Genomic DNA, 107,772 nt, shown 5'->3' with positions numbered 1-107,772 from the left:
TTAGTTTTACCTAACTATTATACTGTGTTACAAGAAACCTTGAAAAAAGTGGGCATATCCTGTAAATGCATGTAATGTAAAACCAAAACATATCAATAAAACTGAAAGTGATAAAAGCATAGGGAGAAATTAATTTCAGCACCTGGGCCAATTTAAATTGATGGAAAAGTGGATGGAGACCCTTCCAGGCATGACAGACAACATGCATGAATACACAAAGGCAGGAGAATTAAGACGAAATTAAGGAATACTTAGTAGACCAGTTTTTGCTGTGACACAAATTACACAATGGAGAGCAAAATGAAATAAAAGTGAAAGGAGATTGGATTGAGACAGCTAGGTGGTGTAATGGATAGAGCATCAGCCCTGGATAGGAGGACCAGAGTTCAAATATGGTCTCAGACACTTAACACTTCCTAGCTGTGTGACCCTGGGCAAGTCACTTAACCCCAGTCTTAGAAAAAAAAAAAAGAAAGAAAGGAGATTGGATTGAGATACTGTGGGATCTTAAATACCAGGCTAAGTTGATTTTAAAAAAAATTGTCCTGTAATCAATAGGGAATTATGTAAGAATTTTGAACAGAGCGATTATATGCTGATAACTATGAATTAAGATCTTGGCTTTGGTATAAAGAATCTACATTGAGGAGGAGAACTTAAGCTGTAAGTAGGGAAAAAAGTTAGGTGACTAGTGATGCAGGCCAGAAACAATGAGGGGCTAAGCTAAAGTAGTGATAATATGAGGGGAAAGAAAAAATAGATATAAGTGATGTTATAGCAGTAGAAGCAATGACCCTTTGTACCTAATTAGCAGATAAGGGAAAATAAAAATCAAAGAGGTTCCAAATGTGATTGATTGGGAAGATGATGGTGTTCACAATCACAAAATGAAAAATCCAGAAAGAAGAGCAGATTTTGGGAAGAGAAGCTCAGTTTTGGACATGCTAGAACCATAACTAAGGTGGGGCAAGAAAGGCTTTGTCCCAGTGTACCAATCTCTTAAAGGGGTGTATTTTCTTCCTACACAAAATACCTGCACATTTGATAAATGTTTATTGATTGACTGAACTACTGTCGCTTTATCCAGAGCATTGGCATGGGGTAAATTGTATACTCCTGGAGCAAATTGTCTTTACTTCCACCTTTCTCAACCTACTCCTTAACAATGCCTATAAGGTATGAAAAGTCTTTCCTCTGTATATTTATATCTTATTCTCCCAATGCTGTGTCTAGGGACCAGAATTTCTCATTAAGAGTCTAATGAGAATTCTTTAAATGTGGACATATTCACATATATGGAGAACTCACCCAACCAACTTAGGTTTTTTACTAGATATTGACAGTAGATGAAAGCAAGGGCATACAACAGAGAATGAATACAAGAGACTGTTGCTACCCTTTTAAAAAAGTGTCAAGAGTGCTAAAATTCAGAATGAACTGAGAATTATAAGGAAACAAAAATAATATGAGGTATTTTAAGGCTTTTTTTTTTTTTGAAGGATGAGCTATATGAGAGAAAAAGGAGGATCAAAGAAGGGATGGGATGTTTGTTTTGGTAGATAGCTTGATAATATCTTACCTTATGGTAAGAACATTATAATGCACAGGTTATCCTCCTTGGCAAAATAAAAGTTGTAAAGCTCAGTCTTCTCTGACAGAACTTATTCATGACTAATCCGTGGTGAATCTTTGTAATTGCCCTTTTCTAAATGTCAGAGAAGGATTCCTTTGATGATTTCCATGATCTTTCAAACATCCTTGATGGTGTCTCAGTTGATATTTAAGGTGAGTAAGCAGATAGAGAGACATTAGATTCTGTTGATAAGTTCATGTCACCTGGTTCAGATGGACTACATGCTCAGATATTCATTGCTCATTGAGCCACTATTAATGGTGTTTGAAAGACTATGGAGTATGGAAATGTAAACAATACTGTGGGGCCACAGAAAAGCAAATGTCCTGTTTCTATAAGGAATCAATCAATTGAACAGTGAAAACTGAAGGCCAGCGAGCTGAACTTAGATTCCAGGAGAAATTATAGAATGGGTCATCAAAAATATTTCTTATAAACATCTAGAAAAGAAGGCAATAACTACAAAAAATCAACTTGGCTTAGTCATGGATGAGTCCTGCCAGATTCAATTCAGAATATATTTACTAAGTACCTACAATGCATCAGGAGCTGTGCTAAACACTAATGATACAAATAAGAGGAGAAAACAGTTTCAGAGCTTGAGGAGTTTATAATCAAATGGAAGAAAACACCAGAGAACAGGAAACTGGAAAGGGGAGGGATATAACAGAGGGCATCTTGGTCTATAAAATTGAGTCCACACAGAGTTGTGCATGAAAACTATGGTAAGCAGCAAAGTCCAGATTCTGCTGTTTTAAAAGAAAAGCTTGGAATGGAGTTTGGTGCTTTACCCTCCAAATCTCCCAACAGAGGGGAAAAAAACTAGAAGAGGAAGGTTGAATTAAATAGCACAATGAAGACATTTCTATGGATCAGACTATTCTGGGAGGGGCATTTTGTTCCATAGAGTTGAGACCAAGCAGAGCTTTGGATGCAAAATGGAATGACCTTATTTCCTTGTTTCACAGAGTTACTCAACTGGCATATCAAGGGAATGCTATAGATAAAGTTTACTGAGATTTTAGCCAAGCATTTTATAATGTCATGCTATTCATGGAGAAAAGAAGGAGAGATGTGAATTAAGTAGATTTGGAGCTGGTTGAATGGCCAGATTCAAAGAGCATTCATTAATAGTTTAATGTCAACTTGGTAGGAGAGTTCCATTCTGGCCCCCATGGAACTGTACTTGGCCCTGTACTGTTTAACATTTTTTCCATGCTTAGATAAAAGAATATACGACCTGCTCATCAAGTTTTCAGATAACAGAGTCAAGATGAATAGCAGGCACACCGAATTCCTTTATCCCCAAATCTCCAGTGGCTCCCCATTGCCTCCAATAAAATATAAAGTACCCCAGCATTTTAAACCTTGTCTAACTCTAACCCTTCCTATCTTTTCATCCTTCTTATATCTCACCCCCCTCCACATACTCTAAGATTCATGGAAGAACTAGATTTTTTCAGTTGATCCCAATACCAGGAACAATGTGTTGTGTGGATTTGATGTTAGGAAAAGAGCAAAGACCAAAAAAACAAACAAACAAACCAAACCAAAAACATTCTCCCAAAATAAATAGCAACAACAACAACAACAAAAATCATCTCCCAGCACTACCATCTTCTTAACAATTAGAGCTGTATGAAAATGGTATGGACTATATTGAGAAGTGAGTTCTTACCCCTTAGAAGTCTTAACATGGAAACTGAATGACTACTTGTTGAGGATGTTAGAGTGGAGAATCCTTTCTGATGGGAATTGAATTCAAATATATATAATCTTCCATAATCTAAAATTCTGACTTTGGGACTTGAATAAGTGCCTCCAGTCCTTAGTTTCTTTATCAGCAAAATGCAGGGGTGGCACGAGATAATCTCTAAACTCTCTTTCCCTTAAAAGATCATAGCATTTGAGGAGGGGTAGTCCTCAATTACCTTTCTGCAAGAAGTATTGAGAATCATTGTCATCAGCATATTAGCACTTCTCAGAAACAGGAAATTGCCCAGGAAATGTCACTTAGGCACCATTGGAATGAGAAAATATAACAGTTGTACTACACTTCCTTCTACAAAGAGATTCCTAACTTTTACCCTGGCAATATTCATGAAGATTAAACTGGGAAGGCAACAAGCCAGTCATTTAAAAAAAAAAAAAATCCATAACACCCTTCTATCCTGGAGCTGTTAGGAGAGCAGTGGATCCTCAGGGTTCCATATTTCTCCTCCCTCATTCCTCCTGCCACTTTCTGGTCATCCAGATAGAGGATTCTCTTCCTTGCACCTCAATGAAGAAATCAAAGGCACCTGCTGGAAGAAAAAGGAAAAACAAACAAACAAACAACAACCAAAAAAAACTTACAGGAAAGCTTTAGCTAAGTGAGAGAGATATTAAGAGTGGGGTCAAAAAGGTCAGAGAATCAGAGAAGGCCCTGTATTGTCATGGAGTTTGTTGAATTACACAGAACAAGGTGATATTGGTAAGATGAGGTGACTCTGCTTGCTCACATTACATCTTCTCCCTACCAAAAGGGTTCAGGAAAAACCATTTACATATTCCAACCGGATTAGACAGTCTCCATCTTGTATGCTTTTAATTTTCTCATTCATCTGTAAGTAGTATCTTCATGATCATCACTCTTAAAATATTTACTGTGAAACTCTTCGTTTACATGATCACATTTTCTCACACAGCACACTTCCCCTCCTTTCCTCACTCCTCACCGTGTATTTCTAATATTGTAAATGTACTAAATGCCCACAGTTGATGCTTACTCCTCAGAGCTGCTGGGTAACTCTGGCCATTGTTTACTGTAAATGCTCCCAGAAGAAGAGATTTCTCCATGTGGCACTGCTGAGAACTTTAGCATATTCTGTAAAGAGCCAATCCCTGCCTGTGTATACCCCCTGTAACTTGTTACAAGGGGTTTAATGCCTGTGTTTAAATCCAAACTAAGACTGATAATTGAGCCATGATAATCTTCCCCTGATGTAGGTCTTTGGTTTTCTGGAATCAACAAAGTCATAATATGTAGGACATATATATATATATATATATATATATATTTTTTTTTTTAGGGGTTAAGTGACTTGCCCAGGGTCACACAACTAGGAAGTGTTAAGTGTCTGAGACCAGATTTGAACTCAGGTCCTCCTGAAATCAGGGCTGGTGCTCTATTCACTGCGCCACCTAGCTGCCCTATGTAGGACTTATTACAAGCTTTGTTATTCCTAATACAAAAGTGCAGTAGGCAATGCCCTAACTTGCCCTCTACTTTTGCTCTATTTATGATATATCTCCTTAGTCCCAGAAAATAATAACAAATTCTTGGCTCTATCAAGTCTCTTCTGGAACAAAAGGAAGAGTTATGTCTCCTACACTTATAGAATTCAAAGCATACCACAAGATAATGCTCATGTAGACATCTAGTACCTTGACCAAGCTCATGTAGAGATTAAAGGCCTCCTGGGACAGTTGGATAGTTTTGCCCTAACTGCACGTGGCATTGCCGAGAAAATACTAGACTTAGGGTCAGGAATACCCAACTTAGAATTGTTTCCCATACTAATCCTGCTACTCTGAGGAAGTCACTTAATCGCTCTGTGCCTCAGTTTCCTCATCTATGAAATGAGGGGGTTGGACTCAATGGATGTTAAGGACCTTCCCAGCTCTAAATCTGTGATTCTATGATTATAGGAACCATTGTTAAACATTCATCTACTTCCATCCTTGAGAAGTGGAAAGTAAGGATTTCTAGGTTTATCTTAGGGTGGAGGCAAGGAATAAGAAAGAGGAAAAACCAGATTCTGACCCATAAATATTAGAAAGGCTCTCTTCACACCTGGAGAGTGAGGAAGATGACAAGGCAGAGTCTGGGCTGTGGGCACAGGTATAACTTGGATTAAGCCACTTCAAACAGGGTGCTAAAATATGGGACAGTTAAGTAGCACAGTACATAAAGTGTCAAGCCTGACCTATTTTCGGAAGTCCAAATCTGACCTCAGACACTTACTAGCCACATGACCCTGGGAAGTAACTGAACCTGTGGGATGGACAAGGACATGACAAAACACTCCCATATCTTTACCAAGAAAGCCCCAGATGAGTTCACAAAAAGTCAGAAACAACTGAAATAATTGAACAACAACACATGTGGAATCTATTAACAATATTTTTTTCTCCTTTATAAGCATAAACATCTATGCTTATTTAGCACCTAGTTATGAAAAAGAATTAACTCAAATAGAAAGCTACTATATTTCTTTACCCAAATTGCCACAACTTGAGTAAGCACCTCTTCCCCAGCAGTGAATGTTATGTAACCCCGAGTTTCCGACCTTAAGGACCAATACTTTGGCATCTCTGTTTCCCTGCCCTTCAATTAAATCTGTTTATTCTCCCACACATTTAAAGAACAATTAACTCCAATACTATATAAACTATCTGAAAAAAATAGGGAATGAAGGACTCCTACCAAATTCCATTTATGATACAGATATGGTACTGAAACCTAAACCAGGTAGGATGAAAACAGAGAAAGAAAATTATAGCCCAATTATCCTAATGAATGCTGATGCAAAAAAAAAAAAAAATCTTAAAATAAAATATTAATAAAGAGATTACAGAAAAGCATTCCCAGGATAATATATCACGATGAAGTAGGATTTATACCAGGAATGCAGAGCTGGTTCAATATCAGGAAAACTATTAGCATAATTGATTATATCAATAACCTTTAACAAAAAAAAAATGATAATCTCAATAGACACAGAAAAAGCATTTGATAAAATCCAACACCCATTCCTATTAAAAACACTAGACAGTATAGGAATAAGTGGACTTTTCCTTTAAACAGTCAGTAGCAACTATTTAAAACATCAGATGTTCTGTTCTTTAAATTGTAATCGTTCTCTTGGGGGCACATTTCTTGGGGAATTTCTGGAGGCAGCCTTAGTTTCAGTTCAGTTCAATAATCCCAAAATACAGCCAAGTGTTAAAGTCCAAATCCTTTATTTTCTCTTTTAAAATCGTATCTCTTTCACTTGGGGCTCAGCTAGTTTTCTGGAGGCCTTCCTCTCTCCTTGGTTCCTGAGGGTTCTTGTCTGAATCTCTCCAGCCAGCACAAAGATGGAAATTGGAATGAATCTTCACTCTGAATTTCCAAAAGTGTGGGACTATGGGTTTCTGCCTTGTGAATCTCCCAAAGTCCTCTCCCGAAGTTCCCTCCTTGACTGAATCTTGACTGACTCTCCTCCCAGTGGGCTTGTCCTTTTATATCCTCTCTAAAAGTGTGAAGTCTAATGTGTAAACCAATGATCGAACTCCTTTAAAGGTGTGAACTAAATACATAAGTACCTTGTTTCAAGTTCTGGCCCATAACATCTCCTTGTAGGATCAGATCAATCATATTGAATTAGATAATTATTGTCTCTATTCATTCCAGTGACTTAACACCTTGTAAGAATTCTAACAATATCTATTGGTGATAAACTGGAACCATTCCCAATAAGATCAGGGTGAAACAAGATTGTCCACTATCACCATTACTGTTCCATATTGTATTAGAAATGCTAGCTTTAGCAATAAGAGAAGAAAAAGTAGTCTCTATTCCTACCTATACGGTGCTGAATGTTGACAGAGAAAATCATGAAACTGGGCTATTTGGGTCCACTACAAATTTAGGTGATATAATATCAGGTGGGTTTTTACTGTGGCAAGGCAATCCTTTGACTCCCTATTCCACTCACCACAGAAGCTGTTTCACATCTTTTCATTCCTTCTAGTGTTTAGTTGGTTTGCCTCTACCCACTCATTCAGCTGAGCACTTGGCTTCATATTTTACTAAAAGAAATTAGGCCCTTACCAAGAGTTCTTATTTCTTCCTCATTTCACATCAATCAAATGCCTTTTTTTCCCTCCAGTGCAACTGGTCTTTTAGGAAGAGGTGGCTGTTGTTGAATCATAGGCATATCCTGTTATATGTATAAATGATCCCAGTCTGCCTCCTCTTCTCCACCACATATATTTCTTGTTTTATCATATTCACAGTTTTCTTCAATTTTATTTCTCTCCTTGTCTATTGGCTCCTTCCCTATTGCCAATTATCCCCTTTTCTTTGACCCTCTCTTCTTCCTTTTCTGACAATATTTTCTCCTGGCTTTTCTCTTACAATGGAATACAAAACAAAACTCACTATTTCCCACCCCACAAAAAAATTTCTTATTTTTACTTTTTTACTATTAGCCACCCTCTCAATTGTCCAATCTCATAACCTAGATACCATATATACTTCATCATCTCTCACATATTCATACCCCACCCCACTCCCACTTCAACCCTATGTAAATCCTATTGATTCTGCCATTTAATATCTTTCATATCTTTTTCCCAACTTTATCTTCAATCACCTCATAAAGCAGGTACAGCAGGAGAATTCTGGATGATCTCCCCATTTTAAGTCGCATCCCCATTCACTCTGTTTTCTACCCAACTGTCAAATTTATCTTCCTAAAATAACTTCTCTTTGTGTCACTGATAATGCTGTTATGGACCAGAACTTGAAACAAGGTACTAAGTGGAATTGAGGAGACAATGGTTAAAACTAATTTAGCATTGATTTAATCCTACAACAAATAATGGTTTACTAGTGATATAATGATTGGTTTGTACTCAGTTTACAGCATATAAGCAAGAAGCTCTCAGGACCAGAGTACACAAGCACACTAGAAGCTCTCGGAGCATCAGCCAGGATTCAGTAGGGGAGATTCAGAAGCCAGAGAAGGTAGGTGGGAGCTCAAGCTGTCGGAACCAAAGCCAAACTTAAAGGCTCTCCAGAAAGCTGCCTAGCCCCAAGAAGGAGATAACAAAGGATCTGGACTATAAGAAAGCTAACTGGGCCCCAGAAAAGGAGACAAGACTTGGAAAGAGGCAATAAAGAACATGGACATTAACACCTGGCTGCATTTAGGATGATTACTGAACTGAAACAAAGGATGTCTCCAGAAACCCCAAGAAAACCTCAACAGAGAATATTACATTTTAGAAAAGAATATTACACAATGCAATAAACTTTCCCTATAACCAGGATCAAACAGAATCCTCTACTTGACACTTAAAGCTCTTCATCATCTGTCCCTCTCCCACCTCCTCAGTTTTCTTTCATGTTACTTCCCCTCCACATGTGCAGAAACCACAGGACAAGACCCTTTTTGGTCCTTTGACTAGGATACTCCTGACTCGATATTTGCAGACTGCTCCTCAGTCTCACTCTGATTTCCCTAAAATCCCCCCTGAAACTCCTCCTTCTACATTGTTTTAATTTATTAGTACTATTTTCAACATGCTATTTTATCAGTGATACTAAAATATCCAACTTCCATGATATTTCACTGTAGGGATGATATTTTATATAGCATTAAAGATGTAAACAACTTCAATTTCTTAATACATGATTCTGAGCAAGCCCTATATTCATGAGATTTGGTAATGAATGACTCCTGAAAAAATTCAGAGACAAGGTTCTTTTTTACATTTCAGCTACCTGATACATTTTCAAATCATCTGACCCTATAAACATGAGGGAAAAAAAAGATTCTTCATGTTTTTCAAAAATTGTTAGGTGATACTGACTTTGACCCATGCTACAGATCCTCATATATCACCTTTCCCATTTATGCTCTAATTTGTAAGGACAGCCTTTATTAAAACTCTCCTGTCACTCCTATGCCACATTCCATAATGGTAATATATTTAATGAATATATTAAACAAACAAAATCTCCAACTCAGCTCTCCTCCTTGTTAATGAGACATCAACCATATACAAAATCTCAAATAAGGTCTTCAATATTTCAGAATGAAGACTGACTGCAAGGTTTTATTTTTACTTATACTGGTAAGATAATCATAAACCCTCTTCAAAAGCACTCACCTTTTTTGAAAAATATCAGTGGATATTCCCAAAGTCAATAAAGAACGATCCTATTGATTCTGTACTTACTGCATTTACAGATGGCTTTACTTCAGGGAAATCAGGTTACTATTTAAATAAGAAATGTAATGCCATACAAACTGAGTACTTCATCACAGAAGAATGAAATCTTAGTAATAATAGTGAACAAGATACAGGGTGCTTGGCATTCTGAAAACATTACATGGGAAATTAGTTAATTGTCTAAGATACAACATAAAATAGCTGATTCTCAGATTGATGATATTGATTCTCATGATATTGCAAACAGATTGTGGAACTGAATCAATCAACACAATACTCTTAATAATGTATCAAGCTTGCTGTTGCATTTTCTGCCTTGGATATGTTTTGTTACCCTGACGTGTTTCCTCCTGCCCTATTTTCTAAGTCACGCTCATCACTCCTTAGATGAGCTTCAAGAATCCTTCTTTATCTCAAGGTAGCACAGAATAACAGAGAGAGGTTAAGGGCCAGTTTCAATGAGGCAGAGGATTCAGGCCGGCTCAGATTTTCCCTGTAGCTTGTCCTCTGTTCGATGGCTGTGAGAACTCAAGATGATATTTCACCACCTCTCTGTTCTATCTGTAGAACAGGAACTATACATTCCAAAGCTTTCTGATGTTGCAAAGTGGTTAGTGCAAGACTAAGCAATGGTACAGAAGGAAAATTTTTCTGGAATGGTAATCCTAAACGATGGCACTCTTCTGAGGGTCAGCTTTCTAAAAAGGCCTGACTTTCCCTCGAACATACCCAATGGAATTAAATAAGATAAGGTCAAAATGGAGACCTAAGACACATGTACAGATATTTTATTTTTATTTTTTTACATATTTCCACATTTATCATGCTGCACAAGAAAAATGAGATCATCAAAAATGACAAAGAAAACAAAAAGCAAATAAACAACAAAAAAAGTGAAATTACTAAGTGGACGGTTCCCTCTATCACAAGTGTGGGAATGGTCTGAATCATCTTATTATTTATGGATATTAAAAGAAAATTAGAATCTGGACACACACAGATGGAAAGCCAAAGAATTTAGGAATAAATAAGAGAATGAAGAGGAAAATTAAGTAGTAAAAATAATTTAAAATCAGATAAACAAATTTCTTAATCATTATTGAGAAAGGAGATTAAAACAATTGGTTTCCTTCATTATAAAGATTCTTCTTTGGACACCAATCTTGGGACTTCAGAGAAAAACCCAAATCTATTTTTCCACCTTTAAAAACATATATAAAATTGCAATGTCTAATGAGATCTGAGCTGTAAAGAGGCCTTTATTATATTCATGTGTTTCATTTGTAGTAAGCTCAAAATACTCAAAGTATGAAATCCAGGTGAAAGCCTTTCTGAAAATACATTTTTTATAATGTTTCTGCCCTCCATCTTTATGCCTTTATCCATGATTTCAATCTTCTAGGAATTTTCTGGAGGCAATTCAGGGATGAAGTGAGCCTGAATGTTTTTCCAAATGAATTATATGAATGAGATTTTACACCTGGTATGGAATTTACCATGTCTAGTAAGGGACTAACATATATTAAAAACTTTACCTAATCCAGACACTCAAAAGTTTTTTGCTAATGTGCTCTATCTGTTGTTAAGCAAGATTTGAGCTTTGTCTGAAGGTTTCCATATTCATGAGGTTTCTGTCTAATGTGAATTTTCTCATGTTTACCAAGACTGCTGCGCTGTGTGAAAGCCTTTCCACATTCATTACATACATAAGGCTTCTCTCCAGTGTGGATTCTCTGATGTCTAGCACGACTGGAACAATATGTGAAAGCCTTCCCACATTCATTACATTGATAAGGCTTCTCTCCAGTGTGGATTCTCTGATGGACAGCAAGACTGGAGTGAGATGTTAAAGTCTTTCCACATTTATTACATTCATAAGGATTCTCTCCAGTGTGGATTCTCTGATGCACATCAAGGTAGGAGCGCTTTGTGAAAGCCATTCCACATTCATTACATTTATAAGGCTTCTCTCCAGTGTGAATTCTCTGATGTTCACGAAGACAGTAACTCTGTGTAAAAGCTTTTCCACATTGATTACATTCATAAGGCTTCTCTCCAGTGTGAATTCTCTGATGTTCAAGAAGACTATAACTGCGTATGAAAGTCTTTCCACATTGATTACATTCATAAGGCTTCTCTCCAGTGTGAATTCTCTGATGTTCAAGAAGACTGTAACTCCATATGAAAGTCTTTCCACATTCTTTACATTCATAAGGCTTCTCTCCAGTGTGCACTCTCTGATGGCTAGCAAGATGGGAGCGATCTATGAATGTCTTTCCACATTCATTACATTCATAAGGCTTATCTCCAGTGTGGATTCTCTGATGTTTAGTAAGAGTGGAACAGTGTGTGAAAGCCTTTCCACATTCATTACATTTATAAGGCTTCTCTCCAGTGTGGATTCGGTGATGTTTAGTAAGAGTGTAACAGTATGTGAAAGTCTTTCCACATTCGTTACATTGATAAGGCTTCTGTCCAGAGTGCATTCTCTGATGGCTAGCAAGATTAGAGTGACATTTGAAAGTCTTTCCACAATCATTACATTTATAAGGCTTCTCTCCAGAGTGGATTCTCTGATGTGCAATAAGACTGTAACTCCGCATGAAAGTCTTTCCACATTTGTTACATTCATAAGGTTTCTCTCCAGTGTGGATTCTCTGATGTTCACGAAGAATGCAACTCCGTACAAAAGTCTTTCCACATTGATTACATTCATAAGGCTTCTCTCCAGTATGAATTTTCTGATGTTCAAGAAGACTGGCGCTCTTTATGTAAGCCTTTCCACATACATTACATTCATAAGGCTTCTCTCCAGTATGGATTCTCTGGTGTGTATTAAGGTAGTAGCGCTTTGTGAAAGCCTTTCCACATTGCTTACATTCATAAGGCTTGTCTCCAGTGTGGATTCTCTGATGTTGAGCCAGTTTGGAATAATACTGAAAATCCTTTCCACATTGATTACATATGTAAGATTGTTTTTTTGTGTGAATTCTCTCATGTTGAGCAGAAATAGATCGCTCTTTCAAACTCTTCCCATTTTTCTTACATTCATAAGGTTTCTCTCCAGCATGGATTCTGTGGTGCTTGGCAAGGGAAGAGAGGACAAGAAAAGCATTACCACGTTCATGACACTCAGGTGTTTTCTCTGCAGGATATATATTATTATCATTAGCAACACTGGAACTCTTTCTTAAAGCTTTTTTGTGTGTATTCCATTCACAGTGTTCCTCTCCAGTATGGTTTCTTTTCTGCTTAATAAGAACAGTCCTGTATTCACGATATTGAAAAAGGTCTTTCCATGAGATCATTTTCAGATTTGCACTCATCTCCTTCATATCAAATGGTGTCTCTGCATCTGACAGAAACAAACACACACATATATAAATAATCCTCTACTGCTGGCTGATAAGAAAATCATGGACATTTAATTTGTTCAGCCAAAAAGATTTTAAAATGAAATGGACAGATTCTTTTTAATAACTGACTCGAAGGTGAAAGTTCTCATAATTTAAAAAACAGGCTATGAGCTCTGAATAGTTGAGTAACCTGATCCAGATCCCTCCAATAGATATTAGACCTAGAATCCAGTGTTCTAGACAGATGTTCTCCATTTTACTTTCAATCCTTTCTTTCAAATTCAATCTCAGGCACCACCTAGCTCTGCACTTCTCAGAATGTGCTTCTTTGCTTCAGTTTTCCTGTAGAATGAAGGTAATAATTATACCCTCTTCCCAGGTTGTTGGGAGCATCAAATAAGCTATTAAACATAAAACTCTTGGCACACAGTAGGCACCATATGCTTGTTACCTACTATCATTGTCACTATGATTTTGATTCTCTCCACTAAAATTCTTCTTTCCTTCATAAACTTCCCTCCCCCTCTCTCTTTATATACAAATATCTGTTGAACATGATGCATTTCCATAAAAAAAACTCTTTCCTTTGCCTGGATTAGCTAAAAATAAGTTTCATAAACTGTTGCTTATGCTCAAGCCATCTCCAAGTTTACATGCTGGATTTAAAACTTCTTGACAGCTTCTCTTTGTATACCCAGGGCTCAATGCAATGCATAGAACAGAATAGGTGCTTAATCGATGTTTATTGATTGATTGACATTACCCAGGGCTGATCATAGGGTGTAACCCCACCTCAGTGCTTGAATGCTGGTCCCTTTGAGGTTCAAATCTCTGTTTCTATTTCTGTCTCTTTCCTACTCCCTCTTACCTATGAATAAATCCCATAACAAAGATAACAAGAGCCTAGGGCTCCCGGTCCTCTTATGGAATAACCAGGAGTGTTTCCCTCCCCTATCCCTTACCTAAGGAAAGCTGTCAGGTATATAAATTAGATCAATGATCCTCTAAGAATGGGCCAAAGGTTGGTCAACAGGAACCAGGAAAACACAGATAATTGATGAATTAGATCTGAATTCTTTCTGAGTAAGATGGTGGTCTCTACTCCCATTCACAAACTGATGAATGGGAACAGAGAAAATCAAGAAGGCAGAGCCAGGTTCACTCTTGTCAGTCATTCCCTCTAAGGGAGGACAATGACATGAGGGAGGTCACTTCATGACAAGTGAGTGACTGGATTTAAGTGAGGGAGGGCTGCCCCAAGGTCATCGGCTTCACTTCCCCCACAGAGTCATCTGCTTCCAGTGGCCAATTATTAATCAGGATTACTGCAGATGGCTCTGGATGCAGATAAACAGGGGAAACCTGGGCCTTCTTAAGGTAAGGTCTCCCACAGGTCTCCTGTGATTGAGGCTGCACCCATCCAGTGATTAAAGTAAGGGAGCAATGGAAGCAAAAAAAATCTCCTCTGTCACCCAGGCCAAAAAATCTCAATGAATAACAATGAATGAGTGACTCTGGGAAGAACCTCAGGGTTTCTGGCCAAAGCAAAAATGATTGGGATTTACACTCACTCTGAGTCAATCAGGACCCAAACAAAGACCAAATGGGATTTAGCAAGGGACCTATGGGTAGTCAGTGAGAATCAGACTGGTTTTGGTGTAAGGTTTGTGCCTTAAGACAGGAATAGGGATAGCTAGAAGGCACAGTGGATAGAACACCCCTGAAGTCAAGAGGACCAGAGTTCACATCTGTTCTCACACACTTAATACTTCCTGGATATGTGTCCCTGGCAAGTCACTTAATTCCATTTGAAAAATGGAAAAGGAAGAGAAGAGAAGAGAAGAGAAGAGAAGAGAAGAGAAGAGAAGAGAAGAGAAGAGAAGAGAAGAGAAGAGAAGAGAAGAGAAGAGAAGAGAAGAGAAGAGAAGAGAAGAGAAGAGAAGAGAAGAGAAGAGGAAAGGAAAAGAGACGGGAAAAAATCTATTCAGGGATAATTCAGTGGTGAAGAAAGAGGTGGAAAAATAAGAGCATCTGTAGGTAAGGGTATAGGATCTCCTAGGTGGACAGAAGGAAGGAAGGAAAAAGAGACGGGAAAGAGAGAAAAGGGAAGAAGAGAGGGAAGGAGGCAGAAAGGGAGTCTTCCAACTGATCCATTCCAGCTTGAACTTTCCTCAGAGGTTGTTGCTTGTCCTACGTATCTGTGCTGAACTATAGCTTGCTTGGGGGAGTTGGCAGAGGAAGAAAGTGGGGGGGGAAGAATAAAATAAAATGTGTAAAGCAGAGAACAAAAGAAAAACTACAAGAAAGCAAAAAGCCATGGATGGTGTAAATACAATATCTTTCATTTATGATTTATGAATATTCATTATTATATATTTTGAATCCTCCCCTATGTTCTGCTGAACATACACCATTTAAAAAAATTGTTCTTTTCTGTCTTTTTCTATTTCATTTTTAAATTTTAAATGAAAATTAGAGAAGTAAAAATAAATGTTTTAGGCTTAAGAAAGACCTAAGAAAAATCATATTATACAGCCCTCTTTCTTTGGTTGTAGATTGTTGGATATCCCAAAAAAGACTTCCACTAGAATAAATGATTCTTCATTAGAAGGGAACTGAAAGCCCAGAGTCCAATCCTCTCATATTAAAGAGGAAGAGACTGAGGTTAGAGGTTCACTGAGGTGCTCAGGATTTCACAACCACAAGAGTCTGAAAAAGGATTCCAAGCCAGTTTCCCTGCCGCCAGGACCATCACATGAAGAAGCCTCCCAGGATAGCAGCCTGTACCCCAGCTTGCAACTCACTCACCAAGACAGGAGTTCCTCAGGCCTCCTCTCTCCACATGAGAGATGAAATCTTCTCTGGGGACTGGAAGTCCTGGGGAGGGGGAAGATAGTAGGTGTGAGCCTGGAGAGAAACTTCTCATTTATTACTCACTGGAATAGGGCTGGGGTATGAGGCCCGCTAGGTGGTTCCAAGGACAATTCAGAGATGGTTTTCAGGGTGCTTATTGCCAGGGGATGAGGGGAAAGGGGAAAGAAGGCCATGCAAGCAATCTGGAATCAGAAGATCCCAGTTGGGCTGCCTCCTTTTCAGCAGGATGGCCACATCCCACAGCTGCCATTTTCTGGACATTAGAGGCAGCTGATAGCATAGAGAAAGGAGCACAGGGCCTGCAATCAGGAAGCCCTGAGTTCAAATTTGGATTTAGACACATCCTCACTCTATGAATCTGGGCAAGTAATTTCATCTGTTTGCTTCAGCCTCCAGACCTGTAAAATGGGGATAAAGATGGCGCCCAAAATACAGGCTTTTGGTGGGGAGCAAGTGCAATAATGTGCATGAAGGAAGCTCTGAGCACAAGGCCTGGATCTCAGCAAATGTATGGAAAAACCTCCTTCCTTCCCTTTCTCTCCTGTATCTGTACAGACTTTTGGGGGATGTATGAAAGAAGAACAATGGCGATTTATGAGTTATACCAGGAGCAGTGAGATAAAAATTTATTTTCTTTTAACCAAAAATAACATTGCAAAGACAAAGTTTCCCCCGAAAAAGAAGGGGGTTCATTCTCTTATCCCATGTTCAGCGAAAAGGGGCAGGGTTGCTTTTCAGAAGGTTTGCAGACAAAACTGCTAGGTTTCCATCCTACAATGTAAAGACCATTCATAGAAGAACATGCAGCAGGAGGAACCTGTCTCTTGGGGACAGGAGGCAGCCCTTGGGGCTTTCTGAGAACTGGTAAAAGCCTGAAACTGCACCCTAGGGAGGGGATGGTGACACTCCTGTTGATGGCAGTTCCAGAGTTCCAAGGGAAGCGCTCCTTACCCAGGGAGAGCAAGTTCTCGGCATTCTCCAGCATCACCTCCTTGTGCAGCTCTTTCTCATCCGGGTCCAACAGACCCCACTCCTCAGGGCTGAAGTCCACGGCCACATCCTTGAAGGTCACCAACTCCTAAAACACCAACACACAGAGGACTTAAGAATTGAAACATGCTTTAACTGACCTGATCCAATGCTCCTCAATTTACAGAAGGGACCTGAAGCATGGAGGAGGGATCTGCCCAAAGGTGACAGCCCTTATAGGATTCAGAGCCAGCAATGAAAGCAAAGTTCCCCAAAGACCAGTGGAATATAGAGAAACACATTTTATATGTTCAGTTGGAATAAAACTGAGAAATATCTCACTAGGAAATTACTGCCTGTGGAATCAGGAAAGTTATGGGTTCTATTAGAGAGAGAGGAGGATTTGTGGACATGAAATCAGACAGTGTTATGTTTAAAAAAATGGCATGAAGTAGTTTTGTGTTTAAGACTAAAAAAGTCTTACCAAGGTTCTTGTCCCTTTCCTTCCACACAGGTTACTGAAGGAACTCTAGAAGATGTTATGATCCACATCTGTGGAGGCTCTTGGAGAATGGACCTGTTCCTTAACAGGTTCTGCTCCAGAAAACAGGGTCAAAGGTTTTCAAAAGTCAGTGGCTATTGGAGTGACCTTGGGCACAGGAGACAGAGAGTGGCTAGAAGGTATATGTGTGTGTGTGTGTGTGTGTGTGTGTGTGTGTGTGTGGTGGGGAGATGGTGCTGGACCAAAGCAAAGACATGATACCTACAGGACAGACATTATTGAGTGAAATGTTCATCCTTGTCAATGATACATATTGAGGAAAAATTTAAACAAACATGTCGGGGCAGCACGTGGGGGAAGAGGGTTAGTGCTCAAGATGCCAAATGAATCAGTCTAAAACATAGCAGAGAGGAGGAGAGTGTTGTTATTACTGCATTCACTTTCCTGCCCGTTTTTGTAAAGTAAGGATCCTTAGATAAGAGAGATGGCAAGCCTCACAGACCATCCTCCAGATCTGTGGAAATGGCCTCTTGGGCTGATGTTGCCACATCTGTGGACAGAATACACTCACCTGGGGTGGGGGTCTGCAGCTCTCAGGGGCCATTCCCTCTGGCTCTAGGTTCCCTGCCAGGCCTTGGTCCTCTGCAGACTGTTGGGAGGAGATGATTATAACTGAACAGATGTTCCCTTCTTTTCCTGGACAGGGGGCTAGCCTACAGGAAATTACAGGGGGTGAGGATCCAGGGGAGTTATTAAGCCCCTGGCACTGCCCTTAGGGAACAGACCCCAACCAAGGGGGAGGGAGGCTGAAAGGAGGGGCAGGTTGAAAAATGAAAATGGTGGAGTCAAGATGGGAGAGAAAAGGCAGGATATTGCAACACAGCTCCACCAACAATGTATTAGTGTCCCAGTTTTCCTACATCCCCTCCTACATTAGTCATTACCTTTTTCTATCATCTTAGCCCATCTAACAGGTGTCTAGTCATACTCAGAGTTATCTTAATTTGCATTTCTCTGATCAACAATAATTTGGAATACCTTTTCATATGACGAGAAATAGTTTCAATTTCTTCATCTGAAAATTATCATTCATATCCAATGGCTTGATTTCTTATAAATTAGTCAATTCTCTATATATTTTGGAGATGAGGCCTTTATCAGAACCAGAAGGGTTGATTTCAAATCCATTCGCATACTCTTACTACCTGTGTGTCTCCAGTACACACTCAGGTGTGCCTCGGTTTCCCCAATTATTAATAAAGAAAATGATAGGACCAAAGTCACAGACATGTTGTGGGGCTCAAATTAGTTAACATTTATATACTTAGCACAGTTCCTGACACACAGTAAGTATATAGAGATGATTATTCCTTTCCCTTCTTTTCCCACTAAATATCCTGGAATTTGAGGGAACAATGAAGGAAACATAAGGATAAATTTTTCTTATACCAGGAAGACTTAGGAACCATGAAGGCCAATTTTTGCTTGCTAACAAGAAGACCTTCCTAAAATCTAGACCTATCCCAACAAGAAAGGGTTTGCCTTGACAGGGACAGAGTTCCCTTCACTGAACAACTTCAAGAAAAGGCTGCAGGAGCAGTTTTCAGAGATGTAGACAAAATTCACATCTGGTTAGAAGTTAGATTAGATGTCATTTGTAAGATTAGCTCCTATTACAAATTCTTTAATACTGTATTGATTTTTGAGCATTGCAGAAACTAGGCATTGACTAAATTCTAACACTCTACACCAAGATAAGGTCAGAATAAGTTCATGGTTCAGATATAGTGGACGATACTATAAATTAGGAGAACAAGGGACAGTTTGCCTCTCTGATTTGGAAGAAGAAGGCATTTATGGCCATAGAGAATATTAGCAAATACAAAATGGATAAATTTGATTACATTGAATTAAAAAGGTTTTGCACAAACAAAAGGGCTAACAGAGCTGGCCAGACATTATGCTGGGCTGTGGCTGTGGAGAAGGAGGAATGAGCACTTGCTGGGAAAGTACTTTAGGGAGCAAAAACATTTCCAGGACAGCAGTTGAGAAACCCTACATGTAACTTAGGTGAGAACTGTTGCTGAGGTTGAGCTCCTGGACAGAATTCAGAACATAACAGTAAGGAGGAGTTGAGGATTACCCAGTATGACCCAGAGGTCAAAAATCCAACTTGACTGTAATAATGATCAGTTATAAGCAGCTAAAAATAAAATAAAACCAAATGAAAATTCAGGATGAGTAACCAAAAGAAAAAGAACCTAACAATAGCTACTTTGGTATAAAAGAAGATCACAGTTAATATCTAGAAAACAATGAGGTTAAAAAACAAGCCATTCCTATCCCAAAGGGTAACATCAAAATTACACAAGAAGCCCAAAAGGAGTTCCTATAAGAACATAAAGAAGAATTCAAAAATCAAATAAGAGATCAAGGAAATATCAGGGAGGGAAATGAAAGCAATCCAAGAAATTATGAAAAGAAAGTTAATCAATTTGAAAGAGGTAACAAAAAAGTTCTTGAAAAATAGAATTGAACCAGAGGAAATAAATGCTGTTACAAAACACCAAAAAAAATAATTAAATGAGAAAACATAGAAGAGAATCTGAAACATCTCATTAAAAAAATTGGAGAACAACTAGATGAGAGACAAGATAAGAATTGTTAGACTACTAAAAGTTATTATTCAAAAGAAGACTCTGGATACCATATTTCAAGAAATTATGAAAGAAAATGAAGTTCTAGAACAAGCAGGTAATGGGGAAAAGAAAAAAATCTATTGTTTACCAACTGAAGAGATCACAGGAGAAAACCTTACAAGAATATCCTAGCAAAACTTCACAATTTCCAGGTTAAGAAGAAAATCCTGCAATCCAAGCAGAAAATAAAACAGACTTAGACACTGCAGAAATAGTCAGGATTTCACAAAACCTGCAGCTTCGATTCCAAAAGACCATGGGTTTGGTTACGTTAAATTTCATAGAACAAAAGACCTGGACTTGCATCCTGAATAATTTACCCAGAAATCTAGAATACAGTATGGAATGAGGGTCCCATAGACATATGACAAACTGAAAAACTTTCGTGTCTTTGTAACAAAAGGAGCAGAACTGAATGGAAAATTGAATATAAAAGATCCAGAAAAAAGGAAAACACTAAAGACCAATTCCAAGGTCCTTATTAAGGCCAGTTATTTACTTCTATATGAGAAAATGTTATCCGTATAAATTGTAGATAGTTGCAAAGGTTGGGACTAAAATGTGTATGACGGGTAGGAAAGGGTAAAAGGAAACAATTATAAAAGACGGCCAGGAAGAAGAACTAATGCGTAACCTTAATCTCTGAAATGTAGGGAAAAATGTTTACATCTGGAAGGATGTGGAAGCCTTCTGAATATATAATGAACGTTGCGGATGGAAGGATGGCTCTGGATGGAGGCACCAGGGGAAGCTGGGGAAGCCTGGGATCTGGTCCCCGGGGGTGGGGAGAGGTGAGGGGAGGTTTGAGGGCTTTAAAAGAGGGGGCAGGGAAGCAGGAGGAAAGGAGAGCCCAGGTCAGATCTGGGAGAGAAATTCTGACCCAGCTCAGGGGAGGGAGATCAGGGACACTGCAGGGGCAGAAGGCTTGGGGGGGGGGGGACACGGATCCCGGGAAAGCAGCGTGGCTGTGCCCTGAGATCTACGGAGGAGCTGGGGAGGTTGTCTAGGATCCTGGTAGAGCTTAGATTTGGTGACTCTAAAGGGGGCCTGGACAAGGGAGCCATGGCCTGGGGTCTGATCGGCAGCAGCCCAAGAGCCTGGGGATGGGGGGAGCCAGGCAGAGGCAGGCAGGAGTTTTGGGGCCCGCGTCCAGAGTGGGTCCTCAGGGCAGGCAGAACTCTGGCATCTATCCGGGGCCTAAGTGGGAAGGCAGAAGCACCACGTTTCTAACCGGGATCCAGGAACAAGGCGGGGCTCCTGGGTCCTTGTGGGCAAGGTCTGAAATTGGGGAAATGTGAATCGGTGATAAATCCGGGGACGGTAAATCTGACGTTTGGGAAGTTCTGGGGTGGGAAAAACAGTAAAGACGGGGAGGAGGGCTTGTGCTGCTGAAGGTCAGATCATCCCCCATTAGCAAAGACAAAGCAACTAGCAACAGCTCAGAGGTGGGCAGGGAGGGGGGAGTAGAGATGCCGGGAGGTGGACGGACCTACCTGGGACCTGCCCCTACAGAGCTGCCTTGCAGGAGGCAGAGAGATCTCAAGTGCAGAAGTCCCACTTTCCAGCCAGCTCTCGGAGATTTCTCCCGGGCCCAAGAGTCCCCACCTTGGGCGACCCTGAGACTTCCCAAAATGAGCCGTCTCCTTCTATGAAGCCCAAGAGCAGGATCTCAGGCCCAGAGCAGCTTCCCCGCCCCAAACCCCGCCCCCCATCACGTGAAATATCTTGACCATTAGAGAGGCCCAACTTCTGGACTCCTCCCAGATTTTCAAGTCCACCCCACGAGCTCATATTCCACCCATCAAGCGGTTCAGCTCCGAGATCTCCTCCCCCCAGGCTGCCACCTTTTCCCACTCTCATTCACAGTTTGGGGGCTGCCTCCTTTGGTTCTGGTACTGAAAAGTTGCCTAGATAAAACCTGGGCCGCAGCCAAACAGAAAGTAGTGGGTCCCATACATATTAGAGGTGCTGACTGCAACTCAACCTTGGGAAAATTGGGGACTCCCTTCAATTGTTCATCCAGATTGGATTGGATTTCCTCCTAATCTGAATTAGAAAAAGGGCTCACTAAAAGTCAAACTTGTTCTCCCATCCCAGTATTAGGGATGTCTGAGCCTCTACCTGTAGATCACTAAAAATTTGACATTGAGCTCAAAGGATTGGGAGCTGTAGGAATAAACATCCGGCATAATTGGCTCAGAATGACTCCGTTCTACTCTGAAGGCAGAATGTCCACAGGGTCAAGTGGTCAGAAAGATCAAGTGATTTTTCTATGGAAGATATGCAGAAATGCTTTGATGTCGTTTTGATGCTGTCTGAGTGGTCTAGATTAGTGGCGATAAGAGAGTTGCTAAGAATCCCCTTTAAATCGGCCGCTGGTTTTAGGAGTGAAAGAATTCACTCATTCCCGAATTATAAAGTTTATTGTCAACATAGAAATTCGTTTGCTCAGAGACTGACTTCTATAGTGGCGGATCTATTGGGAAATGGAGTTTTGCACTGAGAGAATGCAGTTCTCAGTGGACAGAAAGTCCTGGCAGCTGGTTCAGTCCTGAGCTAAAATAATTCCAACCTTATTGAATGAAAGAAACTCATTCAATTCTATTCAAATTCCACCTCAAGCTGAAACCCAGCTTGTAGATGAGCCAACTTGGGCTGTCCCAGCCCTCACTAAGACCCAATATAATGGCTTCTTTCAATGAAGTCTTTTGCAGATGGACTTCAGTAGCTCACTCAGCTGCCAGGACTTTCTGCCCACTGAAAACTGCATCGTCAGTGCAAAACTCCATTTAACCATAGATCTGCCTCTCGGCAAATGGATTTCTATCTAATAATAAACTTTCATTTTGCAGCCAATAATTCGGGAATGAGTGAATTCTTCACTCCTAAAATCTGTGGCCAATTTAAAGGGGATTCTTAAGAACTCTCTTATAGCCACTAATCTAGACCATTGACACAGCATCAGTTTCATTGGCAATTTTTCTTCCTGTTTTAAATAAAAAACCTTATTTATATTATTGTTATGCTTCTAACTTTTCTTACATTGAGATTTGGGGAAACCAGTATAAAAAATGCTAATCTAAAAAATGATTCTGGGGGCAGCTAGGTGACGCAGTGGATAGAGCACCAGCCCTGAATTCAGGAGGACCAGAGTTCAAATCTGATCTCAGACACTTAAAACTTCCTAGCTGTGTGACCTTGGGCAAATCACTTAACCCCAACCTCAGGGGGGGGAAAATGATTCTGAGAGTTTGATATGATTGCATATTAGAAAATTCACTAATATTTTGATCTCCTAGAGGCAAGAGCTGAAATTGAAAAAATCTGAACCTTTAGGAAGTTTTACATTGATGGAGCTCAAAACCAGGAGTAAGTTAACAACAGCTTAGTGCTCAGCTTGAAGTAGTTTCCAAATGCAGCACACAGGTTGCTGAAAAGGTAGGTCTCAGAAAATTCCTTGCCTCATTGTCTAGATCATCATCTCTTGCCCCTCAAAGGGCTCTGGGATCAGGGTGACCAGCATGTCCTGATTAAGCAACCAATCTGGTCTGAATGCTTCAAACAAATCTAGTCTCTATGATACACAAGGCAAACTTCAAACATGGCCATCCCATTTTCCAAAAAGTTCTAAATTTGTTTCAAAGAAAAAATGTCGACAAGGGTATCAAGAATGCTAAAAGGTTCTGGTTAGGGTCACACTGTCTCAGAGTGCTCTTCCAAGATTCTGAGAACAGCAACAAAGTAGTTATTAGCATTTCTATGTATTTTGTAGTGGAACAGTTATACAGGTTAAAGATCAGCTCATAACAGAAAACAGCCTTAACAGTTAAATGAGAAAATATGTCCCATCTATATAGAATATTTCTAATGATCTAAGATTTTTTTCACAATTGCTTATCTTGTGAACGGCCAACAGTATGGTTCATGGTCAAAGAGCCTGCCATCTGTCCTGCAGAAACAGAAATAGTTGTGTCTTCTTGATCTGGCAATTTCAGTAAAAAATTGATTACAAATTTACTTAGTGAAAGAAGAAACACCTCTGTTGCAGTGACAGAAAGCAAATGAATGTCTGTGCATGTCTGTGACTGTAACATTCTCTTCACTAAAATATAATCGTTCTCTTGGAGCAGGTTTCTTGGGGAGTTTCTGGATGCAGCCTGAGTTTCAGTTCAGTTCAATGTAATCCCAAATGCAGCCAGGAGTCCAAATCCTTTACTGTGTCTTTACCAATCTTATCTCCTTCACTTGGGGCTCAGCTACTTTTCTGGAGCCTTCTGGATCTTGATTTCAGTATTCTCCACAAGACAGCCTGTCACCACTTCTCTGTCTTTCTTTGTCCTGCCCAAGTTGTGAATCTCCTCGACTGAATCCTGACTCTGAATCTCCCAAAGTCCTCTCAATGTTTCCAGCCAGCACAAAGGTGGAAGTTGGAATGAACTCTGCCTCCCAGAGAGTGGGCTTCTGGGCTTGTGGGAGCTCCTTAAAAGTATGCTCTCTTAAAGGTGTGAATCTCATGGAATTCTAGTAAATACATTACTGAACTAGAGAACTGTTAAGTACCATGCTAAATTAGATAATTATTGTCTCTATCCATTCCAGTCACTTAGCACCTTCTAAAAATCCTAACATGTGACCATCCATTGGCAATAGATTTGCACATTTGTGTTTCTGGGGGTTTGATGACAGATTGAAAAACTAAAGGAATATATTGTATTCAGTCGGAAGTAATGAGAGATTAATGTATGTTTTCACTTCTTGATTTACAAAGGCATTGTGTCTCTCATCATGATTGTTGGGAATCATTGCAAAAAAAAATAGATTATGTTTTAATTATATGATACATGATTAGTGTCTGCCAAATTGCTTTCCAGTTTTCTTGGGTATTTTTGTCAAATGATGGTTTCTTGTCTCAAAAACTTAGATTTTTTTGTTTATCAAATGCTAGATGGCTTTGATCATTTAATGCAGTTTTATGTAACTAATCTATTCCACTAAAGTTTTCTTAGAAAGATGTGATTATTTTAATGATGAGTCCATTGTAATACAACACCTAAACTATCTTCCTTCACACTTCTTATTGATTCTTCTGGCAATCTAATTTGTAATATTTTGTTGTTCCTGATGAATTTTGTTATTTTAGTACTACCAAATACTTTTGGTAAATTATACTGCATAAGCAAATTAATTCAGGTAGGATTGTTGTTTTTATTTTATTGGCTCAACCTACCTTTGGAAGTTTGCAGGGGGTTCAGGGGAGCTGAGCAGGAGGAATAGGGTCATCATCAAAGGAAGATTGTGGAGTAGTTTGAGTGAGGAACTGATTGAAGTGATGCTCCCACTTCTCTCAGGCTCCTTCAGGTGGAATATATGGTCATTTCTGCTGACTAATTGTAAGGGGCCTTTAAATGGGTGCCACAGCAAATCGGGAGATTGAGTGGTCCGGAAGTAATTGCTGTGGATATTAGGACTGCCCTTGGGTGGGATCCTGGCCATATTGAGATAACTTCATAATGGGTGACTCTCTGGATGATTGGCTGTGTGTGTGACCTCACAGGCCCTTTATAAGCCCACTGCAGGCAGCAGTCGCTCTCTTTAACCTGGCAGCCTTTAACCCCTAGCCTGGGTAGCCAAGCCAAGATGGATAGCCAAAAGAGGTAAGGAGTTTGGTAGTGAACACGTGGGTCTTCTGACCAGGTGTTCACTCAGGAACCAACAAGTCAGGACATCAGTCAGGGCGTTATGTGAGTAGGTATAATAAAGGCTTTTAAGATTACACGTGGCTGTTCTTGAGTGCGCTACCGGTTATTAAGCTATAGATTCAAGAGATTGTGACCACAGACCTTTGAAGGCCTCAGAGGAGGCGAGCTGGGTAGAGTTCACACTGCAAAGGACAGTGGTCAAAGGTACCCTGGTGGGTCTAGGACAGAATAGTAATTGTAACTGCCAAGAGAGCACGTTACAACTAATGAGGGCAAAAATCCAACCTACAGGGAATGTTACCCCAGACCCCTTATGTAATCTTTGCTGCTGACTGTCTCTTACCTCTCTTCACTTCCAGACCACCCTAGATGGTGGGAGATGCTCAAATCTCCCAAGCTCTGGCAAATTAAAACTCTTTTTGTTTTCTACTCCTCTGATTTATTAAAGTCGGTGGTCTTCTACTCCACACAGTTAAAGGTTTCCTATAGAAAGAAAAAGCTTTCAGTTGGAAAATGAAGGTAACTAGGAGGCACAAATGAGGGAGAGCACATGGCCAGAGAATAGTAGAGAAATTTCTTGAAGGCAAGAGATAATCATCTTCCTGGAATAGCAAGGAAGTCATGAGATCCCAAAGAACTAAAGTGTAAGGACCTTGCCCGTAATTAGTGAGAAATAGAAAGCATTCACATTGGCAGGTTAGTAGAAAATTCCTGGTGTTTATTGAGTCCAGGAAAATTGGATCTTCAGGAAAATCACCTTGTTGGCTAAATGAAGCACGCATTGGAGTTAGATGGTCTGGAATCAGGCCAACCCACAAGCAGGCTGCTGCAGTACTCCAAGCATGAGGTGACAAGGAGCTATAGCAAGAAGGTGGAAACATCAGTGGATGGCAGAGATTTTGCAGGGCTGACATGATTTAAGTGGGGGTAAGAAATAGGATTCATGAGGACATCTTGGTTGTGAGCCAGAAGGACTGAAAAAGTAGTGGGTCCCTTAACTAGAAGAGGGAAAAGAGAAGGAAAATAAAATGAGTTCAGTCTTACATGGTAATTGTAAGACATCTATAATTACAAAACTAGTTTTATGTGTCTAAATGACAATTTGGAAAAGAGGGGGTTGAGGTTGATTGACCTCAATATTTTATATTGAAGAGTATTTTATTTCCCAATTACAAGTAAAGCCAGTTTTAAATAATTCAAAGGTTTTTTTTTTTCAGTTCCAAATTTTCTCCTTCCCCTTTTCACTTCCTCTCACCTTAAGATGATAAGCAATTTACAAAAGTTATATATAGGTGCAATAATGCAAAACACATTTCCTCAAGAATTTTCACCTCAAGAAAACTGAGTAGGGCAAGATGGAATGATTCTGATCCAGGTTACCAGTGCTAGCCAGACATTATGCTGGGCTGTGGACAAGGACGAATGAGTACTTGCTAGGGAAGTGCAGCATTTTAGAGAGCAAAAACATTTCCAGGGGCAGCAGTTGAAGGATCTTACATGTGACTTAGATGAGAATTGTTGATAAGGTTGAGTCCCCGGACAGAATTCAGAAGATCACAGAAATCAAACTTGACTATAATAATGGTCATTGTTATAAGCTGCTAAAAATAAATATAAATTTATTTTTATAAACATGTATATAAAAATAAATCAAATCAAATCAAATTAAAATTCAGGATGAATGAGGAAAGGAAACAAACAAACAAAAAAAGAACCTGACAATACCTACTTTGCTATACAAGAATATCTGGGTTAATATTCAAATAGTGAGGTTAAAAATAAGCCATTCCTGTCTTAAAGAATAACATCAGAATAACAAGCCAAAAGGAGTCCCTGGAAGAACATAAAGCATAGAACATTAAAAGGAATTCAAAAATCATATAAGAGATCAAGGAAATATGGGGGGGATGAAAGCAATCCAAGAAATTGTGAAAATAAAGTTAATCAATTTGAAAGAGGTAAAAAAAAAAAAAAATGCTTGAAAAATAAAATTGAACCTAGAAAAAATAACAAAATTCATATGGAAGGATAAAAGGTCGAGAACTGCAAGGGAACTAATGAAAAAAAAAGTCAGATGAAGGTGGTCTAAGTGTACCTGATCTAAAGCTATATTATATAGCAGCAGTCACCAAAACCATCTGGTATTGGCTAAGAAATAGACCAGTCGATCAGTGGAACAGATTAGGTACAAAGGACAAAAAAGGGTACATCTATAGCAATCTAATCTTTGACAAACCCAAAAAGCAACATTAGGGATAAAAATTCATTATTTGGAAAAAACTGTTGGGAAAACTGGAAATTAGTATGGCAGAAACTAGGCATGGACCCACACTTAGCACTATATACCAAGATAAAATCAAAATGGGTCCATGATTTAGGCATAAAGAATGAGATCATAAATACATTAGAGGAACAGAGGATAGTCTACCTCTCAGATCTGTGGAGGAGGAAGGAATTTATGACCAGAGGAAAACTAGAGATCATTATTGATCATAAAATAGAAGATTTTGATTACATCAAACTAAAAAGTTTCTGTACAAATAATACTAATGCAAACAAGATTAGAAGGGAAGTAACAAATTGGGAAAATATTTTTAAAAACAAAGGTTCTGACAAAGGTCTCATTTCCAAAATATATAGAGAACTGACCCTAATTTATAAGAAATCAAACCATTCTCCAATTGATAAATGGTCAAAGGATATGAACAGACAATTCTCAGAGGAAGAAATTGAAACTATTTCCACTCATATGAAAGAGTGTTCCAAATCACTACTGATCAGAGAAATGCAAATTAAGACAACTCTGAGATACCACTACACACCTGTCAGATGGCTAAGATGACAGGAACAAATAATGATGAATGTTGGAGGGGCTGTGGGAAAACTGGGACACTAATACATTGTTGGTGGAGTTGTGAAAGAATCCAGCCATTCTGGAGAACAATTTGGAACTATGCCCAAAAAGTTATCAAACTGTGCATACCCTTTGATCCAGCATTGCTGCTATTGGGCTTATATCCCAAAGAAATACTAAAGAGGGGAAAGGGACCTGTATGTGCCAAAATGTTTGTGGCAGCTCTTTTTGTTGTAGCTAGAAACTGGAAGATGAATGGATGTCCATCAATTGGAGAATGGTTGGGTAAATTATGGTATATGAAGGTTATGAAATATTATTGCTCTCTAAGAAATGACCAGCAGGAGGAATACATTTGGAGAGACTTACATCAACTGATGCTGAGTGAAATGAATAGAACCAGAAGATCGCTGTACGCTTCAATGCTGTATTCTGTATTCTGATGGAAGTGGAAATCTTCAACATAAAGAAGATCCAACTCACTTCCAGTTGATCAATGATGGACAGAAACAACTACACCCAGAGAAGGAACACTGGGAAGTGAATGTAAATTGTTAGTACTACTGTCTATCTACTCAGGTTACTTACACCTTCAGAACCTAATACTTAATGTATAACAAGAAAATGGTATTTACACACATATATGGGATTGCCTGTCATCAAGGGGAGGGAGTAGAGGGAGGGAGGGGATAATTTGGAAAAATGAATACAAGGGATAATGTTTTTTAAAAATTACTCATGCATATATACTGTAAAAAAATTATAAATAAATAAAAATTTTAAAAATAAAATAAATAAATAAATAAATAAACTTCAGGAAAAAAAAAAAAAAGGTTTTTCCCTACTCTAAACTGGAATAAGGGCTCACTTAAAGTCAGACTTTTTCTCCCATTCCAATAATAGGGATATTTGAGCCTCTAAAGTGATGGAGGTAAACACTGAAACTGGCCAAATGATGGTGGTGAACCCTGAAACTCTCCTCTGACAGTCCCCCACCCTTCAGGGCAGTTAAGTGGTGTCTTTCAGTTGGAGATCTGTCCAAAGATGTGGTCCCACCCTCTGTGGAGTGGAAGATTAGCCTGGGACCACTCCCAGCAGCTCAAACTCCCAGTTAAGTGATTTTATTTCATTGGAGATCTCAGCCTGAGTGGCTTGAAACTTTGAGATAAGTAATCTCTTTTCAACTGGAAATCTCATTCCATAGAAGCCCAAGCTTCATACTGCCAATAAAAGCCAACCCTGAACCCCAAATCTTTGCAGAAGTTGTGAAACAGGATTATGCTTTTCCAAGAACCTCTCTTTGTAAAGCTGCCTGCCAGGACTTTTGCCCACTGTGAGATATTCTCTTCTCAGTGTTAACCTTGTTTATTTCCCTAACAGGACCTTTTTACCTTCTGAGAAATCTGTCTTCCTAGGAAAGCAAGTTTCTCAGTGCCAATAATTCCCTTTTGACTCAGATTTTCAGGTTTTGAATTCTTTCCCTGTCCCTGAACCAATCAGAGGGGATCCCCCACCCTACTTCTCACAACTCTTCACTATGACTAGTACCACATCACAAGTACATCACTTTAAATTTGACTATTAGTATTTGATTTGGAGCTGTAGGAATAAACATTCAGCATACTTGGATCAGAATGACTCCATTCTGGATGGTTTCAGAAAGGCCTGGAGAGACTCACATGAACCAATGCTAAGTGAAATGAGCAGAACCAGGAGATCATTATACATGACAACATCAATATTATATATCGTTCAATTCTGGCGAATTTCCAGCAATAAGATGATTGATGCCAGTTCCAATGGTCTGGTGATGAAGAGAGCCATTTAACCCAGAGAGAGAATTGTAGGAACTGAATGTGGATCACCACATAACATTCTCCCTCTTTTTGTCAATGTTCGCTAGCATTTTGATTTCTTACTTGTTTACTTTCTTTTTTTTTTAATCTGCTTTATCTTGTGCAGCAAGAGAATTGTATAAATGTTTACCCATATTGAATTTAAGGAGGAGGCACCTTTTGGGACAGGTTTTATATTTTAAAATAGTCCCTAAAATACCCCTCTCACCACTGACCATCATCCTCATTTTTGAGGGTCCTACATTCAACTACCCAGGAAATTCAACTTTGGCCAATAAGTACTGCCCATATTTGATCAAAGTAGGGGGAAAATGATGTCATGGGAGGATAGTAGGAAAGGGACTTAGGCATACTTTTGACTTAATGCTCAAGGACCTTCAGGCCTACTCTAATTCTGAAGTAGATGAAGCCTTACTCAATTTTCACAACTTTCTTGAGAGATCTCACCCCATCTTATTTGTACACTGAGACCTCTTTAAATTTTTGTAGCTTAACTTCATATTCCCTATGGAATTTCTCATCTCCTTTTGGCTCCTGTTGGTCTTATTAGGCCACTGGCTCCCACCCATGTCCTTTTAACACCATCAACAGCCCCTTCAGCTTTCTCTTCCAACCTAATCATTCTAGATAATGAGTTTTGGACTATTCTGGTTACCAAGCTGATCAAACAAGGTATGCAGGTAGGGAGTAATATAACACCACTAAGTGCTATAAGGCCAAACCAAAGAAGCTGCTTCCACCAGCTCCCCCAAAACCAGGACCACCAGGAAGTATTGAACAGTGAGGTCCTCGTCTATACAGGAACATGAGCCAGTTTTCTAATGTTCTGAGTGATTTCTTTCACTAGGTTTTCATTGTCATCAATCTTTATACAACAAGTGGAAAAACTTAGTTTTGCACAACACCCCCCTCCCCCCCTCCCCCCCTCCCCCCCCCCCTTCTTCAGCCAACAAATAATGCAGGACAAGTCTGTGCTGTAAAACAGCTTCTGTGATTTGAGTAGCTTGGTCAGCCAAAAGATCTAGTGCTTTAGATATCTGATTGGTGATAATTTCTACAACTGCTTAAAGTCTAATTATCCTGTTCAACATATATATTGGGGTTCTATATTCCCAGTTTCCATCTTGAGCCCAGGTGGCTAGCTCATACCCTTTAACTATTCTTTCTAGGGGTCAGGTGTCACCCCAACCATTTGCATCACCAATGAGAGTTATGGAGGTATATAAACTCTGTTTCCCCCTTCCCAAATCATCATACAACTGAATTTTTTTTATTAATTTTTATAATTATAACTTTTTTTTGACAGTACATATGCATAGGTAATTTTTTTTTTTACATTATCCCTTGTACTCCCTTCTGTTCTGAATTTTTCCCCTCCTTCCTTCCACCCCCTCCCCTAGATGGCAGGCCTTCCCATACATATTAACTATCTTATAGCATATCCTAGGTACAATATATATGTGCAGAACTGAATTTTGTTGTTGTTGTTGCAAAGGAAGAATTGTATTCGCAAGGTAAAAATAATCTGGGAAGAAAAACAACAAAAAAATGCTCACAGTTTACACTTATTTACTCAGTGTTCCTTTTCTGGGTGTAGCTGATTCTGTCCATCATTGATCAATTGGAATTGGATTAGCTCTTCCCTATGTTGAAGGTATCCATTTCCATCAGAATACATCCTCATACAGTATCATTGTTGGAGTGTACAGTGATCTCCTAGTTCTGCTCATTTCACTCAGCATCAGTTGATGGAAGTCTCTCCAAGCCTCGCTGCATTCATCCTGCTGGTCATTTCTTACAGAGCAATAATATTCCATAACCTTCATATGCCATAATTTACCCAACCATTCTCCAATTGATGGACATCCATTCAACTTCCGGTTTCTAGCCACTACAAAAAGGGCTGCCACAAACATTTTGGTACATACAGGTCCCTTTCCCTTCTTTAGTATTTCCTTGGGATATAAGCCCAGTAGTAGCACTGCTGGGTCAAAGGGTATGCATAGTTTGATAACTTTTGGGGCATAATTCCAGATGGCTCTCCAGAATGGTTGGATTCTTTCACAACTCCACCAACAATGCATCAGTGTCCCAGTTTTCCCACAGCCCCTCCAACATTCATCGTTATTTGTTCCTGTCATCTTAGCCAATCTGACAGGTGTGTAATGATATCTCAGAGTATACAACTGAATTCTTAAATATTTGTCTGCCTGTTCAGGAAGAAAAAAATTAGTCTTATTAATTCAATATAATAGATTCCTGTCTAATTCAGAGGTAGGTAGTTAAGCCACAGAGCTGGTTAGAGCAGGCTGTTCCCTTGAGAATATGTCTGAGCTATTTCTTGTAAAAGGGTAATATGGTTGCCCTCTTATCCCTAGGGGACCTCACCCCTACAAGGGTGACATACTGACATTTCCATAATCTTTGCTCCTTCTTCTAATTACAATTGGAACCTGGCCATTGGTCTGTTAGGTTGGAGGCCTGACAAATAGATTTCAAAACATCTACATGGCCCAATGAGGATGGTCATAGGCCAGCAATCAGGGTTACTCATTGACCAAATGCTCATGGCCTTCTCCCCATGTTTGACAATAAGGGAGCAATGAAGGATGGATGGGCGATGAAATGGTTAGAGGTTTTTTCATATCATTGAGTCTTCTCTCTCATGCTGGGATTTCTCCCCTATTAACCAGGAAGAAAGGTTGGTCATTAAGTTGCTTCCTGTGATTTAGCAAGTGGATTTAGAGTGGTTATGATTTGGTAATTTGGTAATTTAAAAGTTTGGGACTTTTATAAGAAAGAACCCATTCTACTGAATTATTTTTTTAAATAAAGCTTTTTATTTTCAAAACATATGGACTGTTAATTTGACAACATTGACCCTTGCATATCCTTGTATTTCAGATTTTCTCCTCATTTCCCCCACCCTCTCTACTGGATGGCAAACAATTCAATATATGTTAAACATGTTAAAATATATGTTAAATCCAATATGTATAAACATATGTATACAATTGTCTTGCACAAGAGAAATCAGAGCCACAAAAAAGAAAGTAAATGAGTAAGAAAACAAAATGCAAGCAAACAACAAAAAGAGTGAGGAAGTTATGTTGTGATCCACATTCAGTTCTTTTTTTTTTTTTTTTTTTTTTTTTCCTTCAGTTCTTTTTGTTTATTTGAACATGGTAGCTCCTCACTGGAGGTCACTGTCATTCTTTTTTTTTTTTTTTTTTTTTTAAATTTTTTATTATATATATATTTTTTATAATATTATCCCTTGTATTCATTTTTCCAAATTATCCCCTCCCTCCCTCTATTCCCTCCCCCCAATGACAGGCAATCCCATACATTTTACATGTGTTACAATATAGTCTAGGTACAATACATGTGTGTGAATATCATTTTCTTGTTGCACAATAAACATTAGAATCCGAAGGTACATGCAACCTGGGCAGACAGATATTAGTGCTAACAATTTACATTCACTTCCCAGTGTTTCTTCTCTGGGTGTATCTACCTCTGTCCATCATTGATCAACTGGAAGTGAGTTGGATTTTCTTTATGTTGAAGATTTCCACTTCCATCAGAATACATCCTCATACAGTATTGTTGTTGAAGTGTACAGTGATCTTCTGGTTCTGCTCATTTCACTCAGCATCAGTTGATTTAAGTCTCTCCAGGCCTCTCTGTATTCCTCCTGATGGTCATTTCTTACAGAGCAATAATATTCCATAACCTTCATATACCACAATTTACCCAACCATTCTCCAACTGATGGACATCCATTCATCTTCCAGTTTCTAGCTACAACAAAAAGAGCTGCCACAAACATTTTGGCACATATATGTCTCTTTCCGCTCTTTAGTATTTCTTTGGGATATAAGCCCAGTAGTAGCGCTGCTGGGTCAAAGGGTATGCACAGTTTGATAACTTTTTGGGCATAATTCCAGATTGCTCTCCAGAATGGCTGGATTCTTTCGCAACTCCACCAGCAATGTATTAGTGTTCCAATTTCCCCACATCCCCTCCAACATTTGTCATTATTTGTTCCTGTCATCTTAGCCAATCTGACAGGTGTGTAGTGGTATCTCAGAGTGGTCTTAATTTGCATTTCTCTGATCAGTAGTGATTTGGAACACTCTTTCATGTGAGTGGATATAGTTTCAATTTCTTCCTCTGAGAATTGTCTGTTCATATCCTTTGACCATTTATCAATTGGAGAATGGTTCGGTTTCTTATAAATTAGGGTAAGTTCTCTATATATTTTGGAAATGAGACCTTTGTCAGAACCTTTGTTTTTAAAAATATTTTCCCAATTTGTTACTTCCCTTCTAATCTTGTTTGCATTAGTATTATTTGTACAGAAACTTTTTAGTTTGATGTAATCAAAATCTTCTATTTTGTGACCAATAATGATCTCTAGTTCTCCTCTGGTCATAAATTCCTTCCTCCTCCACAAGTCTGAGAGGTAGATTATCCTTTGTTCCTCTAATCTATTTATTATCTCCCTCTTTATGCCTAAATCATGGACCCATTTTGATCTTATCTTGGTATATGGTGTTAAGTGTGGGTCCATGCCTAGTTTCTGCCATACTAATTTCCAGTTTTCCCAACAGTTTTTTCCGAATAATGAATTTTTATCCCTAATGTTGGTATCTTTGGGTTTGTCAAAGATTAGATTGCTATAGATGTACCCTTTTTAGTCCTTTGTATCTAATCTGTTCCACTGATCTACCGTTCTATTTCTTAGCCAATACCAAATGGTTTTGGTGACTGCTGCTATATAATATAGCTTTAGATCAGGTACACTTAGACCACCTTCCTCTGAGTTTTTTTTCATTAGTTCCCTTGCAATTCTCGACCTTTTATTCTTCCATATGAATTTTGTTGTTATTTTTTCTAGGTCATTGAAATAGTTTCTTGGGAGTCTGATTGGTATAGCACTAAATAAATAGATTAGTTTGGGGAGTATTGTCATCTTTATTATATTCGCTCGGCCTATCCAAGAGCACTGAATGTCTTTCCAATTATTTAAATCTGATTTTATTTTTGTGGCAAGTGTTTTGTAATTTTTCTCATATAATTCCTGACTTTTCTTTGGTAGATGGATTCCCAAATACTTTATACTCTCAACATTTGTTTGGAATGGAATTTCTCTTTGTATCTCTTGCTGTTGCATTTTGTTAGTGATATATAAAAATGCCGAGGATTTATGTGGATTTATTTTGTATCCTGCCACTTTGCTGAAATTTTGAATTATTTCTAGTAGCTTTTTAGCAGAGTCTTTGGGGTTCTCTAAGTATACCATCATGTCATCTGCAAAAAGTGATAGTTTAATTTCCTCATTTCCTACTCTAATTCCTTGAATCTCTTTCTCGGCTCTTATTGCCGAGGCTAGCGTTTCTAGTACTATATTGAATAGTAATGGTGATAGTGGGCAACCTTGTTTCACTCCTGATCTTACTGGGAAAGGTTGCAGTTTATTTCTATTGCATATTATGCTTACTGAAGGTCTTAAATATATGCTCCTGATTATTCTAAGGAATAGTCCATTTATTCCTATACTCTCAAGAGTTTTTAGTAGGAATGGATGTTGGATTTTGTCAAATGCTTTTTCTGCATCTATTGAGATGATCATATGGTTCTTATTAATTTGATTATTAATATGGTCAATTATATTAATAGTTTTCCTAATATTAAACCAGCCCTGCATTCCTGGAATAAATCCTACTTGATCATAGTGTATTATCCTGGAGATGATTTTCTGAAGTCTTTTTGCTAATATCTTATTTAAGATTTTAGCATCAATATTCATTAAGGAAATTGGTCTATAATTTTCTTTCTCAGTTTTCGATCTACCTGGTTTAGGTATCAGTACCATGTCTGTGTCATAGAAGGAGTTTGGTAGGACTCCTTCATCCCCTATTTTTTCAAATAATTTATATAACATTGGGGCTAATTGTTCTTTAAATGTTTGGTAGAATTCACATGTGAATCCATCTGGCCCTGGGGATTTTTTCCTGGGGAGTTGATTAATAGCTTGTTCTATTTCTTTTTCTGAAATGGGACTATTTAAGCAATTTATCTCCTCCTCTGTTAATCAAGGGAGCCTATATTTTTGGAGGAAGTCATCCATTTCACTTATCAAATTTATTGGCATAAAGTTGGGCAAAGTAACTCCTTATTATTTCTCTAATTTCCTCTTCATTGGTGGAAAATCCCCCTTTTCATTTGTAAGACTATCAATTTGATTTTCCTCTTTCTTTTTTTTTTTAATCAAATTTACCAAAGGTTTATCTATTTTATTGGCTTTTTCATAAAACCAACTCTTGGTTTTATTTATTAATTCAATAGTTTTTTTACTTTCAATATTATTGATTTCTCCTTTTAATTTTTGTATTTCAAGTTTAATTTTTGGTTGGGGGTCACATTCAGTTCTTGCAGTCCTCTCTCTGGATTGTAGATATCTCTCTTCATCACAAGATCATTGGAACTGCCATCAATCATCTCATTGGTGGAAAAAATCACGCTCATCAGAATTGATTGTGGTATAATATTGATAGTGTCTTGTATAATGATCTCCTGGTTCTGCTCATTTCACTTAACATATTCTACTGAATGATTGCCGAATTTACATATATTAGTTGATTGACTAAATGTATATTGAGAGTCACAATGTTAATAATTATGAAAAATCACCACTCCTATGAGATCATTAGCTGATTACTACTGATTGGGATAAAATAGGGATCCAATCATCTTTTTCCAATTCATCCTGCATTCATCCACTAAAGTGACTTTCCTAAAAGGCAGGTCTGATTTCCACTCTGCCTCACATCCCTGCTGCCTATTACATGGAAGATCAAATACAAAATACTCTTTTTGGCATTCAAAGCTTCTCACTCCTTCCTTTTCAGTCTTCTTCCAAAAATCAGGCTGAAAGGCAAAGAAATATGCTATCAGGAAAAAAAATGGAGTCAGTCATGTTTCCAAAAATATATACTTTGAACAATGTTTACAACGATTCTATGACTTGGAGGATATTATGTATTTCACAGTTGAGGAAACTGAAGCAAGCACTGATTACATGACTAGCCCAAGGTCACACAGGTAGGTTGGATCTATGGCTAGATGTATATACTCAGATCACCCAGACTCCAGACTTAGGATTCTTCAACTGACTCATCATCCTTTAATTAGAAATAGTCTTGTCCTACCCTCCATAATGCCTCCCTCAGAAAAGAGAGGCAGAAAAGTATTGGTTCAAATGTCCAGATAGGAACAGAATGGGATGCTATATAGAAAATCCCAAGAGTTCTGGAATGACATGTTGAATTCATCATGTTTTATTTTTTTAAAATAATTTATTATTATGATAATTTTATTAAAGCTTTTTATTTACAAAACATATGCATAGATAATTTTTCAACACTGACTCTTGCAAGGCATTCTGTTCTAAATTTTCCCTTCTTTCTCCCCACCTGCTCCCCTAGATGGCATATGATCCAATACATGTTAAATATCTTAAAATATATATTAAATCCAAATATGTATACATATTATATAGTTATCTTGCTGCACAAGAAAAATCAGATCAAGAAGGGAAAAAAACTGAGAAATAAAACAAAATGCAAGCCAAAAAACCCAGAAAGAGTGAAAATGCTACTCTGTGGCCACATTCAGTTCCCACAGGCCTCTTTCTTGGGTGTAGATGGCTCTCTTCATCACTGCACAATTGGAACTGGTTTGAATCACCTCATTGTTGAAGAGAGCCACTATCAGAAGTTTTTTTTTAAAGCCAGCAGAACTTGATTGTGACTCAGGGCTTATAATCTGATATTCTAAAAGGCAAGGGAAATTGGATTACAGCCAAGAATGAATTTAGCAGCTAAAATGAGCATTATCTTGAAGGGAAGAACCAGATTAGAAATGAGGGCATGTGTGAGATGAGCTTTCTCCTTAAATGGAGGTTGGGAGTCCATAAACTTGCCTCTGAGTATTGAATAATATATGAGAAGACTGAAAAGGAAAGAGGTTTAGGATAGCTTCTCTCAGTAGTGACATATTAGAAAATCAATTTGGATCAATTATTAACCAATAAAAAGAGGGACTGCCTTCTTGTACTGAAAGCTCAAACTATGAATAAAAACTATGGAATAAAAATAGTGATTCAGGACACCTTACTGTAAAGGACAGGTTTGTAAAGCCTCAATATGTAGGAATGGATCAATAAATTTGTTACCTTTTCAGAGGATAATCAATAGAAGTAAAGGAAGTTTGTAAAGGTGAAGAATGGATTCCAAATAGAGCATAAATCAGGTGCTTTAAAGAAGAAAAATCATGGTAGCTGGGTGGTAAAAGTTCAGATGGTACAGTTGAGAGAGTGCCAGGTCTGGAGTCAGATAGATGGAATCTTCCTGAATTCAAATCCAGCTTCAGACACTTACTAGTGCTTATTTATTGTGTGACCCTAGACAAGTCACTTAATGCTATTTTTCTCATTTGTAAAATAAGCTGGAAAAGAAACTGGCAAACCATTCAACTGTCTTTACCAAGAAAACTCCAGATATGGTCATAGCGAGTCTGACACGACTGGAATGCCTGAACAACAAAAATGAAGAAAACAAAATGATGAAAAATGGAGGACAATTTTATATATATAGTAGAGAATTGCTCACAAACATTCTGATAAAGTGAATCACATCGCTGTCATGGAAATGGAAGAAAATTAAATAAAGGAGCATCAAAGATGAAACTCATTGATCAATCATGTGTTCTGCACATAACAGGTTGGAGAAATAGAAGAACTCTAGAAAGTATCCTAGCTATTTTCAGATCTGATCAAACTCTCTGGCATAATGACTTCCATCCACCCTATTTCTAAGCTTGTTCTCCAATGTTCTAGAGTTCTAAGGAGTATGTTTAGATCATTTTTCTCTTGTACAGAATCTAATAATCCAATTCATGAATTAGCTCCAATTGCAAATCAATAAAATATTACATTTTTGAAAAGTGAAGGAACTCTCCTATCTCCTTGTAATTACTCTTATTTCTATAAAATCAAACATCAAAAATAGTGAAAAAAAAGTTATTATCATTAACAAATGAAAGCAATCATTAGCCAAATTATGCTTTTTCACTGACCCATCAGCCATAGGCCTCTTTCAACCTTCTATATGTTAGAGATCTTGCCTCAGGTGCAGCTAGACAGCTCAGAGGAAACAGCCCAGGCTTGGATGAAAGAACTGAATTAAAATGTAGTCAGACACTTTTCTTGTGCAGCAAGATTATTGTATAAATATGTGTATATATATATATATATACATATATATATGTATATATATATATACATATATATATAGTGGACATAACATTTTTAAAAATATGTTTAACCTATATTGGATTACTTGCCACTTAGGGGAGGGTGAGGGGGGAATGAGGGGAAAATTTGGAACATAAGGTTTTATAAGGGTCAATGTGGAAAAATTATCCATGCTTATGTATTGAAAATTTAAAGATAAATAAACAATAAAGATAAAATAAAAAGAATTCACAATGGCCATTCTTTTTGGCAAAAGGCAGATTTATTTAGGGGGAAAGATTACAGACAATGAAGGGATACACCGAGAATGGTAAATAGGAAAGAGTGGGAAAGCATAGAGAAGACAAGTTCCTCAGTGGAAATCACAATTATCCAGTAGAAAGGGAGACGCCATGAAGTTGGGGTATGCCCTTAGTTGGCAGGCTAAATCCTGAAAGAGACTTAATATCCCAAAAGAGTTAGCTATAAGGACAAGTGGGATTGGGAAGCATAGTGGAGCTAGGGGAAGGGAAAAGACACCATAAGGCAAAATATTGTGGTGGACTGACCCAAAGGAAGGTAGCAACCATGAGATGGCCCATAATTTTTATAGGGAAAATTTAATCTGAAGGCCATGTCTGCGATTTCTACACAGGGTGGGTCTCAGAAGTCTGAAATCCAAACTGGACAACTTCCCCAAAAGGTGGGATGATGGCGCTAAACTGATCTCCATCAGAGACTTCTGCCTACTTGCCTCAGAGATCAAGTTTTTTTTTAATCAATTCCTCTGCTAACCATATCTAGCACTGGAGACCTCATCACATGGAAACTATTTCATATCCATCAATGTAGTCCAGTTTGTGATTAATATCTCTTAAAAACTTCCTTCATATTTTCATTTAGATAAGACCATTTCTGACTTTAAGGAAATCCACTAGAAGCGTCCTTAAACAAATAAGACATTGAAATTTGCAGAAGATGAAACAGGTAATTTTGAGTACATAAAATTTAATAAGTTTCATGCAAACAAAAGAAAATGTATCCGAAATTAAAGTAAAATCAGGAAACTTGGGGACTGGAATTTCACTGGAAAGTTTCCTGGCTAAAGGTCTCATTTCTCAAATATATAAAATTGAACCAAATCTATATATTGGTTGGCAAAAAATGGTTGGATTGTATGAACAAGCATTTTTTGGTGGAGGAAATCTAAGACATTAATAATTATATGAAATTTTCAAAATCACTAATTATTAGAGTAACATAAGTTTAAAAATAAACCCTCAGATACCACCTGACATCTGTGATAGGAAAAGATAAGAAAAAAGGAAATTACCAAAAGCTGGTGGGAATGTAGGAAAGTAGATATACTAATAACATTGGTAGTGGAATTGTTGAATTAGTCTAATCTGAAGAAAAATGTGGGTGTATGCTCTTTGTCCCAGCAATACTATTAATGGGAGATAAAGGGAAGAAGCCATTTATAACATCTCTTCTTGTGGTGGCAGGTAATTGGAAATTAAGGGTATACCAATCAATTGGGGAATGGCTGAATATGGTAAAAGAATATAGCTTATAAGAAATAATAATTTTCTTATAAGAAACGATGGGGAATATTAAAAAAAAAACCCTTTAAAGTTCTATATGAATAGACACAAAAAGGAAGTGAGCAATCAGGAAAATGAAGATGGTAATGGCAATAGTATAAAGATAAAACATCTGTGAAGGATTGTTTTAAACTTTTGTATTCTCAGCACTTAGTGTATCACCTGGCAGATAGTAGGTGCTTAAAAATGTTTATTGATTGATGCATAAATTCTTCTTAAATTAACATGATTGAGCACCCAGTTCAAGAGAATTTCAGGCACTCTTATTTTCTGCATTCTAAGGAAGGAAGCCCATTTTGAATCAGAGTTAAAGTTTCTTGAGGTGGTTCAAAGATGTCACTTCAATATGTATTGTTCTAGGAGCAATTTCATACTTTTCATAATCGTACTCAGACAATCCATCAGATAAAATTTACATCTATGTTGGAAGCAAACTTGTTTTTTGAGTTTTTTTTTTGGTTTTGAAAGCAGAAAAGATTTTTTACATTCTTGCAAGAATGGACACACTAGGACTTCTGAGGTAGAGCCAAGATGGCAAAGAGGACACACATTTCTTTCTGACTTTCTCCTACAACTTTCAGACTAATGAACAAATCCAACTTCTGAATCAGTTCAGGATGGCAGAATCCACCAATATTAGGAGTTCAACAAATTACCTGCAGAAGATAATTTCAAAGATCTCCAGAAAAGGTCTGTTCCATGGAAACAGGAGGAAGACACCCAAGCACAAGCTGGCTGAGCAGAGATGCCAGCTCAGAATCCCGGAGTGGTGCAGACTCTGTGGGGTGGTGCAGACTCTGCATGGCTGAATATCAACAGGGAGGAACCCACAGTAATGTTGGCCACTCTTCCCTGATTGCAAGCAATAGATCAGCAGAGAAGTTAGAAAACACCCAATACAAACACAAAAAGTAAATAGTGAACACCCAAAATGCCAGAGTCACACAAGATGCTCACCCAGCACGGGAATGAGTCAGCACTGACCCAGCTCAGCCATGGCCCTTATATAGGAAACCACTGCTTGTAGAAAAAGCTTGGAAAACTTCCCCTGCCCTAAAAGCAGACCTTACCTTAAAAAAAACAAAAAACAAAAAACAAAAAACAAAAAACAAAAAAAAAAAAAAAAAAAAAAAAGGAAAGAGAACTCTGAACATAGACAGTTTTTATGGTGAAAGAGAAGAACAGATTTCAAATCCTGAGGAGACTAAAAGGAGATTGTCTCCAGATGAAGCCCCAAAAGCTGATGTAACTGGTCCCATCACACAAGGCTCTCCTAGAATAAATTTTAAAAGATCTTAAAAGAAAGCTAGAAGAATAATAGGAAAGGAAATGAAAACTTTGCAAGAGGGTTTTGAAAAGGCATATAACTCATTAAAAAATAGATTTGATAAAATAGAAAAAGAAAAACTCCCAGAAAAAGAGCATTTGTGAAACAGAAAAAGAAAGTAACTCCTTAAAAAAACAGAATTTGTGAAATAGAATGTGTTATATAGAACAAAACAACTTATTTATCAATACAATTGGACAAATACAAAAAAAATAAAAATAAAAAGTAAATGAAGAAAATAATTCACTAAAATTCAAAACTGAACAAATAGAAATGGATGACTCAATGAGACATCAAGAATCAGTCAAGCAAAACCCAAAAAATGAAAAAAATAGAAAAACATTTAAAATACCTAATTGGGAAAACAACTGATTTGGAAACTAGATCTAGAAGACACAATCTAAGGTGAAAACTGTGATGAATAAATGAGCCTAGACACGAATTTTTAGGAACTCATCCAAGAGAACTACTCAGGTGTCATAGAATCTGATGGTAAAATAACCATTAAAAGAATATTTTAATGTTTATAAATAATTTTAATAAAATTTCTGCCATATTTTAATATTACATAAGGCTTTACACATTCAATTAGAATTTTAGTTTTAGATTTATCCTCCTTATTGCTCCACCTTATAAAAAGTTAAATGATTAAATCAAGTTATTCAGGTCAAAAAAGAATCAAATTTATTTTTCTTTCTAATTTGACCTTTTTTCTTAATTTTACATTTAGTCTGTATGACAAATTAAATAATAAATTACTTACATGTGAATTTCTTTTTTTATGATACAAATTTTTTTTGTTATTATAGCTTTTTATTTATATGCATGGGTGATTTTTCAACATCGACTCCTGCAATGAATTGGGCTTGCAACTAAAAAGGCTAGAAAAAGAACAAAGTAAAACCCCCAATAAAATGATATTCTTGAAATTATAAAAATAAAAGGAAAGATCAATAAAATTGAAAGTAAAAATAAATTGAATTAATAAAACTAAAAGTTGGTGTTATGGAAAAAACCCAAAAAATAGATAAACCTTTAGTTAATTTGTTTAGGAAAAAGGAAAGAGAAAAATCAAATTGTTAGTCTCAAAAATGAAAAAGGGAGAACTGCCAACAAATGAACAGGAAATTAGGGCAATAATTAGGAGTTACTTTACCCAACTTTATACCAATAAATTTGACAACCTAAATAAAATGGAGGAATACCTACAAAAGTATAGATTGCTTAGATTAACAGAAGAGGAAATAAATTACTTAAATAATCCCATTTTAGAAAAAGAAATAGAACAAGCTATTAACCAACTCCCTAAGAAAAAATCCCCAGGCCCAGACGGATTTACATGTGAATTCTACCATACATTTAAAAAACAATTAACTCCAATATTATATAAACTATCTGAAAAAATAGGGAATGAAGGACTCCTACCAAATTCAGATATGGTACTAATACTTAAACCAAGTAGGATGAAAACAGAGAAAGAAAATTATAGAGCAATTATCTCAATGAATGCTGATGCAAAAAATCTTAAAATAAAATATTAATAGAGATTACAGAAAAGCATCCCTAGGATAATATATCACAGTGAAGTAGGATTTATAACAGGAATGCAGAACTGGTTCAATATCAGGAAAACTATTAGCATAATTGAATATATCAATAATCAAATTAACAAAAAAACATGATTATCTCAATAGATGCAGAAAAAGCATTTGATAAAATCCAACACCCATTCCTATTAAAAACATTAGACAACTTCCATGATAATTCACTATAGGCACTAAAGATGTAAACAATTCCAATTTCTTAATATACAATTCTGAAGAAGCCCTATATTCATGAGATTTTATAATGAATGACTCCTGAAAAAATTCAGAGACAAGCTTCTTTTTTACATCACACCTACCTGATAGATTTCAAATCATCTGACCCTAATAAACTTGAGACAAAAAGAGATTCTTAATGATTTTCAAAAATTGTTAGGTGATATTGAATTTATTATTTTTAAAAATTAATTTTATAACTTTTTTTTGATAGTACATATGTATGGGTAATTTTTTACAATATTATCCCTTGCATTCACTTTTGTTCCAAATTTCCCCTTCTCCTCCACCCCCTCCCCTAGATGGTAGGCAGTCTTATACATGTTAGATATGTTATAGTATATCCTAGATACAATATATGTGTGCAGAACCCAATTTCTTGTTGCACAGGAAGAATCAGATTCAGAAGGTAAAGATAACCTGGGACGAAAAAACAAAAATGCAAAGAGTTTACACTCATTTCCCAGTGTTCCTTCTCTGGGTGTAGCTGATTCTGTCTAGCATTGATTAATTGGATCTGAATTGGATCTTCTCTTTGTTGAAGATATCCACTTATATCAGAATACATCCTCATACAGTATTGTTGTTGAAGTGTATAATGATCTCCTGGTTCTGCTCATTTCACTCAGCATCAGTTGATGTAAGTCTCTCCAGGCCTCTCTGTATTCATCCTGTTGGTCATTTCTTACAGAACAATAATATTCCATAACATTCATATGCCATAATTTACCCAACCATTCTCCAGTTGATGGGCATCCATTCATTTTCCAGTTTCTAGCCACTACAAAAAGGGTTGCCACAAACATTTTGGCCATACACGTCCCTTTCCTTTCTTTAGTATTTCTTTGGGATATAAGCCCAGTAGTAGCACTTCTGGGTCAAAGGGTATGCATAGTTTGATAACTTTTTTGGGCCTAATTCCAAATTGCTCTCCAGAATGGTTGGATTCTTTCACAACTCCACCAACAATGCATCAGTGTCCCAGTTTTCCCACATCCCCTCCAATACTCATCATTATTTTTTCCTGTCATCTTAGCCAATCTGACAGGTGTGTAGTGGTATTTCAGAGTTGTCTTAATTTGCATTTCTCTGATCAATAGTGATTTGTAGGTGATATTGACTTTGATCCATGCTACAGATCCTCATACATCAACTTTCCTATTTATTCTCTACTTTGTAAGGAGAACCTTCATTAAAAATCTCCTTTCACTCTGATGCCATGTTCCACAATGGTAGTATATTTAATGAATACATTAAACAAACATGTCCAACTCAGCTCTCCTCCTTGTTAATGAGACATCAACCATATACAAAATCTCAAATAAGGTCTTCAATATTTCAGAATGAAGACTGACTGCAAGGTTTTATTTTTACTCATATTGGTAAGATATCATAAACCCTCTACATAAGTACTCACCTTTTCTGAAAAATATCAGTGGATATTCCCAAAGACAATAAATAGCCATCCTATTGATTCTGTACTTACTGCATTTACAGATGGCTTTATTGCAGAGAAATCAGGATACTATTTAAATAAGAAATGTAATGCCATACCAACTGACTAGTTCATCACAGAAGGAAGAAGTCTTAGTAATAATTTTCCTAAATAACTATATTGCTGAACTCTTTCCTCAGTATTCTTTCAGAAGTAAATACACAATGTATATGTGTTCCCATTGTTGGTTTTTTGCTGAGGCAAAAAACTTGGCCAGGATCAATCAACCCAATCCTCTTAATAATTTATAAAGCTTGCTGTTGCATTTTCTGCCTTGGATATGTTGTTATGCAAGCATGTTTCCTCCTGCCCTGTTTTCTAATACATTATCACTACTCCTTAGATGAGCTTCAAACATCCCTTCTTTATCTCAAGGTAGCACAGAAGAACAGGAAAAGGTTGAGGAACAGCTCTGAGGAGGCAGAGGATTCAGGCCAGCTCGGGTTTTCCCTATAACTTCTCCTTTGTTAGATGGCTGTGAACTCAGGATGGTAGTTTACTACCCCTCTGTTCTATCTCTAGAACAGTAACTATACATTACAAAGCTTCCTGATGTGGCAAAGTGGTTAGTGCAAGACAAAGCAAGGGTACAGAGGGAAGGTTTTTTAGGAATTATAGCCCTAAACGATGGTACTCTTCTGAGGGTCAGCTTCCTAAAAAGGCCTCACTTCCCCGTGAACCTACCCAATGGAATTAAATAAGATAAGGTCAAAATGGAGACCTAAGCCACATGTACAGATATTTTATTTTTATTTTTTTTACATATTTCCACATTTGTCATGTTGCACAAGAAAAATCAAAAAGGATAAAAAATGAGAAAGAAAACAAAAAGCAAATAAACAAAAAAAAGTGAAATTACTAAGCAGATGGCTCCCTTTATCACAAGTCTTTTTGAATTGGCCTGAATCATCTCATTGTTTATGGATATTTTAAAAGAAAATTGGAATCTGGACATATTACTTATCACACAGATTGAAAGCCAAAATATTTAGGAATAAATAAGAGAATGATGACAAAAGTTAAGTAATAACAATTTAAAATCATAAATTTCTTAATCATTATTAAGAAAGGAGATTAAAACAACTGGTTTTCCCCCATTATAAAGACTCTTCTTTGGACACCAATCTTGGGACTTCAGAGAAAAACCCAAATCTATTTTTTCACCTTTAAAAATATAGTATATAATTGCAATGTCTAATGAGATCTGAGCTGTAAAGAGGCCTTCATTATATTCATGTGTTTCATTTGCAGTAAGCTCAAAATACTCAAAAGTATGAGATCCAGGTGAAAGCCTTTCTGCAAATACATTTTTTATAATGTTTCTGTCCTCCATCTTTATGCCTTTATCCATGATTTCAATCTTCTAGGTATTTTCTGGAGGCAATTCAGGGATGAAGTGAGCCTGAATGTTTTTCCAAATGAATTATATGAATGGGATTTTACTTCTGGTATGGGATCTAGTCATGGAGTAATATATATTAAAAATTTTACCATGATCCAGACACTCAAAAGTTTTTTGCTAATGTGCACTCTGTGTTAAGCAAGATTTGAGCTTAGTCTGAAGGTTTCCACGTTCATGAGGTTTCTGTCCAATGTGGATTTTCTTATGCTTACCAAGACTGTGAGGCTGTGTGAAAGTCTTTCCACATTCATGACATACATAAGGCTTCTCTTCAGGGTGGATTCTCTGATGTGCATCAAGGTAGGAGTGGTTTGTGAAAGCCATTCCACGTTCATTGCATTTATAAGGCTTTTCTCCAGTGTGGATTGTCTGATGTTTAGTAAGACTAGAGCGATCTGTGAAAGCCTTTCCACATTCATTACATTTATAAGGCTTCTCTGCAGTGTGATTTCTCTGATGTTTAGTAAGACTGGAGCAGTATGTGAAAGTCTTTCCACATTCATTGCATTGATAAGGCTTCTGCCTAGAGTGCATTCTTTGATGGCTAGAAAGATTAGAGTACCATTTAAAAGTCTTTCCACAATCCTTACATTCATAAGGCTTTTCTCCAGTGTGGATTCTCTGATGGGAAGTAAGACTACTGTTCAGGGTAAAAGCCTTTCCACATACATTACATTGATAAGGCTTCTCTCCAGTGTGGATTCTCTGATGTTGAAGAAGACTGTAACTCCGTATAAAAGTCTTTCCACATTGATTACATTCATAAGGCTTCTCTCCAGTATGGATTTTCTGATGTTCAAGAAGACTGGTGCTCTTTATGTAAGCCTTTCCACATATATTACATTGATAAGGTTTCTCTCCAGTGTGGATTCTCTGATGTTTAGTAAGACTGGAGGAGTGTGTGTAAGTCTTTCCACATTCATTACATTCATAAGGCTTCTGTCCAGAGTGCATTCTCTGATGCCTAGCAAGATTAGAGTGCCACTTGAAAGTCTTTCCACAATTGTTACATTCATAAGGTTTCTCTCCAGTGTGGATTCTCTGATGTTCAAGAAGACTATAACTCCACATGAAAGTTTTTCCACATTGATTACATTCATAAGGCTTCTCCCCAGTGTGGATTCTCTGATGGGAAGTAAGACTACTGTTCAGGGTAAAAGCCTTTCCACATACATTACATTGATAAGGCTTCTCTCCAGTGTGGATTCTCTGGTGTGTATCAAGGTAGCAGCGCTTTGTGAAAACCTTTCCACATACATTACATTGATAAGGCTTCTCTCCAGTGTGGATTCTCTGATGTTGAGCCAATTTGGAACAATATTGAAAATCCTTTCCCGATTGATTACATATATAAGATTGTTTTTCTATGTGAATTCTCTTATGTTGAGCAGGAATAGATTTCTCTCTCAAAGTCTTCCCATGTTTCTTACATTCATAAGGTTTCTCTCCAGCTTGGATTCTCTGGTGCTTGGCAAGGGAAGAGAGGACAAGAAAAGCTTTATCACATTTATGACACTCGGGCGTTCTCTCTTCAGGATGTATATTCTTATCTTTAGCAAAACTGCAAGTCTTTCTTAAAGCTTTTTTGTGTCTATTCCATTCACAATCTTCCTCTCCAATATAGTTTCTTTTGTGCTTAGCAAAAACAGCCCTGTATTCATTATACTGAAAAAGGTCTTTCCATGAGATCATTTTCAGATTTGCACTCAGTGCCTTCTTATCAAACCGTGTCTCTGCGTCTGACAGAAAAAAACACAAATGTGTATAAATATATCCTCTAATGCTGGGTGATAATAAAATCAGGCAAAAAGATTTCAAACTGAAATGGACAGATTTTTAAATGCTATTAGCTCACACCAATAAACTTATTCAATTAGCACAGAATTCCACACACAGTACAATGACATTGGACCCCTACAACAAAGCTGAGACAAAGGCAAGGTAAAGATTCTCATATTGTAAAAACCAGGCTATGAGCTCTGAATGCTTGAGTAACCTTATATAGATCCCTGCAGAAGATATTAGACTTGGAACCTGGTTACTGAGGCTTCTCAATCCATTGCACTAGACAGATGTTCTCCATTTTACTTTCAAGCCTTTCTCTAAAATTCAATCTCAGGCACCGCCTATCTCCGCACCTCTCAGAATGTGCTTCCTTGCCTCAGTTTTCCTGTGGACTGAAGGTAATAATTGTACCCACTTCCCAGGTTGTTGTGAGCATAAAATGAGATTATACCTATAAAACTCTTGACACACAGTAGGCACCATATGCTTGTTACCTATATCATTGTCATTATGATTTTGATTCTCTCCACCTCAACTCTTCCTTCACAAACTTTGCTCCCCCTCTCTTTACATACATATATCTGTTGAATATGATGCATTTCCATAAAAAAATTTTTCCTTTGCCTGGATTAGCTAAGAATAATTTCATAAACTTAATTATTCTCAAACCATCTCCAAGTTTATATGCTGGATTTAAAACTTCTTGACTACTTCTCTTTGTATACCCAAGGCTCAATGCAATGTATAGAAAAGAGCAGGTGTTTAATTAATGTCTATTGATTGGTTGACATTACCCAGGGTCAATCACATGGCCTAACCCCACCCCAGTGCTTGCATGCTAGTCCTTCTAAGGTGCCAAATTTATGTTTCTATTTCTGTCTCTTTCCTGCTCCCTGTCACCTATGGACAAATCCTATAATGAAGATAACAAGGGCCTAGGGCTCCTGGTCCTGTTATGGAATAACCAGGAGTCTTTCCCTCCATATCCCTAACCTAAGGGAAGCTGTCAGGTATATAAATTAGACCAGTGGTCCTCAAACTTTTTAAATAAGGGGCTAGTTCACTGTCCCTCAGACTGTTGGAAAGCCGAACTATAGTAAAAACAAAAACTCACACTGTCTTCCCCCTCAGCCTATGTGCCATAACCGGGCAGACTGCATAAATGTCCTAGTGGGCCACATCAGGCCTGCAGACCATCGTTTGAGAACCCCTGAATTAGATCAATCATCCTCTAAGAATGGGCCAAATGTTGGTCAACAGGAACCAGGAAAAGGCAGAAAGTGGATGAATTAAGTCTGAATTCTTTCTAAGTAAGGCAGTGGGCTCCACTCCTATTTACAAACTGATGAATGGAGACAAAGAAAATCACAAAAGCAGAGTCAGGCCTGATCTTCTCAGTCTTCCCTTTAAGAGAGGGCAATGACATGAGGGAGGTCACCCCATGACAGGATTAATCAGGATTACTGCAGATGGATCTGGATGCAGGGGGAGACCTGCTCTTTCTTAAGGTAAGGTTTCCAACAAGTCTGTGACTGAGGCTGCCCCCATCTAGTGATTAAGGGTAGGATGCAATAGAGGCAAAGACTTTCTTCTCTCACCCAGGCCAAAAACATCTCAATAAGTAACAATGAATGATTGAGTGACTCTGGGAAGAACCTCAGGGTTTCTGGCCAAAGCAAAAATGATTGGCATTTACACTCACTCTGAGTCAATCAGGACCCAAAATAAAACTAAATGGAATTTAGCAAGGGACCTATGGTGGTCAATGAGAATCAGACTGGTTTTGGTTTAAGGTTTGTTCCTTAAGAAAGGAATTGAGTTCAAATCTGGTCTCAGACACTTAACACTTCCTAGCTGTGTGTCCCTGTCAAGTCACTTAACCCCATTTGCCTCAGCAAAAAAAAAAAAAAAAAAGAAAAGAAAAGAAAAGAAAGAAGAAAACAAGCAAGGAAGAAAAAGAGAGGAGAGAGAGAGATGGGAGGAAGGGAGAGAAGGAGGCAGGAAGGGAATCTTCCAACTAGTCTATTTCAGCTTGTGTCTAGCTTTCTCAGAGGTAATTGATTTTCTTCATATATATACACATACATACACACACACACACACACACACACATATATATCTGTGCTGAAGTATAGCTTGCTTGGGGAAGTTGGCAGAGGATGAAAGGGTGGGGGGAGAATAAAGTAAAATGTGTAAAGCAGAGAACAAAAGAAAGACTACAAGAAAGCAAAAAGGTTTTGAATACAATCTTTCATTTATGGTCCAAGAGTATTCATTATATATTTTGAATACTCCCTTATGTTCTGCTGAACATAAAACATTTTTAAAAATTGTTCTTTTCTGTGTTTTTCTATTTCATTTTTAGTTTTAAATAAATATTAGAAAAGTAAAAATAAATGCTTTTAGGTTTAAGGAAGATCCAAGAAAAGTCATATTAGACAGCCTGAGCCCTTTTTCTTTGGTTGTAGATTGTTGGATATCCCAAAAAAGACTTCCACTAGAATCACTGATTCTTCATTAGAAAGGAACTGAAAGGCCACAGAGTCCAAACCCCTTATTTTATAGATGAAGAGATTGAGCTTCAGAGGTTTAGTGAGGTGCTCAGGATCTCATTTCCAGAAGAGTCTGAAAAGGGATTCCAAGCCAGTTTCCCTGAAGAAGCCTCCCGGGATATTAGCTTGCAACTCACTCACCAGGACAGGAGTTCCTCAGGTCTCCTCTCTCCACATGGGAGATGAAATCTTCTCGGGGAACTGGAAGTCCTGAGGACGGGGAAGATAGTGAGTGGGTGTGAGTCTTGAAACTTGCCATTTATTCCTCATTGGAACAGGGGAAGGGTGCAAGGCCCACTGGGTGGTTCCAAAGACAATTCAAAGATGGTTTTCAGGGTGCTTTTTGCCATGGGAAGAGGGCAGAGAGAAAGGAGGCTATGCAAGCAATCTGGAGTCAGAAGATCCTGAATTTGCTGCCTTCTTCACAGCAGGATGGCCACATTCATTTGGCTTCCATTTTCTGGACATTATAGGCAGCTGGTAAAACAGAGAAGGGAGCACTAGGCCTGAAGTCAGGAAACCTCAAGTTCAAATTTGGATTTAGACATGTCCTGGCTGTGTGACTCTAATTTCATCTATTTGCTTCAGCCTCCAGACCTGTGAAATGGGGATAAAGATGGCAGCCAAAACAAAGGGTTTTACTGGATAATGTGCATGAAGGAAGCTCTGAGCACAAGGCTTGGATCCCAGCAAATGAATGGAAAGACCTCCTCCCTTCCCTTTCTCCCCCTGTATCTGTACATGCCTTTGGGGGATGTATGAAAGAAGAACAACAGCCCATTTGCTGTGTAGGGGATTTATGAGTTACTCCAATAGTGAGGTAAAAAAAAAAAAAAAAAAAAAAAAAAATATATATATATATATATATATATATATTTTTTGCCAAAAAGAACATTGCAAAGAAAAAAATGGTTCCCTCCAAGAGGAAGGAGTTTCTCCTCCTATCCCATGCTCAGTGAAAAGGAGCAAGACCTTGGGCCTTTCTAAGAATTCATAGAAGTCTGAAACTCTGCACCCTATGGAGGGGGATGGTGACATTCCTGTTGATGGCAGTTCTAGAGTTCTAAGGGAAGTGCTTCTTACCCAGGGAGAGCAAGTTCTTGGCATTCTCCAGCATGACCTCCTTGTGCAGCTCTTTTTGATCTGGGTCCAACAGACCCCACTCCTCAGGGCTGAAGTCCACAGCCACATCCTTGAAGGTCACCAACTCCTAAAACACCAAGACCCAGAGGACATAAGAGTGGAAGCTGCTTCATAACTCACCTAATCCAATGCTCCTCAATTTACAGAAGGGACCTGAAGCATGGAGGAGGGATCTACCCAAAGGTGACAGCCCTTATAGGATTCAGAGCCAGAACATAAACCATAAGTCCTCCAAAGACCAGTGGAATAGAGAGAAACACATTTTATATGTTCGAAGTTGGAATAAAACTGAGAAATGTCTCACTAGGAAATTACTGCCTGTGGAATCAGCAAAGTTATGGGTTCCTATGAGAGAGAGATGGGGATTTGTGGACATGAAATCAGACAGTGTTATGTTAAAAAAAAATGGCATGAAGTGTGAAGCTAGCAAGTACGTGCTGTAGAGGTAAAACATTTCCATGATCAATTATATACTTCAGCAACAATACTGGTTGAGGATGTATTCTGATGGAAGTGGATATCTTCAACAAAGAGAAGATCCAATTCAGATCCAATTAATCAATGCTGGACAGAATCAGCTACACCCAGAGAAGGAACACTGGGAAATGAGTGTGAACTGTTTGCACTTTTGTTTTTCTTCCCAGGTTATTTTCACCTTCTGATTCCAATTCTTCCTGTGCAACAAGAGAACTGTTTGATTCCGCACACATATATTGTATCTAAGATATACTATAACATATTCAACATGTTTGGGACTCCCTGTCATCTAGGGGAGGGGGTGGAGGGAGGGAAGGGAAAAGTTGTAACAGAAGTGAGTGCAAGGGACAATGTTAAAAATTACCCATGCATATGTACTGTCAATAAAAACCTATAATTAAAAATAAGTAAACAAATAAATAAAATCATTTCCATGATCACTGAGAAGAAAAAAGATCCTATGAATTTTCCAAAGGCCAGAAATTAAGTCTTACCAGATGAAAACACACTCTTCCCTCAAAATAGCATTTTATTTTTCCAAATACAAGTACAGATAGTTTTCAACATTCATTTTTGTAAGATTTTTTCTTCCAAATTTCAGAATCACAGAATTCTTAATAGATTTGGCCCAATGGACATCAATTTAAAAAAGCAAAAAGCAGAGAGAAGGGATTTACCCAAAGGTCACATCCTCTATGAGAACACTTGGAAGCACAGCCATCTTAGCTACAGGGAAGCAAGGCCTCTTAGCTACAGTGTACACAGCTGGTGTGGACTCAGCTGCTGACATGTTGTCTTCCATGTTAGAATGGAAGTTTCGTGAGGATTGGGACTGATTTTTCTTTCTTTGCATCTCCTCTATATTCCCACAGAGCCTCTTTCCTTTCTAAATGCCTGTTCCTTTGACCAAAACAATGGTAAAGGGAGAGAAAGGCTAAGTATAGCTGAGTATGATGGAGTTATTCTAGAAGTACCTAATTACATCTTTGGGGGCATGGAGGGGTCTCAGGAGAAAAAAAATAAAATGGAACAAAAGAAAACCTATAAGGAAGTAGAGAAATGCTGGACAGCTTCTGAACCATGTGTAACATTTATTATGTAGGTTTGTTTTATAGAATCTGCTCTTATGTTCTGTGGTTGCTTGAAATTCTTTTTCTTCTCTTATTTTGTGTCTAGGGTTAAAACAAAGTATAGAAGGGGACGCTAGAGGCTCAGTGGATAGGGTACTGGCCCTGAAGTCAGGAGAACCTGACTTTAAATCTGCCCTCAGACACTTAATATTTCCTAGCTGTGTGACCCTGAGCAAAGACACAACCCCAATTGTGTCAGGAGAAAAAAAAAAATTAAAAAAAAAAAAAAAATATATATATATATATATATATATATATATATATATATATAAAATAACTACAAAATGGTAAAGAGAAGGGATTCAGAGAGTTTGGGAAGATCTGTTTGGCCTAAGTCAGCAGGAGGACAATTTCTGCTCTGCTCCCAGCCAGGGAAAGAACAAGAGCAGGGGAAGCTTCCAGGGTTCTTGTTGGCATAGAGGAGCTGCTAGAGATCCAACCCAAAATGGATCTCCTCTTGTGAGAGGATAATACAAGGAGACTGAGAAGTCGTTGTTGTTCTCTGATGTCTCTGACTGAGAGGCCATTGTGTTGTCTGCCCTCCCTCACCTTCCCTCTGGCAACAATTTATCTCATTCCCAGTTTGACCTGCCTCTTAATAATTACCCATTTTTTGTTTTTTGCTGTTATTTCCCACCCCCACAGCATGGTCTGCCCACTGAGAAATGCAAATAGCACTATCGCCTCTGGATGGTTGTAGCAGGTGTTGATCTCATAGAGGCAAACTTCCAAACGCAGAAGAGGACTATAGTCTCCCATATAGGTCTTTAAGTCTCCCATCAGTCTCCTGGGTTGGCCCTTCGATGTTTTGGTCCATTTAATTACTCTGACTAAAAAAGTCCTACCAGGATTCTTCTCCCTATCCTTCCCCACATGTTACTGAAGGAACTCTGGAAGATGTTATGATCCACATCTGTGGAGGCTCTTGGAGAATTGACCTGCCCCTTAACAGGTTCTGCTCTAGACAACAGGGTCAAGGATTTCCAGGAAAGTCAGTGGCTACAAGAGGGAGCCTGGCCACAGGACACAGAGAGTGGCTAGAAGATTGTGTGTGTGTGTGTGTGTGTGTGTGTGTGTGTGTGTGTTTGTAGTGAGGAGATGGTGCTGAACCAAAGCAAAAACATGATCTGCAAGACAGACACTAATGAGTGAAGGGGTCACCCTAGTTAGTGACGTATATTGAGGGAAAATTTAAACAAACATGTGGGGGAAGAGGGTTAGTGCTCAAGATGCCAAAGGGACAATGAATCAGTCCAAAACATCGAAGAGAGGAGGGCAGTGTTGCTGTTATTACTGCATTCATTTTCCTGCCCATTTTGTAAAGGATCCACAGAAAAGAGAGATGGCCAGCCTTACAAACCATCCTCCAGATCCATGGAAATGGCCTCTTGGGCTGATGTTGCCACATCTGTGGGCAGAATACACTCACCTGGGGTGGGGCTCTGCAGCTCTCAGGGGCCATTCCCTCTGGCTCCAGGCTCCCTGCTTGGGCCAGGCCTTGGTCCTCTGCAGGCTGTTGGGAGAAAATGATTATAACTGAACAGATGTTGTTCCCTTCTTTTCCTGGACAGGGGGCTAGCCTGCAGGAAATTACAGAGGGTGAGGATCCAGGGGAGTTACTAAGTCCCTGGCACTGCCCTTAGGGCACAGACCCCAACCAATAGGGGGAGGGAGGCTGAAAGGAAGGACGGATTGAAAAATGAAAATAGTGGACTCAAGGGAGATAAAAAGCAGGACATTGACTGAACTCTCTCCAGTTTCCTATGAAATAACTTTCAATTAAGAGTGGAGTGACAGGACCTACAAAAGAAAGGGGAAAAACAATTTTCTCCTGAGCCCAAGTGGTACCTGGCACAGCAGGGGAACAGCCAGCTCCACAGCTCTTCCCACGCCTGGCAAAGAGACAGCTGCTGAGACTCTACCTTTGAAGCAGGAAGACAGTTACCAAGCTTTTGGCCCCAGAGCAAAAAGCTTGGGACAGTGTCCTCTCCTCAGGGGAAGAGGTCATCATTACAAGCCACAGTATAATCTAGGAAATGAGAAAAAAACAGAACAAAATAAAAAAGCTCTGAAATAGAAATTTATTGTGGTTAAAGGGAAGGTCAAAAGACAAACTTGGAAGAAGACAAGATCAAAATGCTTCCAAGGCAAAATCTCAAAGACAAATACGAATTGGTCACAGGTCCAAAAAGTCCTCCTGGAGGATCTACAAAAGGATTTAAAAACCAGTAAGAGAAGTAGAATCAAAATTAGGAAAAGTAATGAGAGTGGAACTAGAAAATCATGGGAGAAAAAAAAGAGTCACCAGTTGGGTTTAAGGACAGCACAAAAATCCACTAAAGCAAACAACTCCTTTAAAAGAATTGGCCAAATGAAAATGAAGGTACACTAAAGAAAATAATTCATTAAAAATTTGGAAGCTAGGAATCTAATACTTAATGTCCAACAAGAAAATGGGATTTACATGCATATATTGTATCTAGGTTATATTGTAACACATGTAAAATATATGGGATTGCCTGTCACTTGGGGAGGGAGTAGAGGGAGGGAGGGGATAATTTGGAAAAATGAATACAAGGGATAATGTTATAAAAAAAATTACTCATGCATATATACTGTCAAAAAAATTTATAAATAAAATAAAATTTTAAAAAAATTTGGACACTAATATAAATAAAATATACATGGAAAGAATACACTGATCACCTTCTGAAAGAGATTCCAAAATGAAAATTCCTAGAAACATTATAGCCAAATCACAGAATTTCCAGGTCATGAAAAAAAATTGGAAGCAGCCAGAATCAACTGAAGTATTGTTCAGGCACAGTCAGGATTGCAATATGATATTCCAGAAGGCAAAGAAGCATGGATTACAGCCAAAAAACAACAAAAACTACCAACTACCAACAAAACTAAACATCTTTCACCAAGGAAAACTAAGGGAATTTTTAAACATTCTTGATGAAAAAGCTAAAGCACAACAGAAAATTCCAATTTTCAAATAAAAGACTCAAGAGTAGCATAAAAAAGGAAAGAGGAAAGAAAAAGAAATCATAACAAGACTAAAGTGTTTATGTCCCTACACAACATAATCCTTATGACTCTACTTAAGAACTGAATTTCTACTGGCTTGTTGTTTGCCCTTCCTTCTCTAAGAGGACTCAGATATTGGGAAGTCAATTAATTGAATGGAGACAGGGGAGGAGAGGCTGGTGAGGTGCAAAGTTGCCAGCCTCACCTCCTCCTCCAGAGCCCCCTGGCTCCAGTGGCCAGATATAGATCAGGATGATTGGAGATGACCCTGAAAGCAGTGAGGACCTTGACCTTAAGCTAAGCTGTCAGTCTGAAGGCGGTATCACCTAGAGGATTAAAGCCTGGAAAAGAATGAAGCCAAGAATCACTTCTTTTACTCAGTGAAAAACAACAAGTTTGGGAAGGAAAAGGCCCCAGGCCTATTGGCCATAGGGGCAGTCAGGAGTTTATGTAGAAAGGACAGGGAATAATATGACTGGGGTGGGATGGTATAAAATTGAAGATAGGCTCACTTTCTCTAATTCCAATTACTCTGACTCTCTTCCTTTCCCTTTCCCTTCTACAGACCTAAAAGCTAGAACCTCTAGCCCCAAATGGGATGAGAGTGTATAGAACCTCAATGTCTCTTGAGTCAGAAATCTCCCTGCCAGGGATACTCGACCTTCCCCTCATCCCTTCTCCCCAACAGACATATTGTCTAGACAACAGTAAGGAGGTAAGGGCTCTGAGATAAAACCTGCAGGGAAAGACCAGAGGAAGCCTAAAGCTAGGAGCCAATCTAGTCTGGGATTCAGCTCCCAGGACCAGTAGTGAGGGAGGGGGGCAGGGAGCTGGGAAGCCTGGGTAAAAAGGAGGAAATTTAAGTGTCCAGAAGTGATTTAGGTGGGTAGCTGAACCAGGAAAAACTGGATGACTGAGTCCTGAAATCTAACTGGAAGATGGGGGAAGGTTCCTAAGACACTTGGGTACATTTGAGGCTTAGAATCCTTAAAGGAAAATGGAGATAGTGAGCCACATGCCTGGGAAGCAGCCCAAGATCTGTGGGTCCAGAGAAATGGGCCTGGGAAAAAGCTTTAGTTCTTGCAACCAAGGAGGGTTCCTGGAAGCAGAAATGCATAACCTGTGGAACCTCATTAGAAATCAGGTTTAAAGTCAGGATAATCAATTCACTAAACAGGAGCTGGAGATAGAGAGCACTGGGGTCCAGAAGGGGAGGCTGAAAATGGGACTCATGAGGAACCCTGCTTAGTCCTATTTGGGACCTACCCTAGTAGAGATGTGCTACACTTACTAGTAGATGGCAGATCCAAGAGAATGCCCAGATATCTGAGTCCCAAGCCTTCCTGCTTCCCATTCATTTATTCCAGGAAAGTCCTGAGTTTCAAAGGCCCCAAGCAGCCAAGCCCTTGAAACCTGAAGGGTAGGTCCTCACTTCCAAAATCATCTAGGTTGATGACTTCTGAATGCTGCCTGCCCATCATCACATGGCCAATGGCCACTGGAATGGCTCTTCTCTAGCCCTAGACTCCTCCCAGGTTTCCACAATCCACCCTAGGACTCTTATTTCACCAGGCCACTTACCCATCAGGCTGCTCATCTTGTCTCCCAAGAGCTCCTCCTCCCCCAGGCTTCCATCATTTGATGTTTTGTTGTAGGAAGGATTCAGGACTTTTATCTTGTCACTGGATTGGGCAGGGCATATCACTTTGAGGTGATATGATTAGGAGCTGTAGGAATAAACGTTCAGCATAACTGGATCAGAATGACTCTGTTCTACTCTGAAGGCAATATGTCCACAGGGTCAAATGGTCAGAAGGATCAAGCGATTTTTCTATGGAAGGTAATTCAGAAATGCATTGATTTCGTTTCACTGGCAATTTTTCTTCATGTTTTAAATCTAAAACCTTATTTATATTATTAGTACGTTTCTAATTTTTCTTATATTGGGATTTGGGGAAATCATAATGTAAAAAATGCTAATCCAAAAAAATGATTCTGAGAGTGTGATGGCATATTTAGAAAATCAACTAGTAATTTGATCTGGCAGAGGCAAGAGCTGAAATAAGGAGCCCACTTGCAGAAGCTTTAGGAAGTTTTTCATTGGTAGAGTGCAAAGCCAGGAACAAGATAACAATAGCTTAGTGCTCAGCTTGAAGCAGTTTCCAAATATAGCACACAGGTTGCTGAAAATTCCTTGACTCCTTGCCTGGATCACTTTCCTTGCCCTGTAAAGGGCTCTGGGATCAGTGTGACCAGTATGTCCTGATGAAGCAACAAATCTCATCTCAAAGCCTCAAATAAATCTAGTCTCTAAGCTATACAAGGCAAGTTCAAACATGGTAATCCCATTTTTCCAAAGGGCATCAGCAACCATTGAAATGTAACTGTTAGGGTCAGACTGGCTCGGGTGCTCTCCCAAGATTCTGAGGTTTGGCTTTCCTCCAACATCCCAGAAATGAGGCAAGTCCAAAGTGGGGACTTTCTAGGTGTCAGAAGGAGCATCAGTCCTAAAAGGCTCACCACAGTGATTCCTCTGCAAGACTCTTCTTCACCAAGATTTGTCTGAAGGTCAAGAGTCAATGAAATGTGGGCTAAATACTTTTCCACATCAATTTTTTGTTGGGAATCTGACCAACTCTAAATTATTTGATGAAAAGCAATGTTTGTACTCTGGGGCCTTTCATCTTCCTCCATCTTGAGGTTTGATTGCTGCTGCCTTTCATCTTTATGTCAGAAGGGGGACAAACCATCACACCTTTCAGATTGAATCTTATCTTCTGACAAAGAAAAGTAACTGAGATGAGGAATCAAGTCCCAGGAGCACTCTGGCTGGGGGAGGTAGCCGTCTACCTGAAAGGGACTTCTCTGGGGAAGTGGGAAATCTCTCTCATCTAACCTCAGAGACAGCCACTGTTCTGGACAGTGGGGCTGTTTGCTTTGGTTTTTCCAGTTTCCTGATTGTTGCCATTGCATTTGTATAATATAGACTACAAATGGTTCTAGGGGTTCTATTCGTTTCTCTCTGTCTCAGGTGATGAAACAGGGGAACAAACTAGATTAGAGACAAGAATTGAATGCAGTGGCCCAGGAATTGATAAACTCAACATCAATGACTCTTGCCCCCACCTCCTACTATGTTACACTGAAAATGGAGCCTGGATCTTCTGGTAGAGTCACCAGTTCAAGAAAGATGGAAAAGGAAAAGGAAGGAGAACCATGAACTCAGCATTCCCATGCCTCCTAAAAACTGATGCAGGACATCTTGGCCCAGCCTGAATCCTCCCTGGGCAATTCTAGAAACCACACTGAGTGTTGTTCCAGACCCACTCTTCCCAGTGGTCACAGGCATAGCAGGTGAATAGCCAGTTCCAGATCCCCTGGCACAATTGGCAAGGAGCCAATCCCTAAGACTCTAACTTTGATGCAGCAAGCCAGTGCCCAAACTCCTGGCCACAGAGCAAAAGCCTTGGGGTCAGTGTCATCTGTTCAGCAGCAGAGCTCAATCCTAAAAGTCACAGAATAGGTTGGGAAATTAAAAAAAGCAACAACAACAACAACAAAAGCCCTGAAAATCGAAAAATTACTGTGGTGGAAGAGAAGTTCAAAAGACAAGCTCAGAACAAGACAAGTATTAGGATTACCAGGTGAGAACTCAGGTTGTCTGGACAGTGACAAGGTAAGAATTCAGACAAGAGTTGGAGTAGAGTCAGAGCTCCCAAGAAACCTTTGCACAGAGGAAAAGATTTTTACAGATCTCCTCCCAGAGAAGGATTATAATTGAGCAGATGACCAGACCCTCACAATTCAAGAACTTTACATATTGGCGCCCAATGTGGGGCAAGGACTTTTGCTTATCCTGACAAGGACTTATTCTGAGCTGTTCAGAGGAGCTAGTCCAGACCTTTGCATTTAAGGACTTATTCTGAGCCCTTCAGAGGAGCTAGACTGGTCACATCACAGACAAGGTCAAAAATGCCTCTAATGGGGCTCCAAGAGAAATATGAATTAGTCTTAGGTATGAAAAATTCTCCTGGAAGAGCTACAAAAGGATTTTAAAAATAAAATAAGAGAAGTAGAATAAATTTATGAAATGAGAGTGGTGCATCAGAATCATGAAAAAAATCATGAAAAAAGATTCACCACTTTGGTTTAAGAAAAGCACAAAATCCACTAAATAAAACTTTAAAAGAAACAGTTAAACAAAAAGGAAAGTACAAAAGCTCATTGAAGAAAATAATTCCTCAAAAATTATAATTGGGAAAATGGAAGCTAATGACTATGATGTTATGATTCTTAAAAGGTACAAAGACAGTGGAATTGATAGAGACAATAGTTACTTAATTTAGCATGGTTTAGTATGATTGATTTAATCCTACAAGGAGATGCTATGGGCCAGAACTTGAAACAAGGTACTAAGTGGAATTGAGGAGACAGTGGTTAAATCTAGTTTAGCATTGATTTAATCCTAGTGATGTAATGATTGGAGTATACTCAGTACATAGCATATAAGCAAGAAGCTCTCAGGGCCAGGCACAGAAACCCACAAGCCCACTCCTGAAAGCCGAATCATATTCATTCCATTTTCCACCTTTGTGCTGGCTGGAGGCTTTGGATTTACAGGGAGCTAGAGGCAAAAGCTGGAAGAGACAGAGGACTATGGACCAGAGCTCAAGGAAGCAAGATGGGAGATGGGCTTCAAAAGAAAGCTAACTGAGCTATTTTGAAGGAGACAATAAAGGAGCATGACTTTAATTCCGGGCTGTATTTGAGGTGATTATTACTCTTAACTCAAACAAAGACTGTCTCTAGAACAGGAGTTCTCAAACTACTGCCTGAGGGCCAGATGCAGCCATAGAGGATGTTTATATGTCCTGCAGGGTTATAGCAAATGGGCTGAGGGGCAGAGACAGAGTGTGAGATTTTGTTTTTACTATGGTCTGGCCCTCGCACAGTCTGAGGGACAGTGAACTGGCCCCCTATTTAAAAAGTTTGAGGACCACTGCAATCTAGAAGTTCCCCAAGAAACCTGCTCCCAGAGAACATTACAGCTTAGAAAAGAACATTACACTATGAGATAAAAAATGAATTTTAAGAGTCAAAAAGAATTAAAAAATAAAGGCCAATATAAACTATCTGCCTGGAAAAAAGCAACTGATCTGGAAGCCAGATCCAAGAGAGATAATTGAAGAATTCTAGGACTGAAAGTGATGATCACAAAGAGAGCAAACTGCCTTCATCTCCTAGAGTAAAAAAGTAAAATTTAAAAGTGTTAACAGAATTTTTTGCCCTAGGGTTTCAAATATAAAGAGCTGGAGCCTAATATCCAGCCTAGAGGCAGGTTTTAGAAATTAGTACTTATCACTTTCACAGTGAGGAATACAATTTGTAAACTGGAAGTTCTCCTGAGCAGGAGATTTCCACTTGTTGCAGAAAAGGTAGAGGTTTTGATGTAATATGATTTTGTAGTCTCCTGATTTTACGGATCTTCTGTTCTAACAATAAGTCAGGAAATCCTAAATCTCAGAGTCCTCCCAATCTAAGAACAACAATCTGATTCTGAATGGACTATTTCCCAATTCATTGATGAACGATAATTCTGTCAATGGAAACCAAGTTCCAGACCCACTCCTCAGTTGTTTGCTGACTGGTCAGTAAGAACCAAATACCAGAGACTGCTCACTAGCCCTAGACATTCCTTAAAGCCAACTATTTACTTATGTATGTGAAAATGTTATCAATATAACTGTAGGTAGTTTAAAAGACTAGGGTTGAATATTATATGATGGGGTAGGAAAAGGTAAAAGCAAACAATTATTAAAAAAGGACAAGAGGAAGAACTAATGCTGAGAAAGCAGGTGGGGAGGAGGTTGGAGAGCTGGTAATATTGTAACTTTACTCTTTGAATTTCCCAGGAAACAATGTATACATCCAAAAGGATGTAGAAGCCTTCTGAATATATAGGGGTGAGGAATCTGGGGGATGGGGTGGGGGACTTTTAGCTTGATGGGATTGTGAGTGGGTGAGTGGGAGAGAAGGTAAAGTGATAGGGGTAAAAAAGGGCTTGAGAAAGAATGGTGAGTAAATATAAGATGGAAGGACAATCAGTTGTTTGGACAGAATGTTTAAAGTGGCTCTTTGTGATAGCAAAAACCTGGAAAGTGCAGCATTCCCCGTTCATTCCATATTTATTTTAAATTGAAAATTCCATTATTAGAAATTAGTTAGTCTTGCAGTACGAAGAATCCTGAGACTGGAATCAAGAAAGATTGATTTCTTTCTTTTGTTTCTTTGATTTTCCTGTCTTTTTTTATTTGACACATCAATAAAATGGAATTTTTTTTAAAAATTATTTTTAAAAAAATGTTTTTAGTTACACCTTTTTATATACAAAACATATGCATGGGTAATTTTTGAACATTGACCCTTGCAAAAACTTCTGTTCGAATTTTCCCCTCCTTCCCTCCACCCCCTCCCCTAGATGGCAGGTAGTCCCATACATATTAAATATGTCAAAATAAATGTTATATACAATATATTTATACACACTTATAGAGTTATCTTGTTGCACAAGAAAGATCGAATTTAGAAAGAAGGTAAAAATAACCTGAGAAGAAAAAACAAAAATGGAAACAACGATAATAGAAAGAATGGAAATGTTATGTTGTGGTCCATTCTCATTTCCCAGTGATCTGTTTCTGGGTGTAGCTGGTTCTGTTCATTACAGATCAATTAGAACTGATTTGGATCCTCTCATTGTTGAAGAGAGCCACCTCCATCAGAACAGATCATGATGTCGTATTGTTGTTGAAGTATATAATGATCTCCTGGTTCTACTCATTTCATTCAGCATCACTTCAAGTAAATGTCTCCAAGCCTCTCTGTATTCATCCTGCTGGTCATTTCTTATAAAGCAATAATATTCTATAACATTCAGATACCACAGTTTATTCAGCCATTCTCCAATTGATGGGTATCCCTTCAATTTCTACTTTCTAGCCACTAGGAAAAAGACTGCCATAAACATTTTGGCTATACACATCCCTTTCCCTTCTTTAGTATTTCTTTGGGATATAAGCCCACTAGTAGCAGAGCTGGATCAAAGAGTATGCACAGTTTGATAACTTTTTAAGGAAATTTTAAATTGCTCTCTAGAATGGTTGGATCCCTTCACAACTCCACCAACAATGTATCAGTGTCCCAGTTTTCCCACATCCCCTCCTACATTAGTCATTACCTTTTTCTGTCATCTTAGCCCATCTAACAGGTGTCTAGTGGTATCTCAGAGTTGTCTTAATTTGCATTTCTCTGATCAACAATGATTTGGAGCATCTTTTCATACAACTAGAAATAGTTTCAATTTCTTCATCTGGAAATTGTCTGTTTATATCCTTTGACCATTTATCAATTGGAGAATGGCTTGATTTCTTATAAATTAGTCAATTCTCTATATATTTTGGAGATGAGGATTTCATCATAACCAGAAGGGTTGATTTCAAATCCATTCTCATACTCTTACTAGCTGTGTCTCAGGGCACATTACTTCATATAGATGTGCCTCAGTTTCCACAATTATTAATAAATAAATTATAGGACCAAACTCACAGATTTGTTGTGGGGCTCAAATTAGACAATATTTATATACTAGCACAGTACCTGACACACAGTAAAGTATATAGAGATGATAATTATTTTCCTTTCTTTTCCCACTAACTCTGCTGCAATTTGAGGGAAAATGAAGGAAGCATAAGGATAAATTTCTGATACCAGGAAGCATTAGGAACAACAAGGGCCAATTTATGCTTCATAACAAGAAGACTTTTCTAAAGTCTAGACCTATCCCAACAAGGAAGGGGTTGCCTGGACAGATGGAGGGTTCCCTTCACAACACAACTTCAAGAAAAGGCTGCAGGAGCAGTTTTCAGAGCCTTTGTAGACAAAATTCACATCCAGTTAGAAGTTAGACTGGAAGTCATGTCTCAGATTAGCTCCTATTATAAAGTCTTTAATGCTGTTTTGCTTTTTGAGCACTGCGGAAACTAGGCATTGACCAAGATCTAACACTCTATACCAAGATAGGGTCAGAATGAGTTCTTGATTCAGATACAGTGGATGATACCATAAACAAATTAGGAGAACAAGGGATAGTTTGCCTGTCAGATTTGGGAAGAAAGGCATTTATGATCATAGAGAATATTAGCAACTATAAAATGGATCAATTTGATTATATTGAATTTAAAAGGTTTTGCACAAATAAAAGGGCTAGCAGTGCTGGCCAGACATTATGTTGGGCTGTGGCTGTGGACAAGGAGGAATGAGCACTGCTGGGAAAGTGTAGTATGTGAGGAAGCAAAAACATTTCCAGGACAGCAGTTGAGGAACCCTCCTTATGCCTTTGGTGAGAATTGATGTTGAGGTTGAGCCCCTGGACAGAATTCAAAATATAACAGTAAGGAGGAGCTGAGGATTAAGGCAGCATTACCCAGAAACCAAACCTGACTGTAATAATGATCATTGGTTGCTAAAAATAAAATCAAATCAAATGAAAATTCAGGATGATTAAGCAGAGGAAAAAGAACAACAGCTACTTTGGTATAAGAGAAGATCACGGTTAATATCCAGAAAATAGTGAGGTTAAAAAACAAGCCATTCCTATCCCAAGGAGTAACATCAAAGATACACAACCAGCCCAAAAGGAGTTCCTATAAGAACATAAAAAGGTATTTAAAAATCAAATCAAGGAAATACTAGGAGGGGAACTGAAAACAATCTAAGAAATTATGAAAAGAAAGTTCATCAATTTGAAAGAGGTAATAAAAAGCCCTTCAATAACAAAATTGAACCAGAGGAAATGAGTGATCTTATGAGACACCAAAAAATAATTAAATGAGAAAACATAGAAGAGAATCTGAAACATCTCATTAGAAAAATTGGAGAACAAATAGAGAGACAATGTAAGAAGTGTTAGACTACTAAAAGTTATTATTTAAAAAAGAATGTGGATACAGTGTTCAAGAAATTATGAAAGAAAATTGCCCCGAAGTTCTAGAACAAGCAGGTGAAGGGGGAAAAAAAAATCTACTGTTCAGCAATTGAAGAAATCACCCAAGAAAATGTTATAAGAACATCCTAAGCAAAATTTCAAAATTCCCACATCAAGGAGAAAATATTGAAATGCAAACATTAAATAAGACAGACTTCGACACTGCAGACATAGTCAGGATTTCACAAACCAGCAGCTTCAACTTTAAAAGACCATGATTTAATGTAACATTAAATTTTAAAGAACCAAAGACCTGGACTTGCATCCTGAATAATTTACCCAGAAATCTGGAATATAGTATGGAATGAGGGGGATAATAGACATATGACAAACTGAAAAACTTTCATGTCTTTGTAAGAAAAAGACCAGGACTCACTTCCAGTTGATCAATGATGGACAGAAATAACTATACCCAGAGAAGGAACACTGGGAAGTGAATGTAAATTGTTAGCACTACTGTCTTTCTACCCAGGTTACTTATACCTTCGGAAGCTAATACTTAATGTGCAACAAGAAAATGGTATCTACACACATATATTGTATCTATGTTATATTGTAACACATGTAAAATGTATGAGATTACCTGTCATCAGAGGGAGGGAGTGGAGAGAGGGAGGGGATAATTTGGAAAAATGAATACAAGGGATAATATTATTTTTAAAAAAGATAATTGTATAAATATGTTTACATATATTGAATATTGTATAGCATATATTGGATTGCTTACTATCTAGGAGAGAGGGTGGGGGGAGGAGGGGAAAATTTGGAACACAAGGCTATGCAACTGTCAATGTTAAAAAATAATGCATGCATATTTTTTGAAAATAAAACGTTTTAATAATAAAAAAAAAGAAAAAGACCAGGACTCAATGGAAAATGTAATATAAAAGATCTAGAAAAAAAGGAAAACATTAAAGACTAATTCCAAGGCACTCATTAAGGCCAATTATTTACTTATATATGAGAAAATGTTATTGTGTATGACGGGGTAGGAAAAGGTAAAAGGAAACAATTATTAAAAAACGGGCAGGAAGAAGAATTAATGGACGTGGAAGCATTCTGAATGTTCGGGATGGAAGGATGGCTCTGGATGGAGGCACCAGGGGAAGCTGGGGAAGCCTGGGATCTATGGGGGGAGGGGAGAGGTTCAGGGAAGCAGGAGGAAAGGAGAGCCTAGGTCAGATCTGGGAGAGAAATTCTGGTCAGAGGAGAGGGAGATCAGGGACACTGGAGGGGCAGAAGGCTCGGGGAGGGGACGGGGGGGGGGGGGGGGCACGGATCCCGGGAAAGCAGCGTGACTGTACCCGAGTCCTCCTAGGAGCTGGGGAGCGTGCCTGGGACCCTCTGGTAGAGCTTAGGCTTGGAGATCCTAAAAAGGCCTGGACACAGGGAGCCATGGCCTGGGGGATGGGGGGAGCCAGGCAGAGCCAGGCGGGAGTTTTGGGGCCCACGTCCAGAGTGGGTCCTCAGGGCAGGCAGAACTCTTGAATCTACCAGAGGACTAAGTCGGAAGACAGAAGCACCACGTTTCTAACCGGGATCCAGGAACAAGGCGGGACTCCTGGGTCCTTGTGGGCAAGGTCTGAAATTGGGAAAAAGTGAATCCGAGATAAATCCGGGGACGGTAAATCTGACGTTTGGGAAGTTCTGGGGTGGGAAAAACAGTAAAGACGGGGAGGAAGGCTTGTGCTACCAAAGAGAAGATCTTCCACTCCCAAAGACAAAGCAACTAGCAACAGCTCAGAGGTGGGTAGGGAGGCGGGGAGGGGGGGAGGGCACGAAGGGGGGTAGATATGCCGGGAGGTGGACGGACCTACCTGGGACCTGCCCCTGCACAGCTGCCTTGCCGGAGGCAGAGGGATCTCAAGTGCTAAAGTCCCACTTTCCCGCCAGCGCTCGGAGGAGAGATTTCCTAGGCTTCCCAAAGTGAGCAGTCTGCTTCTAGGACGCCCAAGAGCGGGATCGGAGACCCTGAGCTGCTTCCCGCCTCATACCCCGCCCCCATCACGTGAAATGTCTTCCTCTCGGGAGAGGCCCCAAGTCGGCCCTGGACTCCTCCCAGGCTTCCAAACCCCACCCCAAGGCTCCTATTCCACCTGAATCACCATCCACCAGGTGTTTCCGCTCGGAGATCGCCTCCTTTTCCCACTCTCGTTCACAGCTTTGGGGCTCACTCGTCCCTCTCTGCAGCTGAAAGGGTGGCGAGATAAAACCTGGGCCGCAGCCAAACAGAAAGTAGTGGGTCCCATATTAGAGGTGCTGACTGCAACTCAACCTTGGGAAAATTGGGGACTCCCTTCAATTGTTCATCCAGATTGGATTGGATTTCCTCCTAATCTGAATTAGAAAAAGGGCTCACTAAAAGTCAAATTTGTTCTCCCATCCCAGTATTAGGGATGTGTGAGCCTCTACCTGTAGATCACTAAAAATTTGACATTGAGCTCTTATGATTGGGAGCTGTAGGAATAAACATCCGGCATAATTGGCTCAGAATGACTCCGTTCTACTCTGAAGGCAGAATGTCCACAGGGTCAAGTGGTGCGAAGGAGCAAGTGATTTTTCTATGGAAGATATGCAGAAATGCTTTGATGTCGTTTTGATGCTGTCTGAGTGGTCTAGATTAGTGGCGATAAGAGAGTTGCTAAGAATCCCCTTTAAATCGGCAGCAGGTTTTAGGAGTGAAAGAATTCACTCATTCCCGAATTATAAAGTTTATTGTCAACATAGAAATCCGTTTACCGAGAGACTGACTTCTGTAGTGGCGGATCTATTGGGAAATGGAGTTTTGCACTGAGAGAATGCAGTTCTCAGTGGACAGAAAGTCCTGGCAGCTGGTTCAGTCCTGAGCTAAAATAATTCCAACCTTATTGAATGAAAGAAACTCATTCAATTCTATTCAAATTCCACCTCAAGCTGAAACCCAGCTTGTAGATGAGCCAACTTGGGCTGTCCCAGCCCTCACTAAGACCCAATATAATGGCTTCTTTCTTTTTTTTTTTTTTTTCTTTATAATTTTTTGACAGTATATATGCTTGAGTAATTTTTTTTAACATTATCCCTTGTATTCATTTTTCCAGATTTCCCCTCCCTCACTCTAGTCCCTCCCTCAGAAGACAGGCAATATCATACATTTTGCATGTGTTATAGTATAACCTAGATATAATATATGTGTGTAAATCCCATTTTCTTGTTGCAAGTTAAGTATTAGATTCCGAAGGTATAAGAAACCTGGGTAGAAAGACAGTAGTGCTAACAATTTACATTTGCTTCCCAGTGTTCCTTCTCTGGGTGTAGTTGTTTCTGTCCATCATCGATCAACTGGAAGTGAGTTGGATCTTCTTTATGTTGAAGATATCCACTTCCACCAGAATACATCTTTATACAACATTGAAGTGTACAGCGATCTCCTGGTTCTGCTCATTTCACTCAGCAACAGTTGATTTAAGTTTCTCCAAGCCTCTCTGTATTCCTCCTGCTGGTCATTTCTTACAGAGCAATAATATTCCATAACCTTCATATATATAATGGCTTCTTTCAACGAAAGTCTTTTTCAGATGCCCCTCGGTAGCTTACTCAGCTGCCAGGACTTTCTATCCACTGAAAACCGCATTCTCAGCATATTAGAAAATTCACTAATATTTTGATCTCCTAGAGGCAAGAGCTGAAATTGAAAAAACCAGAACCTTTAGGAAGTTTTACATTAAGAGAGCTCAAAACCAGGAACGAGATAACAACAGCTTAGTGCTCAACTTGAAGCAGTTTCCAAATGCAGCACACAGGTTGCTAAAAAGGTAGGTCTCAGAAAATTCCTTGCCTCATTGTCTAGATCATCATCTCTTGCCCCTCAAAGGGCTCTGGGATCAGGGTGACCAGCATGTCCTGAATCATCTGGTCTGAATGCTTCAAACAAATCTAGTCTCTATAATATACAAGTATTGGGATTTTACGAGGTGCTAAGTCACTGGAATGGATAGAGACAATAGTGATCTCATTTAGCATGGTTCTGTATGGTTGATCTAATCCTCCAAGGAGGATGGGCCAGAACTAGAGACAAGGTACTAAGTGGAATTGAGGAGACAGTGGTTAAATCTAATTTAGCATTGATTTAATCCTACAATAAATAATGGTTGTAATAATAATAATAATTATGTATAAATAAATATGTAATAATGATGTAATGATTGGTGTATAAAGTGTGTGGCATATAAGCAAGAAGCTCTCAGGGCCAAAGAGGACTTTGAGAAATTTTAGAGTCAGGATTCAGTCAAGGAGGTTCACAAGTCAGGCAGAAGGAAGGAAGACAGAGAAGTGGTGGCATGCTGTCCTTTGAAGAACACTGAAACCAAGATCCGGAAGGCCTCCAGAAACTAGCCAAGCCCCCAAGAGAAGGAGTTAAATTTGAAAAGAGACAGTAAAGGATTTTGACTCACTCCTGGCTGCTTTTGGGATTATTGAACTGAATTGAAAGTAAGGCTGCCTCCAGAAGCTCCCCAAGGAACCTGATCCCAGAGAACGTTTTATATTTAGAGAAAAGAACATTACACACAAAGCAAACTTCAAACATGGCCATCCCATTTTCCCAAAGGTTCTAAATTTGTTTCAAGGAAAAAAATGTCATCGAGGGTATCAGGAATGCTGAAAGGTTCTGGTTACGGTCAGACCGGCTCAAAGTGCTCTTCCAAGATTCTGAGAACAGCAACAAAGTAGTTACTACCATTTCTATGTGTTTTGTAGTGGAACAGTCATATAATTTAAATAGCCTTAAAACTTAAATGAGAAAATGTGTCCCATATATATAGAATATTTCTGACGATCTATGATTTTTTTCACAATTGCTTATCTTGTGAACACCCAACAGTTATGGTTCATGGTCAAAGAGCCTGCCATCTGTCCTGCAGAAACAGAAACATTTGTGTCTTCTTGATCTGGCAGTTTCATCACTGGTAAAATTTGATTACAAATTTACTAGTGAAAGAAGAAACACCTCTGTTGCAGTGACAGAAAGCAAATGAATGTCTGTGCATGTCTGTGACCATGCATTGGCAATAGATTTGCACATCAGTGTTTCTGGGGGTTTAGAGACAGTTTGTCGACAGATTCAAAAACTAAAGGAATATATTGTACTCAGAAGTAGTGAGAGATAAATGTATGTTTTCACTTCTTGATTTACAAAAGCATTGTGTCTCTCATCATGATTGTTGGGAATCATTGCAAAAAGAAATAGATTATATTTTAATTACATGATCCATGATTAGTGTCTGCCAAATTGCTTTCCAGTTTTTTTGGGAATTTTTGTCAAATGATGGTTTCTTGTCTCAAAAGCTTGGATTTTTTGGTTTATCAAATGCTAGATTGCTTTGATCATTTAATACAGTTTTATGTAACTAATCTATTCCACTAAAGTTTTCTTAGAAAGATGTGATTATTTTAATGATGAGCCCATTGTAATACAACACCTAAACTACCTTCCTTCACACTTTTTATTGATTTTTCTGGTAATCTAATTGGTAATCTTTTATTGTTCCTGATGAATTTTGTTATCTTTGTTACTACCAATATTTTTGGTAAATTGTACCACATAAACAAATTAATTCTGGTAGGATTGTCATTTTTATTATATTGGCTCAACCTACCTTTGGAAGTTGATATTTCACTTGTTTAGATCTGTGTTTATGAAAAAAGTATTTTGTAATTGAATTCATGTAGATCCTGAGTTTGTCTCCGCATATATATTATCAAGCATTTTATATTGTCTACAGTTATTTAAATGGAGTTCCTCTTTCTCTCTCTTCCTACTGACTTCATTGTTATATAATATTAAATGTATGGATTTATTTTATATCCGCCACTTTGTTGAAATTGTTCATTTTTTCAATTAGCTTTTTAGTGGATTCTCTAGGACTCTGTAAATATACCATCAGATCTTCAGAGCAACAGGTTTATTCTCTCATTTCCAATTTCAATATCTTCTTTTTCTTTTTCTTCTTTTCCCCTGTTAAAGACCATTGTTAAGGGACAAGTCAATTCTCCATGTGCCTCCACAGCAGTGGATCATAACATCTGAAGGAGTTGCAAGGCAGCCTTTGCTGACACAAATACCCCCTCCCATCACTGAACCTCATCCTCATTGGCTGAAGGTCTTACATTCTAAACTCGGGAACTACCCAAGAAATTGAAGGGACTTAAGTATGCCCTTGAGTCAATGCTCAAAGTCCTTCAGTCCTACTCAAGCTCTGAAGTAGATGAAGCCTTACTCAATTTTCACAATTGTCTTAAAAGATCTCACCTCATCTCATTCAAAATAAATTTAGAAGCCTTGGGAAAACGAGATTGCCATGTTTGAACTTTGCCTTGTGAATCATAGAGACTAGATTTGTTTGAAGCTTTCAGACCACATTTGTTGCTTAATCAGGATGTGCTGATCCCACTGATCCCAGAGCCCTTTGCGGGGCCGGGAAGGTGATCCAGACAATGAGGCAAAGAATTTTCTGAGACCTACTGTAATGCCACAGTCTCCTTGAATTGCCCTACCTCAGTTATTCTGTCCCAAACCTCTAGATCATCAGAATAATTGATAAGGATAAAAGATCTTATATTTTAGAATATCAGATGCTGCTCCCAATCCCAATCTATTAGAATATCAGATAACTTTTCCCATCTCCAGATCCTTCCCCATTATGTCATCCCCATCCACTCCCTATTGTCATTGTTTCTGTCACCCTATAAAGAATCTCTATACCCCACATTCGATACTGGATACTTGGAGATGAGAGTCCGATCCAGTCAATTGATTTACTCTCCAATAAATTAAATTATAACTCCCTAACCTCTATCTTGCCTCAGTTTCTCCTTCATTGCATTACCTTTTCAGCAACCTGTGTGATATATTTGGAAACTGCTTCAAACCAAGCACTAAGCTGCTGTTATCTTGTTCCTAGTTTTGAACTCCATCAATGTAAAACTTCCTGAAAGTTCAATAGCAATTCTTGAGATATTCAACAAATTCTTATAACAAATATTGATACTTTAGCATTACTAGGCCTTATCATTGCAGCAACTGGTAAATCAGCCCAATTTGGCCTTCGCCCTTGACTCCCTTCAGCCATAGAAGGCCCAACCCTTGTATCAGCCCTACTTCACTTCACACTGTTTTTTTCTATTTCAGCTCTGGCCTCTACCAGATCAAAATATTAGTGAATTTTCTAAATATGCCATCACATGGCTAAGATGACAGGAACAAAGTGATGAATGTTGGAGGGGATGTGGGAAAACTGGGACACTGATGCATTGTTGGTGGAGTTGTGAAAGAATCCAACCATTCTGGAGAGCAGTCTGGAATTATGCCCAAAGAGTTATCAAACTGTGCATACCCTTTGATCCAACAGAGCTACTACTAGGCTTATATCCCAAAGAAATACTAAAGAAGTTAAAGGGACCTGTATGTGCCAAAATGTTTGTGGCAGCTCTTTTTGTAGTGGCTAGAAACTGGAAGATTAATGGATGTCCATCAATTGGAGAATGGTTTGGTAAATTATGGTATATGAAGGTTATGAAATATTATTGCTCTGTGAGAAATGACCAGCAGGAGGAATACAGAGAGGCTTGGAGAGACTTACATCAACTGATGCGAAGTGAAATGAGCAGAACCAGAAGGTCGCTGTACACTTCAACAATACTGTATGAGGATGTATTCTGATGGAAGTGGAAATCTTCAACTTAAAGAAGATCCAACTCACTTCCAGTTGATCAATGATGGACAGAAACAACTACACCCAGAGAAGGAACACTGGGAAGTGAGTGTAAATTGTTAGCACTACTGTCTATCTACCCAGGTTACTCATACCTTCGGAATCTAATACTTAATGTGCAACAAGAAAATGGTATTTACACACATATATTGTATCTGGGTTATACTGTAACACATGTAAAATGTATGGGATTACCTGTCATTGGGGGGGAGGGAGTAGAGGGAGGAGGGGGAAATCTGGAAAAATGAATACAAGGGATAATGTTATAAAAAAAATTACTCATGCATATATACTGTCAAAATGTATAATTATAAAGTTAATTTTAAATAAATAAATAATAAAAATAAAATAGAAATAATAAATAATAAATAAATAAATAAATAAATATGCCATCACATCACGCTCTCACAATCATTTCGGAGATCAGCATTTTTTATTCTACGGTTTCCCCAAATCCCAATACAAGAAAACCAGAACTATAACAATCCTATACATAAGGTTTTCCATTTAAAACATGAAGAAATACCCTTTGACCCAGCCATACTACTACTGGGCTTATACCCCAAGGAACTACTAGAGAAGGGAAAGGGTCCTGTATGTGCCAAAATGTTTGTGGCAGCCCTTTTCATAGTGGCTAGAAGCTGGAAGATGAATGGATGTCCATCAATTGGAGAATGGTTGGGTAAACTATGGTATATGAATGTTATGGAATATTATTGTTCTATAAGAAATGACCAACAGGAGAAATACAGAGAGGCTTGGAGAGACTTACATCAACTGATGCTGAGTGAAACGAGCAGAACCAGAAGATCATTATACACTTCAACAATGATACTGTACGAGGATGTATGCTGATGGAAGTGGATTTCTTCAACATAGAGAAGAGCTAATCCAATTCCAATTGATTAATGATGGACAGAAACAGCTACATCCAGAAAAGGAACACTGGGAAATGAGTGTAAACTATTTTTACCTTCTGAATCCAATTCTTCCTGTGCAACAAAAAATTCGGTTCTACACACATATATTGTATCTAAATTATACTGTAATATATTTAACATATATAAGACTGCTTGCCATCTGGGGGAGGGGGTTGGGGGAGGAAGGGAAAAAATCTGAATAGAAGTAAGTGCAAGGGATAATGTCGTAAAAAATTACCCATGCATATGTACTGTCAAAAAATGTTACAATTATAAAATAAAATAAAAAAAAAAAAAAAAAAAAAAAAAACATGAAGAAAAATGGCCGTGAGACAGCAGTGCAATTCTGGATTATCTTCCATAGAAAAATCACTTCATCCTCCGGACTTTAACCCTCTAGATTTACTGCATTCAGAACGGAATGGAGTCATTCCCACCCGGTTAAGCAGAATGTCTACAGCTCCTAATCCGGCCAAGCGTCCCCAAAGCAGGGATGGGAGACCACAGAGCCCTCATCCTAATGCAGATAGGAGAAAATCCGAGCCAGCCCGGTGGGCGGTGGAAGGTGAATTGGCGCCGCCCAGGATTTATCTCGCCACCCTTTCAGCGCCAGAGGGGAAGGAGGGAGCCCCAAAGCTGGGAATGAGAGTGGGAAAAGTGGGCAGCGGGGGAGGGGGGAAGACCGGGGGGGAGGGGGGAGGACCGGGGGAGGGGGAGGAGCCTGAACAGCCGGGTGGGCGGTGATCCTGGCGGAAAAGGAGCTCGAGGGGTGGGGTTTGGAAGCCTGGGCGGAGTCCAGGGCAGGCGTTGGGCCTCTCCAGTGGTCAAAACATTTCACGTGATGGGGGCGGGGCTTGGGGCGGGGCAGCAGTTCAGGGCGTGACTTCCTGCTCCCGGGCGTCCTAGAAGGAGACCGCTCCTTTGGGGAAATCTCCGGTTCTGGCTGAACTCTTGAGCCCCGGAGAAATCTGCTCCGAGAGCTGGCGGGAAACTGGGACTTCCGGACCTGAGATCTCCCTGCCTCCGCCGGGGCAGGCCCCAGGTAGGTCCGTCCACTCCCGCCCTCCCCGCCCACCTCGGAGCTTTTGCCCGTCGCGTTTGCCTTTACTAATGGGGGATGAACTTCAGCACCAGAAGCCCCCCTCCCCCATCAATGTTTTTCACACCCCAAGTGTTTCCCAAACTTGGGAGGTTCCCGTCCCCGGATTTATCACCGGCTGACACCTTCCCACAAGGCGCCGGGAGTCCCGCCTTGTTCTGGCTCCCGTTAGAAACGTGGTGCTTCTGCCTTCAGACTTGGGCCCCGGATGGATTAGGTCGGCGAGGACCCACTCCGGACGCGGGCCCCCGAACCCCTGCCATGGCTCCCTCGTCCAGGCCCCCTTTATTTTTTTCCCCCCTGAGGCTGGGGTTAAGTGACTTGCCCAGGGTCACACAGCTGGAAGTGTTAAGTGTCTGAGACCAGATTTGAACTCGGGTCCTCCTGACTTCAGGGCTGGTGCTCTAGCCGCTGCGCCCCCTAGCGGCCATCCAGGCCCCCTTTAGAGGCACCAAATCTAAGCTCTCCTAGGATCTAGACCACCTCCCAGCTCCTCAGGGCACAGCCACGCTGCTTTCCCGGGATCCGTGCCCCCCCCCCCCCCCAAGCCTTCTGCCCTCCAGTGTCCCTGATCTTACCCGAGCTGGGTCAGAATTTCTCTCCCAGATCTGACCTGGGCTCTCCTTTCCTCCTGCTTCCCTGCCCCCTCTTTTAAAGCCCTGAAACCTCCCCTCCCCCCCCTAGTTCCCTGGCTTCCCCTGACGCCTCCATCCTGAGCCATCCTTCCCTCCCCTCGGGTTATTGCATATTCTGTAGGCTTTTACCTCCTGCCCCAGGCGGACATTACCTTTTTCTACCTTTCCGAGATGAAGGTTACAATGTTGCCAGCTTTCCGCCCTCCCCCACCTTTCTCAGTTCTTCCTCTTGCCCAATGTTTATAATTGTTTCCATTTCCCTTTTCCTACCCATCGGACACGGTTCAGCTGCCACCTTTGAAGCTCCCAACAGTGACACAGATAACGTTTTCCCATCTATACTAGTTGGCCTTAATGCGGGCCTTGGAATTTATCGTTCTCTTTTTTTCTGGATCTTTTATATTCAATTTTCCATTGAGTTCAGCTCTTTTGTTACAGACACATGAAAGTTTTTCAGGAAGATTCTGTTCCCAGATTTCTGGGTAAACTTCAGGATGCAAGTCCAGGTCTCTTGTCCTTTGAAATTTAACGTAACCAAAGCCATGGTCTTTTAGAGTCGAAGCTGCAGGTTTTGTGAAATCCTGACCATTTCTGCAGTGTCCAAGTCTGTCTTATTTTCTGCTTGGATGGCAGTGTTTTCTCCTTCACCTGGCAATTGTGAAATTTTGCTAGGATATTCTTGTAAGGTTTTCTCCTGTGATCTCCTCAGTTGGTGAAAAGTAGATTTTTTTCTTTCCCCTTTTACCCTCTTGTTCTAGAATTTCTGGGCAATTTTGTCTTATAATTTCTGGAAATATTGTATCCAGATTCTTTAAATAATAACCTTTAGGTTGTCCAACAATTCTTATGTTGTCTCTCCTTGATGTGTTCTCCAGTTTTTCTAATGAGATGTTTCACCTTCACTTCTATGTTTTCTAGTTTAGTTGGTTTTTGGTCTCTTATAATGTCACTCGATTCCTCCTTTTCAGTTCTGTTTTTCAAGAACTTTTTTGTTACCTGTTTGAAACTGATGAATTTCTTAATTCATAATTTCTTGGATTGCTTTCATTTCCCTCCCTGATATTTCCTTGATCTCTTACTTGATTATTGAATTCCTTTTTTTTTATGTTCTTTCAGGAACTCCTTTTGGGCTTGTCGGGTACCTTTGAAGTCATCCTTTGGGATAGGAATAGCTTATTATTTAACCTCACTATTTTCTGCATATTAATCATGCTCTTCTTTTATACTAAAGTAGGTGTTGTGAAGTTCTTTTTCCTTTGCTTGCTCATCCTGAATTTTCATTTGGTTTTGTTTTATATTTAGCAGCTTATAACTGATAATTATTACAGTTAAGTTGGATTTCTGAGCTGGGTAATGCTGCCTTAACCCCCAGCTCCTCCTTACTGTTATGTTCTGAATTCTGTCAAGAGACTCAACCTCAGCAACAATTGTCACCTAAGGCACAAGGAGGGTGCCTCAACTGCTGTCCTGGAAATGGTTTTGCTCTGTTAAATACTGCACTTTCCACCTCATTCCTCCTTGTTCTCAGCCTCAGCCCAGCAGAACATCTGGCTAGCACTGCCAGCCCTGACTAGGATCCTTCACTCTTGCCCTACTTGGTTTTCATAGCGTGAAATTTACTGAGCAAAATGTTTTACATGTTTGCACTTATATAACCTTTGCAAATTGTTTGTTACTTGTTTTTTTGCTGGAAACAAATTTTAAAGTGTTAAAAATTGTCTTTACGTGTCATTGGGAAATAAAATACTTTTTAATATTAAAAAATGAGGTAAAGCAACCTCAATCCCCTCTGTTTCTGTATCTTTTAGACATATCGAACTAGTGCTCTAATTTGAGATGTCTTATGATTACCATGTAAGACTAAACCCATTTTGTTTTCCTTCTCTTTTGCTTCTTCTTGTTAAAGACCCCACTACTCTCCAAGTCCCTCAGGCTCCATGAATCCTGTTTCTTACCCGCAGGAACATCATTTCAACCCTGCAACATCTCTGCAATGCATCTTCTCTCCACTGATGTTTCAACGTTCTGCTCTAGTTCCTTGTCACCTCACCCCTTAGGGTACTGCAGCAGCCTGCTTGTGACTTGGCCCGATTCCAGACTGTCTAACCCATCCTTTATTTAGCCAACAAGGACAAGGCTGCTTGGGGCTCTTCAGACTCAGAGGACTTTCCTGGAATAGATGAAGGGGAAGCAGGAAGGCTTGGGCCTGAGATCTCTGGGCATTCTCTTGGATCTGCCATTTTCTATTACTGCAAACCATCTCTGCTGGGGTGGGACCCAGGTAGGTGTGAGCCAGGGCTCCTCACAAGTCCTGGCTTCTGCTGGCTGCCCTTGTCATTCATACTTCTTATCTGCTCTGATGGCCAGTGTCCTCCCCATCTGTCAGAACAATTCCCTTCCAGGTCTGGCTACTTAATGAATTCTTGGCTCCTACCTCTTTTTTAGGTTTCCAAACACTTCAGAAATATCCACTGACCCTCTTCCTCAAGCTTCCCATTAAGCTGTATTTGCCCAAAGGCAGGCTTTCCCCATAGTAACGCAGGAGTCCCACTTTCAGCCTCCCCTTATGGCCCCAGGTGTCCTAACTCTGCTCCCAGCTCCTATTGTGTGGCTTCAGACATGATTTCTTTTTTTTTTTTTTTTTTTTTAATTATATATATATATATATATATATTTTATAATACTATCCCTTGTATTCATTTTTCCAAATTACCCCCCCTCCCTCTATTCCCTCCCCCCGACGACAGGCAATACCATACATTTTACATGTGTTACAATATAGTCTAGGTACAATACATGTGTGCGAATATCATTTTCTTGTTGCACAATAAACATTAGAATCCGAAGGTATATGCAACCTGGGCAGACAGATATTAGTGCTAACAATTTTCATTCCCCTCCCAGTGTTTCTTCTCTGGGTGTAGCTACCTCTGTCCATCATTGATCAACTGGAAGTGAGTTGGATCTTCTTTATGTTGAAGATTTCCACTTCCATCAGAATACATCCCCATACAGTATTGTTGTTGAAGTGTACAGTGATCTTCTGGTTCTGCTCATTTCACTCAGCATCAGTTGATTTAAGTCTCTCCAGGCCTCTCTGTATTCCTCCTGCTGGTCATTTCTTACCGAGCAATAATATTCCATAACCTTCATATACCACAATTTACCCAACCATTCTCCAACTGATGGACATCCATTCATCTTCCAGTTTCTAGCTACAACAAAAAGAGCTGCCACAAACATTTTGGCACATATACAGACATGATTTCTTAAGAAGTTTCACAGGCACTGCCTTTCTGGCCCAGGGACCCTTCTTGTCTGCAGGAACTGAAGCTGTTTCCTGGGCCAACTTCTCTGGACCCGCACATCTTGAGCTCCTTCCCAGGCATGTGGATCACTGTCTCCACATTCCTTTTAAGGATTGTAAGCCTAAAATCTACCCAACAGTCTTAGGACCCTCATCTTCCCTCATCTTCTACTAAGATTTCAGGACTCAGCCAGGCTTTCCAGCTTCCTGCCCCTTCCCTCACCATTTGTCTGGTGGGGAGAAGGGATGCTGGGAGGAATGGGTATTAGTAGCAGGGAGAATTCTGACTCAGGGGACATTGAGGTTCTACACAGGCTCATCCTATCTGGGGCCCCAAACCCCTCCTGCCTCTTGGGTCTGTAGGAGGGTGGGGGAGAGGAAAGGAGGCAGAACAGAGTCCTTCAGACTGACAGCTTAGCTTAAGGTCAAGGTGTCCCCTGCTTTCAGGGCCATCTCCAGTCACCCTGATCTATATCTGGCCACTGGAGCCAGGGGGCTCTGGAGGAGGAGGTGAGGCTGGAGACTTTGCACCTCCCCATGCTCTTCTCCCCTGTCCCAATTCAATTAACTGCCTTCCCAATCTTGGCTTTCCCTTCCCAATGTCGGGGTCCTCTTAGAGAAGGAAGGGCAAACAACAAGCCTGTAGAAATTCAGTTATTAACTAGAGTTACAAGGATTATCTCATATAGGGACATAAACAGTTTATTTAGCCTTGTTATTTCTTTTTCTTCCCTCTTTACTTTTTTATGCTACTCTTGAATCTTTTACTGGAAATTTTGAAATGTCTGTTGTGCTTGGGCCTTTTCATCAAGAATTTATAAAATTTCCCTTTTTCATTGAATATTTTCCTTTGTGAAAGTTTGTTAGGCTACTCCTCACTGGGCGCTACCTTTCCTTACCCAGTGGCCACAAGGATCTTCAGACATCTCTGGATATAGTCAGCCACCACACCTGAGGAAGATTGCAGCAGGCACACTTTATTGGGTTCAGCTCATGATGTCTCCTATTATGTCTCTCCCTCTTCCCTTGTCCCTTATATCTTCCCCCCAACCATCCTCCGGTTCCCCCATGGTCACTTGTCTCAGCAACAGTCCTTCCATAGGAGGGCAGTGCTTGCCTCCTCCTTGGCTTGTACTCAATGCATGACTGTTTGTGCCATAGTTCTCTTGCTGGAACACCTAGTGCACACCTGTCAGTGCCTCATGCCCGGGTGCCTCAACCCAATTCTGGCTTATACTCTACCCAAGGCATTGTGTATTTATAGGGACAAAGAAAAACAGGTGAGGTAGAAGGTTTCAGGGCCCAAGAAAACACTATGTTTAGTTTTGTTGGTTAGTTATTTTGTGGTTATAATCCATCTTCTTTGCCTTGTAGAATATCATATTGCAATACTGAATGTGCCTAAACAATATTTGAATTGGTTGTGGCTGCTTCCAAATTTTTTTCTTGACCTGAGAGTTCTGCAATTTAGCTATAATGTTCCTAGGAGTTTTCATTTTGGGATCTCTTTCAGAGGGTGATCAGTGGATTCTTTCCATTTATATTTTATTTATATTAGCTTCCAAATTATTAACGAATTATTTTCTTCAGTGTACCTTCTTTTTCATTTGGCCAATTCTTTTAAAGGAGTTGTTTTCTTTAGTGGATTTTTGTACTTTCCTTAAAGCAAACTGGTGACATTTTTTTTCATGATTCTTTAGTTCCACTCTCATTTCTTATCCTAATTTTTGTTCTACTTCTCTTATTTGATTTTGGATCTCCTCTAGGAGGACTTTTTGGACTTCTGACCAATTCATATTGCTGTTTGAGACAGCGCATTGGAGGCATTTTGATCTCATGTTCTTCCGAGTTTCTCTTTGGATCTTCAACGACAATAATTTTCTTTTGCCAGAGCTTTTGTATTTTGTTGTTTGTTTCTCATTTCCCAGGCTATACTGTGGCTTTTAAGATTGAGCTCTTCCCCTGAGCAGATGACACTATCCCAAGCATTTTGTTCTGGGATCAGAAGCTTGGTTAATGACTTCTTGCTTCAAAGACAGATTTATTGGCTGGCTCCTTGCTAGTTGTGCCAAAGGCTCTGGAACTGGCTGTTGACCTATGGTGGCAGGGTCCAATGTGCCGCCAGTTGTTGATCTGTCCCAGGCTATGTTCCCCTTTTACCCAAGTGAGACAGATCTTTCCTGCAATCCTTTTACATTATCTAAGGCTGGAAACTTGTTTCTCCCCATTGTTCTGTAGGTTTTGTCACTGTACTCTTAATTGAAAGTTATTTCATAGGAAACTCCTATGAGTTCAGGCAATAGCCTACCTTTTCGCTTGCTTCTTGACTCTACCATTTTCATTTTTCAACCTTTTATCCTCCCTCCCCCTGTTGGTTTGGATCAGCCCTAAAGGCAGGACCAGGGGCATAGTAACTCCTCTGGAACCTCACCCTTTACAATTTCCTGTAGGCTAGTTTCCTGTCCAGGAAAAGAAGGGAACCACATCTGCTCGGTAATAACAGTAATCCCCCACCCCCAACAGCCTGTAGAGGACCAAGACCTGGCCCAAGCAGGAAAGCTGGAGCTAGAGGAATGGCCCCTGAGAACCACAGAACCCCAACCCAGGTGAGTGTATTCTGCCCACAGATGTGGCAATATCAAGCCCAAGAGACCATTTTCATGGATCTGGAGGGTGGACTGTGAGGCTGGCCATCTCTCTTATCTGTGGATCCTTTACCAAAAAAAACCAGGCAGGAAAGTGAATGCAGTAATAACAACACTGCCCTCCTCACTGCTATGTTTTGAACTGATTCCTTGTACCTTTTTTATATTTTCAACTGATTCACTGTCCCTTTGGCATCTTCAGCAATAACCCCCTTCCCCCAGGTGCTGTTCCCAAGTTTGTTTAAATATTCCCTCAATAATAGTCACTGATAAAGATGACTACATCACTCAGTAGTGTCTATCCTATAGGTATCACATCTTTGGTTTAGTCCAGCACCATCTTCCCATTGCGCACGTGTGCACGCACACACACACACACACACACACACACACACACACACACACCTTCTAGCCACTCTGTGGCCAAGTTCCCTGTAACCACTGACTTTCCTCAAACTCTTGACCCTGTTGCCTGGAGTTGAAGCCTGGAAGCTTCCCATGCTCTTGTCCTTTCCCTGGCTGGAAGCAGAGCAGAAATTGTCCCCCTGCTGTTGCTCAACTCCTGCTGTCTCAGGCCACACAGATCTTCCTGAATCTTTCTGAATCACTTCTCTTTGCCATTTTTGGCTTTATTATTGTAATTTTTTTTTCCCTAAGGCAATTGGGGTTAAGTGACTTTGCCCAGGGTCACACACCTAGGAAGTATTAAGTGTCTGAGTGAAGATTTGAACTCGGGTTCTCCTGATGTCAGGAGCAATGCTCTATTCACTGTGCCATGTAGGAGCACCTATTATAATTTAAATATATATTTATATATGCAATTTATATATGTATAATTTATAATTATATAAATTATTTATAAAGAAATTTTCATGCAGAATATAACAGCAGATGCAATATAAAACAAAGATAATAAATGCTGCACATGATTCAGGAGCTGTCCAGCATTTCCTGGCTTCCTGGCATGTTTTCTTTTATTCCATTTATTTTCTTTTTTTCTTGAGGCCCCTCCGTGCCTCAGAGCTGTAATTAGGTACATCTAGAATCATACTGAGCATACTCAGCTCATATTTAGCCTTTCTCTCCCTTTACCATTGCTTGGGTTAAAGCAGGAGGCATTTGGAAAGGGAAGAGGCTGTGTGTGTGTGTGTGTGTGTGTGTGTGTGTGTATATATACAGGAGATGCAAAGAAGGAAAAATCAGTCCTTGCCCTCAAGAAGCTTCCATTCTAACAAGGAAGACAACATGTCGGCAGCACTGTCCACACCAGCTGTGTACATGGCTGGGCTTCCAAGAGTTCTCATAAAGCATGTGACCTTTGCATAAATCCCTTCTCTCTGGTTCAGTTTCCTTTTGTAACTTGGTGACCACTGGGCCACATCCATTAAGAAGTTTGTGATTTTCTGATCTTTCCTGTGCAACCAGATAACTGGATAAATATACATGTATTTCACATAGACATATTTAACATGTATTGGACTACCTGCCATCCTAGGGGAGGGGAATGGGGGGAAGGATGGGAAAACTTGGAACAAAAGGTTTTGCCAAGGTTCAATGTTGAAAAATTACCCATGCATATGTTTTGTATATAAAAAGCTATAATAAAAAATAAAAAAAGAAAAGTGTGTGATTCTGAAATTTGGAACACAAAATCTTACAAAAAAAATGAATGTTGAAATCTATCTGTACATGTATTTTGGGAAAAAAATTCTGAGGGGAAAAACTGGATCTTAATAATACTTAATTTCTGGCCTTTGGAAAATTCACGCAATTTTTTTTCTCCAGTGATCATGGAAATGTTTTAGCCCAACAACACGTAATACTGGCTAGCTTCACACACACTCACACTTCATGCTATTTTCTTAACATAGCACTGTTTGATTTCAGCTCCACAAATCCTCATCTCTCTCTGATAGAAGCCATAAATTTTCTGATTCCACAAGCAATAATTTCCTAATAAGACATTTCTCAATTTTATTCCACCAGAAGATGTGTTTCTCTATATTCCACTGTTCTTTGGGGGACTTTGGTTTCTGTTCTGGCTCTGAATCCTGTAGGGGCTGTTACCTTTGGGCAGATCCCTCCTCGATGCTTCAGGTCCCTTCTGTAAATTGAGGAGCATTGGATTAGATCAGTCATGAAGCATGTTTCAACTCTTCAATCCTCTGTGTGTTGGTGCTTTAGGAGTTGGTGACCTTCAAGGATGTGGCTGTGGACTTCAGCCCTGAGGAGTGGGGTCTGTTGGACCCAGATCAGAAAGAGCTGCACAAGGAGGTCATGCTGGAGAATGCCGAGAACTTGCTCTCCCTGGGTAAGGAGCGCTTCCCTTGGAACTCTAGAACTGCCATCAACAGGAATGTAACCATCCCCTCCCTGGGGTGCAGAGATTCAGGCTTTTACCACTGCTTCGAAAGGCCCAAGGGCTGCCTCCTATCCCCAAGAGAAAGGGTCCTACTGCTGCCTGGTTCTTCTATGAGTTGTGTTTGCATTTTGCGAACCCGGCAATTGTGTCTGCAAACCTTCTGAAAACTGATCCTGCCCCTTTTCACTGAACATGGGATAGGAGAAAGAACCCCCTTAGTCTTGGGGGGGGAGAATCATTTTGTCTTCACAATGTTCTTTTTGGTTAAAAAAAACAAAAACAAATGTTTACCTCACTGCCCCTGTTGTAACTCATAAATCCCCAGCACAGCAAGTGGGCCCTTGTTCTTCCTTTCTACATCCCCTAAAGGCCTGCACAGATATGGAGAGAGAAAGGAAATGGAGGAGGTCTTTTCATACATTTGCTGGGATTCAGGTCTTATGCTCAGAGCTTCCTTCATGTACATTATTGTACTTGATCTCCACTAAAACCCTGTGTTTTGGCTGCCATCATTATCCTCATTTTACATGTCTGGAGGCTGAAACAAACATTTGAACTATGTGCTTTCTGACTGCAGGCCCAGTGCTCCCTTCTCTGTGCTCCCAGCTGCCTCTAATGTCCAGAAAATGGAACCTCTGGGATGTGGCCATCCTGCTGTGAAGGAGGCAGCCCAATTGGAATCTTTGAATCCAGATTGCCTGCATGGCCTCCTTTCTCCTCTGCCCTCTTCCCCTGGCAATAAGCACTCTGAAAACTATTTTTGATTTGCCCTTGGAACCACTCAGTGGGCCTTGCCCTCTTTCAATGAGGAATAAATGACAAGTTTCAAGACTCACAGTCACTATCTTCCCCCTCCCCAGGACTTCCAGTTCCCAGAGAAGATTTCATCTCCCATTTGGAAAGAGGAGGCCTGAGGAACTCCCATCCTGGTGAGTGAGTTGGAAGCTGGAGTGCAGGCTGCTATCCCAGGAGGCTTCATGTGATAGGCCTGGCAGTGGGAAAACTGGCTTGGAATCCCTTTTCAGACTTTTGTGTTAATGAGATACTGAGCACTTCACTGAACCTCTGAATCTGTCTCCTCATATGTAAAGTGAGGGGGTTGGAGTCCATGGCCTTTCAGTTCCCTTCTAAGGAAGAATTAATGATCCTAGTGGAAGTCTTTGTTGGAAATTTTGTGATGTCCGACTATCTGTAACCAAAGAGAGAAGTCTCCGGCTATCTAACATTACTTTTTATAGGGTTTCCTTAAGCCAAAAAAGCTATCTAACATTACTTTTTAATAGGGTTTCCTTAAGCCAAAAAACATTAATTTTTATTTTTTGATATTATTTAAAACTAAAAACAAATTAGCAAAAGACAAAAGAACAATTTTTAAAAATGTTTTATCTTCAGCACAATATAAGGGACGATTCATAATATGTAACAATAAATTTCTATAAACCATAAATGAAATATATTGTATTCAGAATCGTCCAAACCTTTTTGCTTCCTTGTAGGTTTTCTTTTGTTCTCTACTGTGCACTTTTTACTTTTTTTCTACCCCTTTCATGCTCTACCAACTGCCCACAGGAACAGAACAATTAAGCACCGATCTATATAGGACAGGCAACAACCTCTGAGGAAAGCTGGCCAAAACTGAAAGAGATCAGTTGGATGACTCCCTTCTTGTCTCTTTCCCTCCCTTCCTACATTTTCTCTTTTTTCCCCTTTTCCTTCTTCCTTCCTTGTCCATTTCTCTATTTCTCTTCTTTTTTCCTTCCTGTCCACCTAGGATTTGAACTCGGGTACTCCACTTCAGGGCAGGTGCTCTATTGCTCCATCCAGCTGTCCCTATTTCTTTCTTAAGGACAAAACCTTAAACCAAAATCAGTCTGATTCTCATTGATCACCTATAGGTCCCTTGCTAAACCCCATTTGGTCTTTGTTTGTGTCCTGATTGACTGACACTGAGTGCATATAGCATATGCAGTCATTTCTCCGTCGGCCAGAAACCCTGAGGTTTTTCCCAGACATTTATTCATTCATATTTATTTATGAAGAGGAGATTCTTTGCCTCCACTGCTCCCTAGCATTTATCAGTGGATGAGGACTGCCTGAGTCATAGGAGACCTGTTGGAGACCTTACCTCTCCCTGCATCCAGAGCCATCTGCAGTAATCCTGTTCTATAACTGGCCACTGGACGCAGCTGGCTCTGTTGGGAAAGGTAAGGCCAGTGACCTTGGATAGCCCTCCCTCACTTAAATCCAAATCATTCATGTGTCATGGTGTGACCTCCCTCATGTCATTGTCCTTTTTTAAAGGGAAGACTGACAAGAGTAGACCTGACTCTGCTTTCCTGATTTTCTGTCCCCATTTATCAGTTTGTGAATGGGAGTGGAGTCCACCTCCTTACTCAGAAAGAATTCAGATCTAATTCATCCACTTTCTCCCTTGTCCTGCTTCCTCTTGACCAACTTTTGCCCCATTCTTGGAGGATCATTGGTCTAATTTACATACCTGACAGCTTCCCTTGGGTTAGGGATATAGAGGGAAAGATTTCTGGTTATTCCATAACAGGCCCAGGAGCCCAAGTCCTTGTTATCTTCACTATGGGATTTGTTCATAGGTGAGAGGGAGCAGGAAAGAGACAGAAATAGAAACAGAGATTTGGCACCTCAGAGGGACCAGCATGAGGTGGGGTTAAGCCATGTGATCAGCCCTGATTAATGTTAACCAATCAATAGACATCAATTAAGCACCTGTTCTGTTCTATGCATTGCATTGAGCCCTGGGTATACAAAGAGAAGCTGTCAAGAAGTTGTAAATCCAGCATACAAACTTAGAGATAGTGTGAGCATAAATAACAGTTTATGAAACTTATTCTTATCTAATCCAGACAAAGGAAAGTGGTTTTTATGGAACATGTTCAACAGATATACGTATATAAAGAGAGGAGAAGGGAAGTATATGGAGGAAGGAAGAGTTGAGATGGGGAGAATCAAAATCATAGCGACAATGATAGTAAACAAGCATATGTTGCCTACTATTTGCCAAGAGTTTTATAGGTATTATGTCATTTGATGTTCATAACAACTTGGAAGTGGGTACAATTATTAGTTTAAATTTACAGGAAAACTGAGGCAAAGACCACATTTTTAGGGGTGCAGAGTTAGGTGGTGCCTGAGATTGAATTTAAAAGAAAGGATTGGAAGTGAAATGGATAACATCTGTCTAGTGCAATGGATTGAGAAGCCTCAGTTTCCAGTTCCAATCTCTGCTGCCGGGATTTGGATCAGGTTACTCAGCCATTCAGAGCTCATAGCCTGGTTTCTAAATTATGAGAACCTTCACCTGGCCTTTGCCTCAAGTTTGTTGTGGGGGTCCAAAGTCATTGTATTGTGTGGGGAACTCTGTTAATGGAAACACTATGATTAAATCTGTCATTTCAGTTTGAAAACTTTTTGCCTGGAGAAATTAAAAGTCAATGACTTCATTATCAGCCAGCATTTGAGGATAAATTCATTCATTTGTGTGTTTGTTTCTGTCAGATGCAGAGACATCGTTTGATATGAAGGAGATGAGTGCAAATCTGCAAATGATCTCATGGAAAGATCTTTTTCAATATCGGGAATGCAGGACTGTTCTTGCCAAGCACCAGAGAATCCATGTTGGAGAGAAACCTTATGATTGTAAGAAACATGGAAAGATTGTGAGAGAGCAATTTACTTCTGCTAAACATGAGAAAATTCACACAGAAAAACAGTCTTACAAATGTAACCAATCTGGAAATGCTAAACATCAGAGAAATCACAATATAGAGAAAACTTATGAATGTAATCAATGTGGAAAGGTTTTCACACAGCGTTCCAGTCTTGCTGCCCATTGCAGTGTCCACACTGGAGAGAAGCCTTTTGAATGTGGTGAATATGGAAAGGATTTCATACACAGCAAGAATTTTGTAAAACATCAGAGTATTCACACTGAAGAGAAACATTATAAATGTGAAGTATGTGGAAAGACTTTCACATATCACTCCCATCTTGCTTTGCATCAGAGAATCCACACTGGGGAGAAGCCTTATGAATGTAGTGAATGTGGAAAAGCTTTCACAAAGCGCTCCTACCTTGATGCACATCAGAGAATGCACAATGGAGAGAAGCCTTATGAATGCAATCAATGTGGAAAGGCTTTCATACAGAGCTCCAATCTTCGTGAACATCAGGTAATCCACACTAAAGAGAAACCTTATGAATGTAAAGAATGTGGAAAGGCTTTCACACAGCAGTCCAAACTTGCCATCCATCAGAGAATCCACAGTGGAGAGAAGCCTTATAAATGTAATGAATGTGGAAAGGCTTTCAATCAGAGGGCCAAACTTGCTCCTCATATGAGAACCCACACTGGAGAGAAGCCTTATGAATGTAATCAATGTGGAAAGACTTTCACATATTGCTCCAATCTCCGTGAACATCAGAGAATCCACACTGGAGAGAAGCCTTATGAATGTAATCAATGTGGAAAGGCTTTCACACAGCGTTCTAGTCTTGCTGTCCATCAGAGAATGCATACTGGAGAGAAGCCTTATGAATGTAGTGAATGTGGAAAGGCTTTCACAAAGCGCTCTTATCTTGATGCACATAAGAGAATGCACAATGGAGAGAAGCCTCATGAGTGCAATCAATGTGGAAAGGCTTCCACACAGCATTCCAGTCTTCCTGTTCCTTGGAGTATCCACACTGGAGAGAAGCCTTATGAATGTGGTGAATGTGGAAAGACTTTCATATACAGGAAGAATTTTGTGAAACATCAGAGAATCGACACTGAAGAGAAAGAGTATAAATGTGAAGAATGTGGAAAGACTTTCACATATCGCTCCCATCTTGCTATGCATCAGAGAATCCACACTGGGGAGAAGCCTTATGAATGTAGTGAATGTGGAAAAGCTTTCACAAAGCGCTCTTACCTTGATGCTCATCAGAGAATGCACAATGGAGAGAAGCCTTATGAGTGCAATCAGTGTGGAAAGGCTTTCATACAGAGCTCCAATCTTCGCGAACATCAGGTAATCCACACTAAAGAGAAACCTTATGAATGTAAAGAATGTGGAAAGGCTTTCATACAACACTCCCAACTTGCTGTTCATCAGAGAAACCACAGTGCAGAGAAGCCGTATAAGTGTAATGAATGTGGGAAGGCTTTCACTCAGAGGTCCAAACTTGCTCTTCATATGAGAATCCATACTGGAGAGAAGCCTTATGAATGTAATGAATGTGGAAAAGCTTTCACAAGGCGGTCTGGTCTTAGTAGACATCAGAAAATCCACGTGGGATAGAAATCTCATGAATGGGGAATCCTTCAGACAAAGTTTAAATCTTGTTTAACAATAGATAGTGCACATTAGAAAAAAAAAAATCTTTTGAGTGTTTGGAATATGGCAAAGTTTTTAAAATATATTAATCCCTAAGTAGACATGAGAGGTTCTATACTAGATGAAAAATCTCATTCATATAATCCATGTGGGAAATCATTCAGGCTCACTTCATCCCCTAATTTCCACCAAAAAATTCCTAGAAGATTGAAATTATGGCTAAAGACATAAAAATGGAGGACAGAGCTTGGTAGTCAGGAAGGATTTTCTGCTTGGGAACAAACCTCCTCTGGACTTGGCATAGGAAGGTTTTTAGCCTAAGTTCATCTCTGAGTTTACATTTGAGTATATGGAGTGGAGAGAAGACTCACATTTATCTGGAAGATAAAGGTGACTAGACACCACAATATTCACAGTGTAAACAAATATTAGAAAAATTGTCTTTGTAGAAAGGCTTTCATGTGGATCTCATACTTTCATATAAATCTTGCTCCAGATAAAACTTATGAATATCATGAATGACAGAAGGCCTCTTCCTATAACACAGATTTCATTAGACATTCCAATTTTACAATGTTTATGAAGGTCTGAAAATGGATTAAATTTGTCTCTGAAATCTCAAGATTTCTTATTACTCCTGTATTATATTCTATGGCATTCCTATGGTATAACAGCAGCCATTTTGCTCACTTTGTTTCATGATATTAGGTGATAGAAAAAGTCATAGTGTAAATATTTTTATTCTCAGATATTTATTTTGTGATATTTTCAGACTAGTGAACACAACAGATAAGGGGACTTTTTTTTGAATGGGCAAAACTAGATTTCTCTGTTAATTACTGACTCTAACTTTGGGCAAGTCACTTATTCTATTCCTACCTCAGTTTCTGCACCTGCACAAACTTTGTCAGGTCAAAATGTAATAAACATTTTCATTAATAAAGGACCATGTGAACAGATTAAAAAATAATTGGAGATTTAGCAACTGAGTTTTATTGAGTGGGTTAAAGAACAAATATAAACATAAGATCCTGACAATGAGGCGATATATAAAAACTTTTGGAATACAGCAAAAGCCGTGCTCAGAGGATATTTTATATCAGTAGAATAGAGAAAAAGCAAACCAATGAATTGGGTATATAAAAATGTAGAAGAATGAATAAAATCAAGATCTTAAACACTAAATTGGAAATCCTAAAAATTAAAGATTAATAAAATTGAGTAAAAACCAAATGCATAGTTTTTATGGAAATAAAAGATAAAATAGACAAATCAGTGATATTTAAGAAAAGGAAACCAAATCCCTAGTGTGAAAAAAAGAAAAGGTGATATATGACTACTGAAGCAGAAATTAAAGCAAGTATAAAGAATTACTTGTTTCAACATACAGCAAAACTGCAAAAAAAAAAAAAAAATTGCCTAGAAAAGCAGAAGAGACCTGTTTTAGAAAAAAAATTAGAAATTGAAGCATGCATTAAAATAAGTCACTTAAGAGAAAAGTATTATAAGAGGATTGTATCCACCTTATTTTTTTTTTAATTTTATAATTATAACATTTTTTGACAGTACATATGCATAGGTAGTTTTTTACAACATCCCTTGTACACCCTTCTGGTCTGAATTTTCCCCTCCTTCCCTCCACCCCCTCCACTAGATGGCAGGCATTCCCATATATATTAAATATGTTATAGTATATCCTAGATACAATATATATGTGCAGAACTGAATTTTTTGTTGTTGCAAAGGAAGAAATGGATTCAGTAGGTAAAAATAACCTGAGAAGAAAAACAAAATGCAAACAGTTTACACTCATTTCCCAGTGTTCTTTCTCTGGGTGTAGCTGATTCTGTCCATCGTTGATCAATTGGAACTGGATTAGATGTTCTCTATGTTGAAGATAACCACTTCCACTTCCATCAGAATACATCCTCATACAGTATTGTTGAAATGTATAATGATCTACTTCTCATTTCACTCAGCATCAGTTCATGTAAGTCTCTCCAAGCCTCTCTGTATTCAACCTGCTGGTCATTTCTTTTTTTTCTTAAATTAATTTTATGATTATAATTTTTTTTGACAGTACATATGCATGGGTAATTTTTTTTTTTTAACACATTATCCCTTATATTCACTTTTCTAAATTTTCCCCTCCCTCCCCTAGATGACAGGCAATCCCATACATGTTAAATGTGTTACAGTATATCCTAGATATATGTGTGTAAATCCAAATTTCTTGTTGCACAGTAAGAATTGGATTTCTGAAGGTATAAGTAACCTGGGTAGAAAGACAATAGTGCAAACATTTTACACTCAATTCCCAGTGTTCCTTCTCTGGGTATAGCTGTTTCTGTCCATCCTTGATCAACTGGAACTGAATTAGATCTTTATTTTGAAGATAAACACTTCCATCAGAATCCATCTTCATATAGTATCATTGTTTTTTTTTTTTTTTTTTTTTTCTCACTATACCTTTTTATTAGGAAGTTCTGCTTTAAGAATGCATTTTGATAATGATATATTTAAAGAATCCTAGAAAATCATCCAAAAACTTACTGGAAACACTTCACAGCTTTATCAAAGTTGCATAAAATAAATACAACCAATCATCAGCATTTCTATATATCACTGACAAAGCCCAACAACAAGAGATAGATTTTTTTTTTTTTTTTTTTCTCATATAGTATCATTGTTGATGTGTATAGTGATCTCCTGGTTCTGCTCTTTTCACTCAGCATCAGTTCATGTAAGTCCTCCAAGCCTCTTCATATTCATCCTGCTGGTCATTTCTTACAGAACAATAATATTACTCTCCATCATCAATTGGCTTGTGCCTGTGACCTCATAGACCCTATATAAGCTCAGAGGAGGAAGGACTTGATGCTTTTTCCATCTCTTTTCTACCTTCTTCACCTGGAGTTTGACCTTGGGGAGAGGTACTAAGATAGTGCAGCAGGCCATAGAGTAAACAAACCACATGAAAAAAATCTAAGCTTGTCTGCCAAAACTCTTGGGTGCTCTGTTATGCTCAAACTGTGTCCATATGAGATAGCAGCTGGAGGACTTCTGAAGGCCTAAAGAAGAGGTAAGATTGATAGTATATTTGCCAGACTTTCTCTGATTAAACCTAGGAATCAGGATCGATTATCAGTAGTTAAGTGCGAAAGTGGCACTTAACAATCAATGGAAGAAAATGATGTTAAAAAAAAAAAACACTTATTAAAAGAGCCCCCCAAATAATGAAAATATCCTTTAAACATTACAATTGTACATATGGTTAAAGATGTAAAAAAAAATTCACTGAAGAAAGTAAATCCTTCAAAATCAAAATGATTGAAATTGACTCTTTGGGATGTCCAGAAGCAATAAAAGATATTCAAACAACTTTTTAAAAGAACAATAAAATATGGATTATTTTCTAGAACACACACACACACAAAACTGATCTTGAAAAGAGTTTAAGAAAAAATGTTAAGGAATTTTGGACTACTTGAATGCCATAATAATAACAATAAAGACGCTAGATATCCACTATCAAGAAGTTATAAAGCAAAACTGCCCATAGATGTAATGATTTAGGGGAAAAGTAGAATTTCAAAAATATATGGGTTACCACCTGAAAGAAATTTCAAAATAAAAACTCCCAGGACTATCATAGGCAATATGCAGAATCCTTAGATCAAAGTAGTATAAACACCTAGGAAGAAACAATTCAAATATCATGAAGTCCCAACTAGGATGATACAAGATTTAGTAGCTGTTAGGGTTGAGGGCAAATCTCAAGAGCAGAGTTTGAGGTACTTGGAGGCTTACTCTGCCTGAGCCCAACAGGGCATTGATGGCATTGAGTAAGTCTAATCCAATGAGGTAAAAGCCCTCCTCACTCTTGATTGATTATGCACCTGGCTCTGGCATTCTCTGACACATGACCTGGGGACTATAGAAAAAGGGGTTGCAGAAAGGGAAGGGTAGGATTAGAGCATTAGGTTTGAGGGAACTCTATGTAGTGAAGTAATAGAATAAAGACTAGTTGCTGTATATTCGTGCGTATCGGGTGTTCTGTGGGGGGCCTCTTGAGTCGTTCTTCGATTCAGATAATCAAAGCCGTGACTTCTGAAGACCTGGTGAAGGTAAGACACTAGTTGACCCCTGCTGAAGTGAGCAGCAGGAGTTAACAACAGGAGCCTGAACAGGGACTTGAAAGCTAGACTTGAAAGCCTTGTTTGGAAACTCCACAGCCTCACATTTATAAGTGAGAAGTCTGAGTAGAGTAGACATGGGACAGATGATTTCGCTTCCCATTGTCAAGCCTGAGAAAAATGAAAACTATGCTAGGCAGGTGTATAGATTAGTTTAAGGGCAAGGGGTTAATGTGCATTTAAAGACTGCAGAACCTTTGTGGATAGGATTTGGAAGCCTTCCCCCCTGGCTAGAATATACAGGGTTGGATGGTGCTTGATGGGCCACAGTGGGGTATCAAATGACTGCATATGCAGAGTTGTCTCCTGGAATGTTAACTGAATTAGATTTTACAATTTATAGGATTGTAAAAGCAGCCATCTGTGGTGGTCCAGGGCATCCCAAAAGATTAATTACAGAAATTACATAGATGGGTGATTCAATACCAGAAGAATCTGAGGAAGAAAAGTTTTTAGAACCTTTAGAAAAAAGAATTCTCCCTAAAAGATAGCCTTTGTATCCATCATTAAGTAAATAGAGGTATAAAGGAGGTGGTAGCAAGGAGGTAATGGAAAATTACAGGCAAGAAAAAACAGCACAGGAGGATGAAGGGAAAGAAAGGAGGAGGGGGCCCAAGGGGCTCTTTCAAGTAAGTTTGAGGAAAAATACACCTATGTTGCCACAGAAGAAAAACAAAATGTTTGCCAACCAGGAGCTAACTCCCAGTGAGAGGGGTTAGGTGATTTCGGTGTTGATCTCAAAGACCATCAAACACAATTAAATGACATCTATGATAAATTGCAGAAAGTCTGGCAACCAAATGTATCTGCCTATGTTGCAATGCCATCTAATGGAGGAAATATGAAAGTGGCAGAATCAAAGACCTCAATAGATCAGTATCAAGCCGAGTTCTATTGCTTAAAGGTGGGGAATTCATGGTGAATATTACAGCTCATACTATAACTATTCCTCCATTCTCTACTATTGATGTTCAGATTCAGACGAGTGGAAGATGTTTGACTGTAGGTCTTCTTGTTCCATCCTTAATTATAGTTCATACAACTGTGTTATATCCTGGGGAAAATTGTATATCAATAACCAGTCCCCATGCATTTTCCACTACTTTATCACCTCAAGATCCAGTGGCTCGTGCTATTCCATTGAAATTGGATACCAGAAGAATTCTCTGCTATTTCTCTGTGCAAATTGCTTTGACACAACCCATTAATCTCCAATGCCCGATGTTAAAAATATTAGTTGAAGGCATTCCATTTATGGACATATTAGATACTGGGGCTGATGTGTCTGTAATTAGGGAAGAAGAATGGCCTGCTACATGGCCCTTAGAAGCAGGCAGAATGGGGATAAAAGGAGTGCATGCTCACAGTTAAGCTTAAAGTGGGAAGTAGATGATCAACAAGGGAGGTTCTAATCTCTGGTGATTTCAGGGCTATCGGCTTCGTTATGGGGCCAGGATATAATGTTTGAGCTGGGAATCACCCTACAAACAAACTATTGGGGGCCATTGTTAAACTAGCAGTACCAAAAATAAAATGGTTGGATTTAAAACCTATTTGGGTGGAACAATGGCCCATTTCCATAAAGCTAGCTGCATTAAAGGAAATAATTAAAAAAACAATTAGATAAAGGGCATATAGAACCTTCCTTTAGTCCTTATAATTCACCTATATTTGTGATAAAAAAGAAAAATGGATCATGGAGAATGTTAACAGATTTAAGTGCTATCAATTCTTTTATGCAACCAATGGGGACGCTATAGCCAGGAATACCCTCACCTAACATTATACCTGTGGGGTATCATATTGCAATTATAGATATTAAAGATTGCTTTTATTCTATTCCCTTACACTCAGCAGATAGAGGAAAATTTGCTTTTTCTGGTGCCTTCAATTAATTTACAACAGCCTGCTCAGAGATTTCAGTGGAAAGTTCTCCCTCAACGAATGGCTAATAGTCCAACATTATGTCAATGGTATGTTGATATAATAATAATTCCAATTAGAAAACAATTCTCAAAATACACAATATTGCATTAGATGGATGATATATTGTTGGCAGCTCCCACAGAAAAACAAACACAAACTCTATTGAATTTAATGACAGGACAATTAGCTGGTTATGGATTAATAGTGGCCCCAGAAAAAATACAGACTGACCCTCCATTTCATTACCTAGGACACATTCTTAAGGAAAGTTATGTAATTCAACAACCACCTAGGACACAGATAGAAGGATATAAAACTTTAAATGATTTTCAAAAACTAATAGGGAACATCCAATGGAAAAGAGCAACTGTCCCTATTCCTCCTTTATTGATGCATCCTCTTTATGATATATTTAAAGGCTCCTTAGAGTTAAATTTTCCTAGAAAATGGACTGAGGAAGCAAAACAAGCTATTCAGCAAATTATGAAGAATATGGGTATGAGTACAGTTAGATGGGATCCTTTATTTCCCATGAAATTTGTTCTTTTACAAGATTCTCCTTTCTTTGGTGTCTTTTTTTAAGATGCAGGTGTTATATTATGGATTTATCCTCAAAAACCTTTAAAGATTTTGACACATAAATATTAAGCTTTTATATCAATTTCTTTCAGAAGTAGTTCAGAGAGGAGTCTTGTTAACAGGTAAACCTCCAGTTATTCATTTATCAATATCACCTTTTCAATTTGCTCATTTGATTGAAACAGATGAGTGGGAACCTTTATTGCCTTTTTGTTCTCTTACACATGTTAACTTGCCTAAAGCTGCTCAATTTTATAAACAACTTTCTATAGATGTTCAACTTTTTCTTATTAGTGACATTCCTGTTAAAGGAACAAATATTTTTACTGATGCTTTTATATACCTTCTACCCATACTTTAAAGGTATTGTCTACTCAATATGATTCCACTCAGAAGAATTAACTTTATGCCATTTTATTTGTTTTACATCATGTATCTTCTCCTTTTAATCACAGATAGTCAATATGCATTTTTCTTGGCTGTCAACAGTATTGATACCTACTATCTTTATAATCATACTTATACTATTGTTGCCTTGTATCTTTAAAATTGTAATACAACTTATAAGGATCACGGTAACTCATTTGAAGAATATTATGATTCCCCTAAGTGGTCCCTGCTTGTTGTGACCCTGGATATCTTAGAAGCAGCAGGAGTCAGAATAAGCAAAAGTCTTTAATGCTGGTCTTTTGGGGTCACTGTGAGGGGATTAGATCTAACAATCTCTACACCTCCTTCCTCTCTCTCCCCTGCCAAGAGAATGAATCTCCTCCTCCTACTCCACCCACTGATCTCACTTCCCCTTCTTTGTCCACACCCACTGATCTAGCCAGCACAGAATAATTAAGTAGGGTCATCCTCCAAACATGTTAATAGAGAATTGTCCAATTGGTGATTAGCCTCAAGGGCTAGATTGCCTTGCATCTAGGTTACCTTCCATCCGCTCAGTTCTAGCCCTTTACATCTCCCACTTTCTTTTGTTTTAGAACACAGGTGATCACGCCATCCTGACTTCTCAAGGAGGTGAGAACCCCAAAAAGGAGGTGATCACGGCCCCCCCGACTTCTCAGGAATGGATATGAAAACATCAAAAAGGAGGTGATCAAGCCCCCCCTGACATCTAAGGAAGAGAGATGAAAAGCACCAAAGGGAAGTGGGGATTGCTGGTGGGTTTCTGGGCTGAAGTATCTTATGAGAGACAGGTATGCACAAACACATCAGCATGGGAGGTATTACACAAGCACATAGCAATAACACACAGGCTATTAGTGATGACTCTCCCCACAGTCAGTGCAGGCTTGATGTGGTGTAACAAACATGAATTGTACATGTAAGTAGTGAGATAACAAACAATATAAATCAACACGGTCTTGTAAAAGATTTCCAGTAGTCCTAGAAGGTGGATATGTAAACAACAGTCACACATACGCCTTCTTCAGAAACCAAGAGATAGTTCAAAACCAATCTATTGTCCATTGCTTTATGTGTCAGGGAATCCAATGATCCCCACAAGGTCTTGAAGTCCTTCTACAGTCTTTTTATATGTTAGGGAATCTAATGATTCCTACAGGTTTTGAAGTCCTACAATAGTTTTATCATGTCTCAGAGAATCTAATCATTCCTGAGGGTTACAAGTCCAACAATTTTTGATGTCCATGAGTCAAAAGCCATAACTGCCAGGTTCTTTTAGTGGTGGGCACAGTGAGCAACGGAACCACCCAATGTTTCTAGGGTTTTCTCCTTCCTTTCAAGGGTCTACTCCATCTCTCTCCTATGGACAAGGTGAATATGGCTCATTGGCACCAATCTTGATTCCTTCTCCATCTGTAGAGATACAAGCAAACCCTCTCCCCCAAGCAGTTAACCTATCTGGTCCCTTCCATTCACCACTTTCTGGGTCTCTCCACATGACCTGGCAATTATCTAAAGACAGTGGAGCTGCTTGCACTGGACACTGCCCTTCCAGTGGGTTATAAAACCTGTCTGCCGGAGCCAGTGCATCTTTGTCAAAAAATTTAAAATTAATGGTATAGAGAATTAAATTTAGAAGTTCTCTAGGGTTGCCTGTGGCTCCCCCTTTCTTTTGTCTTTGGAGGAGTGTCTTAATATCTGTTTCTTCTCTCTACTATTGCCTGACCTTGAGGATTAAAAGGTATGGCAGTGGTGTGCAAAATCTTATACTGTGCACAAAAGTGTGCAAAATGTTTAGAAGTATATGCAGGTCCATTGTCTGTTTTTATTGCTTGTGGCACACCCATAATTGCAAATGCTTGTATAAGGAATTCAGTGACCACTCGGGCTGTCTCTTTTGCTGCTGGTATTGCAAAAGTGAATCCTGAAAACGTGTCTACCATGACATGAATAAAAGATAGACGACCAAAAAATTTATAATGGGTCACATCTATGTGCCAAATTTCATTAGGTCTCAAACCATGAGGATTCTTCCCTGGAGGGAGTGTAGGAGCATGGAAAGGAAGGCAAGCTGTACAAGTTTTTACTATGCTCCTAGCTTCTTCTCTTGTTATTCCAAATTGTAAACCTAAAACTTGGGCAGCCTAGTGATATTTAGAATGAGATTCTTGGGCTTCTAACATCTCCCCTTTTATTTTGATTTAGAACATAGGGTGGTCATGACCTTGAAACAGGAATACATAAATCCATTAATATGGGAGATATTACACATAATTACATAAATTACATAAACACATAGTATCATAACACATGCTAGAAGTGATGTAACAAATAACATTATCAAATAATCATAAATTGAGAATTTATACATGTCCATAAGTCCTAGAAATAGTCCAAAAGGAATCCATTGTCCATTAGTTCATGTGCCAGGAATCCAATAATTCCTGCAAATTTTGAAGTCCTGCAATAGTCTCATCAGCAATTTTTCATCTCAAGGAATCCAATGGTCTCTGCTGGTTTTCAAGTCTTAACTTTATCTTTAACAGTCTTATCTTCTGTTCTTATCTTCTGTTAAGGAATCCAATGATTCTTGCTGGTTATAAAGTTCTTTAACAGTCTTCTTATCAGCCATGCTCTTTCAGTGTCAGATGTTTCTTAGAACTTCTTTGTTTTGAGGTTTCTCTCTTTTTCTGTCTCTCTCCAGGTGCTTGTTGCCACCCATCTGTTTCCTTCTCCATCTGTTTCCTTCTGTCTGTTAAAATACAAGCAAACCCTCTATCCCAGGCAGTTACCCTATCTAATTTCCTTCTATTTATCACTTTCTAAATCTTTTCTCATCATCTGGTAATTATATTGGAGCTGTTTGCACTGGACACTGCCCTGTTGGTTTAAAAGGCCTGTATTCTCCCCAAGTGTAATCCATTTCTGCCATGTGATTGCTTTTCGGCTGATAGATCACATCAGAGTCCTGACCTTCTAAAGGCTCTTTGGGTGTAACCTCAGTTGCCATCATGCCCCACCTATCTTTTGAGTGATATCTTGGAGCTAGTCTCTGCCTCTCATTTCTCTGGATCAATCTACATTCTGAGGCCCAGTGGAAGCCCTTGTGACATTTTGGACATGGAGTTTTAGGTCTTCTCTCACCCTGTCTTCTCACTCTATCTCCATATCTTCATTGAGCTCTTAGATATCCAACTTTCCCACATTGAAAACATCAATGAGTTTCTCTAGAAGTTCTTTGCCAGGAAGGACCCTATCTTTCCATGTTCATCATAGTCTGGGTATAATAAGCATTTGTTCCCACTGTAGCACAACGTCTTATGATCTCCTCTAAAGAAGCATCTTTGTCTAGTCCTCATATAATTCTTTTGCAAGCCTCACTGGAATTCTCCTTAGCCAGATGTCTAGTCATTATTTCTGTTGCTGCATTCTCTCCAATAGTTCTTGTGATAGCAGTTTTCAAAAGTCCCACAAAATCTGCAAAAAGTTCATTGGGACCTTGCTCTATTTTAGTGAAAGCCTCCCCTCAATCTTTCTGTCTGGGGAGGGAACCCCAAGCTTTTATTGCAGCCTTAGAAATTTGCTCATATATTGTCATGGTATAATTAATCTGTTCTGAATTCTCCCCATACTGACCTTCACCTGCTAGTTGGTCAAAACTGAATTGTGTGTTAACTCCTGTTTCCCTATTGCATCTGACTTAAATTCTACATAATTTATGAAACTCTGAAAGCCACAACAAGTTTTGTCCAGGTTCTAGACATGTCTTTGCTATGGATTTTCAATCATTTGGGGTTAGGACTTCATAAGACAAGTTATCCAGTATCATATCAACATAAGAGGATGTAGCCCCATAAATAGTGCAACCTTTTTTCAGATACTTAATTTTGTTCAAATCTAAAGGCGTATATCTTCTGGTTTTGTTTTGTTTTGTTTTGTTTTGTTTTTGTTTTGTTTGTTTGTTTGTTTACCTAATCAATCACAGGATATATATGTATAAAATAACTTACATCCTGTCCCTCTCTCTTAGCCTTAATCAATGCCTTTTCTAACCTTGTCATAGGCTGCTTAACAGTCGATTCTGTTTGTGTTCCTGCCTCTTCCCCTCCTCCTACTTCCTCCACCCCTGAAGGGTTAATTGAGGGAGGATATGGGAAATGCTCATATTGCTCAGAATTGTACTTAACTCCATTGTTATCTGATTCATCCTTTTCACCTAGTTTAGTTGGATCCTCCCCCTCTGGCTCTTTCTTCTTTTTCTTTAGTCTAACACTTATATAAATTCTTAAAGCCACTTGAATTAAATTCTATGTATGAAGTGTATCTTTGTAAATTAAGTTTGGTTTGGAATGGTAGTGTTCACCAAGTTCCTCTCTTACTAATTCCCATTCCTCTAGATCCAATTCTTTTTCCAGAGAAAAACAAAGATATATGACCTTGCACAGTTTTTTAAAGTTCAGTGATCTCCTCCAAAATGATAATCAATCCTTGGCTTTTCATAACCTTGACAATACTCTCTAAACATTTTCCTTGACCAGAAACAGAAGGCTGTTTTCTAAAAATTTGCCCCATTTCACTGAAATTCTATTTTAGCTCTTTAACAAAATTTCCTTGTTACTCATGCTTATTTCTGGGTCAGAGAGACTTTTCCACTGAGATCTTTTTTTTTTTTTTTTTTTTTTTTTTTCCCCACTGAGATCTTGATCAAAGGCTTTTCACTGGAATCAGGATCTTGTCTGTCCTGTTCGAACGCCAAAATGTCAAGTCCGGCCTAGCTCCCTGAAGAGCTCAGAATCAGCCAGAGTCAGGATAAGCAAAATTCCTTGCCCCACTTTGGGCACCAAAATGCTAAGTTCTATTGTCTCTCAATTGCAATTGTTCTCTGGGAGGTTTCTTTTCTGTAAATTCTTTTCTCTGGGAGCTGGTTTCTTGGGAGGCTTCTGGAGCCTCCAGCCAGAGTCAAGGTAGACTTGGGAATGAATCAGACTCTGCCTCCAAGAGTGTGGGATTGTGGGTTTCCCGAAAGTCAATCCTAGTTGTGAATCTCCATGAGCAGGCTTTTCCTTTAGACATGTGAATCTACTCTTGTCCAAGTATCCCCAGCCAGCTCCACAGTAGAATCTTAACTCCTTTCTTCCTGAATCCTGGCTCTGAATCTCCTCCACCTTCCTTGAAGTTCTCCTGGGAAGTCTTGTCCTTGACCTAATCCAGACTGCCTTCCAGACTCAATGTTGGCTCCTTATATCTTCCCAGACAATGGGCTTGTGGGAACTTCTTTACACCAATGAGCAAGGTCCTTTAAAACTGTAAACTCCTTTAAAGGTTTGAACTAAAAGTGTGAACTCTGAGCTAGAGAATTGTTAAGTACCAACTTAGCACCTATTAAAGATTCTAACATAAGAGGATGCCAATCAATTGGGGAATAGATGAATATGGTATAAGAATATAGCTTATTATTTTGTTATAAGAAATGATGGGCATGTGAAAAAAAAAACCTGGAGAGTCCTATATGAATAGATACAAAAAGCAAGTGAGCAGCCAGGAAAATTAAGATGGTAATGGCAATAGTATAAAGATAAAACAGCTGTGAGGGACTGTTTAAGCTTTTTTTGTATCCTCAGGACTTGGAATGTCACCTAGCAGATAGTAGGTGCTTAAAAATGTTTATTGATTGATATATAAAGTCTTCTTAAATTAACATGATTGAGTCCCCAGTTCAAGAGAATTTCAGGCACTCTTATTTTCTGCATGCTAAGGAAGGAAGCCCATTTTGAATCAGAGTTAAAGTTTCTTGAGGTGGTTCAAAGATATCACTTCAATATGTATTGTTCCAGGAGCGATTTCATACTTTTCATAATAGTACTCAGACAATTCATCAGATAAAATTTACATCTATGTTGGAAGCAAACTTGTTTTTTGGCTTTGTGGGAAGGGTGTTGAATGCAGAAAATATTTTTTACATTCTTGCAGGAATGGATGCCTAGAACTTCCAAGGCAGAGCCAAGATGGCAGAGAGGACACACATTTCTTTTTTACCTTCTCTTACAACTTTCAGAATAATGAGCAAATCCAGCTTCTAAATTAGTTCTGGATGGCAGAATCCACCAATATTTGGAGTGCAACAAATTACCAGCAGAAGATAATTTCAAATATCACCAGAAAAGGCCTGTTTTAATTGGATATAGGAGGAAGGCACCTAAGCACAAGCTGGCTGAGAAAGATGCCAGCTCAGAATCCCAGAGTGGTGCGGACTTTTTGGGTTGGTGCAGACTCTGCATGGCTGAAAATCAATGGGGAGGAATCCACAGTAACATTGGCCACTCTTCCCTGATTGCAAGTCAATAGATCAGCAGAGACATTAGAAAATACCCAACAAAAACACCAAAGGTAAATAGTGAACTCTCAAAATACCAGAGTTGCACAGGATGCTCACCCAGTACCAGGAATGAGTCAGCCCTGGCCCAGCTCAATATGGCCCTTATACAGGAAGCCACTGCTTTTAGAGAAAGCTTGGGAAACTTCCCCTGACCTAAAAGCAGACCTTATCTTAAAAAAAAAAAAAAAAAAAAGACTAAAAAAGCAAAAAGAACTCTGAACATAGACAGTTTTTATGGTGAAAGAGAACAGATTCAAACCCTGAGGAGACTAAAAGCAGATTGTCTCCAGATGAAGCCCCAAAAGGTGATGTAACTGGCACCATCAAACAAGATTCTTCTAGAAGAAATTAAAAAGGATCTTAAAGCTAGAAGAAAATGGGAAAGGAAATGTAAACTTTGCAAGAGGGTTTGGAAGAGGCATATAACTCATTAAAAGATAGATTGGATAAAATGCAAAAAGAAAAAAACACCCCAGAAATTGTGAAATGATTACATAGAACAAAACAAGTCATTTAACAATACAATTGGACAAATACAAAATGGTTAAAAAGTGAAGAAAATAATTTACTAAAATTCAAAACTGAACAAATGGAAATGAATGACTCAATGAGACATCAAGAATCAATCAAGCAAACCGAAAAAAAATGAAAAAAAATAGGAAAAAATATACCTAATTGGGAAAACAACTAACTTGGAAAATAGATCTATAAGAAACAATCTAAGGTTTATTGGACACTGAAAACTATGATGAAAAAGCCAGCCTAGACACCATTTTTCAGGAAATCATCAAAGAGAACTACCCAAGTATCATAGAATGAGATGATAAAATAACCATTGAAAGAATTTTTTTAGGGGCAGTTAGGTGGCACAGTGGATAGAGCACAAGCCTTGAATTTAGGAGGACCTGAGTTCAAATCTGGTCTCAGACACTTAACACTTCCTAGCTGTGTGACCCTGGGCAAGTCACTTAACCCCAGCCTCAGGGGGAAAAAAAAAACAGAAAAAAAAGAATTTTTTTAATGTTTATAAATAATTTTAATAAAATTTCAGCCATATTTTTGTATTGTGTAAGGCTTTACATATTCATCAAGTAGAATTTTAGTTTAAGATTTATCTTCATTATTGCTCCACCTTATAAAAATTAAATGATTAAATCAAGTTATTCAGCTCAAAAAAGAATTAAATTTATTTTTTTTCTAATCATTTAACCTTTTTTCTTAATTTTAAGTTTAGTTTCTGTGTATGACAAATTAAATAATAAATTACTTGCATGTGAATTTCTTTTTTTATGATAACAATTTTATTTTATTTTATTTTATTTTATTATAGTTTTTTATTTACAAAACATTTGCATGGGTAATTTTTCAACATTGATCTTTGCAATGAATTGGGCTTTCAACTAAAAAAAGCTAGAATAAGAACAAATTAAAACCCCCAATCAAATAATAAACTTGAAATTATAAAATAAAACGAGAGATCAACAAAATTGAAAGTAAAAAACAATTGAATTAATAATACTAAGAGTTGGTTTTATGAAAAAACTCACAAAATAGATAAACCTTTAGTTAATTTGATTAGAAAAAGGAAAGAGAAAAATCAAATTGTTAGTTTCAAAAATGAAAAAGGGAGAACAATCCACCAATGAAGAAAAAATTACAGCAATAATTAGGAGTTACTTTGCCCAACTTTATATCAATAAATTTGTCAACCTAAGTAAAATGGAGGAATACTTACAAAAGTATAGATTGCCCAGATTAATAGAAGAGGAAATAAATTACTTAAATAGTCCCATTTTATTTATTATTATTATTATTTATTGTGTGTGTGTGTGTGTGTGTGTGTGTGTGTGTGTGTGTGTAAATACCATTTTCTTGTTGCACATTAAGTATTAGATTCCAAAGGTATAAGTAACCTGGGTAGATGTTACAATTAATAGTAGTGTTAACAATTTACATTCACTTCCCAGTGTTCCTTCTCTGGGTGTAGTTGTTTCTGTCCATCATTGATCAATTGGAAGTGAGTTGGATCTTCTTTATGTTGAAGATATCCACTTCATCAGAATACATCTTCATACAACATTGAAATGTACAGCGATCTTCTGGGTTCTATTCATTTCACACAGCATCAGTTGATGTAAGTCTCTCCAAGCTTCTCTGTATTCCTCCTGCTGGTCATTTCTTACAGAACAATAATATTCCATAACCTTCATATACCATAATTTACCCAACCATTTTCCAATTGATGGACATCCATTCATCTTCCAGTTTCTACAAAAAGAGCTGCCACAAACATTTTGGCACATACATGTCCCTTTCCCTTCCTCAGTATTTCTTTGGGATATAAGCCGATTAGCAGCAATGCTGGATCAAAGGGTATGCACAGTTTGATAACCTTTTGGGCATAGTTCCAAATTGCTCTCCAGAATAGCTGGATTCTTTCACAACTCCACCAACAATGTATCAGTGTCCCAGTTTTCCCACATCCCCTCCAACATTCATCATTATTTGTTCCTGTCATCTTAGCCAATCTGACAGGTGTGTAGTGGTATCTCAGAGTTGTCTTAATTTGCATTTCTCTGATCAGTAGTGATTTGGAACACTCTTTCATATGAGTGGATATAATTTCAATTTCATCATCTGAGAATTGTCTGTTCATATCCTTTGACCATTTATCAATTGGAGAATGGTTTGATTTCTTATAAATTAGGGTCAGTTCTCTATATATTTTGGAAATGAGACCTTTATCAGAACCTTTAACTGTAAAAATATTTTCCCAATTTGTTACTTCTCTTCTAATCTTGTTTGCATTAGTATTGTTTGTATAGAAACTGTTTAGTTTGATATAATCAAAATCTTCTATTTTGTGATCAATAATGATCTCTAGTTCTCCTCTGGTCATAAATTCCTTCCTCTTCCACAAGTCTGAGAGGTAGAAAATAGTCCCATTTTAGAAAAAGAAATAGAACAAGCTATTAGCCAACTCCCTAAGAAAAAATCCCCAGGCCCAGATGGATTTACATGTGAATTCTATTACACATTTAAAGAACAATTAACTCCAATACTATATAAACTATCTGAAAAATTGGGAATGAAGGACTCCTACCAAATTCCTTTTATGGCACAGATATGGTACTGACACCTAAACCAAGTAGGATGAAAATAGAGAAAGAAAATTATAGACCAATTATCCTAATGAATACTGAAGCAAAAAATCTTAAAATAAACATTAATAGAGATTACAGAAAAGCATTGCTAGGATAATACATCAAAATAAACTAGTATTGATACTAGGAATGCAGAGCTGGTCCAATATCAGGAAAACTTTTAGGATAATTGAGTATATCAATAACCAAATTAACAAAAAAAATGATAATCTCAATAGATGAAGAAAAATCATTTGATAAAATCTTGCAAAGGGCTGAAACTCTTGAGTTAATGCACTGAGGTGGCACAACCAAGCACTTAAGGCTTTGTTTTTCACTCACACACAGGACCAGGATTTCACTCACAGCTCTGAGGCTCACTCCTTCTGCCTCAGAGTAAAATGGGTGGGATGAAATCTGGGCAACAGCCAAACACAAAAGTATTTGAGGTGCTGACCACAACTGGACCTTGGGAAAATGGGAATTCTGCTTAACTTCAACTGTTAATCCAGATTCCATTGGATTTTCTCCTAATCTCAA

The 107,772-nt window shown here is 38.8% G+C and overlaps 3 protein-coding genes across 16 annotated transcripts; 1 reads left to right on the top strand and 2 right to left on the bottom strand.

Annotated features, from left to right (window-relative positions):
• Positions 1-10,390: 10,390 nt before the first annotated feature.
• LOC141564951 (zinc finger protein 2-like) lies at positions 10,391-68,399 on the bottom strand. Of its 5 annotated transcripts, none has more exons than XM_074307825.1 (5): positions 68,355-68,399; positions 17,892-18,033; positions 16,801-16,927; positions 15,784-15,852; positions 10,391-12,974 (listed from the first exon to the last, which is right to left on the bottom strand). In XM_074307825.1, the coding sequence occupies exons 2-5, from the start codon at positions 17,922-17,924 to the stop codon at positions 11,182-11,184; spliced, it is 2,022 nt and encodes a 673-aa protein (XP_074163926.1). In that variant the 5' UTR covers positions 17,925-18,033; positions 68,355-68,399; the 3' UTR covers positions 10,391-11,181. The 5 variants fall into 5 exon arrangements, with proteins under 5 accessions (XP_074163926.1, XP_074163924.1, XP_074163927.1 ...); XM_074307823.1 differs by lacking the exon at positions 68,355-68,399 and adding an exon at positions 21,513-21,717 and having other exon boundaries at positions 17,892-17,969; XM_074307826.1 differs by lacking the exon at positions 68,355-68,399 and adding an exon at positions 21,513-21,699 and having other exon boundaries at positions 10,391-13,317; positions 17,892-17,969.
• Positions 46,702-68,534, bottom strand: LOC141564952 (uncharacterized). 6 transcript variants are annotated; one of them, XM_074307830.1, is made up of 7 exons: positions 68,355-68,534; positions 59,079-59,224; positions 56,313-56,493; positions 55,894-56,044; positions 52,798-52,924; positions 51,856-51,924; positions 46,702-49,116 (listed from the first exon to the last, which is right to left on the bottom strand). In XM_074307830.1, exons 4-7 carry the CDS (start codon positions 55,924-55,926, stop codon positions 47,495-47,497), a joined length of 1,851 nt encoding a protein of 616 aa, XP_074163931.1. In that variant the 5' UTR covers positions 55,927-56,044; positions 56,313-56,493; positions 59,079-59,224; positions 68,355-68,534; the 3' UTR covers positions 46,702-47,494. The 6 variants fall into 6 exon arrangements, with proteins under 6 accessions (XP_074163931.1, XP_074163929.1, XP_074163930.1 ...); XM_074307828.1 differs by having other exon boundaries at positions 55,894-55,977; XM_074307829.1 differs by lacking the exon at positions 56,313-56,493 and having other exon boundaries at positions 55,894-55,977.
• Positions 68,535-76,021: 7,487 nt separating this feature from the next.
• On the top strand, positions 76,022-91,225 carry LOC141564554 (uncharacterized). Of its 5 annotated transcripts, XM_074307144.1 has the most exons (6): positions 76,078-76,247; positions 78,901-79,220; positions 82,697-82,852; positions 85,076-85,202; positions 86,114-86,182; positions 88,782-91,225. In XM_074307144.1, exons 2-6 carry the CDS (start codon positions 79,119-79,121, stop codon positions 90,563-90,565), a joined length of 2,238 nt encoding a protein of 745 aa, XP_074163245.1. In that variant the 5' UTR covers positions 76,078-76,247; positions 78,901-79,118; the 3' UTR covers positions 90,566-91,225. The 5 variants fall into 5 exon arrangements, with proteins under 5 accessions (XP_074163246.1, XP_074163245.1, XP_074163247.1 ...); XM_074307145.1 differs by lacking the exon at positions 78,901-79,220 and having other exon boundaries at positions 76,022-76,247; positions 82,770-82,852; XM_074307146.1 differs by lacking the exon at positions 78,901-79,220.
• The last annotated feature ends 16,547 nt before the right edge of the window (positions 91,226-107,772 follow it).

The sequence above is a fragment of the Sminthopsis crassicaudata genome, chromosome 3 (genome assembly GCF_048593235.1).
Source record: "Sminthopsis crassicaudata isolate SCR6 chromosome 3, ASM4859323v1, whole genome shotgun sequence".
NCBI classification, from domain to species: domain Eukaryota; kingdom Metazoa; phylum Chordata; class Mammalia; order Dasyuromorphia; family Dasyuridae; genus Sminthopsis; species Sminthopsis crassicaudata.
This window is presented reverse-complemented; position numbering and strand designations above follow the sequence as displayed.

Coding starts and splice junctions, on each gene's coding strand:
- LOC141564951 (XM_074307825.1), bottom strand. CDS start 17,924: ATGGCCCCTGAGAGCTGCAGACCCCCACCCCAG. Junction 16,928..17,891: donor GCTGCAGACCCCCACCCCAG/GTGAGTGTATTC, acceptor TTGGTGTTTTAG/GAGTTGGTGACCTTCAAGGA. Junction 15,853..16,800: donor CGAGAACTTGCTCTCCCTGG/GTAAGGAGCGCT, acceptor CCCCCTCCCCAG/GACTTCCAGTCCCCAGAGAA.
- LOC141564554 (XM_074307144.1), top strand. CDS start 79,119: ATGAAGGGGAAGCAGGAAGGCTTGGGCCTGAGATCTCTGGGCATTCTC. Junction 85,203..86,113: donor CGAGAACTTGCTCTCCCTGG/GTAAGGAGCGCT, acceptor CCCCCTCCCCAG/GACTTCCAGTTCCCAGAGAA. Junction 86,183..88,781: donor CCTGAGGAACTCCCATCCTG/GTGAGTGAGTTG, acceptor TGTTTCTGTCAG/ATGCAGAGACATCGTTTGAT.
- LOC141564952 (XM_074307830.1), bottom strand. CDS start 55,926: ATGGCCCCTGAGAGCTGCAGAGCCCCACCCCAG. Junction 52,925..55,893: donor GCTGCAGAGCCCCACCCCAG/GTGAGTGTATTC, acceptor TTGGTGTTTTAG/GAGTTGGTGACCTTCAAGGA. Junction 51,925..52,797: donor CAAGAACTTGCTCTCCCTGG/GTAAGAAGCACT, acceptor CCCCGTCCTCAG/GACTTCCAGTTCCCCGAGAA.